The following is a 144,179-nucleotide window of genomic DNA, read 5'->3' as shown; positions in this document are numbered from 1 at the left end:
CTAGTTAAAAAGAATTACAAGAAACCTGCCTAAGAAGTTTTGAAGAATAGAGGTAGTCATGCTAAATATTTACTTTAAAGGTTGTTAGAATTCCACAAATTCTGTTTTTATCCCATATACTGGATTTTCATGCATGTTTCCTAGCAAAGAAATAAAGAAAAGAGGGGAAATATGTCTTTACTGTACATTGCCCCACATTCAGGTGCATAAGCTGCCAGATTTGTCGGTGTAAATGCACTCAAAATAGCAAGTGCAAGTATGGAAGTATGCAGCACGGAAGAGATGAAGGTTTCTTTTTTTTGTTAAAAGAGTGAAATCTGCCTTTGTAGACTGATTGACTTTCTGTCTCTTTGGAGTTTGTTTTTCAGAGTCTCTTCTGTTCTGCTCTGCAAAGTACAATCTGTGAGAAGCAGACCTCTGAGCTCTCTCCGTTCCTGAGCAGAAGTTAGAACAGTTGGTGCCCCTCAATAAGTTATAGCGCCATCATCCCAACTCAGGAACACGCAACAGTCTGGAAGAATTTCAGGTAAAGGCCTGTCTAATTAGTTCCCATCAAAAATGTAATTCTTTTCTGGAATTACGCCGCAAGGGCAGAGTAGCCAAAAGCGAAGATACCTGGTGGTAAAAAAAAAAGAGGAAAAAAAAGAAAAATAATGAATGAAAAGAGATATTCTAACCTCGAGCCATAAGTACATTTATATGCTTGACATGACTCTGCCATCAATGTTGGGTCGAATTCTAATTTAATTTCTGAGATGTATGTGTAATTTTGCCATTAATATGAATGTTACCACCCTAAATATTTTACGCTTCTCATGGATATTGTGAGCGTCTCATATATCCTTCAAGACTGTATTAATTAATAAACTCTTTTCTGATACTTTTTTTTTTTGCTGGAAACTTCTAATAGGAGCACGCAGGTGGGATGATATAGTGAGCGGAGCCAGCACATAGATGTCTGGTGCCTCATTAACATCTCCGGTTCATTAGGAGGAGGCTTTTTTCCTGTCATCTTTTTACTATGTGCCAATGTTGTGTGGCCTTTAAGGTAATTAATAATGAATTAATTAACCAAATTAATTCGTAGGTTGGAGACGTTGTTCTGTAGTGAGGCCAGTCAGCTTGGATTTGGGCCCTGATGGGTGAGGCCCTTTACAAGCTGATGTTGTTCATGTTTCTGACAGTGCCAGCCCCCTGTCTAAAAGCCCTAGCAAGTGCCATTTGTCTCCAGGTTAACAGAAAGACGAGATATAGGGCGGGCTGAATTATTTAAGCTCCCACAACACATGCACTTTTGCTTTTCAAGCATGAGTTATAATTTAATTAGAAACTTCTGGTGCGTTGCTGGCTATTTAAATATTAAAATCTTCCGCTGATCACATTGGATTAGCCATCCCTGTGAAATTCCCTGAGATGTCAGTTGTTGTCTTTCTGTGTCCCCCCCCCCCCCCCCCCCACACACACACACACACCTTCCACTCTATCCCTTTTCTCACTCTTGCCGCTTCTCTTGCATCTCCATCAGCGTTTCCTGATCTCCCGCGCTCACAGGTTGTTTGTCGACTCCTCCATTAGAGACAAAGGACTTGTCATGGACCTTTGGGAACCTTAATGGGTGTCAGCTCAGAGTATGTGAGCATAAAACTGATCTGATGTGAATGAAAAGAGAGGGTTATGCCTTACAATCGGGCTGCGTCAGAGGCTGATTACATTAGAGCTTCTCCCCCGACAGCAGTAAATAATCGTCTTCCTGCGGTCATGTCGAGCCCCGTTTTCCGCCACCTTTTATGCTCTGAATTTAACAGATGCAACTTGTTGACTTGTAGCTCCACACGCGTGTTTGTGCCACTGTGTTGATGATTGTGGCATCTAGAAAACTGAAGTAGAAGCAGTTTGTTTTCCAAAAGCAAGAAAATCTTGATATAGCATAAATTCCAATAAGGTGGAATATGCCAGTCAGAATCAGCTGCAGTGGCTGTATTCTCTAGAACAAAGGAACGTGCCATCAACAGTGTGGATAATTTATATGTAGGTCTTGAAGTACAATGGAAGTCTTTGTCACAGATTCATAATCAAGTTCTGACTATGCATACAAAGCTTGGTTATGTATCTGTGCCATAAATACTGAGGCACATTTATGCAGACTGCAGCTGATGATAAGTTTATGCATTGCTGATTTTTTTTTTAATTACCACGATATGCACTAATTTCAAACTAGTTTCTTTTTTCTAGGAAATTTTAAGAATATGAAATCCAATTACAGAAGGTGAGGAAGCGGCTAAAAGCTGTTTTTGTCTGCCCCAAATATGTAGGTGAAAGAGAGAAAAGACAAAATTGTATCACTGCAGCGAGCCGATGCACGGCTTTACTCTGCACTGTATGTATGAATTATGGCTGACAGGTTGCACGATCCCTTTGCACGGTCAACCCAGTGACACACACACTCAATCAGCAGTGGCAAAGATGTACTAGTGATCCTAAGCAGTAGGCCTGCCGCCTAATTATAAACCAGCCTCTACCTAAATAGTCTCCCCCTGAAGGTTATTTATTCCTTTATGCGCCTTTTGAAGCTGCTTCCCTTTTAGCTTTAGCCCCTCTTTCCTGCTGCAGATCAATGGATGCATATCTCACCTGCCTTTGATTCAGAAATAGCTCTCACATGACAGACAAAGAATACCTTACTTTTCTTCCTCACCATATGCCTGTGTGCTTCTGTCTTTCTGTGTATTCCTACCTGTCATTTTGGCTGTATGAACAGGTGTATTTGCCTGCTCGCAGTGGGTGCGCCTTGTGCTGTTTCTCCAAACTCTGGGAGGTGCCCCGGCAGCAGCGCTGCAATTGTGTGTCAATCAGGCAACGCTGCAGACGGCCTCTCAGGCCCCCCATCGTGTGGGGTCCTCTTCTTCTCCTGTCTCATCCTGTCATCCCAAATTCTTTTCATCTCCTCCTCTGTTCCTCCCTCAACCCTTCAATCATCATCACCAGTTACTCTCTGAGAAGCGTTTCCCTCTTCATTTCTCCTCTATAGCATTTATTTGCTGCACAATTCACCGATATAACACTAAAAATCAGTTAAAATCAAATAATGCGGAGGGACATCTGTGGCTTTTTTTATAGACTGAATCGATTATATATGTCATATATATATATATCTATATATCTATATAGATATATAGATATATATTTAGATTCACAGTGTACTGTGTGCTGTACATTTTCTCCATTTCTCCATCATTGCATTGAATCACTTTCTATTTAAATAGCTTTAAGGTCAAGTTAAAGGTAAAGGTTCAGGAAATATCTTAACATTTGTTTTTTCTAGATAGAGAGAGCATTTAAAAAATATACCTTTTCACCATGAGGAGCACAGTGGCTCATAGTAAAAGGGTTATGGTTTCAATGTGGAGCTTTGCATGTTCTCCATGTGCTTGTGCAAGTTTTTCCAGAAACGTCTTCTGGAAAACAGGTTAATGTTGTCTATGTCAGCTCAGGACACTGGGGCAAAAGTGAGTCTTAATCTTAAGAATTTCACATTGTGGTTAAATGAAGGTTAAAATGAAAAACTAAGTGTGGCGTAGGTGTGGTCTCTGGCCCGCTGCAGAGGAGGAGTGGCACGTGAGCTCAGGTGTTTGGGACGAGATTGAGATTCTTGTTATGTTTCAATGACAGTCGAGGAAGAAGGAGAGCGACTACTGAGCGGGAGTGTCTGTGTCCCATGTGTCAAGCCAAAACCACAGTATATAATAAAAGAAGTGTGTGTCACCATAACCACGGCGTGTGTGAGCGTGTGCTGGGGTCCGACGTCACACTAAGTAAATAACCAAAAGCGGAAAACTCTCATGTTTCATCTTTAAAAATTACATTTTATATGGAAGTTAGATCAATTCGGGAGAATCAGAGCTATTTCTAATTTTGTCTCATTCATGTACAATTGTGCTATCAGTGTGCATAAGTATGTGGACATTCTTACAGGCGCCATCAGTGTAATTACTGACTGCAGGTATGAAAAGTTCCCTAAAACACTTTAGTAGACAAGTCCCATATTTAGAACAACGGTTAAAGAGAATATCATCACAGGTGCTTTGTTAGCCGATCAGGACATTACAGTCAACAACTTTGCTCACTCTCTCTCCTTCCCTCTCTTTGCCAGACCTCCCCAGATGTTATTTGACTCTTATTGGCTTTAATATTTCAGCAGTTTGCACAGTTAGAGGAGCTCGATTCGCTGCAAGCCCTAATAATGTTACGTCCCTGTAAACACAGTTGTATTTACTGACTACTCGTAATCACACTGGGGCAAGTGCTGGATAATCAAAGAATGAAGGAGAGGATCCGATGTGTGTGCCGCCTGATGAAACGGTTAAAGAGGCAGAGGTGCACCGACGGAAACATCTAAATATGCTGCCTGCGTGAACGTCTGGATGGGCTTCAAAAAAAATCACCAACAGGTCTTTTGGGACGTATTTGACTCAAATGAGGTCGACAGGATTCAGTCGCTTGCAGCATATATTAGTAAGTGAATAAACTGACCTTCGGCCACCCCCGAAGAATTCTTTCGACCTTCTAACCCCGTATTCTTTCAGATGTATTGATTATTTTAAGCCTCCGTCGGGCCTATGAAAACAGTCTCAGTACAGACCTTTTCAGTCTGCTCTGTTTTGTATTGTATTTCCATTCATAATGAGCTCATCTGCAGCCAGATGTTCAGCTCAAATATGCTAAAGCAACCTCTGAGTCCAAGGCTTTCTTTTCTTTCTTTTTTTTGGCAAGAAGATTATCAGATGGCCCTGACAATTAATACTATGGCGAATAGGGCACTTTAATTATTAACCCTGCGTTACACTTGAAGAATGCTCACCAGGCGTGAGATTTAAAAGAAGCTAATGTTTCACTATCAAACCATTTCATCCAATCTTCATAACAGATGTGTGCGCTGGGGAGAGCATTACTTTCCTCAGTGGGTGCTGAAAATATGCCTGCTTTCCTCTCATCAGGAAAGAAGTCATGGTTTGTCTTGAGGGGCCAAGTGTCTTCTTGTGACTAGCCATTGGTTTTAAGTGGCTTGTGCATTTTTCATGGGACAGTGTTCAGTGGGAATGTCTTGTCACTCTATTAAGGCCTATTCAAATGGTAGTGGCCATAAAAACGAAGCAGCCCTGAAATATTAATTTGATATTGCAACACACCACAGTGTGTGTTAATTAAGGAGAGAGCTATATGCTTCAGACGGGACAGGGCTTTCATGCCGTAATGGTGGAAGATGAGTTAAATGAAAGCGGCGTTTGGGCTTCCCAGCTGATTTCAGTATGTAGATTTTATTTTATAAGTAGAAATGAAATGCCCGCCTTACATGGAGGGCACTCAAGTGCTGATAGAGGGCTGCTGTTAACAGTTCTGCTATTCATTAATATTTTTTTCATAAATTAAATTAAGTAGTACAGTTGTTTGCTGTTTGGTGGCTTTGTTTAATTAAACAGAAACAGCGCCGCTCGATTGAGAGCCTATAACTGAGTCAGGGACAGCCTAAAGGTTACATTTTAACCGCTGTACCTGTTAACGTGTGTCCTGTATAAGTGTCTCCTTAATGTAAGGCTGAAATGATTAGCCAGTAAATCGACTGGCGGGCTGTTATCTTTCTCAGTTTGATATTTAAGCGATAATCCACAGCAAACATCGTCAGAATCCTTTAATACGTTTGTGTATGTGATCACAAAAACATGCTATTTTCTAATAGTTTTAACATTTGTTGCAGTCCCGCACCACACAAGCACACATTTATAAAAGACTCGGTTATATCATCGTCACAATTCTATATTGTTTCTTTATATGTTTTTCCTTCATAGAGCAGTTAAAGTGTCATTTTGTATCCTTCTCCCCTCCTTCTTTTGGCCTTTTTATTACTTCTCCACCAGTCCTCCTTCCTCTGTAGGACAGACTAGCGATTATATACCCTATCTTCCATCTTAGAGCTTATTAACCTTTTTGTTGGAATATCTGGAGCATAAAGACCTCATTAAATATTTACATATGCACTAACCACTATGAAAAATTAAGAAACCCAAAGTTTTATTAACCTGTGGTGATATAATGTCTACTCTTGGCCAAAAAAAGCGGGTCTTTTTTGCACATTAAAGCATTCTGTAGCGCATAATAATGTATGGTAAGAAGGCTCCCCGTGCATAGATTAACTCTGCTTTAATATAACATTAGGTTTCCCCTAAACTAGCTTTATTATAGAATTATGCTTTTCATACAAGGTGTGGAGCTAAGGGCAGGGGAGGGATGTTTTGCTTGCAGAAATAAAGCATTTGCGACAGTCTTTAATTATCCATGGCTCTGTGTGTTGCGACTTACATACGTGAGGGTTTCAGAAAAATTCTCATGCCCTGCATTTCATGAATATATTAGAAGCCGTAGTGTAAATACCTGTCCCTGCTAGCCACACTGACCCGCCATAGGTGCAGTTGATCCACAACACGCTCAAACTTTCAAATGGGACTAAGTGGCGTTCAATTATTCAAGCATATATTCAAGAAAGGCAGCATAATACTTACAATCATATGCTCCCGCTACTCCACTCCTCTGTTTTGGATTGCGAGTAATACCTCACAGGAATGAGGCACTAATATCTCTTCACTGTCCCCTAAAATCACTCCCCTTTACTCTGATAGGTACTCAAGCACCCTGCTTCCCAGAGAGCTGTTACTTTGATTCTTTCGGTGGCGCATGCGGAGCCGGCTATGCTTCAAACCTGCATACCTGCAGGCACCTGCATGTCACCGGTGCAGTTCATCTGAAGGGAATTATGATTATAATTTCAAAGCAGGAACCGAATCTTATCATCAGTGTCAAGGCCAGATAGAAAGACAGATAGACTGTAATGTAATGTGGTGGCATATATTAAACTATCCAGCAGAATAAAAATTGCCTGCACATCAGGCAGTTATAACATTGTGCTGGCAATGATAATACAGTTAAATAAGGTATCAAATAAAAGTGACAGGAAACAAAAACTCACATTTTTATTCGACTACATGCTGTTGACCATAATTGTTCTTGTGCTTGGAAAAGAGAGCTTGACTTTAGATGTTTAGATATTTAAGTATTGTAATCGTATATTAGTCCTTCTCTGCATAATATATGATATAATCTTATAAATTTAAATCTTCAACCATATCTCCAGTAGATGCTGCTTAAATTCTCCAAAGTTGGACTTTACTTTATTGCTGTAAAAGATTTAAAATTTGTCTTGCCGTAAGAAAAATGGAAGAAAAAAGTCAATGGTCAGAGAAGGACATCGGTGCGGTAAAGAGTTAAAAAGACAGAAAAAAAGAATTGCAATTACAACGCATGATGAAAAGCTTGGAGAAACAATCCGGGACAGGAACATGGAAAGTGAGAGTTGAGATGCGACCGAGAGCTGTAAGTTGTAGGTGTTAAACTTTGATGTCTCTGGCGAGTGAAGCAGTAAAGTACAGTACAGTGTGGTCTGTGAGTAGCTGTAGTGGGGGGGGGGCGTAAAAGAGCGGTAAAAGTAAAAAAAGAGTAAAAGACAGGAGAGGCGAGCCATACATAGTTTGAGTGAGACACAGCAAGTTAGGGGGTGCAGATAGTTAGATTGCGAGAGAAACAAGAAGGTTATCCATGATTTAATGCCTGTGGGGCCCTGAGATGAGCTTTTCCAGTTCAGGCTGCTGTGATTGCTGGCTGGTGCTGACTGAGGCTGGGGCCTTTCAGATCATTTCATCATGGAGCGCCTAATGAGGCCTGGGCTCACTCCCTGAGCACGGGGGGCTCCAGACACACCTCTGATGGAGAGGCTCCAGCATCTACCAGCAAACACCATCAGGTCCTGCGTAAGGAGGCTAGGAAAGGGGCAAGTGGTGGTGGTGGTGGTGGATGTTGCTCCAGGGTGAGCTGAGAGACCCACTTTGTCCCGAGGCTGTGTGAAAAGGTCACTGCCCGTGAGGAGCGCCCACAGGCCCCCGCTGCAGGGCGTCTGCAGGGAGAGTTGTTTTTGTTCAAACAGGAAGTGGCAGGTTAAGAGGAACATGTCCACCGAATCTATGTCTGCTGTTTGCTCGTGAAAGCAGAAGTGGGAGCTTTTGTTTTTTATGTTTTGGAGTTTGTCTGGGCCACTCTGAAAACACGCTGTGCCAGTTATTTTAGGTTACACCTTAGATGGCTCTCAAATTTATCAGGCAAATAGTCAAGGACTGTGGGACATATGTGGCAGTGTGGGTGCTTCTCTAATGAGAGGCAGCTCTTGGGGATATGAAAGGCAGAGCGGTAGGAGCGGGTGGCAGGGGGTGGGGCAGCAGACTGGTGGAGCGACCTGTCTGTTCACCCCGGCTATGGCCTTTGTGCAGAGTTAATGATGCCACTAATATGTTCTTTAAAGACCACACTGTGATTCATGGCTTTCATTAGCCCTGTGTGCCAGGGTGTCTTTCTCTCTCACTCTCGTTCTCTTTTCTGTCGCCCTTTTAATGATGGCCTGGAGACGAGGTGGCACGCTTGACCCTTAATCATACGAGTAAGAGGAGGCTGGGGCGAGTGAGAGGCGGTGATGAGATGGGAGGTTTTGGAGGAAAAGTAAGGGGTCTGAGGAGGAAGAAGAAATCAGATGGTTGTTCTTCATAATCTAGCTCCCTGGGGCTGGTTAAGCACAGCTCTTCTGCTTGGGCAGGGCAGTGTAGTGTCCAGTATATGTGTGGGCTTACAGGGAAAAGGCATAACTATCATTTATCTAAAATATCACTGAGCCTGTAAAATTCCTAAAACTCAAGACTTTTCACCTCTGAATATAACAATAGGCTAAACCTGACGTGAGCAGATTAGTAAGAAAAAACCCATCTCCTATTTAAAGATAATGATTTTTCATTCGTTGAGGTTTTGACATAAGCTCCAAAATAATATTATTATATTATATTTTATAGAGGTTTTAAGGAAATTCCTTGATTTAGGATCCAGCATGTCTCCTTATAAAATACTAGTCCAGCTAGGCTAGCTGGAGTGGTTCTCAGAGTTTATTTCTATTTCCACTGTAGCTAACTGGCTGGCTGGTTTACACTGGCATGTTTTATTCATCAGTATTGTACGTAATTTTTTGTTGTTGAGGTGCTGAACATGGGAAAAGTTTGCATAGAGTAGCTAGCTAGATTACTATCAAGTGGTGACCTCTGGGATAGAAAACAAAGGAAAATAAAGGACTAAAAACTGCAAATAAATTAGAGGTGACTTAAGGCTGGCCCTTTGTATTGACGCTTAAATATTTCAATTTTTATTGAGCTGCTTTAAGTGACAAATGGGCTGCTAGCTGCCTTGAAGAAGTCCCTCGCTAATATTTTGGTGAACTGAGCATCTTGATCATGTTTGGAGCTTTGGTGCCTTTTTTAAATACAGTTATTTAACAAATATTTTGGCATGCTGTATCCAGGTTTCCTAATAAGTAAGTATTATTTTATTTGGAGTTTAGCAATAATTCACTGTATGTGATACAACTATGCAGTCAAGGTATGCTAACCAAGCTAGCATTAGCTGCTAACTTAACACTATACCCTTTCTTCCAAATATGGAAACACAGACTGTATGACTTGTCAGTCACAAGTCATTTGCCACTGAGCACACCAGAGATAAGTGTCCACTTTAATACCCTGTATCACTAATTTGCAGTATGACCCAAAATGAGCAACTATCACCAAAGGAAAGTGTTTACAGTGACCAAGGCTGAAAGCCATTTTCCTTTTTCTTCGATCTGTCTTTTTTCAGCCGCAACTCTCGCCATCTGGTGGCCTTCAGATGGAGTGCAGGTCAGAAGTCAAATTGGCTTCATTTCCTTTCTTTCTTTCTTTTTTTATGTCCATCTTTTATACTGTCACTTGATGTGCGTACAGAAACCAACGGGTGAAAGCCCCCATATTTAATGCATAGTCTATGCAAATTTTGCAAGATTGTTAGCTTGGTCGTTAACAGGGTAAACAAATAGGAGAGTTAAATGAAAATATTACTTTTTTTAAATCCTTTTTTTTTTCCCCATCTAATTACAGGAAGTGGACGGACTGGATGGTGCAACAGAGTCAATAAATCCATTTCTGTCTGAGATGCACCAGTTCTCTTGTTTCCTCAAAGGTAAACAACTCACTATTCATCACTACGGTTGAAATTGATTCAATGAATTTACACCATGGATACATTTTTTGTGACAAAAAATGATGTTTATTGGCAAATTTATTGGCTTTTATCTCATTTCAAAGGGGACACTAAGCAAACGATAAAATCTGGCTCAAGTGGCCCACTGTAATGGTCACTATTTACAGATGTAGACCTTTGACCCAGTGCACTCAGAGCTGTCGGACATGCACGCAATTGTTGTCTTGTGGCAAGGACGGATTTGATGTGCTGAATTTCCTTGAACATGGTTCTTTTGTTTACATCTGTATATCCTGTTTTTGACCCGGTCTCTCTGTTTTTGGGAGGTCTGAAAAGGTCGTGCTCGGTGGGGGGGCGTTACTGGAGCACACTGGTCACATCCTGCAGCTGACCTCAGGACTTCCATTCTTGTGTCTTCTATTTGCGTCTGTGGAGCCCTCAAGTCAAGCCAGGCTTTTACTTAATTTGGGAGCACATACAGGACTTACCTGTGTTTCCTCATGTGGAAGGAAGAGTAAATGTTGAAAGGGGTTTAAAAAAACTTCTCTCCTGTCCGCTGGAAAAGATTGTTACAGACTCTTTGACCGTGTTAGGACTCAGGGAATCGCAGGATGTAGTGTTACTTGACCTTAATAATGGCTTTGTTGAATGTGATGTTTATTAAATCATAGAAATAAGGGCTAAATTTAAGATTTAAGAAACACCACTGAGATTTTCTCTCCTCTTTGTGATAGGCGATGACATGAGCAAAACTTAAAGTCATCTGAAGCAACGCTGCAGTCATAGCTGATGCTTGGTTTGTCTGTGAGTCTTCGCGTGTGGCCTGGGTGAGTATGTTCACAGTGGGGTAAACAGAGTATCTATCACCTCCAGCTGCCTGTTGGTAGGCAGATAAATAAATGATAAATAAATTACACGCGGACATTCTGTACTTGAGCTTGCTTTGCACAGAATTACAGTTGTTTACAAGTGTGTTGGGGGACCTGGCAGGCAGAGCCACGTACGTCTCTGCATCATGTTGTGCTGTTTTAGACCACTGACACCGGGGATAATTTCAATAATTTACACTCTACGTGATTCTAGGAGACGCCTCGTGTGTTGCTTTTTAAAAATGTAAAGCGGGCCATGTTAGTCCCTGCCAGTGGCGGCTCCTGAAAAAAATCTCAGGGGGGGCAATTTTTATGATATCGACTAAAATGACCCATTTAATGAGTACATCAAACAACACAATTTTAATTTAAATTTAAAATGAACAACCATATTCTGGCCATTTGTATAGATTTGTAAAAATGAACAACCATATTCTGGCCATTTGTATAGATTTGTAAAAATGAACATGAACAGATTTTTTTTTTTTTTTTGAATGAATGAAAAATAACTATTGAAAACAACAACTGTAAACTGATTGGGGGGGTGGGCTAAAGAGAGAAAGAGAGAGGGATGGAGAAAGAGAGTAAATATGGTTAAGGGTTCTTATTTGTACAAGAACTTTGCTCGTCTGTCTTTCTGAGTGGCAAATTTCTCGATGACCCTGGTGTTGAAATCAGGAAGTTCTTGTGTGAGTTTTTTCTCTATGGACAGCATAGCCAGAGCGTTGAGCCGATCCTGAGCCATATTGTTTCTCAGGAAAGTTTTTATCCTCTTTAAAGTAGAGAAACACCTCTCCGATTCTGATGTTGTCATTGGTGTGGTGATGAGGATGTTAAGAAGACTTACAGTTTCGGTGAATGTGTCTTGAAGGTTGTTTTCCATCAGAACCTGATAGAGCGCCAGCGCACCACTACAACTCTGAAACTCCTCGTTGTCGTAGATCAGGGACAGTTCTGTTTTAAGTCTGGCTTTGTCCAATGAGGGATAGGCTTCCACTGTGGTTTGTAGTGCTGCATCTGGAAAATTTTTGCTGTGTTGTTGGAACAAGTCTCCTTGCAACAGAGTGGCGCTGACAAGGTGCTTGGTGAAAGAAAACCTCTCCTTGGCATGGCTCATAATGGTGTCGCACACCTATCCAATAATATATAATTGGTAAGAGTTAGATTCAGTGGTAAGACTTTGGCACATGTCTCATGTTAATCATTATTCTGAAAAAAAAAATCTGTCCATAACAAAACAAAACAGTCATGACCACTATATCAAATGACATCTGACAGCATCGTCATTAGATTTTATCTGATGATCCGATTTAAATCAGACCAAGCAGCTAGTGCTTACCTCCAGTGCCAAATGGTGTTGCCTGTCTTCCCCCAATGTTCTCCGTCTCTTTGTGGGTGGGTCTTGAACAGGTCCCCTGTACTCCTCATCCACAACCAGATTAGGAAGTGCCTCCCTGATCCAATACATAAGTTTCATTAATGGCTTCTGAAAACTGAATAGGGATATATTAACCAAACACAAACCAAACAAAGGTTGTGTTCTAATTACCGGGAATTACCGGATTTAATTAATAACCGGACCTGGTTTAATGGCTGGGGGAAAACCAGTGCAAGTAAATAAAGGCCCTGGCCATAATTTCAGGAAATAGCCTATGGTATAGGCTACATCAAATCATTACTGGGAATATACTTCATCAAATATACTTAATCAAATATTTTTCATAAAATTACTTCAAAGGCTGATATAAATCAAAATTATCTGAATTCCATTAAACATTTAAGTCACAGAACACAGAATATATGCAGAGAATTTGATAGAATCTATGCATAGATAATTAACATTTATTCTAGGTTACATATTTATGCTTTTATGCCTACCTGATAGCCTGCATGCGGCTGATGAATGTCTGGGTGATCCCTGCGATGGTGACAGAATCGATGTTTCTCTTCTGTAGGTGGTTATACAGCATGTCTACATGTGGCATTATCTTGTGAAACAAGGCCAGGAAAAAACAGAAAGCTTCGTCTTCCAGCATTCTCACGAAACCACCGGCATCTCTCTTTGTAGGGGCATCAAATCCTTCACTGTTACGGATGGTCTGAAAACACCTCACCAGATCGTCTTTATGTTCATACACTGTATTCACAGCACGACTGTTGAAGTTCCAACGGGTTGCCGATGCACTTGGAAGTCGGTGCGCCACCACCTCGTCAAGCACTGCAGTCCTCTTGCTCGATTTAGTAAAAAAAGAAGCGAATCCTGCTATGTCGGAAAAAAAGTGACTGATTTGAGGGATGTGGGAGGTTGCTTGTTGCATTACCAGGTTTAACTGATGGGCATAACAATGTACGTAGTGAGCGTTAGCATAAATGTCCTGTATCTTACGCTGCACTCCTCCAGTGGTACCCCTCATTACAGCGGCCCCATCGTAGGCCTGGGCGATCAACTTTCTCTCTTGTCCCTGGGGGAGGATGAAGCGCAGCCTCTCCGATAAGGCACTGGCTATTGCATCTGCACAAGCATTGGGTAGCTTGATGAATTCAAAAAAACGCTCTTGAATACGGTTTCGTTGGTCAATGTATCTTAGCACCATGACTAACTGACAGTGTGTAGAAATGTCAGTGGTTTCATCAGCTTGAATGGCTAAAAACTTCGCTGCCTTTACTTCTTCCACGATCCTTTCTCTCAGAACTGCCAACATGCAATCCAGGATCTCGTTCTGGACTGTTTTCGAGGTGCCTTTAAATACAGTAGCATTTTCAAGGTGTTGCCTCAAGTCGTGATCAATTGATGCCATCAAGTCGACTAAACCTCTAAAAATCCCTGGATTGTCTGAGGAATCACTTTCATCATGTCCCCGCATTGCTAGCTCAAAAGCACCACAAAACTTAATACAATCGATGATTTTAGATAAAATATGACGGTTTTTATCTACCTCTTCGTTGTGCCTTCTTAAAGCAATCCGATGTCCATCATCTAGCTGCGCCGCTATGCTAGTTTTCCCTAGCACAGCTAGCTTTACACTGTTGTCCATATGAACTCGTGAGCTTTCATGTTTCTTGATTCGTTCGGAGAGGTGCTTTAAGTCGGTTTGTCCAGATTGTGTCCACGTCAAATCACACTTGTCACTTTTGAACAGTATGCACGGGAAACAAAAAAGTGCATTAGCTGTTCCACAGCCTGTCAGCCACGACTTGCGCTGGAACCAACTCCGACAAAAAGTCCTGTTGTATGCTTTTGACTTCTCCTTCGTTGCCTGGGTTAGTTGAATTTCGGGCTTGTCAGGTCCCAACTCTTTAACTTGCAGTTTTTCTGCCATTGTCCTTCTGGCAAAAGGGTAGGTTAGAAGCGATCTAACCGAATTTGGGGGAGGCTGTGCCTCAACCGTTAACAATACCGCTGCCATCGTCTCTCTCTGACCTTATAGCTCACTTAGGCTACTGACTGAGGTAAAATTCTAGAACAGCAAATCTTCGCGCGTTTTCTGCAGGGGCGCAATTTTAAGCGCCCCCAAACCATTTAATTCAGCGACGCTGATAGGTCAAATATTTATTATTTTCCCCTGGCAACCATTTAATGATAGGCTATTTCGCTGCATATCAAGGGCGCTTTGACGAGCGCCCCAGAAGAAGAAAAACACCGTTTGTTGGTTGAACTTTAATGAGTCAGCTGGTGAAAATGTTAAAATACGCCTGGCTGTATATGGGCACACACATAGTAAAACTATCATTGATGAATTTTTTAAAAATATATATTTTTACTCCTCCACATTTGGGGGGGCGGAGCCCGAGCGCCCCCTATGGGCCAGCCGCCACTGGTCCCTGCCTACCGACCACAGCCTCCAAGTTCAGCACACTCACAAACATAACATGGCTTTGGACCAGCACCCTGATGATGAAGAGCAGATGTTTTCCCCAACTGGGGGCATGCTCTTAATGCTTCTATACCCTCCATCCTATAAAAACTATCACCACCCCCTCCTTCTTTTTTCTCTTGCTTTTCTGGTCTCTATCCAAGCCATCCATTTTTCGACAGAGTAAAGACAGATTAGGGCCTAAATCCTCCGCAATTTGAGTCACGGCCTTTTGTGTGCTCCACACGGTGTGAGGAGTGGCGCACAACTGGCCCCCCATTTGCCAGAGATCAGGGGGTTAGGCCGGCCACTGATTGAGGGGGAGCCACAAACTGCGACCATGTTTGGAGAAATAATGAGATGGAATTAAGAGAGAGTCTTAGTGCAGACCTGGGTGTCACAGAGAGGAGGAGTGCTGGAGAAATTAAAGAAAGGGCTAGAGGTTTCATTGTGAGGAGACCGGTCAGCAGAGGTGTGTGTCAGCAGGAAAAGGTACATTTGTGACCCTCTGGATCCTCTCATTATACCTCAATTCTGCACAGAAATGTCTGGCTCATGCATTTTTGTGGCATTAGGCTACATAGCACTATAGCAGGTGGTGGCTACCAATCACAAGGTCTGTGGATCAATTCTCTAGTCTTCATGTCGAAGCATCCTTCGACAAGATGCTGCACTTTGAGTTGCCTATGTGGGGGTGTGTGCGCAAATGTTTGCACACTTTTCTTTTCTACCAGGAGACCAATCCAAGCTATCACAGCAGCACAGCAGTTGTCATATTCTAACATGTTGCTAACTTAGCTCACAATATTAAGCAAATTAAACAATTAACTCTCATGTATGTCAGTTAAACGCTATTTGTGTATGTTTCTATTCATTGTGGACCCTAAAGACTGAAGTCAGAATAGTTGAGTAGTTTTTGGCCCAGGCAGTTTGACGCTTACAATTCTGATATTAAGACCAGGTTTCTGCAAATAGAACAGGAAATACCCTCAAAGAAATCAGCACATGGTTGCAACAATGCCTCTACTCCTAACTTCAGTTTCATCCATATTACCATCTCATCCTCAGTTCAAAGCAGCGCAATGTTAATGAAGGTTCCCATGTACAAAGAGAAGCTTATGTAAATGTTACCTCTCCAGATGTTCCATATCTCTCAGAGCCAGAACTGCACTTAGCCGCCAGCCACATACTACCAGTTAGCATTTAGACAAACCTTTGTACCTTCACTTGCCTATAGGGCCTATCAGATCGTCGTACCCCCGAAAATCAATATCTGCTGCTAATGAAGTTTAGCCACACATTTTAATGAAGGACCCAATTTGCATTTGAAAGTAACAAGAGGGGAAATGGGTTCATTTTCCCCCATATCTTATTTAGTATGTACGTTTGAGCAGAAAGCAATGCGCCAGTTTGTTGTGTGTGGTAACATTTGTCCGATTGTGAGGGGGGTGTTGAGGGTTATTTTGATTGGTTACTGTATACACGCTGTTATTGCGTGTCTGAAAAACTCAGTTGATGCACATGTTTGTGTGATAAGCTTAAATAAAATCAAGCACGTTGAATCTGTTGAAAGTTTAAGTTGTTGAAGGCAATGGACATTACATGTCTGATCAAGCAACTGTTCTGCAGCAAACAAAGCTAAGCTAGCACTGGCCAGATTTTGAACCTTTCTACTGTATCCTGCTTGTTTATGAGTATTTATGAAAACGTTTCTCTGCTTTATGTGTGCGTTTAAAGCCTGATTCTGACATGGAAATGCCTGTCTATCAGCTGTTGTCCGTGTTAACCATGATTTAGCTTTCTATTGCGTTTTCTGAATTTATTTATCTGCAACTCATTATATCTGCAAACGTGAAAGTGGAGAATAAATATCAACTGGCTAAACTGGAATTGCAGAAACACTGACCATTAGCCCCAGAGGTTAAATCAGCAGATTAGCTGATGGGTGTTTTATGACCCGCTTCTATTGTGGGACAAATGAGAATCTAAAGATCATAAGTAACCTGTGTAAAGACAGTAGTGCTGTATTTAGACTGTAATTAGCTCAAAGGAGGCGAGCAGCTTCTCATGAGTCCCTCTCCGCTCGCTTTTTTCTCCTCCACAACAACGTCCGTCTGTTTAATCTCTCCTCCACGACCGCGAGCGTCTACTGCGTGCGTCTCTAAACTAAACTGGCTTTAATCCTTATTTATCTTGCTGCTCTACATGGATCATCACACTCCCAACCTGTGTGTATTTTTGTTAGAAGTTAAATTGCTACAGTAGAAAGGCTGAAGGCTGTTTTCTTTCTTTCTTCCTTCTTCTTCTTCTTTTTTTTAAAGTGAAGCCCAAATCCCACATTTAAGAGGGGGAATAAATGGTGGTTAAGGCCTCCAGACTGAGGACTTGATGATATTCAGATAAACAACCTGCATCCTGTACAAACGCTTGCGTGTTTTCGGTGTAATCCTCTTTTAAAAAAACAGGCGCTTTGATATGTGTTCTTGTGGGAGATTTTCTCCTGGACCAGGTGAAACATTAAAGTCTTATCATTTCACTAAACAGCTGCAGCTCACCTCAGGCTACGTTGCTTTATTTTTTCTTTGTTTTTGTTTTTTTCTGCCCCGTTTTATCTGCATCTAAATGCAATAAAGCCACTAAGGACCGCTGTTCTTCACAGATGGGCATCCTCGTCTCCGTCAGTTAAAGTTCTCCGCGAGCAAGCGCATATTTGTATCGTGTCACACTGCGTTCATGACCCTTTTCTACTTGAGCGGCTCCTCGTTCATGAAAGCCAACCTGCTCGTCTTATGTAAATAACAAGGCTGAGTCTCCGGCGTGCCACACTTGGTTAGAATACTGTGAGATCTCCGCAACAATTTTCGCGCTCTCCCCTGTCGGCAAAGTGTGCCACAATACCAGCTGCAGCAGGAAGGCAAGTTAGCCTCCAGCAAGACTAAAGTGTGCATCAGAGTAAAACAGTTGTTTACTTTGTTTGAACTGCAGTATCTCACCCACGGGAGAGCGCACGCTTGAAGTTTCGCGTCTTTCACTCCAAACTTGTGACGAAGGCCTGGATGAATAACAGTGTCATTTCTCTACCTCACCCCCCCACCTCACACCCCTCCATCCTCCCTTGTTCTCTTGTTGTCTTCTCCTCCACATTCACTCTATTTCTTTTACCACCCCAGCCCGCGAGTGCCACCGCCACCCTTCTTCCCCTTTGCGCTCCCCTCGAATTATTCATAAGCTCTTTTAAATTTTCAGCATGCGGCAAATTTATGGTGACACGCAAACTACATTATGTTTTTTCACCCCCTTTTTTTTATGAACTAACAGCACTGCTCATTTCTCTTTAATTGCACAGCAGTTGGGGACACAGATGCACACAGATGCGAGTGCAGGAGGAGGGTGATGTGAGAGGAGGGAAAGTGGAGATTAAAAGACAGCAGAGGCGAGGATTGTGTAACTTAGTTAAAGTCATGAGGCAGTGGTCCTAAGTGACCTGGCTCAGATGGAAGCGCGCCTGTGTGTGTGTGTGCTTATGTGGATACAAGAGAAGGAGGAGTGAGAAAGGGCCGATGCTGTTTCTCTGGTTTGCTTCTGCTTCAAATCCAGTTCAAACTAACACTACATCTGAACATCTGTTTTAAAGTTCCTCACAGAAAAATAACAGTGACTGTACTGGAAAAACAGTTCGTACAGCTCCAGATATAAATGATGAACTCAACATGCCGTGAAGTTTTTCCTTCGTTGTGTTCCTATGCTGAAAAGAGTTTTGAGTGTGTGTGTGTGTGTTTATACTTTACTGACCTTTTCCTGACAGCGTGCCTTCAGTGTATCTAGAGCAGTCTGAGTACATGTGAAAGCAACACTTTATTTTAACTGCTTGTGTTATTTCTTCAGATTTTTTATTGAGGTATTTGGGAAAACTTCATTAAGTCGTAATGTGAAAAGTACTGTGCTGAAGTCTTGAGTCCCTCTTCATTTCTTTATATTTTGTTGGGGAAATGGGAAATAAGTCCAGCAACTTGTGACACCGAGAAATAAAGTTGTTATCAGTCAGACACTTTCCAGATCGTATTGCATCCTGGATCAAAAATTGAACTTTTCTGCGTTCATAATTCCATTTTGGCAACATTCCCGACACCACAGGCTCAAATGTTGTCCCAGAACATGTAGATAGACACTTGCTGTTGTACCTCTCTCTGGACCTCCTTCATACACACTGATGATGATTTCAATCAAAACTTTTTCATTTGGATTCATGACTCCATCAGACCTGTTGCGGCTGATTTTCAGTCAGGTTCTTGTTACTTTGGCATGCATCAGACTTTTCTTTCTGTTTCCCTTCCTTATGAATTGCTTCTTGACAGCCGCCCTTCCACTGAGACCATTTCTGCTGAGGCTTCAGGGAACAGTAGATGGATCAACTAAAGGTCCAGGTGCATCTCTCAGGTCTGTCAGGTTTTTTTCTAGATTTTTTTTTTCATGTTTATGCCTACCACTTCCCTTTGGTGGTCCACTTGTTCAATTTCCTCAGTTCTTTTAAGGACACACTGCACACCATGTGATATGCCAAGGTTTCAGCTATTAAATCTTTGGGAATCACCTTCTTGGTGCAAAAATAAAATTATATGCCTGTCAAACTGTCTTAACTTTGGGATTTTTCATAGATTCAACTAAAGAAATGGGAACAAATGATATGTTTTTGCTAATGGCTGCTGGTTAAATGGTGGCTAAAGTTTAAAAGTGGTTCTTTGCCAAGTTGTCTGTTATGTGTAGACACAACACTGGTTCATGCCTTGAGTTAGTTGCCATTTTATGCTTGACTGATTTATAGATCAGTGTTAAGTGGCTTAACAAAGAAAAAATAGTCCTCAAAAAATGGTCAGGCACAAGGACTGAACAAAAAATGAGTGAAAAAGCAGCAGATTTGCATGTTTTCATATCCATTAGATTCATACCAGGAGCCTTCTGGTCACAGCTCATATATTACAAAAAAAGAAAAGAAATTGAATCTAAAATGCGATCGGCACATGCACAAAGAAAAAAAGTATTGCATATAAATATAAACAGCAAGTTTTCATTACCCATTAGTTATAGATAAGTGGAAAACCTTGGCTTCTCAAAAGGGAATGGCCTCAAAACAACTAGATATACAATTAAATCTTGTGTCTTCCCTGGATGATTTTATCTTTATTATAATGGCTATTTTTCTATATTTGTGGTGCTTTTGCTGATCCTTGAAGCATCTTTTTTAAACAGTTGTGTCCATTTTGACTTGTTTTTTTTTGGGGGGGGGGGTTGCTTCGTTGTTTTGTAGTGTCCAAAAACAACCTATCCAGTTCTCTTTGAGCTTAATAGAGTTGTAGCACTGACTGAACAGCGTCAGTCTGGGGATGCGCAGAGCAGCACAGAGGAAAGATCCAAGCAACAAAAGATTATTGATTGGAGAAAGAAACAGAGAAATCTTTTTGTTGCAGATCAGGCTGAGGTGTCCATATCGCCCTACTCGATCCAGTCTGTTCTTATCTTGATGAACACATCTGTAAGGAAGTTTGCACGTGTGCCAGCATGAAACCATAACACGTTAATTTGTCCTCAAGAGAAATGTGAATTCAAGACAGCGCGCAAATTCTCTAGCATCATTCCTGAAACACACACGCACTCCCGGATTACCACGAGGGGTTAAAAAGACCAGATCAGACCGTAAAGTGTCACGTTTGTAACAGTCAGACAGCGCAAGAGATCAAAGCTGTACAAAATGTGTCAGATTTCGTGTGCGTGTGGATGTTTGTCTGCGTGTTTGTGGCAGGCCGGAGCTCTTCTTGTCACTTTTTTTTTCCTTTTCCAACCCCCCCGAACAGAAAATACATAAATTATACCCGAAATCATCGCCTATGATTGAAGAGGCTCCGAAATGGAGGAGTGAAGAGCATCGCCAGATGAAGTGAAGTGTTGAAAGGAGTGATTATTTTTGCTTCACTGAGGTCTTATTTTTCAAAGTGCCACTAAAAGCATGAGAGACTTGTGTCACTTTGCACTGGGAGGATGGAGGAGCTGAAGGGTGATTTGATAAGAGATGAAAGAAAGGTAGTGACACCCCGGCCACCATATTTTTTTCTTCCTTTCTTTCTTTTTTTTTCCAGACCTTTGCTCAAAAGCCCGATACTTCAAGTGGCTCCAATCATATTCTCCATGAGGCAGTGCGATATTTATGGCCAAGTGCCCACAGCTAAAGCTAATATTATGAGCTTCCACAGTGCCATCCATATTGTTTTACCTCCCGGTTGCCTGCGGTGAGGAACAAATAAAGTGCCTGACGCTGTAGAGTGGCACTGGCAGTCTTGGCTTTCACTCCTTTAGCAGGTTGGAGAGTAGGCTGGGCTGCAGAGAGGGGAGAGACGGGAAGAAAGGGGGCTGTCACTTTAGGTTGGGTAATTTTTGATGTGCACGTCAAGGCCTTGACAAGGGGAATGTGGCCGGCTTGTACATTAGAGTGAGGCTCACAGGCAGCGCAGCACTGGGGACAGGTAGTAATGCAGTCCCAAAGAGTGCTGCTCATCTGCTCGCACTACTTGTCTGGTGCCACACAAGGATGCCCCCTGTCGCCCTGGCTCCACTCCCCCCATCCCTCTGCAGAAATGACTTTAGTCAGTGAGGGAAGAATCCATTTACAATGTGTGCTTTATAACATCTCCTTGACAATGCAGTAGTGGATTAGAGACATTTGTGATGAATCTTTTATAAAGACTCTTCCCCCCCCCAATCTTTCTTTTCCATGTGCACAGGCTTTCTGGGTCCTGGCGCCACATGCACATGTGTCTGTTCGGATGTTATCGCAGATAGGGAGAGGAGATAGCGATGGGTTCTTACAAAAAAAGAAAGGAAAAAGGGGGAGAGTGACACAGAATCGTCAGAGTGGGGCATTAAAATTTATCTGCAAGTCACACTGGCTGCCATGATAGCTGGCGTGAAACTTTCCTTTGAAAATGAACGTCACTTGTCCTCTCCGTCATCCGTGCGCCTCACAACCAAGACAAGCGCTCTCTGTCCTCATCAATTCTTCACTGCAAATTCTGACATTCATTTCGTTCATTTGCATAGCGGCGTAACGCGATCGGAGCGCAGCGTTCCCTTTTCCTCAACTTAAAAAAAAAAATGCTCCTTTAAAATTAATGCCGCGCCCAGAGAAATATATAAATATATCCTAAAGTTGACACGATGTTGTTCTACATTATTCTCCTTGAAAAGTGATTTTGTTCATACTTACAGCTACTCAGGCACCGCTGACGTGGAGGTGCGGGGCAGACACGCTCGGCCTAACAAACATGCATGCGGCTGTCTGGCCCTGCCAGCCCTCCCGTCTGTCTGCTCTGTGTTGTTAACATGGAAAGTTGCATACGCAATCCTGCGGTCTTGACCAACTTCATGCTGTTTTTTTAATGCGCAAGCCTCCGGTGAGTTCTCAGCAAAGAAGTTCACTTGTTATCAGCATTTGACTTTGCCAGTGATGCTATTGGTTTTTAAAGAGGTGGGGGGGTTGTAGACGCTTCTGCAGAAGTCGTCTGTGGCTTTCCACAAAAGGAAAGAAAACATAAAAATGGAGGATTAAGATTAAAATGAGTTCTATAAGGGTGATCTTCTTTAAGTCATCCTTTCATTTGTTTTCCAGAATAAACGTGCTCTCCTCTCCGAGCCGGCGTTTTCTCTTTTTCTCTGGGCTGCTGCTCGGATGAATTTTCTGCCTACGTTTTCCGCTTCAAGCTCACCTGTCCGCCACCGTTGTCCGTTTGAAAGGGACAACAGCAGCCAGAGAATATGAGAGCGAGTCAATGCAAACGCCGCACCGAAAAAAGAAAAGAAAAATTAAAAATTGATCACCTTTCCATTTGAATTCAAGGTAGGCATCACTCTCCATAAGCAGGCCTGTCTCTTTAAATCAAAGGAACTGTCACTTGTGCGACTGCCTGTTTACAAAATATGAGGCTGAAAATGAGACCTGGTCCCTGCGGACAAGCTCCTTGTATAAATATAAATAATGAATATTAGATAAATTATTTCTGCCCTTTAATAATGTAAAACTTGACGAAATTCACTTACACTGTGAAACCGGAGGATCAAACTAAAAGTAGATAATGCAGTGGGTACAATAGGGGTTAGAGTGCTCTGTGTGTGTGTGTGTGTGTGTGTGTGTGTGTGTGTGTGTGTGTGTGTGTGTGTGTGTGTGTGTGTGTGTGTGTGTGTGTGTGTGTAAAGAAGAACAGGGACAGGTTGGAGTCCCTGCTGACCTTGTGGTCACCTCGGTGCATTGATGCTTTGAAGGTGGTCAAATCGGAATTCATTTTTCTTTTATTTATAAAAAACCTTAAAACGACTGCCTGTGAGCAACCACTCAATCATCGTGTATATTCTTTTGCCCATCTGCTGTGTCTGTATAATAATTATTAAGTCATAATTTGAAGAAAGGTTAAATATAAATGTATTTACAGCCTTCACAAGGTAATCAGGGGAATAAGTGGGAGCAAACTTACAGCTCCAGTCCCTCTGGGGGAGGTGGAAGAATGGGAGCGAATGCCTGCGCTGCTCTGCTGCCTGGGTGTCTTCTGGTAAGAAAGAGGGCGGAGATTTGATAAATGGTTAATTATGAAAAGCCTTGTGCCAAAGCTAAAACTGTAATTAGCCTTAATTGGCTAATTGGATAGAATTGGTGGATGGCATAAGCGTAATTACCCCGCTCTTTTATTTTTTTCCTTTAGCATTCAGGGTGAGATTATATGTGTCGCTGAGACAGTGACAGTTGTTGTGTTTTCTTTCTCTAATAAGTTTTGTAGCTTGTTGGGTGATTCTCGACTTGTGTTACTTTTTTTTTTAAACTGGTTACTCGGTCGGGTTTGTTTCCACCCTCACTTTCCAGCACCGCATTGACTTGTTGTTGTGCTCCTGCTCAAAAGCTAATAAAACCCTGAGTGAAGGAAGTCCAGCTTTTTCTCCAACCTGCTGATTCACACCGCTGGAGATAAATTGTGCAAAGGCCTTCACTCCTGGTCTGAGACAGTCGAGCGAAACTAAGAATTTTCTTTCTTCCTCTTGCTCTCTTTCTGTCTCTCTCTCTCTCTCTCTCTCTGACACACAAACTCACAGTGAGCATTAGAGCCGCTCAGCTCAAGGTGCTCAGACTCTCTGCTAATAACACCATCTAGAATTCACGCCCTCCAAATAGGTTAATGTGTTTTTGCCCAGAGGGCCCTATCTACCTCAACAGCAGAACTCTCTCTCTCTGCACTTCCATTAAGCTAGAACACTGCCGCCTATTAGCTGCTGCGGTGTGTATGGGGCCAGAAGTGAGAATGCGAGTACAAGCACAGCTTTTTCTCTCTTTATGTGTGTGTGTGTGTTTGGACCACAAAGGTGCTCCTGTAGTGCACTGAGGGTGTCACTACCTGGAGCTGCCTGGTGTGCCGTGTTAACTGTTGCAGGAGAACAATGTTATGGCCCCTGACAGCTTGTTAAAGACTTCACCGAGTTGTCTTCTGTGTGTGTGTGTGCGTGTGTCTGTGTCAGGATCCTCGCAGCAGATATTCAAGCACACATACACAGTCAAAACTCACAGAAACACATATTTGTGTTTGTTAACATCTGAGAGTGAAGTTTTTTTTTTTGACTAAACAAACAAAAAAACAAGAAAAAGAAACAAGCTGCCACTCAGAGAAGACAAAAACACTCATTGCGTGGACTTTTAATGAATCCCCGCTTTGTTTGCTTTTGTGAATGTCCACAAGCGCTTCGTCCTTGTTCTGTCTTATTTTGTAGATTTACTGATGGGTTACTTAGGAAACTTTTTTAGTGATTACAAAAAAAATCCTTGTGAGCATAACTGATGTATTAATTACAGAAAAGGCTCAGAATTGTGACAGGACTTTTACAAACACCAACCTGGCTCCTCTCAAAAAGTGATGAATGAACGTGAACGATGGGCAGGATAAATACTGAGCGCTGCAGACGGTAATTGAACCTGAGAGCAGCAGCAAAAGCACCGTCCTGAATTGTTATCTCAGCAGTGTTACATTTAATACTGAAGGTGATCACTAATTAAAGATTTGAAGAATAGAACAGATGTATGAATCTATGAGGTGACTTAACTGGAGAAAACTAGCCTGACAGTGTGATTTTGTTTTTAGTTGATTTGAGATTTATGGTAAGAAAGAAAGAAGCCAAGCGCTCGCTTGCTTGCTCTTTACTTTCCAACGTAAATCGCCCTGAGATTATTCTTTTTGCTATGAATTGTTGCAGTATAGTGACGAAAGCTGAATTCGACACTTTAAGAATAAAATCAGCAGATTTGAAACCTTTCGTATGGACATAATGGCACCTTTTTTCTTTTTTTTCTACCTTCAGCTCCTAAATTTCACCTTTCAAGCAAATCAATGTATTTTCATCAGCAGGACTGACTGGCGTATTTTTGGAATATATTTGCACTAATGAGTCATTTTTGCTACATTAATTATTATGTGATTCTAGCCGTGAGGGGTGTTATAAGGAGAGCATAAAGCAATCATTTCTGATAAAATTGCTTATGGCACAGCACTTGAGGTGAATGCACTGACTCTGTTGCAGACATGATTTGCTTAAAGGTGAAGGTGATTACGGGGTGTAAAAAAAAAAAAATGAAAGAAGGAAAGAAAAAAGCAATTTTTGTGGTTTGAAATAGCAGCAGCAGTGGGCTCTGACCACCAGGCAGTCAGGGATTTTATTGGACTTTTTTATGAAATGCAAACGACTCTGTTAAAATCAAACACGTCCTTTGTCTCTGGGTTTCTTATTGTGCTTCTCTGCGTGTGACATGTGTTCATTTCACCTCATTCACTTTAGAATTCTGAATTTCCTTTTTTTTAACATTTTAATTTTAAAAGATTTTGAATCTTATTTCCATCATTAGGACCTGGCCTCACATCACCTCACAACGCTCCAGCATCTGAGCGCGTGCAGCGTTGTTTCAGAAGCTGCTCAATGCTTTGTGTCAGCCTGACCCCTAGTGGACATCCAGCCCACCCACCGATGCGCCCGTTTACAGAAGTATTACAGGGAAAACAGCAAAGAGGAAAACATCTATGAAACTTGAATAAGTTTTGTTAAAATTAATAAATCATCTATTGAGACGTTTTGATTGGATTTCACAGGCAGCACATGTCCTGAATTGTTTTGCGGAGAGGATTCGAGTTAGAAGTGCCTTAGGCCCTCAGCAGTGGTCTTTGTCTGCAAACATTTATTTGTATTTAAGCAGACGACGCCATTATTCATCGTGTTTGATGCCAAAGTCAATAACGGGCTGTACGGAAATGCGAGTTAAATTGCTCTCAATTCTCTGAACTGCAGTTCAGCGTGTCTGTCTATGACAACAATAACTCAGGCATTGAATATGTATTAACGACTGAAGGGTCCTCAGAGATGCAATGCATATATTTGATGAATTCCATGACTGACTCGACCAGCCCGTTTCATCGAGTGGAAAATAGATCTGACCAACTTAGAGACAGCAGAACTAATTAAATGGATAAAAGATATATATTGCCTCCTTAGAGTATGTAAAATTAATAGCAGACCAAAGGACTTGCCTCTAAGCCGCTCCATCCACTCTACAGCACTGAGCTACTACAGTGTGCAGAGCTTTGGAGGGCAGATGAGGCTTTGTGTGAGTGCGTCTGTTCTTCTTCTTCTGATGCAAGAATGATATTTCTCTTTTGTATATTTTATTCCCGTATTAAATTATCTGCACGCTCTTTGCTGTAAGTTGCTGTATTTCACTGCCTGTGCGATCAGTGTGTGTAAAGCCTGTAAATATGAAAAGTCTGCTTTTGTCCTGACAGAACAATATGCACACCTGAGCACTAAGAAGTACTGGCATCAAATGAAAATTACTTTTTTCCAAAACCATCAGACTCTTTGGTTTTTTGCCGTTGTTTAATTTTTTACTTTTATTTCATCAGGACATAAAGCTCAATAGACCCTGAGACAATATTAAAGCAGCAAGTAAACCAAGCATCCAGCCAAGGTTCAAACCCAGGACCGTCAGGCTGTGAGGCAAAAGTGCTGTCTAGTATGATGATTAAGAATTTGGGGTGTTGATTTATTTCATTTAAATAGGAATTAAAATATGTGTTCAAATGTTTCATATGACCAGCTGGGGGAAACTGAAAGCAGTGTCAGCTCCAGATCTATGAACCCTCCATCCTCCATCAGGTGGTCTGTCTATCAAGTCTGAAAAAACTGACAAAAAAAAAATCTATATATATGGGTGTGTGTGTGTGTGTGTGTGTGTGTGTGTGTGTGTGTGTGTGTGTGTGTGTGTGTGTGTGTGTGTGTGTGTGTTCCTGTCTAGCTATCTTTGTGAGGACCGAAATCTCCATTCTACTATACTTATGAGAACCGACAGTCACTTGTGAGGACACGCACACCGGTCCACACAAATTTGAAGGTATTTTTGAGTGTGTGTATGTGTGTGTATAAAAGAAGAAGAGAAAAAAAGTAACAAAAAGCTCACATTTGAGAAACTTTAATTAGCAAATGGAGCTCTAATGGAGGTTAAAAGTTACAAAATTAGCTCCCAATTAAGTTTCTGTCAGTTGAAAGTGTAATTCATTCAAAAATCCTTTCAGCTCCAGTCTTAAGTTATGCATATTATAGATATGTCTGGTTATACAAATGACTTAAATAGTCTTTTTGTCTGACTCTGACACACGCACTCACCAGTCCTTCACTGACCTGGAACAGCAGGTGACACCCGTGCTGGGAATACTCTACACTGACCCACTTTGACTCCTTAGTGCCCTTCATTCTGAGCTTTGCTGGGTGTGAAGACAGGTTTATTTTAACCTTACAACTCAACTCTATTAACTTTTGCTTTTATAATGCTACATATTAGTGCTTTTTACCTGTTCAAGGTTCAGTTTGTTGAGCCCCAGTGTTCCAAGTTGCAAAGTTTAAAAAACACCTGTATAAAGAAATTCAACACACCTGTGATGATTTTAACATAGATGTTTTGAAGTTTACTTTCATACAGCAATGATTCAAATATAGATATCTGATATCCAGCCATCAGAAGATGGGTACACTGTGGTCATAAAGGGATGGACATGGTTAGGAGCAACACTCAGGTATTCTGTGGTGTTGAAATCAAGCTCAGTTAGTACTAAGGTGCTCAAATTGTGCAAGGAAAATATCCCCCATGCCATTACACACTACCACCAGCATGAACTATTTATACAGGGCAGGGTGGATCCATGCTTTCATGTTATTTATACCAAATTCTGACCCTAACATCTAAATGTCGCAGCAGAAATTGAGACTCAATAGCACATTTTAAAACAACAGAGATTGACCCAAGGTGCTCTCCAGGCACACAAAACTCATAAACAAACAACACAATAAGAATGAATACAAAGTAGGAAGGATTTTAAAAATGTGATAAATAAAATAATAATACAATCCATGAATAAGACTGAAAAATGAAGTATAAATAAAAAATGAAAGTAAATATATAAGTAAATAAAAGTCAAATAAAAGAGCAGTAGAAAACATTTACAGTGAATTCCACCAACGTTACATCTTTAGAGGTCGCCTTTAGTTTTAAGACAAGAAGAGGGCACCGAGAGGAGTCGTTAGGACGATGATCTCAGTGACCTGGAGGCAAAATACAAAGTTAAAAGATGGCGTCAAACCATGTACTGTTTTTCCAATCTTACACCGTCTCATGTTGGTGAGCCCATGTGAACTGTAGCCTCACTTTACTGTGTTTTATACTGACAGGAGTGGCCCCTCGTGTGGTTAAATGTTGGCATGGTGTGGCTGGTGTGGCACCAGGTGTGCAATCTTGGACACAGGTCAGAGGTATGCTCTTCTGCATTTCATCCAGAAAACTGGATGGATATCACTGGATATTTTCCCTTTTTCAGGCCATTTTCTATAAACCCTAAATACGAATGAATGAATGAATGAATGTGTGGGGAAAATTTCTGAAATACTCAGACCAGAACACGTTCACAGCCACTTAAATGACCTTTCCTCACTGATTCTGATGCTCAGTCTGAACTTCAGCAGGTCGTCTTGATCATGTAAGTCCACTGAGTTGACATGTGATCCCCTGATTAGATACCTGTGTAAGCAATCAGTTTAAAAGTAGAAATACTGTATATGTTTGTTTTTGTGACTTTTGTATATATACATGCTATAATTCTCATAATATAAGGCCCTTACTTGGCACCTGTGACTATGTATATATGTATGTCTGTCTGTCTGTCTGTCTGTCTGTCTGTCTGTCTGTCTGTCTGTCTAATACATTACAATAGTCTAAGAGAAGGCCATGAAGTGAGTAAATGCAGGTTATGCTGCTGTTTTGGACCTTATACTATGCAGTATTTCTGCTCCCTTTATCTCTGGATGTGCATTCCTGAAGTGTAACTGCAGTGAGCACAATCCACCACTGGAGGGCACCCCAGTGAGTTATTGCTACAGCTCTCAAAGGATGCCTAGTCCTGCCAACTTGCCTGGCCTTGACCATGCACTTGGGAAGCCATCATTTATTTTTGGAGCCCTAGGCTGCCTGGCTGCTGTGAGACTGGCAGAGGGTGAGGAGGTGGGAGGGTAAGGAGGGAGAGGAGATGCAAGGAGTGGGAGGGGAAGCAGGGCAACTTACGCCAGCACCAGTGACACAAAAAGCATTGTCCTGATTTAATGGCTGTGAAGTCTTGCCTCCCCCTGGTCCAAGGAGCTGCCGATGCTTAATTAGGACGAGCATTCATTCAAGCACACACTCACACAAACACACAACAAAACGCCGCGCATGCACACACATACAGCACACCTCGGCCCCAGCATTCAGCCAGGCTTTCTGCTACAGCACCAGCCGGAAGCGAAGATGACTCAATCCAGCTCTGCCATCACAGAGATGAGTTATGAAGACAGACGGGAGTTTCTGTTGTATCGTGGCACAGCACGCTCGCTCTCCTTCCAGTATGGAGACCATAAAATTGTCACCGGGCTTTAATATGAAGACTTAAACCTGTGATGAGTCATCAAGTGTAAAATCAAACAGCCCTGTGGTTTATGAATCATAGGTGTATTGGGAGTTGTAACATGACATGGGTGAGTAGGGAGGGGGAGTGGGGAAAGAGCAGCAGGGGAGAATTTAACCTGAAATATGGCTTTTACGTGACCTGCCGTGACACCGTCAGACGGAGGTGGTGGCAGGTATGACTGACTAAATTGCTTGTGCATTTATCGCCTCTACGTTTTTCAGCATGTTCAGAATGACATTTTTAAAAAAGTACGGCACCATTATCCATCTTTGTTAATCACACAAATGCGTATTTTTATATATTCACCCAAGGACTTTGTATCTGCTAAATACATTCATTTCTCAGTTTGATCTCTCTTTCATTTCTCATGCAGCGTGTTTTGATTGAATGGCCTTGTTCATCGTGTAGAATATTGATCGCCTTGTATTGATAACACGAACCTCTGAGCAGCGCACTGAGCAAACCGCATTAATATGCATGCGTGTCATACTGGACCCATTTGTACAGGTTTCTGTATTTTAAGAAAGCGATCAGGCTCGTTCTCTGTGTTTAACAGGAAACTCTGGATAAATATTTCACTGCATCTTTACACAGAGAAATAAGAATACAATACAAACTCGAGTGCCAGCTCCACACAAACATATGCAGTGGGGTTTTTTTTTCTTTTTCCAATGGATTTACATCCAGATGTATTAAAAATTCTCTTCTCCATTATCTGAAAATGCATATTTCTTAATTATTCATCGCAAGGCATTGAAGCACCCAGGTCTTTTAAATTTTTTATTTCTGCTCAGCTTCAAACAGGAGATCTTGTAAAGGGGACCCAGTTTTGGGGTGTGGGAATTGCTGCAGGGCGAAGCTGACAGGATTTTTCAGTCTCGAGGCACCTCTTGCTTTTTCATTACAGCAAAGCAAAGGAACAAATCCAGGTCAATTAAAATAAGGAAGAGGAGGAAGAGTTGAGTAGCTGGCTAAGGGGCAAAGCCATCACCGGGATCTACCACAAGAGGGCACAAGGAGCTCGGATAGTGCTTTCAAAACTTGGGGGAAGGAAGCTGCAAAAGGAGCTTGGTCGCAGCCCAGATTACATGTCGATATCCATAAAGCTTTTGAAGTTTATAGAATCTTTTCCAGAGAGGAATATACCATCAGTTGTCACAATAAACAAAATTTAAAAAATGATGTAAGAATATGTTCAAGTTTCAATTTGTATGCTCAGTTAAAAGTGCTGCCCCATCACTTTAGGCTCTACATAAAAGTCTATCAGACGCCTCCTCCTCCAGGCCGTACCATCACATGTGCGGTCCCTATAAAACCTGCTCCTTCAATTCTATTGGCGCCTTCTGCCGGAGTGAGTCGGAGAGCGTCCCCTCTTCGCTCGCAGTGACGCTCGTTAAAAACTCTGGAAGTGACACGCCCCCATAAAAAGCATCAGTGGCTCACCCGGCGGGTGTCACATTGAATTTAATGGCCTCTTGTCCGCGTGCTGCGCTGTACGGGAAGTCATATCGTGATGTGAAAGGTGCTTTCCCCCGTCTGTCTCTTAATATGTTGTGACGCAAATGTTCACATGCTCTCTCTCTCCTGTGCACACACACATACACACAAACTAACTGAGGTATAAAAAAGCCATTAATTGTGTTTCTCTGACTCTCATGGTGGCTGCAGTCCAGTGTGCAAGCGTGCGTGCGTGCGTTTGTGCATTCTTGTGATAGATTAAGTAGTTTTTTAATATGTGTTCTCGTGTGTGTGATTGTAGCCTCCTTATGACCTCCCTGACGGCCAAAGTCAAAGATGGGCTGAAGTCATAACTCTTCTGTCTGGCTTTGCCCTTGAGCAATATCAAAGGCAGTCTGAGTGCAGCAAGTCAAACCACAGAGCTTCCGTCTTTAGCAGTGGACACACAAACTGAGATGACCAAACATGCACACAAAGGCCTTTCTAGTGTGGCACACACACACGATCAAACATCGCAACAGTCGGTGCTGCTGATTGTGAAAGACAGGTTGAATTCTGTAAAACAAATCGGTCAAAAGAACATTTTTGGAGCATATTTCCAGTTCGTAACATGTTGAGTTGTTGCTACTGATGGTTATTATTGGATGTTTTAACCAGAGCATGCTGTACTATCACTATCAAAGGAAGAAACATGAGCGGTCAAACCATGAGACCCCGAACAGTTTATCCCGACATCAAGAGCACCCCGAAATGCTGACAACGCCATGAGCATTCATTACAGCAAATCAAAGCTGCACCACTGTGGACTGTCAACCATACCGGATGTTTGCAGCAGACCCTACAGATTATATTTTTACCTTTAACCTTTGTTTTCTCTCCCAAAAAAAGCTTATTTTAGCAGTCAGCTTGATCATAGGAAGAAATATGATTTTATAGAAGTCAAAGATTCACACTCTTATTTTTTCTTTTAACCGTCTCCCAATACGCAGCATCTTCACTGGAAACAGCTTCCACCGTTGCTAGAATGAAATCTGATGGCGTGATAGTGGCGAGAGTAGAGAGTTGAAGCTGAAACATACTGAAGCCCTGAGCTGCACAGCTGGGATAGTTACGGCTGGATTTGCTGCCAGCAGTTCTTTTCACATACACATGGTCCAGTATTGATTCTTTGGGCCCTCATAAAAAGCCTTTGAAAAGACATATACGTAACTCTCAGGCAACTCTTCCAGGCTTAATAGCAAAACTTAAAACTAACCCCGAATAACCCGGTGAGAGAGAATCCGACCGAATCAGCAGCCCAAAAGCCTTTGGCCTGCACTATTTGAGAACAAAGGTTCATGTCTCAACTTCTGACTGTCGTGCAAACATTTCCACTTCCTCAACATTTCATCCAGTGACACACCAGCCGCCTGTGGCTGTTAGTCTGAGAGGAAACAACAACAAAAGACTCTTGCATTACCATTATTACCGTTTTGGGTGCTTGCCAGCAACGCTCCAGATTACCTTGCATGGCAGACAAATTGGCAATCGCAACACCAGTGTAATGGAGGCTAATTGCCTGAGTGCAGGGTTAGTTTGTATTTCATGCAAATCTCATGTGCATAATAGTGAGACTTGGCTGACAAACAGGACAGGCAAGGGCCATTCTGAAGCAAACGTAATTGAAAATGGCTCTTTGACACGGGCCGTTTACCTCATATTCACTGATTATTGCTCACAAGCGCTGATGAGCTCATCCTTACATTTACTATTTTGTGAGACAAGGTCCCAAGACAGCCATTGATGCAATAACTTCTGTGCAACCTAAAATTACCTCCTACCAAGTATTAGTAACGGTGAGCTTTTTTTCTTCTTCCTACAGTATGATGTGGTCGGGAATTGCACTGGAATAAAATTACAAATACCTTTCGTGTCAGGAAAGTTCAGCAATATGGCAGCAGAGCTGTTTAGTTAAACACTTATTATAGAAGAATAAAAGTTTTATTTTACTTACCTAATTATTTATTTTTATGGATTAAAGGAGTTTGCTTGAGGATCACACATTTTTAGCCCGAAGCTTCGCCTGTTTTTACTGACAAAGGCACAGAAAAAGTTCACTAAGAGGGACAACAGAACGCAAAACTAACAAACCTGTTTTTGGCCTGTCGATTAGACTAGTGATGATGCGCTTTGTATTCATATCCATACAGCTTATTGAGCTGTAAGTGGGTCAGGTCACGGTCAGTGCTACAGTACGATTAACATGTAAATGAGTGCGTTTCCAAAATAGACCCTACTGTTGCAGGACAGCTGCAGAATCTTTTAGGGGCCAAGGTTCAAGGACTCACATGGACCGTGCTACTGGATCATTCAAGACTTTTCCTGCCTTCCTTAATAAAGCTTTTACTCTTCATAGCGTACACATGCAGCACACCGAGAGCCAAAGAGCTGTTCTCTAGCGTCCTGAAGAGCACCTAGTCACACTCCGCTAACTTTGCCATCTGCATCGGGCTGTTTTGGGGGAAGATAAATCACAGAAGACCCTGTCCATGCTGGAAATAGAATTCTTCCAGTTAAGAAGGTCAGGGGTCGCATTTCTGGCCATGGCTGACTGTCCTCGAGGCTAAATAAAGAGCCTAGGGGTTGCAGAACAACACAGGCTTGCACAGACCTTCACACTCAATTAGGATCAAAACAGCCGTCAAACTTGGACGTGGATGAAGGTTCCTGAAAGACAAGGAAGCGATTCTGAGAAGCTCGCAGATCAACACATAAGTAATGCACACCTTTTTTCTGCTGATACATTGTCTGAATGGATGTGTTTTCAAGACTCAGCATGTATATTGTTTTTGCTTCAACCACATTCACAGTGGATTTGAAATGAAGCATAAAAACATGATTCGCTTAACAAAAAAAACAAAACTGTGTTAATCGTTTAGCCCTTTTTGCACTGTCTGCATTTGTACAGGCTCAAACCAACATAGTGTATAAATATGAGGAATATTATTGAGTCTTGGACACAAACCTTTGCAGCCAGTGACCAGCCTGTTAACAAACTTCCACTTCTTTGCTTTAAGTCTTTTCAACATTTGGTTGAACCTGAGCAGAAGCTGTAGCTGTACAGGCTCACATAATCAGCAAACACCACAGACCCAGTTTCATTGGCACTATACATGCACGTGTCATTACAGTGTGTTACCATGGTTGACAGATGATGATAGCTCCTTCTTTCTCTTCTTTTTCACTTACTCGGATACAAGACAATCTTAACTTTAGCTGACAAATAACCTTTTTCAAGAACTAGACAGGCCTTTTTATAATCTAGCAAAAAATCTAATCCAGCCTTTCTGCTCTTTTTACATACCAGTTATTTGCACTTTGTTGGAAACCTTCTGTTTACATTAATGAAGGTGTCTCTTTCAACGTCCACAGGCTTGACCAGCTGTTGTGAAGAGGTTTGTATTTACAGAGGAAATGTTGATATCGTCACTTTACTTATTCTCCATCAGCTTGCAAGAGTTTCTGCCATCTTTCTTCAAGCCTTTTTAGATTTTTCACTTTAATGGTAATGCCTAGGGTTAGGGTTAGGGAACGTATCGAAGTCCCACTTCTTAATTTGCGGTGAAACCTGTCATAAAGCTTTGTATCACTTGATCTCTGATGGTTTACTTTCAGGCCTGAAAATTGAGGAAGAAATGAGTGCAATGCTTAAACAGTTAATGCAATAGTTTATGAATTCCCTTGAATCAAAGCCTCAAGTATACACTTCAATCATATCTTAGCTGCTTCACTGTGGGGGATGTGGAGGGGCAGAATTATAAAAATCATGTTTCCCATTACTGATTCATGGAATAATCAGTTAACGTGCAGCTTACATTCAGCGTATTAATCAGAGGAACGTATTTAAATTTGTCAGCCACCGCCATGCTGTTTCTAAGGTGTTTGTTTATTCTGCACTTTCCAAATGGCACCTCTGACCCAGCCTGCGAAACGTGAGAGCGGAGCCGCTGAGTGTGAGGTCAGCGCCATCATTTACATCCTAAACACACGACAGGCTGTCAGGCAGAGGTCAAAGCAGGTCAAGTTCACATCCTAATACAATGTGAGGAGGGCGATCTCTTTACACACACAAAAACAAATAGCTGGTCGCATCTACACGTGCAGGCGGTAGATGCAGCGGAAATGTGGTAAATGTGCAGGAAGAGCCACCTTAGTTAAAGTTATTGAATATTTTTGTGTATATATTTTTTACAAACAAAAGAAAAACACTCTTTATCAACCATTCATATAAAAAGTTCCACATTGCACAGCCAAATGTTATAAAACAGAATCTCAGGTTGTCCTTGTCTTCCTTTGATCCCTTGTGAAAAGGCTAGACAGTCATGCTGCAGTGATCAGTCAGGGTCAAAGTCATACTCCACTTTCCCCTCCCTCCCTCATCCCATGTCGTCTCCACTGTAGTTTTGTAGCTCTGGCAGCTGGTGGTGCTGTAAGACTTGAGTCTGCCCCCCCTTGGCTTTCTCTCCTACATAACAAGGCTGTCACCTATTCTACCCTCCTTTGTCCTCTCCCCTCCATCACTCACCTCCACACGTCAACAGCGAGCCACTGCAGCATCCTCCGTCAGCCCGCTGCGATCGGGCAAGTGGGGACCAGCGCTCTACGCAAAGTAAGCCTGGACGACGGAATGAAGTGTCTTCAAATGAAATGTAAAATAAAAAAGGAGGTGGATTTTGGGTGTTCAGTGATCTAAAAGAAAAACAGTTTTGTTCTGCAGAGGGTTTTAAAGGACAAATGCATGCACATGCAAGATGAAGAAGATCCTGCATTGATTCAAGAGTTTTTAAAACAAACAACAACAAAAAAAGCTCACAGTCCGAGAGCACGATGTCTCCCACCAGGTCATTTGTGTGAATGGTATTAATTGGGTTCCCTGTGAGGCCACACGGCCAGCGGCTCAGTTATGATTCCAGTGGGTAAATATTTGCCTGCACTAACCCTCACCAAGTGCCATAATGATTCTTTGTGTGTTGCGCTGTGTGCCGTGCCTTTCTTTGTGTGTGTATATATATGTCACTCAGCGCCTATGTCCGCCTGTGTTTCGTGTCTGTGTTGCAGCTCAATCTCCCTCCAACATTCCCTCTCTTACAGCTGCAGCTCGCCAGAGTTTGATCAATAACGCGTCCTTCATTCTCAAGTCAGGCCTGACCTTGGCAGCCTTTTGTCTCCTTCCAGGGGCCAGAGTGCGCATGTACAGGTTGGAAAACAAGGCTCTCAAAAAAAAAAAAGGAAAATCCATCCTTGGACGAAAAAGAATCCCCCACCCACCCCCAACCCCACCCTTCTTCCAATGCCTCCACGCTACAGCATTCTCATTAAGAAACTAATGAATCATATATTTATAGCATTCTTATCTTAGCGTAATGAGGTGATGCCACTTTTGAACTCATTTGCTAAATGACCACAGGCCAGACGCAGAAATGGAATAAACTTCCAATTCCCTGCATGTGCCACCGCATTGATTTTCACAGGGCAAAACACAGCAGAGCCAATCCAAACCTGACTGAACAAAGAACACCTATGCAGTCACGGATGATTTAAAAAATAAATAAATAAATAAATAAAGCAGGCCTGTTCGCTCCGAGACATTTTTAAAAGCATTACAACATGGAAGACTGCAGCAGTAGGCAGTCAGAGTTGATCTGACAGATCTGTTTACATGCTAATGCAGCCTGACATAGCCTGCAGGTGGCACCATTTATAGATTGGTCCTGCAGTCTTTGTACTCTTTGTTGGTCGGTGATACATATTTGCATGGCACATTTTTTTCTTTCACAGGTAGATATTCAATCTGTGACGGCGCATTAAGTGATCAACAAGTGTATTTTGCAACACAGTCACCAGCAAAGTTCAGATGTAGGGGTTTAAAAAAAATATATATCTATAACTATCCATATATATTTATATATCTATCTATGCGCACAAAGCAATCAAAGCATGATGTCATATTGAGCTAAATCTTTGTGATCAATTTGCAAACCAAAGAGCCAGAGACTGAAGCTAAATGAGCCTCACAACAGGAGCTTTTGTTTATAAATTCTTGTTTTGAAGCGTTTTATTTGAAATTATAAAGTGGCCGATTGTCAGATTATGTGTAATGATGAGTGCATTTGTACACGAGCCATTCAGTAATGGGTTTCTGCAGGCCAGTCGCATCAAGATCAATTACAAAATTAGCACATTAGGACTGACAAATTACAAAATTATGTTCTAATCCTTTTGAAGCCTTCTGGGAAAACAGTGGTAGATTTGATGTCTCCGCTTGCTCCGGGGATAAACTGTGAGCGAGCGATTTCACTAAAAGGACAAAAAGAATAGATCATTCGTCTTCCACAGTCAGACTTCCCCACGAGCAAGGGGGAAGTCTAAGAAGCCATTTAAGATTTAAATGACAATTATTAAAATCATTAAGCATGTATGGATATATCAGTCAGAAAGCACTTTCATCATTGACTGCTACTGGTAAATACAGGACATTTGCTTGTATAGCAGTGAGCTATGTTCATCTGTTGAGTCACATCAATTTTGTGCTGGCTAAGTGTTCAAAAACAGTTCAGTTTGTTTTTACATTGAACATTTCTTTGTTTCCATGGCACCAAATGGGAAATAAAAGCCACACCAGATGATGCATCTCTACAAATAGTTTAAAATTTGCAGGTTTGGACAGAGCCAAAAGAAATTCACCAGCTTTCTTAACCACCTTTTATTTACTTAAACATTAAAGCCCTTCTGAGTGAGGAAAACGCAGGTTTGTGTTAAATTCTTAGTTTTCCTGCTAGGAAAAAGTTAGATTGGACCATATCCGGTAAATGTGCGAAGCTATAGTTGTTTTCCTTGTGATAATAACACCAATATGTGTAAATGACGTTCAACGAGTCAGACATAAATCGAAACTCAGAGTTTATTCATATATTCCACTTTCACAAAACAAACGCTTCTCAAGCTTTACAGAACCAAAAACGTATGACAGTCGTCTTCTGAAACATTATTAAAAACTGAAAAAATTAAATGAACTCAAAATGGTCTTCACTAGACTTTCCTCTTCTGGGTGCTGATGTACAGAACTGTAAGAAGGAGACAGGAGAAAAGAAGGGGGGGGGATCTTATTCATACACGATGATCCATAAAAATAAATCAAAATTCCGAAAATCTCATTTGACAGACAAAATACTCAATGAGGCGGCGTAAAGCAAAACAGAGGCAGGCTAATGTAGGATTTTTAAGATCGACACAGACATCTGGTGACTTAAAAATCCTGTATGTCGGATGATATTTTTTATTTCCTTTCAGACACACAAAATAAACATATTCCCCTAACATTTTTTTGTGTGTAGTTATTCATTTACACTCCACCCGACTGCTCGAATCAGCTGGTTGTTGGAAACACCCTGTACTGCCAGGAGAGATGCTGAAGAGCGCCATCTGCTGGTTAAATTGTGTAACATCAATGCTCACAACATTGTTGAAGGGTGTTTCTCTCGTCTTTAATTTATTTTATTTAGAAGCCGTTATAAATTATGGTCTGGCTCCACTGCAAAATGTTTTTTTTCTTAAATGTCTTTAACAGAGGAGCCATTGTGTGTTTTGTTTTTATTTTTTTATGTGAATAGCTACTGCACCTCACAACAGTCTGAATGCGCAGCCCCAAACACAGAAGTTATTCCACAGAAACAAATCCCAAAGAAAAAACAATAATTCCAGTAACAAGAAAATGTGCTGCTGATGATGATTTAGCAAATTCTATGTTAAATCTTGACCCCCTGCAGCATCCACGTTCCACATTTTTTCCCCTCAAAGATAATCTGTATAGTTTGTTGTACTGGTTATTTTGACTAAAAATAACACTATCTGCGGCCTGAAACACCGGCCTGCATGACTCACATTCGAGATCAAATCACACACTGGATACAGTGCATGCCTGGTGTCTGGAAAATGCAGACAGAGAGATGAAGATGTAAACAATACAGTTAAAAAAAAATGTTCCGACTACTGTGGTGAATACAGAATATATTAAAACCATCTCTGCAAACAAGAGCCTTACAATGAGCCAATTCTCATAAAAAAAAAAAATTTTAAAAAAAGGGGCATACCAGTGATTAAACATGAAATCTCTGTGTCAGGACAGTTTCAGTGGTGTGAAAAAGTGTTTGTCCCCTTCTTGATTTCCATTTTTTTTTTTTAATGTTTGCTGTTTTAGATCATCAAACAAATGTAAATATTAAGCAACAATAACACAAGTAAACACAAATTTCCAAATGAAGGCGTTTAGTCTGACTAGTATCACGCCTGTTCTCAATCAAGAAATCATGTAAAGTGGAGTAGACCAAAAATATCCTCAAAAGCCAGGCACATGTCGGAATCCAAATTCAGGAAGACATGAGAAACAAAGACCTCTTGGTCTTGAAAAGGGTTTAAAGCCATTTCTTGAGATGTATGACTCCAGTGAACCACAATGAGAGCTATTATCCACAAATGGCGAAAACATGGAACGGCCTCAGAAAACATTTTGATGATCCCCAAAACTTTAGGGATAATACTCTCTGGACTGACGAGACAAAAGTTGAACCTTATGGAAGGTGTGTGTCCCATTAGATCATGCATGAAGCGAACACAGCATTTTAGAAAAGGAAAATCATACCAACAGTGAAAAGGTGTTAGTGTGATGGTCTGAGGCTACCTCAGGACCCAGAGGCTTGCTGTGGTAAATGGAACCATGAATTCTGCCGTCCGGCCACCTGTTCATTACCTCAAGCTGAAGCAGAGTTGGGAGAATGATTCAAAATACACCAGCAAGTTCACCTCTGAATGGCTTAAGAAAAACAAAATGAAGTCTCTGGAGTGGCCTAGTCAAAGTCCTGACCTGAATCCGATTGAGATGCTGTGGCATGACCTTAAAAAAGGCAGTTCATGCTTGAAAAGCCTCCAAGGTGGCTGAACTTAAACAAAGATCCACTGCAAAGATGAGTGGGCCAAAATTCCTCCACAGTGCGGGAAAAGACTCACTGCCAGTTATCGCAAGCACTTGACTGCAGTTGTTGCTGCTAGGGGTGGCCCAACAGGTTTAGGGGGGGCAATCACTTTTTCACACAGGACCATGTAGGTTTGGATTTTTCTCTCTCCTAATAATAAACACCTTCATTTAGAAACTGCACTTTGTGTTTACTTGTGTTATCTTTGTCTAGTATTTAAATTAGTTTAATCTGAAACATTTAAGTGTGACAAACACAAAAAAAATAGGAAATCAAAAAGAGGCAAACACTGTACAAAGCCATTGTACAGTTTAAGTTCAAGTCTGTCTATGCTGATCAACATGGAGAATATTAATACAAAGTTTCATAAAAATATAGCAAGACACACAAGAAAATGCAATATTGAACTGACAACGAGTGAAAAAGGGCAGTTCCCAAGAGCTGTGTTAACAATGTGTTGTTTTAACAATAATTAGTGAGTTAAAAATATCTTAATAAATCAGCTCGGGCATCAGCTTACAGCTACTGTCATTAACAGTTTATCTACTGATTATTATCATATAATGATGTACTTCGAAAAATCAATGCAGGCAAAAAGTTTAATTTGAAGACCAATTTAATTTGAGTGGGATTTTTTTTTATCATTAACTAATTATCACCATTTGGCTAACCCTCACAATACTTTCAAGAAGGCGAGAGACCTTTTCCACAGTTTAAAGAGGGAAAAAAAAGTACTGGTATAAATAAAAAAAAAAATAATAAAACACATTTCTGAGTTCAGTTTTACAGTTTCAGGGTTCTGGTTACTCTTCACAACTGACTTGTACTGTACAGCTTACTGGAGCTGTGTACACTTTTATTTTACAAGTAAAAAAGGAGTTGTGTTAGAACAGAACATAGCTAAAAGGTTATGGCACCATTAAGTTGTGCCATTCATAATGTATGCCCTCATTTAAACGGAATTAATAAGCAAGCACTGAATGTGAGTCATTATCAGACAGACCACAGCTTCCTGTTTTGAGAGGAACATCCTACAGAGCAGGTTACTTTTCTGGGCAAGTTGGCTATTTGACAACCTTTTTAGATCACACTTTAATCTGCGCTCCTCACCTGTGTTTGTCATATTTTCGTCTCCTTTCAACTGTCATGAAAGAGTTCCAGTTTCAGACATTCAGAGAAAAACCTGATGGCCTCAAAAACATAAACCTGCATTTATTTATTTATTTTTAATCTATTTTATCATCTCTGTCACAGCTGCACAGCATTTCCTTAGGTTTAGCATATTTATTCTGCACTTCAGTCTTCTTACAGAAGACCTATACTGCCTTAAATACCAAAGTCTACATAAAAGGGACATGCTTACCATTGTTTCCTCTTAGGAAGGCATCGCCATATTTGTTCTTGAGTTGCCCGTTGACATACTCCTCTGTCTGCTCTATGGCGATGTTCATGTAACCATCTAAACAGGCCAGAACACCTGCAGGTACACAAACACACCGTGTTTTCCTTTAAAGTCATTACTTACCGATCAGTATGGGGGGGGCAAGTGGCTAAGCTGTTACGTACCTCTATAATCGACACCAGAGTTCAGTTTGACCACAACAGGTCTGCCAATGATCTGCTTCAGAAAGTCACTCGGGGTCTGCTTCCTCAGGCTCATTTTGACTGTGATCTGAAAGGATGGAAGATGAGCATTAGATACTATAGTAGCGATTTATTTCATGGAGCTACATTAGCGTAACAAAAGCTAACTCGTGTTCATGTCTGTAATAGTAACGATTTCCTAACGCAAACAGGCTAGTATCGTTAGCGGCTAGCTAGCTAACGAGTATAACTAACCTGCTAACCGACTATTTTCCCGTGAATCTGCGCAGCGAGGGTCGCTGTCTTTGTGAAAAGCATGCTTACATTTTATTGCACCCAACAACACAAGAAGAAACCCTTTAATTTTATATGCAGCAGCAATATGTTTGTTAGCATTTCACTCACCAGACCGACGTTTTCCAGACAATTGTATTTAGCATGGACGTCAGTTTGACCAATCACAAGCGTGTTCTGTACGGAAAGCGGCTGAGGACAAAAAACTTAAATGCTTGATCGCTAATCACATAATCAGCTATCAAACTGGCAACAAAGTAGCTATAGTTTTGTGATTAAATGTTTGCCTGAGCCTTCTGTATTTTTGCCTCTTTTTTTTTTTGCATATTTGTCACATTTACATTTTTCAGGTAAACAAAGATAACTTGAGTAAATACAAAATACAGTTTTTAAATTATGATTTCATTTGTTATAGGAAAAAAGCTTCTAAAGCTACCTGGTCCTTTAATCCCCCCTAAAAAATAATCCCCCCTTGTTAAGTCATGAGTTAACTGCTAACTTTTCCCTAGTCACAGCCAGGGCTGGTTACTGCCAGACCTGCTGAATCAAGAAATCACTTAAGTAGAAGCTGTCTGACAAAGTGTAAAAGGTAAAAGATTTCAAAAAGCAACACACCATTCCTCATTCCTTGATCTAAAAAAAATAAATAAATTTCAAGAATTGATAAGAAACAAAGTCAGTGACGTCTTTCAGTCTGGAAAGCGTTACAAAGCTATTTCTAAGGCTTTGGGACTCCAGCGAACCCCAGTGAGAGCCAAGGTGCCACAGGCAGTTATTAGGTTTTGGGAAAATAAATGTTTCAAGCAGGGCCAGCTTTCGATAGTCTTTTCCCTTAATCAATAAAATCAAACCACATTTCATATTTACTCAGGTTACCTTTGTGCAAAATTACAATTTGTTTGTTTATCTGAAACATGAAAGTGTGCCAAAGTGGCAAAAAAAAGAGGGGAAAAAAGGAATCTGTAAGGGATCAAATACCTTCCTCAGAGCATGCGGTGTTTTATGTGTTTAAGACTCTTACAACACTGTAGCCTTGTGTTCAGCATCACCGTTACTTTTGGTCCCAGCCATCACAGTTGATGTGCAAAGAGAGGATTGTGAAAAAAAGGAAATATGAATTTTAGTCCAGCAAAATTATATATATATATATATATATGTATATATATATATATATATATATATATATATATATATATATATATATATATATATATATACATATATATATATATATATGTATATATATATATATATATATATATATATATATATATATATATAGAAGAAGGCGGCCGTAGTGATCGATGTAGCGGTTCTGAATGACAGCAATATCAAGAAGAAGGAACACGAGAAGCTGGAGAAATACCAAGGGCTCAGAGAAGAGCTCGAGAGGATGTGGAGGGTGAAGGTAACGGTGGTCCCCGTGGTAATCGGAGCACTAGGTGCGGTGACTCCTAGGCGAGTGGCTCCAGCAGATCCCGGGAACAACATCGGAAATCTCTGTCCAGAAGAGCGCAGTCCTGGGAACAGCTAAGATACTGCGCAGGACCCTCAAGCTCCCAGGCCTCTGGTAGAGGACCCGAGCTTGAAGGATAAACCGCCCGCAGGGGCGTGCTGGGTGTTTTTTATATATATATATATATATATATATATCAGCTATTTATTTTCCTGCTGTTAGTCAATAATTTAGATCTGTGCGTTTTCTATATGTCATATTTCACATAATTACCATCCTAGACTGAAGGAGCATGATGAAGACAAAACATTTGAATCTGGATTCTGGTTACAGCACAGAAAATCACTACCCAAATAAGAAGAAATCAGAGCAATTTCTGGTTGAATATTACTAATAACAACAGAGATAATGATGTTGGTACGTCATACCTCTTTGTGTTGTTAAATTAAAATATAAAAAAATCCTTTAGGTGCTTGCCTTGTTTTAAAATGCATATGATCCTGAGGCAGAATTGAGTTAAACTTAATGGGTGACATCAATATATATTATAACCTATGGTTTCACAAAAGTTTGGATGCTGCAAAATGTAAACAAGAACAAAATGCAGTAATTTGCAAATCGTTCAAAGCCTATAATTGAGAAAAATACAAAGGCAACATATCAGAGTCTAAACTGAAAATATTATAAAACTATCAGGTACATGGGCAAAAAATAAGCATACTGGAAATGTTGAGTCTGCAAAAAATCTGTGGTCATTTGTGGTACATAACAGCAATTAATCAATCGGAGAATCGATAAAGATTTCACCAAAACTTTTGCTGAAGGGCCATGATCTATGGGCTCTCAGCTAGCACGACATTAAAAATAGACATGATGCTTTAGTAGAAATCACTGCATGGGCTCAGGATCCATTTTCAGTAAAATATTATTTGTCAACCATTCGCTCTCACATTCACACCTATGGGCAATTTTGAATGACCAGTTAACTGCACTAACTGCATGCCTGGTTGTCTGTGACAGGCTACCGACCTGTCCAGAGTGTACCCTGCCACTCACCCTGTGGTAGCTGAGATAGGCTTCATCCCCTCTACGACTATTCATCATAAAGAGTAACAGTCCTTCCTGTTTGTTTTTGTTACACACTAAAAAAAAATGGATCATTGCAAAAAACAAAATAAAAAAAACCTCAAACAATTCCAGAGAACCCAAACAACGGAAATTATGTATCAAGCAAGAAGAAGGAAGGACTCTGTGGTCTAAATTACTGCAATTTAATTTCAAGAAGGTTGTGTTGTAAAATGTACAGGTGATGCAACACAGTGGTAAATATGCTTCTCCCTAAATGTTCATGAAACTACTCTGAATCTCACATGTTTGACTTTGATACTATTTTACTGCACTATGCATAATTTTTTACATTAATCATATGGACAAAGTCTCATTTAATTTAATCCAAAAGCTTAACCTAATGTAATAAATTTCAATGTCAGTGGAAATCTTTAAAAGCTACAGAAGTTGACTTATATGTTAAAGTGAGTTTATGAGTGTTTCTCACTTTGGGTTTACACATTTTTAAATCACTGTGGAATTTCTCTGTTTTAAAAGAGAAATAAATAAAGTGCATTATAGCTTTAAAAACGTATAATGCAATATTAGTAATAGTATTGTTATTTTTTTATTATTATCATTATTATTATTATGCTATTGGTAAGCTGTGCTGTGAAGGATAAGAGAAAGTCTACCATCTGATAAAAACTCTGGTTGTTAGGGTGCGTGACCCAAACACTGCACAGCTTGGGAGGTACATGAAAAATGGTGTAGGGGGGGAAATAGGGATGAAATGGTGAGGTGAAAGATAGAAGAGGATAGAGGGCACGAGGATGTGCCAGTACGTGTTAGCAGAGACAGAGAGGTTGAGAGAAAAAGAGAGAGAGAGGGAGAGAGAGAGGGGGATTGTGAGAGGTGGAATCATAAAGTACTTCTTGTGTGTCTAGACAGGTTGCTTGTTAGCAGGGCATGGCTAGCCCTGTGGAGGCTAGAGGTTAATTTGGTATCTGCTGCTGTGTTAAACTAAGGTCAGTACTACAAGTCCTTAAGTCATAAACAAGAGTGGTTAAGAGCCATGTATACACCTAGGCACCGGTTAATGAATATTCAATGAAGATTTTTTTCCCCCTTGTCCCTTGTTTCCTTTGTCGTTGCTTGCTTTGTAGAAAATTTTTGGAAAGGAAAAAAACCCACCGTTTTTCTCCATGGCCTTCAGAAATGACCTCTGCGTGCTTACATTTAGTTGTCCTTTGTTATCCTATAGTTGTAACGAATAGTGGCTTTTTGCTTTTTGATTATTCGCTTCCATTCTTGAACGCACCGAATGCAAATGCTTGTGATTTTTATTTCGTAGTACAATAAAAACCAATGATCTAATAAAAACAAACGAAAAAAATGTCCGAGTCATGAAGTTTGTGGATAAAGCAGAACTTATACTCATGACTGGCATTTAATGCAGATGTTTTCTTGGATCTTAGTGGAAACATAATGAGAAAATGTTTGAAGTGAGCTCGCACGAGCAAATCGGGTATAATTCACATGCTGAGAAAAGTGCTTCTGGCCTGTAACCAGCACAAAATCCACCAATGATGGTTAATAAGTCAGCTGAAATAGGGCTTAATTAAAACATTGACACTGTGGGCTGTATCTGTTAACCCGTCAGTGATCACCAGACTGTTCTGCTGCCTATGCATTACATTTGTAATGTATGTCTAAGATGCCAAGTCTTTCTTTGTTTTGTTTTACATATGCTGTAACAGCAGATTCAAAAATAAATAAATACATAAACACATGCAAATACAAAAGCATCAACAGGCTTTGTTTTTGTTTCTAATTTCATTGTTTTTGCTTTTAGTCAGCACATGTTCTCAGGTAAGTAGTAGATTTCCCTCTCTGGTGTCAAATTGCTTCAGGCAGTCTTAAATGTTTGATTTTTTTCCTCACTGTATTCTAATTTTGTATTCATTTGCATTTCATGTGTGTGTGTGTTTTATACATATATATATATATATAATTTTGCATTTTAAGGTAATGGATACTGGCTCTTTGACACTTCCCATTGTCAGTGGCTGATATTTATCTGTTACAATAATTTGCTTGGGCTCAAATCAAGTGAAAAATGTATTGATATAAACACTGACTAATGACCAGATTGTTATTTTAAACACCTGTATTGACAGATTTTCACAATCACCACATCATTAGTTTGCTAACAAGTTAAGGCAAAAGAGGCAAGTATTGTATTTTTAATGCTTCTTTATTCATATTTTCTTCTATTTATTTTGGTTTCCCAAAATAGCAAGCATTTAAGCATTTCACAGTAGTAGCAGCAGTATAAAAGCAGGAAACATCAACCGTGTAGTTATTTTCAACCTGTTTTTTTGGAGCCTCACGCCCACACAGAGGCTCAATAAGGCCAGATTTAAACAATAATAATGATAATAACTGGGGGGGGGCAGCTTACATTAATGTTTGGACAAACAGCTAGTCATTTTTCTTCAAAACCTCTCTGACCATGCAGTGTAAACCTGGTCAGCCAGAAAGCATAACAGCAGTGCTGTCAATTGACAGACAAATCCCGTCTCCATCTCCAGACCTCTTAACCCCGAGGGATGGGCTTGTGAAATAGAAAGATTACGGTGACGGGAGATGCTATTGTAGGTGGGAAATGGGGGACTGGACCAAAGCAGGCAGGGGCTTGAGGTGAGTGGGAATAAGGAGGAGGGGGCACATCCCTCTTGTATCCTAAAGCAATATGCAGGATGGGGGTTGAGGTGGGTTGGCAGTGCAAGATGTGGAGAAAGTCTAGACTGCATTGACCCTTTTGAAGCCAGGTTTTCTCTTCAGGTCAAGCTTGATATGGAGAAGATAATGGAAAAGCTTGGGGGACTTTTCAAATAAAAAAACAGATTGGTAGACCAAGTATCCCTTCTCTAGCTTCTGTGTAATCCCAAACTGTATGGAGGTAATAGCCTGGAAGTGATGGGAAACCTTTTTCTTCCTTTAAAAGGCGACCAGGACAACTCAGTTGCATGTCTTGAAGCTTGTATCTATTACTTTTGTAGCACCTAGGGTTCCTTTAAATGGTTGACTTGCTTAAACATCTTGCCTGCCCTCTGTTCTTTTAACTGTACAACAGCGCGGCCGCTTACCGAAACAATTGATCAAATCGTCACATTTACTGCACATCCACAAAACAGAGCTCTGAATCCCTTCACTGTAGCAGGGAAGTGCTGAAGAATTTACATTTCTATGCATCGGTAAATTGCCCACAGAAGCAATAGGAGTGTCCCTGTGCTTTGAGTTTTGCTCCTTATTATTTTCTTGCCCATGACACGTCGCTCAACTTCCACTTAATGACTCAGCTATGAGCGCTGACAGTTGACAGAGGTTGGCTGGCCTGGGGGCCCCGTGCTTAGAGAAGGGGGTGGCACAAGGCAGGCTAGGTGGGATGTAATCACTCCCTGTAATTTGGAGGAAAACCACTGAGCTGCTCACAGTCAAGATGAAAGCCCCGTTCTTGTTCCCATCATTCCACAGCCATCGAGCTCCACTGCTTGCAAAAATCTGAAAAGAGAGCTTCAGAGAACCAATTCTGCCTGGTTGATGTCCCCCAGGGTTTAGTCCTGAGACCATCTCAAATCAGCTACAGCCCCGGAGCCATGTTCTTTCCCCAAGGAGTGTCACTGTAGCCAGACAGTCAGACTGCCCATCCTGTGCTGTATGGCCCGAGCGCAGCCAGCCAACACAACTCTCCTGAGATCCTCCTTAGTGGAAAGAGAGCTCAGTGGAGCTTATGCTGTGGGCTTGTATCTGGCTGTCTGTCTGTCATTCTGTCTGACATTCTCCCATGTTGCCGTTTCCCTTTTATATCTCAATCTGGGGAAAGGAGGGAATGCATTTCAAAGCTGTTCCACATCAGGGAAGGAAAAGAATATATTTTATTTTTCACAATATAGCAAGTTGGATAAGTTTGCCAAAAAGCATCCTGTCGTGAAAATAATTGTCTGAACTGGCCAATAATTGCACTTCGTTAAGCTCAGTGTACTTCATTTCCCCGAATGACCATTTTCACAGCAAGATGGGCCAGTTTGATCACTTTGCACGCAGCGCTATGCTACCAAGTTGCCAAAGGGACACTGTAGTGGTTTTGCTTGATAGATGGTGAATGGTGCTTATACAAGGAGCCACTCCAGTGCACCCATAAATATGCATTGTGACATTTGGAACAAAGCCGCTCGTCCTCTCTTTCCTGATGAGCCCTGCCTGCATACTATAACATATTGCCATACTGTCACACCTTGTGTTTCATAGCCAATCTCTCTGTTCATCAACTTGGCAGATAACCTCTAGATGCTGACAAATGATATGGGCGATGGCATTAGAGCTCTATTGTATGCAAAAGCGGGAAGCAGTTTTCCAACAGTGATGCTTGTGCAAGTAATTAATGATTAATCCTTGTTATTTGATGATGAATATGGTGCAGGGTTGCATGAATATTAAAAAAAAAAAAATAAGGCCACACTTTCTATGTTCATTTTTCCCAATCTGCAAATAGTCAGCATCACGTAGATAGTTAATTAAATGTAGTTGCTGTTATTTTAAATTAGCAGAAAATGAAAGATAATTAATAATATTTACTGACCCCCCCCCCCCCCGAGCAGGTTTCTTCCTGTTAAAAGGGAGTTTTTACTTCCCACCATCGCTAAGGTGCTTGCTCATAAGAGGTCATCTGACTGTTGGGATTTTTCTCTGTCTTCTCTGTATTATTGTAGGGTCCATACCTCACAATATAAAGCACCTTGAGATAACTGTTGTTGTGATTGGGTTCGATATAAATGAAATTAAACTGAATTTAAAGCTAATTGATTGGGTTTAGGATAAGATCATAGTGTGGGATAAACTGCACCTTTTCGCAACTCTGCGCATTGCTGATGAAGTGCAAGGATTACCTATTAACTTGCAGTTTATTAACGATCGTATTATAAATCAGGTCCCAAAACAGGTTTCCCTCTATCAACAAAAGGTTTGGTCTGAGGATGTGTTCTCGCATCCACACACCAGACTCGGGCAAGTGCAGAAGAATGCTCCCAGTCCTCGCTGTAGCATTAAGAACATAGCTGGCCTGGATCTCCAAACACCCCATTGCGTTAGAAAGGAATAAATATCCAAGACAGCCAGAAGCAGTTCCTTTCAAATCCCACACACACGCATATCTCTATCTCTCCTCCATCCCTCTCTCTCTGACTCTGTCTCTCCCTCTCTCTGTCATTTGACCAGCAGTGCTTCCTGCCACTGAGGACCTGTGACTCAACAGCCAGAATACAGCAATGTTCTTTTGCCCACCCTCTTGAATATTCATAGAAATAAGAGGACCCATCCATCTTGCATCCATCCACTTTTATATCTAAAAAAAAGGAATTGTGTGTGTGTGTGTGTTAGAGGTTTACAAGCTAGCACTGGATATCTAAACGGGTGCTGTTGGAGAGGGTAGGGGCGGGGGTAGGGTGGTGGGGGGCTGTTTTACACTAATTTCTTTATCCCTTTCACAGGAGTGCCATGTTACAAGAGAATTCCTGAGGCGAGCCAATGGCCCGATAAATCTGCCGGAGCCTCTCTCTCAATTTGTCTTCGTGGAATGTCAGCTGGCAAGCGCCCAGACACTGAGAACCTCTTTTCACAATGCGCCAATCTAACAGACGAGATCCCATGTTGGAGCTACAGTACGAGGACTGGCATGGATAAATTGCCACGTGCCTTATCTATGTGTCTTTATGTGTAACTGTCTGAGGTCCTCACTCGGCCTCTGGAAGGCCACTTCCTCTTAGACTCGACAGTTAACCTGAACAGCCGGGTGGCTGACATTGACAAAATGCAGGTGTCGCCAAAGAGGAACCTGTTATGTGACACAGACGCTGTGTCAACCCGTCTTACGCCATATGACCCGCAGTGTGAACAGAAATTGTTCTGTTTGGTGTCGTTCATCACTGTGTGGCGCAGTCTCCCACATAGCTCGGTCCAGGTGGCAGAATGGCAGAGTGGGAGAACAGACCATGTTTGTGTGAAGATGCAACAACTATCTCTCTCTTTTTCTCTCTTTCTTTCTCTCATTTGCCTCCCTCTTTCTGCTCTCGCGTTCCCTGTTCAGACAGATCGCTGTGTATCTGTCTTTGGACACTATTTAAAGGTTGTAGGTTAGCAAACAGGAAGATGCCTTCCCACCTGTACCCCTATATGAGCCATGAGTCATGATCCAGTCATAATCCATTTATATGTACAATATTTGGAGGAAAATGCACACGTATGTACACACACTGGTGGGAACATAAAGTTTATTATTAACCAAGAGAAAGTTTTATTTAATGAAGTTCATAAATTAAAAAGTGCTATCATTTTTATGCATTATTTAGACCTAATTTAAAATAGATTATCCCCTAGATACATAGCAGTATGTCTGCATAATGAATGCGTTTATTTGTTAAATTAAGTTGGGTAAAAGTCTGTAAAGCAGATACTTTCAAATAAAAAAAAAAAACAAGTAAATACCACTCGATCCTCTACATCTCTAACATTTCAACACAGCCCACCACACAAGCGTATTTCGGGGGTTCATGTTACTGCATGACAGTTGGCATGACTGTAAAAAAACGCCATGTGCCAAGTGGAGCTGCCAATGCTCAGCATGGCTGGTTTTAATATTTTAATGTGTTTCATTACAACATTATGGGCCAGATAGCCTTTCTGACGTCCAGACAATTGTCTGCAAATGAACAAGATTACATGACAAGCCCTGAATGACAGCGCTGCCCACTGTTGCCTACCCTAGCCACTTATCTGATGGTAGCCTAGCAACAGATCCCTGACCTGGCTTTGACCTGCACCCGATAAGGTCAACACCTGAAGGCTCTCCCATTGGAGGGCTGGCTGAGAGAGAGGTGGAGCCTGGGGATGCAGGAAGACAAAGGACTCACAGACCAAGGGCAGCCTCCTCTGCATATAGCTCCCTGCTTGTACAAAAGCATGCCAGACCTCCTTACTGGCTTGCATTATACCTGCGTGTGTCTGTGTATTTATGATTGTGTATCAGAGGCAAGGCAGTCAAAAAAAACTGGCAACAAAAAAAAAGCCCAACTGCTGGTACAGCAACCCCTCATAGCTAATTTAGACGGTGCATTATTTTTGGTAAAGGGTGAAAAATATCTCCACATTTCTCCCAGAATTACTTACAGCAAATGAGAAGTATTGTGGTGACAAGACCGGATAGATACATTATGAAGGAGGTGCTGAATGCGAAACTAATCGACCACAGAAGCCCACCCTGACAGACACCCCTCCCACCACCCCTTCTCTATTATTTGTGTGCATGCACACACGGAAACCTCACTTGGTTTAACAGCAGTGATATGGAAGTTAATCCAAATTGTGATAGTGGCAATATCCTATTAGACCATGGCAATAAAATCAAGCTGAGACTGGTAACGCATTACAGATATCCGAACATGTTCAGCACGCTCCATTACAATGCGAAGTGACATTAATCAGCAGGGGTCCTCTTACACATACATGGAGGCAAAAAACAAACATGCAAATAGTGCACACACAAGCCCGAAGTAAAAGCTCAAAGGAAATATTTGAGCCTTGAAATGATCACTCGATATTATTATTTTTTAAATAATTACTGAAATAACACTGGCTTTTTACAAGATAAGTACAGACATATTGTAAAACAAAACAAAAAAAAAGATAGCCAGGCAAGCCAAGCGCAGAGAGGTGGACAAATGAAAAGCAGTTCATAATACTCTTTGTAATTATTTTTGCTCACCCAGCCTCAGGAGTAAAAGTGATTTAGAGGCAGGTGGCAGAGAGTTTTACAGTCCTAATGCTGTGTGAGTTTCTCTTTTTTTAAAAAGTGCCGTTATTCAGTATGCAAAGCGTTTGAAATGATAAAAAGAGCACTACAGTTTTTGTAGACCAGTGTTTGCAAAGGGTGTGTCACGAATAAGCTCGTATATGATTTCTTTCATTTTTTATAACCATAAGTTTTCGCATCTTTCCGTCTCTCTGATGTGCATATTCACTGAGGTTTTGTCACCGTGGTGATGATCATTCAGCCCTGTCAGGTTTGGCGCTAAAATAACTCTCGGCCCTGAGTCGAAGGACCTTTCGCTTCCCTCCAGGGCTTTTTGCAAGACCTCTGCCCCAGTTCACCCAGGGCAACCTAGGCTCCTCCTCTGTATATGTGTGTCTGTGGAAATGTGTGTGCATGCGTGTGTTTGCACTGTCTCCTTACTGTGGGGAAACTGTTGAAGGTCAAAGGGGAGGAAGTTGGCCACCTGCCTCTGTCACACTAACAGTAGCTGAGGGGAAAGAGAGAGGAAGCAGTAGCGGGAGACGTGCCATACACACACACACGTGCACTTAAAAGCACACACACACACAAACGAGCACACACAGAGAGAGAAAGTATAAGTAAAAGTTGTATGTGTGCATTCTTTTGTCTGGCAGCTCAGTTTTCAAGGTCAGCTGGGTTGGAGCTTGGAAATCCTTAAATAAGTTGAAATTATTGTCATTTGAGTCACATACTCTTAAATTTCCAGCACTTTGTGATGCTTCCCTTTTTTTTCACTGAACATTTTATTGACCTTTGTAAAAGTTTGTTTATCTGATCCTCACACTTTTATTCCTGAGTCAGAGAAGCAACTCCTATAGGCTCCAGGAGACCCGCTGCTAAAAAAACCTGGTGCAGGGAGTTCTCCATTGGTATTTGCTAGAGGCGACAACCCTGCTCGCACCCTGCATAAATGTGCCAACCGAGGACGAGAGCATAGAAGGCCAGAGGGCAAAAAGGGAGTGAACCACCTGCTTCTGTCACACTGTCAGGATGAAGGCGGATAAGTGTAAATAGGGTGAAGTGTGTGTGTGTGTGTGTGTGTATATGTGTGTGTAAGGGCTGGGTTGTGGATATTGTGTAGGAGGAAGGGGGGACAGGTGGCACGCCGGACAGCGCTGGCACGAGCCACCCAAGGATTTATCACTCAGCGACAGTCATGGCTGGGCAGGGGACAGATGTTGCTGTTTACCCCAGGGCAACATCTGACTGACTGAGCCTAGCATTGGCCCAACCAGCCCAGCCCAGCCAGCACAGGATGGGGCCTGAGAGGATTGAGGAGAGGGAGGTAGGGGAAGCGACAGAGGAGGAGAAGAAGAAAGTGGATAGATGCTCAGTTTACCCCCAAGGTACACAAGCAAGCGAGCCCATTTCTTTCCAATCTGCTCCATGCTCCACTGAAGCACCTGAAACTCATTTAGCCCCCACTAACTGTTGTGCCACTATAGGGAAGCATTTTAATAAGTAGTAATAATGCCACATGACAATATGAGCTTTCATCAGAGGCCTGAAACCTAAACCAGCTACTGGGAAGTGAAACAAAGAAATTGTAATTGACCTCGGATGTACTGCGCATTAGTTAACAAAGCAGACACAAACACACGGCCCTTAAGATGTAATTAGTGCATGCACGAATACACACGCGCTGCACATGTGTTCCACCAGGGTCATGTGAGAAGTTTTAAGAGGCTGTCACCAGCAAAATAGTTGAAGCATTCCTCCCTTGAGCAATGAGGAACGACCTTTAGGTTCAACCGTGAGTGAGGTCATGTCATTGTTGCCATGGCTACTATCAGCAGGCTGCCCTGTTGCTCGCATTACCTCAGCTGCCTGGCATTGTCAGGGTCAGAGAACAGGCTGTGACCTCCCCATGGTGACCAAACTCAATGGGGAACAGAAAAAAGCTCCACTAAGACAAACACTAGTGTCCTATTTGGCTGATCTGCTGTTAATGTAAATGCTTAGTGGAAATTATGGCATTTCCGAGACAATGCAAAAGATATTCTTTGATGATTTGTGCCTTGAAGAAGTCAGCCTTGTAAAATGAGTGTGATATAACATACAGTTTGCTATCATTAATGATCACTAATGTGGTGTAATAAGCTAAGGGTGGACAAGCAGACCAAGATTTTGCACAGGAGCACGACACACAATGGCTTAAAGGAGAGATCTGCAGTGCCACTGTTAGGCTACAAATGTGCAAACAAGAAAACTGTCTCCAGCAAGAAGAAACGCACATTTATCTGAGATTTCATCGAAAAACTGCAAACCACATCACTGATGGTGTGATCAAAAGTAGCTCGCTCTGCAGGAGTGTATGCATGGAAGCTGATCGGAAAGTAAATACAGTAAAGTCATCTGTGATAAGGCCTGTTAGCTCGATGACTCTGTCCACAGTGAACGCTCTACACGTTTATCTTTTAGTGTTTAAACTAAGAGTTTCTTTCTGATGTAGTGCAAGAAACCGTCTAGAGGTCTTGTCTTTTGCATATTTTATGTTGTAGAGAAAAAAACAAGCTGCAAGCAGAAAGAAACCTAAACGATTTGAACCTCTTTTGTTTCCCAGCTCATAAGCTTTCTGCCTGGAGAACCTGTCTTTGTCCATCTGCATGTGCACGTGAGAAACAGCTGTTTACACGCCACAAACACACTGGGACAACTCTATTAAAATTTTAATATAAATCATTGTAATATTCAGCATCACAACCCAACATTATCCTCTCCACAAATGAAAAAAAACCTAATGGAGTGTCTTAATCATTTCATGCAGGAGATGCAATATAAAATCGCTCTTTTGCTATTTGTGGAACATGTTTGTCCACTCTCCTCCTGATAGGCCCCATTTAATCATGTTGTTCTGTTTCCTAATTAGCAGAAATGCAAAGTGTCTTTGTCACCTGTGGACAGCCAAGAGGGCTAATTTGGGCTTTTCACTAATTGCCACGGTAACGAGCCTCCTGCGCCTCCGCTGGGGGTGGGTGGAAGGCATGGCAGGAGGACTGGAGAATGGAAGGATGGAGGGATGAAGACACAGCTCTGCTCACACACGGCCGAGGTGTGAAAGAACGCGGCAGGCCAACAGAACACAGCCTGGAGGAGTCCAACAGCAGGGAGTGGGGGACAGCCTGCGCTGTGAAAAAGCCCCAACACCCAGCTGAGAGGGAGGAGGATTCAGCTCTGGCCAGTTTTGCTCTCTCTCAACTTTGATGGGGAGATGACTACATTGGGTTGGATAACTGTTGGACATTTTTCTGACACCGACACTTGTTTTTTCCCCCACCTGATTTAATACAGGTTTCCACACAAATGCACTCTTTTAAAAAACTGTTCTTATTATAGACAAACTCCAGGAATAACTCTGCAGGCCGTTTTTTTACATGAAGTTTGACATGTGTGAAGCCTGAGTGTATTCTTCTTGTTGCACTTTTCATACACATTGCAAATTATGTTGAAATTAAATTTAAAAAAGAAGAAGAATGCATTGCATCTAGTCGTACTCACCACAAGCCCCCTGTTATTTATTTCCATTTATTATTAACTTTTACCGTGACGCAAATTGAGGGCTAATATTAATTGTGATAAGGATTATATATACATATATATATATACATTAGGGTTTTAGTGAAAATGTATCCACAGAGCGCTGAATTTAATGTTAAATTTCGCCCCGGATTTAGCGAGTTCCACCAGCAGGTCAAAGCGAAGATGTGCATTCATGTTTGCATGCACCGCATAAATTATTGTCGCGCTGTTTTTTTTTTTTAATTTTTTATCTCTATACATATAAAAATATATTTATTTATTTATAATGGTTTTTATGTTTGTTTTGTTTTTGTGGGAAGGAAATTGCCCTGACTCCCTTTAATGCAACCCGACTCCATCAATATGCTCTCTCCGCCGAATTATGTCCCTGCTTTCTCAAATATATTTTTTGTTCAGTAATACACTCTGAAAGCTTGGGGGCACCTTGTCCGTACGCTGCTCTCGGGGGCGAGCTCCTCCAATGTGTACGTGCGCGCAAGTGTGCGTTTGAGTGAGTGAGTGAGTGTGTATGCGAGAGAGAGAGAGAGCGCGCGTGTGAGCGCCTGTGTGAGCGAGAGAGAGAGCGCGCGTCTGTGTATGTGTGTGTGTGCGTGCGCGCGCGTGTCTGCCTGCTCTGCTGTTGCTGCCCTTTGATCCCTGCATTAGTGTTAGTTAGGGGCTCGGAGACACACTTGCACCGAGAGCAGCCATAGTCAAGACACGGCAACAACAACAGCGGCACCTCCTCCGCCTGTGTGTTCCCATTCCCCCAACAATACACTTTAAACCGAGCAAAGCCAGGTGCACGACCAAGTCCCTGCCATCACTGGCGCCTCCAGTCTCAATGGGAAAAACCTTTTTTCTCCTTATCCCTAAACAAGGACGAGAATGTGATTAAAAACGGGGGAAAATGCCAAGGAGGAAGCAGGAGCAACCCAAGCGCCTGCCTTCACGTAAGTCGTTCGCTCGTTTTGTGCAATTTTAACGGCTCTCCGTGTGTTTTGCGCAGTAGTTTAGGGTTAAAGAGGTGAAACAGACAAAAGACTCGGCGTAGGTTATTTCTCCCCTTTTTAGGTCCGAGCGAGGCAGCCATGTTGTTGGCGATGGGTAACGTTAGCCTAGGCAGTGAGTGGATAAATGATACGTGGCTTTAATAAGGGTATAATCGATAAAGGTCCGGTTCCGCTAAAGGTTGCGGTCAGTTGGCATATGTGTCGGTTGTGTGTGCGTGTGGGGCGATAACGGCCGAGCGTTTTCGGTAATGCGTTCGCCTCCGCTAGGTCGCTTTTCGGGTAGAAAGGGGAGGATCTGGGAGTCTGGCCGCAATAAAATGAAGGGTCAGTCGGATCAGACGAGCCAGACTCTGGCTACCCGTACTCCAGTGTTCCTAGTTAGCAATAGCGCTATCTAGCAACGCTCGGTAAACTTCATTTCGTCGGCAATAAACGTCCAACTTTCGCCTCATAGTTTTTTGCGGCTCCCCAGTCGTAGAGACGAAAATTCTTCTCGCTTGTTTGTCATCGACTTTTTTTTTATTTTTTAAAGTATGGTTAATTTCTCTTTTCTTTTTTTTTTCTTTCCGAGGCAATGCAATTTTTCCTCTCCCCCCTACCCCTCCCAGTCTGCATGCAGGCTGTGTCAGAGCCATGGTCGGTCACCTGAAGTTCAGGGTTTTTCCCCCCTTCCCTTTTGCAGCCATTCATTGCAGACAGACTACGATCAATAACGCGGTTAGAAAAAGGAAACGACACTTGTGCTTCTTTACTACGTTTCTCACGGTAACGCCGTGCAAACGCCGCAGAAAGCCCATTAGAGAATCTCGTGCTGAAGCTGAATTGGGAAGAAGCGCGTTTTTTTTTCCTTTTTACTTTTGTGTGTTTGACCCTACCGTGTCTTGGATGTTCGTATTGTGCCTTTTATCAGTCCAGATAATGAAAAGCTGCAGTGACATTCTCTGACCACTAGAGGATTGCTGGAGACGTTAGCGTGGCCGATGACAACTATTATTAAAGGGTTTATCCAAGAGTGGCATTTAGTCTGCTCTTAATCATTCTTGCCCAACACGTGCGTAAGCAAAAGAGCACAATTAGTCATATTAGTATGTAAATGTAATGAATAATGAGTGATTCATGTTTACATCAACAGTGGCTTGATGCATTTGTCTATATGGCACTGTCTTCTTCTTCTTCTTCATCATCATCATTTCTTAAATGTCAGATCCGGGGAGCTGCTCGGCCTAACCAGCACAGATCCCATTTTCCTTTTCTCCACTGTTAATATTAACTGATCTACTGTTCAGGTGTTTGACCTAGGCTTGAACTTGGGGAAATTGCAGCGGTTGGCTGGGAGGCATAGAGGTGGAGACGAGGTGACAGTGGGTGCAGGGACTGTGTGTGTGTGTGTGTGTGTGTGTGTGTGTGTGTGTGTGTGTGTGTGTGTGCGCGCTCCGGACTTGACTGACAGCGAGTCCTCGCTGATGTGCTGCATGAGGAGTGTGTAAGTCACATGGATGAACCGCGCAGAAGCAGGGTCACGACGTTTAAATGATAAGAATCCACTTCAGCCTGCGTACTATCACTACACATCCTAGAGGGAGGGTGTCTTTAACGGTAGTTGTGCAAAGGCATGTGTTTTGCCAAAGTCTTGTGTGTCATGACGTGTGTCGAGCGCTCGCCGTAGCCCTGAAATGCAAGCAGTGACACATTAATTTCACACGTGAGGTGAGAGTGACCCTTTTCTGTGAGGTGTATTCATCAGTTTGCTCTGCCATTCTCTCTTTAAGAAAGGTTTCAGATTGGGGGTGGGGGGTTTCTACTGTACAGCCCACTGTACTCCTACGAGCTTATACTCCGCTTTTCCTGGAAATAAGAACACGTCTGTAGTCCTGCTCAGGTGGAGTGACTCACTTTGTGATATATATTCAAATAAATTGTATTTTGTGTGTGTGTGTGTGGGGGGCGGAGGGCTGCAGCACTTGAATATCTATTAAACCATCTCAATTTTTGCATTCTAGACTTTGAAAGAAGCAGCAAGGTAAAGGCACTGACTTTTAAGGATGGAGTTTGTTAGTTTAAAATGTAAATATTTGGTATAGTGTGTGAATCGAAATGAACCGTTCTATCAGACGAGCGGTGAGCTGATTAAAATATAAGATCCAAGCAGAGGGGAATGAGAGGGGTTGCTTAAGATTTGTGATTTACGACAACCAGTGTTTTCAGAAGGTGCACACGGTTTCGTGATAAAAGCTGTTTGGCACAGTGTGATTATGTATAGTCTGGATCAGCAACACAAGATGTCCCAGTATTTTCTCTCTTTTTGAGCACATCAACCTTTCAATTAAGCCGCTTCGTAATTGGCCTGCAACAAAAATACTCTTCACCCACGTATCTGAAACCATGCACTCCCGTGTAGGCACTGTACTGGAGCACTGCTGTGCCTGTTCCTGGCTCTAAATGAAAGCTGCTTTTTTTTTTTTCTGATTTAGGAGTTGTTTCCCTCCTCAGTCAACAAACTGTCACAGAAAAGTATGAATTTGTCAGAAGCTTTTTGCGCTTTGTTTTGGATCTTCCCACTCTAGAATGGAAGTGTCACCCCATGCCATTCGCTGTCAGTCTGTGTGTTTTTCATTATTCAGCCAACAACACCCTAGTGGTGTGCCAGCCAACGAGCACAATATCGAGCTTCAAATCTCTTCATCTGTGGTGAAAAAGGGCAAGCTAATACACTGGCTTTAATGCTGGAGGTGCTTTATCTTAGCACAGACCCAGATATATGGGCTGTGCTGCCCAGTGTGCAGTGTCCTATTGTCTGTGGCACAGCTTGTGAGTGGAGACTATTCTTTAAGTGCGTGTGCATGGCACACACATGTGAAAGTGTTATGAAAGTGAACACACAACCTCTTGTGTGTGTGTGTGTGTTGTGTCTGTGGGTACATAAGCTGGCTATGGAGGTCACAGTACAGTATGGCGCCTTCACTCTGACAAGTAAACATGACCTTTGGTGCCACAATGAAAACAGCCATTCTTTATGACCTTGTGGTGTGTTATATTGTGTGTGTGTGTAATGTTGCTGCCTTATTACTTGCGATTCAAAGTTAGGTTAAAATGCGTAAAAGTTTGGATATTTTGCATGTGACTTTGTGCATTCGAAAATGTGAGAAGCAGCATTTTTGCCGCCTTCTGTCCCCAAAATGTCCATATCCCAGCTTCCGCTTTACTCGGATCACCCGCTCCGCACCACCTCGTGCTTCTCAAACAATCAAGAAGAGCCACATCACAAAAAGCACCGTCCTCAGCGACTGGGGAGGAGCCTTCTCCGTCCGCCCCTGGTTATCTTCAGCTGAAATGGAGTTGCATTGGACATTTCTAGATCTAACTCTGCTCGTCTTTGTCAGCCAATAACTGACAGACTGGGTGGCTCTGGAGCTTACTGTAATGGCGGGTCACTGGCTACCTTCCACTTGCTATGATTATAATGACCTTGGTGGGGCTGGGGCTTGAAAACATTGGATTAAGGGGAAAGGAAAATGAGAGGTGGTTTCCATTTCGCTCTTGGCATAAAATTTGTGGGGGAATTTCTGCCAAGAACACCCCCTCCCCAACACACACACACACCCTAACATCACCACCGCTGCCCCTCAAGTTGATGAGGCTTGGGTGCACTGGCGGCGTCGGGCGAGTAGAGCTCAAGCGAGTAATGATACACAGCCTTTAACTTAGAAATGAATTATAGGGCAGGGGAAAGGTGGCGGACGCCTCTCTCGCTGTATAGTCTTTGAGAGAAGAGAAACCTGCTTCTTCTTCTTCTTCTTCTTCTTCTTTGTAAGCAAAAAAGAAGAAGAAGAGTCCAGCTGCCTTTTGTGTTTCACTTAATAGTAACAGAAAAACACTGAGAGTGATGCGAGTTTGGGCAAGGTTTAATGGGCCTGGTTTCAAAGAAGTAACTAAGCCTCAGGGTGAGGATCAATATTTATACCAAATGTTAACCTTATTTGCTGCTTCAGACAATTGGCTCAAAGCACACAGACTACAAAAAAAGAAAAGGAAAAAAAACATTTCTTAAGAAGCAAAACTCTGTGTGGATCTGTTACTTGAAAATAATGTGAAATGAACGCGCTGTAAAAAATTCTGTTTCACATCCTGTTGAAGGCATCATTTGAAATGCTAACCGCTCTTTACACAACCAGGCTAATACCTTACTGAGTGGGTTTGTTTTTTTTTTTGTTTGTTTTTTTTGGTATTATGTCTCCCTTAGATTTTGGTTATGTTTGTTACTCGAGAACATCTGAATGCAGGCATGTCAATTGAAAACTCCTAACACTCGGGTTCAAGTGTGTTGGTCAGTGTCACGTTGGTAAAGCACAATGGAGATTTTTTTTTTCTTCTTTTTTTGTCGTTAATTCAGTTTCTTTTCACTTTAATTGGATTTTATCACCAATACAGAAATCAGAAATACAATACTTTGAGACACAAAACCACGAGCCTGGATTTCCTATGACTTCTTTTTGCAGTAAATACAAGTCTGGGCTAAAGCAACATAAAGACACACAGCATCACAGAAATTCATTTTTTTGTATGTGTTGGGACAGAAGATGAACAATTGTGCTGAGATTTCTGGTGATAATTTGACATGTTTACGAAAGAAATCTGTTTTCTTGGAAGACTGCGTGCACTTACGGTTACCTAGACTACAGCGTGCTAGTCAAACCAAAACTACAAGGCCTGCTTGGATCTTTGTGGATTCATAGCTAGTTGAAGCACCACACAATGACAAGTGGTGGGCCAGACATAATCCTTTTGTGTCTAGACACACTCACACAAGTTATGCAGATTGTTATATTACCTCGCCAAGTCTTTTGAGGTTTCACGACCCAAGCGTCTGTGTGCATTTTTTTCTTTTTTCTTTTTAATTAATGGAGGAGAATCATGCAAGTCGGTCTCTTGCATACTGAGAAGGGCTATAACAGTACCAAATGCTAAAGGTTGTAAATACAGGATGATTTGCACTTGAACTTCAAGCTCTTGCTGGGCTACAATGATAAAGCATCATGTACACATAGTAGTGTGACTGGAACATCGTCAGTAATGACGTTTTTATGTTAGATGGTGAGACTGAGTATCACCGTATTTGTGCAGAAAAAATATTAGATTTTTTTTTTTTTTTTTTATTTAGAAAAAGAAAAAGCTCCCCAAACTTGGACAGTTTTTTTTCCTTGTGGTAATGCATTAATGTGCAGTCTTGGCCTGAGTTATAGGAGATTAGAAGATATTAGAGTTTTTGAAGATTGAATAAATATTATCCTTTTTCCCCTTTATTAAATATGTTTGAGAAAGGAAAAAGTCCAGTGCCTTTTTTCTGCATTTGAGTGACGGAGAGAGACGGGAAGCCCGGGGGGAAAGAGCGGGGTAACGACTTGTAGTAAAGATCCATCTGGCTGGGAATCGAACTTGGGACTTGGCTGACGGACGGTTTTTGTGCTCATGTGATACTCACCCAGTCACACTTTGGATCTCCCCCAGCTGGTTTAATACAATTCAGCGACATTTTTAGCAGAAGAACTGACAGAGAGGCGTGCCGCTCATAGAAATATAAAGACTGTTTAATAAAGAGTAAAGGAATGCATTTGACCAGTCACAGTAAACAAGCATTAAAAAGCTTACTGTTCGAGCCTGTGGTAAGTTAGGTGTCTTAAAAATAAATTCTGGTACAGTGTAACAAAGTTTAGTTCAAATTGTAACACAGGAAAAAAAAACCTTGATCTGAAATGGTCAACTTGGAAAGGTTTTTTTTTTTTTCAGATGTGTGTTATCTAATCATTTCAAAGTGCTTTCTCTGAGCAGAGAGTCCTCTGCAGCACAAAATCAGTAGTCAGCCTAATACTTCAGTACAGTACCTGCCTGTCTGCCTGGTCGCAATCAGAACCCCCTCTGTGAGGAATGGAAGTGCCTCAGCCTTGGTAACGATTTTTCCCGTGTTGACAAGTCACAACATGGAGATCTACAGCTCGGAGAGCAGCCCTTTGGCTACGCAGAGCCCTGCTTGCACTGAGTAATAGCAATCTCACAGGAGTAGCAGGCTTTCAGCTGGCAGCAGTTCATACGGAACAGCTCGCCGGTGCAGCTGGGAAAGACAGAGCAGAGTGGAGAGGGAGAGAGGAGCTGGTGGTGGTAGCAGCAGTGGAGATGGAGGGAGGGAGGAAGTGGAGAGGAAGAGCTGTTAAGAGCTTTGGGCGGTTTCTCTGTTGTTGTACCACACAAGTGCATCCAGGCCCTGCAGGACAAGCCTTTAACAGGCATGAGGGATGGAGAGCATGAGAGGAGAGGAGGAGGAGGCGGCGGTGGTGGTGGAGGAGGAGGAGGAGGGAGGTGGTGGTGGTGGTCTGGGGAGCCGAAGCTGGCTAGTCGTGCCAGACGCTCGCTCTAAACAGGGATGTGATTTATTGTTTGCCTCTGTCTCACGTTTCACTCCTAGAAAGACACTTAAATTGCGTTGTTGAGAGATAAAGTACTTCCTCAATTGTCTTAAAAGAACGACCACCCCCTGCGGGCTGTGAAGAATTTTTTGAGCATGTGGTACATCATTAACAAGTGCACCAAACTGGGAATATTTTTGGCACAAGGTGGCATCTTGATTTTGTTTTTCGTCTGTGGATTCCGCTTGGTTTATTGCTTCCTTTTTTTCTTTTTTTTTTAACTGTCTATATACAGATCCTACTGCTTATGTATATTACGCATTAATTACTTACAAAGCTGCCTTTTAAAACTCTGTAATTCAATGTACGTATATTTCCTAGTGGGCTGGCCAACACGTTGATCTTTGTCACCCTTGCTGAGTGCACTCGGCACGGCACAGTGCTATGGGATGACCTCACTTCCTGTGTGGGTAGAAGAGGGCAGGAGGCCTCGTACGTACACACACACACACACACAGACATTCTGAAGCACAGCCTGGCTTCAGTTAGCCTTCAGCGCACCAGCCAGGCTAACCCCTCTCCCTCCATTTGGCGCAGACGCGTTTCGTCTTTGCGCATTTGGGCAGACACGAGCACGACGCGGGCTAATGTCTTTAACTAGCTGGTCTAACAGCTGTGTGTTTACAGCTTTTTGGGACATAGGATCAGTTTTATGGGAAGATTAAAAGTACAGAAGGGGGGGTCCGTCACAGACACAGGATAGTAAGACCATAAGGCAGTGACAGCTCTCTAGGGAAACAATATATCACCTCTAAAAGAGGGTGTGGAAGTGTTTGACAGTGGGATAAAAATCCAGAGAAGTTAAAATCACTGATGTGATGGCATCTCCTGAGAAAGACATTGTCAGGGCGGTGTTAGGTTATTTACGATGTAGTCGTTTCATCTTCTGGCGTATTAAAACAAATATCTTGCCTTTCATTGTTAACCAAGGGCACATGCTCACTTGATTCCGACCTTACAATTCTAAAGAGATTAGCAAATAAGTGGATGTTTTTTGAGTGCAGAGTCCAGTGGCTTATGGTTCTTTTAAAGAAGCCAAAACCATAAGTAGAAACAAATTAAGCTGGACAAATTAGTCGAGTCAAGTTACCAGCGGTCGGATGTGGGAAGCTAAAAGACAGAATCAGGTGGCTCAGCTCATAATTGCCCGTATGTTCCCACACCCCACCAGTGTTTTGACCGAGGTCCATGTTGGTTCAGATTGCCATGCCATTAATCCCTCGTACTCTACAGGGGAGTGGTCAGCGGCAGATGTATTTGCACTTCCTCCAGAAGGTTTTCTAGATTAGCCCAAATCCTCCCAGAAAAACCTTTTTAAAACCTCATTTGGCACGCACAGTCAGACTTTGTGCTCATAGCTGGCCAGAGAGCCGTGCCTCCCTCTACGTCTCATTCTCTCCGACTCCCCTGATATTATTATTTTTTGTTTTGGGGTTGTTTTTTTTGTTGTTGTGGTTTTTATTTTTATTTTTCGTATCCCTACCTTGTGGTTCTCGCAGCTTAGCCCCACGTCGATTTTTGGACTGGGCAGTGTAATTGTTTGGAAAGTCGGTTCTGTCATTTGCATGTAGCAAGCAGCCACTTTTCCAGTTTCAGTGGTTTGACCTTGTTGTACCTGCCAGCCAGAAATGAGATCATCAGAAGAGTAGACGAGAAGCTGACATCTCTCCTCCACCTACCCGTGGCTTTAAGTGATGGTTGTCATAGCAATCATTATGCCACAGAACAGACTCAGTGGGTGAAGGATGGCTTTGAATGCGGCAGCCTCGGGTCACAACCTGGTTATGACAGAACAGATAGACCTATGAGGGTTGGTTGCAGTACACACTCTGCACAAAGTAAACAGCCACATACAAACCTTGTGAGGTTCATATGGATTTCAGGTCGAGATTGAAATTATTAAAGCAGTGCCACCCCCTTTTTTTAATGCCACAAAGAAAGAGAGGCAGGTATTGGTGTAATGGAGAGGGGGAAGAGCAGCATGGGGCGAACAATGCCTCTCATTCCCATCAGCTGCCCTGGCCAGCATTTAACATGGAGATTGGAAACGGAATAAGCCCCCCCCCATTCTCCCTGGACCTGCATGTAAATGAGGCTAGCGGTTAGCATTTCCTGCTGTGCTACAGCAGTTCTTCTCTCTTTCTTGCTCCTCTCCTCTCCCCTCCTTTTTCTTTTTTTTTTCTTAAGTAATGGTCTGAAAGTACTCCCCCTTTTCCTGGGTAGGAACCGGGACCAATCCTGATTAGTGTCCCTGTCCTAAGTGACAGGCTAAAATCCAAGCAAGCACTGCCTTGGGCGCCTCTGCCAAACAGCCTTCAAACCAATACCACCATATAAAAAAAGACACCCCCCACCACCTACCCCCCATTCGCAAGATTCCCTCCCTCCCCCTCGTCCTCCTCGCTCCTCTGCTCATTCTCCCCTGCCGTCCTTTCTGAGTGTCTCTAATAGATGCTGTCTCCATCGCTCTAACACACTGTCCTCTCACATACATGCATACATGCACATATAGAATTACCTCTCACTCTTCCCTCCTCTCCACCTCACACCAGAGCTTGCTTTGTATCCCTGGGTGGACTGGCTGCTATAGAGCCAAGTGTCCCTTTTGCCAGTAGGGTGATTTACAAACAATACATGGACGCTGTACACACTCCCACCTTCCACCCTCCTACACTCTCTCACTTCTCTTCCACAGACACACAATCACCTCTGTGAGGAGCTTCAGTATGCCAGAAAACTACGCAGCAGGGTGATGGCCTGTTCTTTTCACACTTGTTCTAAAGAATGTACCCTGGCTTCTTCTGAAAGTTAGCGCAACACGCACGCCTCGGTTTGAACGAGGTTAGTTTGTTTTAAGCGGAAGAAAAATTGGTGGCGTCTGACTTGTGTGTCAAGTGGCTTATTATTGGTCGTTTTCAGCACCACATGAAATGATAATCTGCGCTCCATTTGTGACAATTCTGCCTCATGCAGACAAGCAAATGCGTGAGGAATTTGTGTATTTCATTTGAGGAGTTGGGATGCTGTTGCAAGTTTGGAAATTGGTATACTTCAAAACCTTAGTATTTGTCACTAATTCCTGTGTACGTTATAACTGTAAACCAACCACGATACTAGTGAAAAGTGCTTACATATGCTTGAATATTTTTGCATACGTACATGCATATATGTAAAAACATGCACGTGTGGGTTCCATGTGGTTTTATGTGGCCACCAACATGTCACAACCAACGAGAGGGTATGAGGGAAGTTTCTGAGTATGAGCAACTCTTCCTCACACAGCCAAGAAAGTGTGAACTCAATCATTCAGACCGGGTCTGTCAAACATGAATCAAAAGGTCCAATCAGGCCCACTGGATGACTTTGCAAAGTATGGAGGACTTTTTTTTTTTGTCTTCAAACTTCTCCGGCTCAAGGACCACCATCTACATATCCATTTGTCTTCCTTCAGTTCACAGGAATTACTGCTCCTAAGTGTTGGTCAGATTTTAGTGAAACTTGAGCACGTCATCACCTAATAGGTCTTTTCCCCAAATTTGCTCAGTGGCACAGTCATATTGATCGTGTTGCAGGGACCTTCCAGTTTTCAAAAGAAGCTCTTCTGCTCTTAGTGTTGCTTAACCTCTCAATGGATTTTAATGGATCCCATTATTTTGTGCAATACAACCAACCGAAGCTCATCACTCTGTTTCTGTACTTCACATGTTACAATAATATGTGAATTGTGATCGATCATGAAGCGGATGATCTAAAACGTGATTGCCAGTGTGACTGGGCCTTTTACTTCACTGCACTTTGTACTAGGAAGAATTGTATTACAGGTTGTACTTTGTTTTGTAGTATAATTATTTTTTGGGGGGGGGGGGATTTTAATTTTTTTAAATTTATTTTAATTTTTTAGTCATTTTCATATATAATTCATATACAATAATTTGTATTTCTTTCAGTGTTTTTTTTTTTTTTAAATTATTATATATTTGCTTTATTTTGCTATGCTTGTCTACAGTAATGTAAATGGTAAATGGCCTGTATTTGTATAGCGCTTTATTAGTCCCTAAGGACCCCAAAGCGCTTTACACAACCAGTCATCCACACATTCACACACTGGTGATGGTAAGCTACATTGTAGCCACAGCCACCCTGGGGCGCACTGACAGAGGCGAGGCTGCCGGACACTGGCGCCACCGGACCCTCTGACCACCACCAGTAGGCAACGGGTGAATTGTCTTGCCCAAGGACACAACGACCGAGACTGTCCAAGCCGGGGCTCGAACCGGCAACCTTCCGATTACAAGGCAAACTCCCAACTCCCAAGTAAGAGGCCCAAACTAGGACATTACCCATGATCTGTCATATGACACTATATTAAGGTGGTTAAACTAAGGAGCTGGGCCAGTGTGTGTCTCTGAATTATGATGTTTGTTTGTAGTTACATCAGACTGTGTTTCTTCCAGGTGCTTTGTCATCCGGTTTGTAAATGGATGGTTTATTAAATGTGAGCATTTTCAGAATGTACTTGCTCTTCTTTACTCTAAAAATAACACAAATGGATCATTATGCTATATTTCGAACCACTTGTGATCAAATTGGGCTGAGCGCATGTGGCCCATGAACTGAAATGAGTTTGATTAATGTTGTTCTTAAGTCAGTTATTCCTAATTAAATAATAGTGATGCTGTTAAAGCCCTGCTCTTGAATTGCTTATGACTTTTTTTTTCTCCCCCCAAAAATGAAAGGTTTGCGTTTTGGCTGACTTCACATAGACCTGCCATCTGGCTTTTCTCCACAAAAAAATGGAGTACTAAATTATGGTTCATAAATTTAGTTTTTGCATAGAGTCCGGCTGTATTGAGATTAAAGCCATATTGCAGTGCCTTACCCAAAGGAGGACTACAAGTAGACTATAGCAATGCAAATTAGAAAAAAATGGTCTATAAAACAATATATTGCAACATAAAACAAAATAAAGTTGGCTCCTTCCATACCTCTTTGACCAAATAGCAATTTCGGCTTGTCAGTAGTTTTATTATTGCTGGGATTAGATGATTACTTACTGACATCTAGTTTTTAAAGACCTCAACCTGTTCAAATTTGTGGAAATTGTTATTTTGCCGTGAAATTTACACACAGCCACGCAAAGAAACAAACCACTAAATTATATTTAGGGAAACCAAACCGCAAAGGTGCTGAATAGTAAATTTGAACCTTGACATTTGGCACTTCTCTTTAAAAACTGTGGCGTTATCACATTTGGAGCAGTGAACAATAGTTATAGCTTTTGATGGTTTTTCTTATTCATTTTGTATAGAACACCCCATACAATTACTTTAACTGATAAGAGGGGTTTTGTACAGCCTTGTCAGACTTGAGATGTTCTTTTCAAATGGCTGCTTAGATTATTTACCAGCGCGCATAAAGCAGATTCAGTAGAAAAGCATGACTCATCCCTACTAAAAACACTACAAGCAAAGAAGATGCCATTCATATTAAAATAAAAAATTGGCACAAAGCGTGACAGTTAAAATCATCAACTGACCCACGGCCGCTAAGAAGTTGACACAGCCCTCTTAACTGTTTAAACCAGAGCCCTGAAAATCCAAATATCCTGGCTTAATTTCTCTCTTTTTTTTTTTCTTTTTTTTAAAAAATTAGGCAGTTAAACCCTCTCCTAGCTCGAATGTCCTTCTTTATGTTGTTTTTATGTATCTAGCCAGAGTCAAGTCTATTCAAGTGGCTAGTGTTTCAGTAGCAACATGTTAAGTCAAGGACATTCAACATGTATAAGATAAGATAAGATAGAACTTTATTAATCCCTCGGGTGGGTTCCTCTGGGAAATTCGACATGGCATATTTTGCATCCATATCATAGCTTTGTAAATTATCTCAGGTTTTAATTTAACATAACATACACAAAATATCCACCACTATAGGAAGCAAGTTCATCCACTGAACAGTAAGCGTGTTTTTGTATCCTTTACTCCTTTTTATTTGATGAGCGTAATCGCGGCAGCTACGTTTATCTGACATTAATGATATTAACAAAGTGACAGTCATGTCTTTGCAGTTTAGCTTCTGTTGACACTTTTGAAACTTTTGAAGCTCATTATGAAGGGAAGTCTTTGATCAAGGACTAATGATTATCTGATAGGCAGTCAGCATTTGCACCTTACGTTCGTGTGCAGTTAGAGAACTCGTTTCCACTGCGCCTGCACTGGTGGCAGCTAGCTAATTGTTATTTGTGCTAAAATTGTAGGGTAAAGGTAAACTACTTAAGACAGTTTTATATTTGTAAACTGGTCTACATTAGTGGAAATGTACATTTCAGATTTGGATTCATCCCTCCATAACACCTGCTGCCACTGATTTCTCAGTCCACTTATAACTCTTTTCCACAATCCAAGTCCCACTTAAGTGTGGGTGGGGCTGTCACAGCAAAGTGGCCTGAAAGTCTTTTGTATGCGACACAAACAAAACACAACAATGGAGGACATTGAGGCGATGGTATACTTGCTGCTCAAAAAAATCTGTATCTTGTCATTACTGCGGTGTTGGTTTGTGTGTAGCCATTTCCATCAGTTTCAAAAATGGCAAATTTGATTTTTGTAAAGTAGTCGATCTCATGACATGCACTCTGTTTATGTCGCAAACCTTAAAAACAAGTCCAGTTGAGTCAAGTCGAGTAGGTGCTAGTGGAAAAGAGGTATTTTTGTATAATTTGGCATACCTCAACCTTTTCTTCCTGTTTCCCTTCCTTCTTGACAACCACCCTTCCACTGACACCATCTCTGATGAGGCCTCAGTGAGCAGTAGATGGGTTAAATGAAGGTTCGACCCCATCTCTCAGGTCCGATGTGAGTTTTTCACTGGATTTTTTTCCCCCTTATTACTTAAGGACAGGACATTGAAGTACTGTTGCCTTTCAGTTAACTATTTGTAGATAATTGGCATCTTGTTACAATGTTTGAATAGCTGAGTACGCAAAAGTCACCACAATCATTCCTTCCTGGGCATCAGGCGGCATTGATGGTATAAATGGAACGATACCATCTATATGTTGTTTCAGAGCTCTCAGTTTACTAAATTAGGATCTAGAAAGATGAGCTGTGGAGCAGACAATAATGGTAAGAGCTTTTAATAAGGCGCAGCAACATAAAGCATTCGTCAGAGTAAGACGAGGTTGCGGTTGCAAAACATTTAAAATGCATGTGCCAGTATAATGGCCTGCTCTCACAGAATGGACAGGTTCTCAGCAGGGCTTGCATCTAGCCTTCTATACCATCTGAACAGCTGTAAACGATATACACAGATGTTTAGGAAACTCCAAAAAACAAACCATTTACTTGATTCGTTTTCCAGAATATTGATAAAATGATTGAATGGAATGATTTGCATTCTCGTTTCATCAATGCAGTTTCAACACCTCACATTACCTGCTCTGGATTCATAGTGCCAAATATCTAGCAGCACATGCTTTGGCCCAGACGCACATTGAAAAAAGCAACATATTTACGGACATATTTACGTGCGACCGTGGCTCAGGGGGTTGGGAAGCGTATCTGTAACCAGAAGGTCGCTGGTTCGATCCCCGGGCTCTCTGTCCTGGTCGTTGTGTCCTTGGGCAAGACCTACCGCCTACTGGTGTTGGCCAGAGGGGCCGGTGGCGCTTCTGTCAGTCTGCCCCAGGGCAGCTGTGGCTACAACCGTAGCTTGCCTCCACCAGTGAGTGAATGAATAGTGGCATTGTAAAGCGCTTTGGGTGCCTTGAAAAGCGCTATATAAATCCAATCCATTACTGATTTCAGATCATCGAAATCGGCGTGTCTAGTCTGCACGATAACACACGAATGCAACACACTAACTAGAGTTTTTCTCATTCTTCTTTTTTTCCCAGCACTTTTCTTTGTCAACCTTTTCAAGACAGGAAGGAAAAAAAAGTCTTAAAATGCAATAACCTTGAGAGTGTTTGATAGTATAGGCATGGTGATTAGAAAATGCCTGCCTTTTGCCCACTCAGTTGAGAAGCGATTTGACAGTTTCATGTGGAATAGATGTTTCACATATTCTAAGCTGGTTCTTTGAACAGTGACAGATAGCAGACCCTGGCCTGTTCTCACTGGGTACTTCAGTTAGTATACAAGCCTGAGCTGTTTATTGTTATAATGATCAGTTTTAACATTTAGTGGGGTATTTTCAGTTTTCAATTACAGATGGTGTTCTGAAGTGTGTGCGTGTGTGTGCATTTTTGGAGCATTATTAACTCATATGAAGTTAAACTAAATTGGTTTACATTTAGCAGAAAATAATTTATATTTCTAGTAGAAATATGGGCCAATATACTGGCAGATATTCACCTGGTTGACTGCTTCAGCCTATTGATGAATGCTGATGGTGACTGATGTTTGTCTGTTGTCACATCAGTTTTGTGTTGTACAGATGCAGTGCTTGATATTTGTGCAGCGGGCTACAAAGACCTCTGAAACTGTGTGTGTGTGTGTGGTGTGTGTGTGTGTGCGTGCTTTCATTTATCCATTTCTTAAACTGTTTCCTTTACAAGATTAAAGGTTGTCTCATGAGTTTGATGATTTTTAATTTGTGCTTAATCAAAGATTGTATAATAAAGGGCTAAAAGTGTTGATATATCCCTAGTTTAGAGCAAAGTTTGTTAAGCCAAACTTTCACACTTCTTTTAAGTACATTCATTTATGATACTTATGTTCAGCTGTCATAAGCAACTGCTTATATAAACTTTGCACATTGTCAGTAGAATCAAGTCAAGACCTATGTGTTTGTATGGGTTTTTTTTTTTTCCAAACGATATATAGGATTGGAGAGTATTTGTATTGAAATAACTTGATGTTGAGCTACATAAAGCTTTTCTCGAATAAAGCTGGCCATTGTTTGCGTAAGTCGTCTCTCGTCGATCCCAGAAGTTCTCCTGCAGCACAGAGTGAGACACATTGCCTGTGAAACAACAAAGGAACAACTTCACATGTTATAACGACATGCGTGGCAGCATTGGCAAAGTTCATTGATTTGTGGAAATAACACACTTGAAAAGAAATCAGTCTTTTCAAAACCACCCTGTCTCTGCTGGCAAAACCAGTCACTTTGACCTCATAGAAAGCACAAATTGTCTCCTCACTTTTGTGCTATAACACGTAACATCAGATCCAAACTAACCTGTTAAAATACAAAGGTCACGCATGAACACAAGCGAACCAATCAGCAGTGTGTTTCAAGCTAAAATGACTGTTTTTCTTGTCGGGATCCTATGTTTTGTGTATGTCTGCCTGCCTGCCTGGGGGGCCGTGCCAACTGCCATCAAAAGGTAATGTGCACTGTGACGATTAAGCAGGAATCTCATACTGCATTAAAAACAGTCACTGAAATGTTTGCTCTTTTAAACATCATAATTAAATATATAAGAAGGATTTGCTTCTGAGAAAACGACTGCTTTTAAATATGAATGTTGGACATTTGCGTTCTCACATGCACCTTTTGTTGGTTATTATTTAGAGTTCAGGGCTACAGCTTTATGCAGGACCCTGTACAGTTCACGTTAAACTCAGACACCATCTGACCGCCTCTAACCCCAAAAGGAGTGAAGTATTTGCCCCGGGTGTTGCTCCTTTTTATGTTTTTGCACCATTTTAGTGTCACATTGACTTTTTTTTTGCATTTTAAGTTGACTTTTAAAGTGACTATAATGAAGATTTCTTTCCTTTAGGGATGAACTTGTAATGTTTCAGCTTAAAGCTGCAGCATGTAATACATATGTCTCCCTCCAGCAGTTTAGGCACATAGCTTCGAGTACACATCTGAGGTTATGAGCAAGAACTTTTTTTTTTTCTTTTCTACGTGAGATGCTAAAAATGGAAGGGAAAAATAAACCAGGATGTAAAGTGCACTTCATCTGCATTGAGGAATTTCAGAGGTCTCGGGCTCTCAGTCGTCTCATTCTCTTCCAAGAACACTTCTCCTTCCTGTTTCACCTCTGGCATGCCGCCCAAAGTACCCACAAACCACGGAGGCCAAGGCCGAAAATACACAGATGGTAATTTGCGCTACATTTCAATACGACTCAACCACCATTATATATAGCACTGCTGTCTGAACCCTGATCCCTACTGAGAGTATCACCTCACCTCAGATTCCAGCTGAAAGATGGGCTCTTTATGTCTTTGTCACAGACACAAACACTTGGGTGGAATAGTGCAGGTAGCTGGAGAGGCGTCGATTCTGGATTTTTATCATTTTTGAACTGAATATCTGAATGTCTAATGTTAATCTTCATTAATACATGGGATGACATGTCATGTAAAGACATCGTGTTACTATAGGGTGAATATCTTGTTCCTAAAAAAAAAAAATAATTCTAACCCGTGACCCCTGAGGGAATGTTTTGGTTTGGGTCCCTCAGTTCGCTTGGAGGAGAGGATGGCTGTAATAAAAAGTTGATTTGTAGCTGTGCTTGTATCCTATGATAAAATGTTTGTGTCCAGATGAGAGTGGTTTCTTCCAGGATGATGATGCCTTCATCTGTGCAGAGCATCAGGGCTCACTGATGAAACTATGATCTCATCTTAGTTGAACATGGACACGGTGGTGTCCTCCATCACATTCTCCTCCACATTGTTGAATCACCACGAGAAAATGAGTTGATCAGTCTTTACAGTAGGTTTCTAGAAACTAGTCACTTTATGATGGTCTTTCTATTTGTTTAAAACTAGTTATTTAAAATGTAAAAACTAGACTAGTTAAATGGCAAGAGGTCCATAACATGATTTAAAAAAAAAAAAAAGGCATCTAAATGGGGCATGTGCAAACTAATAATGTAATGTAATGTAATAAAAGAAAAGTGCACAGCTGACATGACTCTGTAGAGGAACATACAAATAAACACAATGCATGCAAAAGCAGTGCAGAGGCCACCTTCGTCTCTGGTCCCAAGCTCATTAAGGATGGATTGAGGGCGAAGTGGAAAACTATCCTGTGGTCAGTGCACAGTTTAAAAGCCAGCACTAGTGATATAGTAGCAATAGTATGGGGGTGCATCAGTGTATTTAGCACGGGTAACTAGCGCATCTATGAAGGCACCAGAAGGATACATGCTTGTTTTAACAATGCAGCGCCAAACAACGCTGTAATCGGCCTGCTTACAGGGAAGCTCTGATCTATGACATGGTTCAGGGTTTGTTTGTTTTTTCTGTTGTGAGCCATAGTACTGTCAAAAGTACAAAAACATGTGTATACATAATCTAAGTAAGTTAGTTGTATTTGTGCACTTTGCTGAGACTATGTTAAAACAAATTAATTGCTGATGAATTTTTTTTTTTAATTAGTTCGATATAATCGTGATTAAAAATGGTGCACGGCAAGCAACATCTTTGGTTATTATACATTTGATCATCCATACATGAAATTAAAACCAGCGTGCGAGATTAACTAGTGACACTAGAAAGGACTAGGATAGGACAGCAGTGCTGTGATTAATTGTTCGAAAAATAGTTAGATGGATCATTACACTATCACTTTCTTTTCTAGCACAGGCTTGGGTTGGGTTTTTTTCTGTAGCTAAAATTTCCAGATGTTCCATAAATGCCTCAAATGTGAACCTAAGAAGATCTAATGCGAACTAAGGTCACGTTAAAAGTGAATTCTAGAAATAGGTGTGTTTTTATTTGTATTTTTTTTTTTTAGCACTACACAACAAATGCCTTCTTTTCTCACCTCCATTGCCTTTGCTTTGAATAATGCTGGCATTAAATTCAGTGATCATTTTTATTAAAATCATTTGGACATTATTTTATCAATTAAACAGATGTTTAAAATGATTTCCAAGTCAATGTTTTCTGTTTCAGTTGACATCATTTTTCACACTGTTGCCACTTTTTTCCCCCTTTTGTTTTGGAACCGAGCTGGAATTTTAAGAAGTCCCATTAAACAGCCCTGCCCCTGTTTGACACTACAGATTATTTTAAGATTGTTAAGCGGTGGTGTTGCTTAACATAAAGGACAGGCACAGTCTTACAAGTTCATTTAATGTAAATAGGAGGCATACTGTCCTGTATGACATTTCGCCTCAGTAATCACTGGTATTGCCTGTCGCCTTGTTGGTTGTCATGTTTCATCAACTTCCTAATGGAAACAACACGATGAATAAACTCGATGGAGTGATGGTCATGTTGCTCCTGCAAAGGAACATCAATATTCAACCGATTTACAGATGTGTCCTTACTCTAAACACATGACACCTTTCTTTTTCTTTAAACCTTTGGTTTTATATTCAAAAATGGGAAATGGCAAAAGAGCCAGGATCTGGATTTGTAAAAATTTAATTGATTTTTTTTTTTTTTTTTTTTAACATTTTTAATATAAGATTTGTCTGTTTAGAAAGGTACTGACTTACATGTGTTTTACACTTGTTGACGTTGAATCAAAAGTAAGTCTAATGTTTCTAATAAATGTCAATGAAGTATTGTGTTAACATTCAGTTAAATCATTACTCCTGCAGTCTTCTCTAGCTGTTATTCTTCTTCAAAGTGAAAACTTTTATAAAATTGGTTGGTGTTAGGGAAAAAGACACGCATGAAGTAAAGTATATGACAAAGTGGCTAACATCCTGGTTACACAACTGAGACTACTTTACTGATTACAGGTAATAATGAATAACGAAATAAGTAATTTCTACTTTTTTTTTTCTTTTTTTTTTTTCTTAATTCAGGGGGGAGGGGGGGGGGTGATTTTGACATAGATCAAGCAAGTGAGGGTTTGTGGAAAAAGGAAAGGGAGGTGATCCTGATCCACTGTGTTCCAATTAATGGAATTACCTTCCTCCTTGGGAGGACTGTTAGTCATTTGCAGAGACGTGAAGCAGTCAGTAGTGCATCTCTCCCACCATATTGTCCAGCGAGCACTAATAAGGTAGCCCTGACCGCCGGGCTTGCTCATTAGCATAGCCCGCGGCTGTGGCAACCCCCGCCAGGGTCCAGCCGGACACTTAATTACTGCCCCGGCTCCTTCTTCACCACATCCATACTCCCTGCCTTCCTTCCTATGGCCTCACCCTGTGCCCTACCTCCTTAACCCAAGCACACATACCACGATGAGCCTCCCAGTCTTAGAAGGAACGAGAGGCTAATCATTTTGGTGATGTAAATGTGATGGCTCTAGTCTCGGTATGTTGTGACAGTCTTTCATGTTATTTCACTTTGTAGGGCTTTGCGGTCAGCAGTCTGTGCGATTTTTAGTGATTCCCTGACCTGCACTATCCTCCTCTCTCTAGCTCTTGTTCCTTCTCTCTCTCATTCTTATATTAGCTCATGGGCACGACTCTCCTTTTGACATCAGCGCAGTATTGATGCACCCCCTTCCAACCTTAATCGGCTAATGGCCTCCTCTTCTTGCCTGCCCAGTCAGATCAGCCCCTCCCTTTTTGCCATCTCTCTATCTGTCCCTTCCTTCCTTCACTGTCCCGTCTCCTCTCCCCCCCTACCCCGTTCAGGCCTGGGGTCGGGGAGGCCAATATTCATGCCTGGCTAAGCAACAGAGTAGCTTTGTGTGTGTAAGAGAGAGAGGAAAAAGGAGAGGGAACATGTTAGTCAGCAGCCTCGCAGAAGTCATGTGGTCGGTGACCTCTTGACCTACCTTTTACTCTAGTGTCCTGCTCTTCTCTCCTTTCTCTAATTCACACGCCTTCCTTTTATATATTTACTTTTTTTTTTTTTAACTAGTGATCTTTCTGTGCGACAAGGTTAGCTGAAATATAGCTGGCACACGGTCTGTACGTCTACATCTGAGCACGAAAGCACACACATGCGTGCACAACCCTCTGACCTGGAAAAGCCTCAGCCAAAATAATCCTGCCAAGTTCACAACTGGAGATTGTTGACAGCTCTGTGCGGTGAAACAATGAACAACTCCACTACCTGGAAGGTCCAACTGTTTTTAGCTGTAGTTACGGGCTGTGAGCCTCCTGGTTTCTTCCTTTGACAGGTTAGCACAACAAATTTCTAAACGCTGTACATGAAAATATTTTTATCTGCTCTGTGTGCATCTCTGGTCAAGCTCAACACTGTTTATTCTGGGAAGTCTTGAAGCCTTTGGCCCTCCCTTTAATGGAGTCTCAGGCTGGACTTGGACCCCTTTATAGGTCTGTCTTTGTCTGTCTATAATAAGGTGGCGCTATACATCTCAGTGGCCCAGAGAGAAAACTCCCTCCCGTTTTTGCCAGTGAATCATCCGTGTGTGAGTGATAACAGATCCAGACTGCTGAGCACCCCGCAGCTGTTTGTCTCAACATGCAAGTCATCCCCGCCATTACACCGCTAAATGGTTCCCTTTCAGTGGCAGACACTTGCCGCCTCGGCCAGTATCTCCATGCCTCCATCATCAAACCAGCCACCGTTGAGGAGCCGAAGCAGTTAAATGTGTATGTCAGGGGAAAAAGAAAAAAAGGAAAAGATAATCATGGGCAGGACTTTAGCAATTAAACATGTGTTTGTTCTTCAAAGAATGTCTCAATGTGTACGATGGGCATGTAGCACTAGCTGTAAGTACAGAACTGGCATGAAGGCCCCTTAGAGCTGGTCTGGAGACCATGACCTTGGAAAATGTCATTCTGTCCACAGGGGTGGCTCGCCTGTGACACACAAAGCCATGGTAGTGAAGTGCGCACTGTAGCACTCAGGCAGAAGCCCAGTGGCTTAGTGTTGTGTGCAGCTGCACCTAACCCCGAGGTTTAAGATTGAACTTAGGCAGCAAGAAAGTTCAGCCTCAAAGCTGAGACCTCGGGTCAGTAATCTAGCGATTTCCCTCTAACCACATTACAGCCATTAGTGGCTCTTGCTGCGTTTCGCATGTCACATGGAAATGGGTCAAGCCCTGCCCTGCATGACTCACTGGCTCCTTCTCCCTCTGCCTCCCTTTATTCCTGTTAACCCTACTCCGGTGGTAAAATGGCTTCAAGCGGCATGGTAAATTGGGTTCACAATCGGTGCATTTTGGTGTTTTTCATTCACCTTAATAATAGTCTCAACAGACAAAGTGTCACACGAGCTCGTCAGTGCCATAAAGTGCGTCCTGTAATATCTTGTCAAGGTGAAGGCTACTAGGCATGTGGCTATAGGATGTTTGGAAAGCACTAAGGCTGATATTATAAGGTGATCCGTTGCTCTGCTTTTTGACATCTTCCTCTGTGTTACTGTAAAATGTAAGAAAGGAAGTGGGGATGTGTTTGAGATGAGAAGATATCTGGAAGTGTGCAGGCCCTGTTTGATATCTGTTGCAGAAGGAGAGTAGCGGTCACAGCGGGTTGTGATTGTGGTCACCTTTGCGGACCACAGCGAGCCATGCTGGCCAGATGTCAGCCATCTCTAATGATCCCTACAGGTTGCTGGGCTGGGTTGCCTGGCAACGATTTTGCCTTTGCCTGTAAACAAAGAGCGGACCCACCGGGCCTCAGCGAGGGTCGTGAAGGTGAACACAGCTTTGGTGTGCTTGGAAATGTATGTTGGTGTGTAAGACATCTTAAATGATATTTTCATTTTTGAGTGCCTGCTCTTCTAATGAATCTCAGCCAGTTTTTTGTTAAATGTTTCGTGAGCTTCGTGTGTTCAGTAACCCAAAGAGGAGGTGTCAGTTTTGACATTTTGTTTCACCCGGGCTTGGTGCATTTGACATATTCTTATGGAGGTTTGTTAATATGTATCAGGAATATTCACTTTTCTTTGTTCGCCCTTGTCTGGCAAGCTGTAATGTTTTGCTTATGAATATTGATACATGAAGTGTATATTAATGACCCTTGGTGACCTTAACCCTATCCTTATTGGCTCCCTGGTGGTATCCGCAGGCTCATGAATATTAATCTAGTTCTGTAACCTCCATTACCCTAATCTTTGCTGTCTAGCCTCCCAGAAGGACCCGTTGTCATGGTAACCCCTTTACTAGGCTCTTCCAGACCAAGGGTGGGAAAAATAAGGTTTAAAAAAAAAAAAAAAAAAAAAGACAGAAAAATCTAAATTACTCAAACATCTTGGATGTGCCTTGTGACTGTATTAAAAAAAAGAAAAAAAAGAAGTTGAATTTGGGCTTTAAGTCTTTTTAGTTGTCTGCCTGCTTTTTCAGCTTTTAAAGGCTTTTTGACTCCCATTTAGGATTTTGCATTGTGTAGTTTGCTAATCTCTGCAGTGTAGAAGCCGGACTGTGAAAGCTTAACTGTCTTAAGCATCATAATTGTAAACCTAAGTTAGAGCTGTACGGCAATTGTTTAGCTGTGAAATAATCATCAGTCTTAACTGTTCGCTAAAGCAACCTTTGCCACAGTACTCACACACTTTCATTAATTCTTCCTTTGGTTTCCTCTCCTCTTCCAGATGTGGACAGCAATGAGGAAGGAGGGCCTGATGGCACTGCTGTGGAGGAGGAAGGCTGGTTTGGGAACGCCTCTGACACGCGCTCAGAGTCGTCGTCTTTTGGAGACACCCAGGATGAGGTCCTCCTGCCCAGGGGCTCCTCTCCCGACGAACGACCTGGAGTCAGCGCTGGGTCTGGGGATCATGACACCTGCGGAGGTGACAGCTCGCTGGGTTGCCCCACGCCTGTCCATCGTGCCTCTTTGGAACTTCTTGGACTGGATGGAGGTGCATTCTCGGCCCAGGACACACTCTCGTCTGTGGTATCGTCACTGTACGGCGAGGCAGCATCTCGAGCCCTGGGAAAGCCCCTCAGCAGCAACCTACGGCGCCTCCTAGAAGCTGGGTCGCTAAAACTCGACACCGGGGAGCTCCTGGGTCGGTCATCACGGGGAGGGGCTGGGGGCGACTCTCCTCCAATAGGTCTAGCCCCACCTTTGACACTCTCTCCATCTTCCCACCACGCCCAGCAGTTAAGTGCTCTTGCCCGAAAACTGGCCAGTAACAACAACAACAACAGTGGCTCAGCCTCACCGGCCTCCACAGCTCCTTCAGCCACCAACATCAAGCAAGAGCCCCTAGACCCCTTTAACTCTGTCACCCCAAGCAACGGCAGTGGCTTTGTATGGGCAGGTGTGGCAGATAAGTGGCCCCCAGCCAGCTGCTCCACGCCCTGCGGCTCCAGCCTGTCCCCGGACTCTGCAATCCAGAAGTTAAAAGCAGCAGCCAACGCTGTGCTTCAAGACAAGAACGCTGTGGCCTCCTCTTCAACGACATCTTCCTCCTCATCCACCTCTGCCTCATCTGCAGTGCCCACCCTGGGTGGGGGTGGTCGAGGAGACGATGTGGTGCGCTTCGATGCCTTTAACTCTCCGTTTAGCCCGCAGTCAGCTAGCTCCACCCTCGCTGCGCTCTCCAAGAAAGTCAGTGAACGGAGCCAAGCCTCGTCAACGGGCAGTGCTGCTACGGACCACCAAGCAGCGAGTTCCTTCCTCTCACTTGTGTCTATGACCTCCTCCGCTGCCTTGCTCAAAGAGGTGGCAGCCAGGGCAGCAGGAAACCTGCTGGCAGAGAAGAAAGACGGTTCCCCCTTGGCAACTACTGGGGTCCTCCAAGAGGACGTGAAGCCCCTGTTGGACAAGAACCAGAAAGCACCCACGCCCTCTACACCCAATCAGAGCCTAGAGTTGCTGTTGCCCTCTCCTCCTAAGGGCAGAGGGAAGCCCAGCAACCAAGCAGGTAATCTAAAAGCACAATAAAGGACTATAATAAGCATGGGAATCACTATAAGCATAATGAGATTAGTGAATTAATTAAAATAATGGTTGCACCAGTACGGTACAGTACAGTAGGTGCATAACTCCATATTTCTCTACTTAAAATATGTAGTTTTTTCTTCTTTAGCAAGAGAGACTTGCAAAATTATTAAAGTACACTCAAGTGTTAGATTGTGTTAAACACACAATCTGTCTGCTTAAAGTTAAACAAGACTGCTATGGTTGAATGTGCAAGCTTGTCTTACTGCAGCAGAAAATAATTCACGTCTTTTAACTGTCAGTTCAGTTTCTATATTTCCCCAGCCATCGTGTGGCCAAACATACAACACTATGAAATTCAAAGTCACACCGTTAGCAGTGCTAAATTATTACTTCGTTCTAAGGATGACTCCAAAAACCTTTTCGTGTAGCAGCGGCAGGTTCGCATGTCACCAAAAAAAAAAAAGAAAAAGAAATGCCGGCGGAGAAACAGAATTGTGAACTTCGGTGACATGTTTTCTCTAGTTTTGTAATGGTTTTGTTCTCACCTCACTGGCGCTGAAGCAGTGTGTAGTGTAGCCTCAGCTTAACTGTCAGCCGAGCAGAGAGCATAGCCGAGAGAAAACAGCTCTGGCTGGCCTTCTAGTCTGGGAAATGGTCTGTGGGCTCGACGGGGGGTTCCCGACTGAGACCTCACTGCCTTCCCAGACCAGCTCGTTTGTGCTCGGATGTGCGTGCTGCCAAAAGGGGGCCGTCAGTGTGTGCTCGGCACAGTGGGGAGCCCTGGAGTCCATATCCATCTCAGCAGCCTCCTCCTGGCTTCATACCCCACTAACCAGAGCCCTCTGCACTGATCAGCACAGCAGACTTAAGGCCAAACACATCATACTTTCCACTGACTGGATACAGATGCGTGCACTCTTTTTTTTTTCTTTTTTTTTTTCTCCCTCACTCTTTCTTCTCTCCTCTCGTACACGCTGTCTCTCAGTTACTTACAAATGGGCACGCAGTATAATCTGTAAGAGCGTGCTCAGATGTAGACGTGCAACCCAAACAAGGGTGCACACACAGATCTCACTCTTGGACAGGCGGAGAGATGACTTCAAAGTGCAAGCTCCAGCTAAGTAGTCTTAAGGGAGAACAGAACGTTTTCAGGGAGATGGATGGGCACTTTTGAGGGATTGTGTCGCAACCCCGCCAAAACTAAAATGGCTGGATCAAATTGACTTCAGACAGATGAGGCAGTCGATGTAATATTCTGTGATCTGCATGCTAAAAAGGGGTCTGCTCTAACCCGGCATGCCGTCAAGGTCGAGCAGCACTGTTAAAAAAAAAAAAAAATGCAGGTAGTTGTTTGGTCGCCAGACTGAAAAATGTGACCTTGATTATTGACTGTCATGTCTTGTTTTATTGTAGACCCTCGCTAGTTCTGCTATAAAACTGTATCACGCTGGCATGCTGTGCTTTCGTGTTTTAGGAAGAATCGACTCCCGTTTTTCTAACACGTGATTAGGCTTACACATGTTAAGCACTAAACACACACACGCTGCCTCCTGGTTTTATTTCTGCTTTGTTCGCCTCAACTTAGACTAAGCACAAGTCATTTCTGCATTGTGATCTCTGCTGTGCTTGGAGAGGTTGGGCCGCAGATGGTGGTTTATTGTTGCAAATAGGCAGTCTCGAGGTTTTACACCTCAGGTCAATGAATGGCTGAGCACAGTAATTTCACCAAACACTGATTACCAGATGTTTTTCAAGGAACGGCACTGGAATACTTATGAAGCCATCCTGACAGGCCCTTGTAGAATTTGTAATGCAATCATGCCTCTTTCTAATAAGACCAATTAAACAGTAATGGATGCCGGATATGAAGCCAACAACAATAATCGAGATACTAAAACATGCTAGAGTTTTTTGCTTTCATTGTTCCATCGCTTCCAGCTGGTGTTTCTCTCGTGATAGTTTTCATCATTAGGTGCGCAGACGTTGTCTCTCGCAGATCTGATCAGTGTCTGAGTAACTCCCTTATTAAAGAGGGGATTTGCATTTCTTTACAGTGGGATTGTCAAACATGGATCCTGCGGCTGAGAACAAGCCCACCGAACTGTCCATCCCTGATCCGCTAGGTGGCTTTGCAACGTATGAAGATCGTCGTTAACAAATCCAATTTGTTTTCAGCCAAATGCACTTAGTGCAGTTTTAGTGCAGTGGTGCCGGCATTATTACATATGGATCTTTTGAGATCAAATAGGATCAATACTTTTGGCAACCGTTGCAAGAGCTTGGTTCGCATTGCCGGCAATAAGTCGGACTCGTTCCCGGTGGGTGATGGGCTCCGCCAGGGCTGCCCTTTGTCTCCGGTTCTGTTCATAATTTTTATGGACAGGATTTCTAGGCGCAGCCAAGTGGCGGAGGGCTTTCGCTTTGGTGGCCTCAGAATCTCATCTCTGATTTTTGCGGATGATGTGGTTCTGTTGGCTTCATCGGGTGAGGGCCTCCAGCTCGCACTGGAACGGTTCGCAGCAGAGTGTGAAGCAGCGGGAATGAGGATCAGCACCTCCAAATCTGAGGCCATGGTTCTCAGCTGGAAAAGGGTGGAGTGCCCACTCCGGGTCGGGGATGAGTTCCTGCCCCAAGTGGAGGAGTTCAAGTATCTCGGGGTCTTGTTCGCGAGTGATGGGAGAAGGGAGCCGGAGATCGACAGACGGATTGGGGCTGCAGCTGCAGTAATGCAGACGCTGCACCGGTCCCTCGTGGTGAAGAGGGAGCTGAGTGTAAAAGCGAAGCTCTCAATTTACCGGTCGATCTACGTCCCTACCCTCACCTATGGCCACGAGCTGTGGGTAGTGACCGAAAGAACGAGATCGCGGATACAAGCGGCAGAAATGAGCTTCCTCCGAAGGGTGGCTGGCCTCTCCCTTAGAGATAAGGTGAGAAGTTCGGCCATCTGGGAGGGGCTCAGAGTAGAGCAGCTGCTGCTCCACATTGAAAGGAGCCAGCTGAGGTGGTTCGGGCATCTGACAAGGATGCCCCCTGGGCGCCTCCTGGGTGAGGTGTTCCAGGCATGTCCCACCGGGAGGAGGCCCCGGGGCAGACCCAGGACACGCTGGAGAGATTATATCTCTCGGCTGGCCTGGGAACGCCTTGGTATTCCCCCGGATAAGCTGGAGGAGGTGGCTGGGGAGAGGGAGGTCTGGGCCTCTTTGCTTAGGCTGCTGCCCCTGCGACCCGGCCTCGGATAAAGCGGATGAAGATGGATGGATGGATGGATGGATGGATGGACTTTTGGCACGCTTGCTTTACAGTAACTATCCATCCATTCGCTTCCGCTTATCCTTTTCAGGGTCACGGGGGTGCTGGAGCCTATCCCAGCTGTCATAGGGCAGGAGGCGGGCTACACCCTGGACAGGTCGCCAGTTTGTCGCAGGGCTAACACACAGAGACAGACAACCATTCGCACTCACAATACTCACTTACAGTAACTAAATGCTTCGTTTAGCTAGTGCATATTCATTCATCAAAGTCCATCAACATCTTGGGACTGGATCTTGCCTCTAAATAAAAAAATAAATAACAGAAAAATAAGAATAATAATTCTTTGGTTCCCATCAAGGCTCTCCTGAGGATGGTGGCAAACCATTCCAGTGTCCTGTGTGTGGCCTGGTCATCAAACGCAAGAGCTACTGGAAGAGACACATGGTCATCCACACAGGCTTGAAAAGCCATCAGTGTCCGCTGTGTCCCTTCCGCTGTGCTCGCAAAGACAATCTCAAGTCCCACATGAAGGTTGGATTTTATTTTTCTCCTCTCTGATCTGATCCCCTTACATGTCGTGTTTGATCACTATTTAAATGTTTCCATTTCTCTTTTGCATGATTTAATACTGTTGTGGCTCACAAAGAAATGTAGAAATAAAGCAAAAGATGTCCTAAAGCTGTCTTCCTGGCACCATGCAGTGCTGGAGATAAGGAGGGGTTTGACGCTTAAACCTGTCCCCATTTTTTTCCCAGGTACATCAGCACCAGGACCGGGGTGAGACGTTTCAGTGCGAACTCTGTCCCTTTACCTCCTCCCGTCACTTCAGCCTGAAGCTTCACATGCGCTGCCACCAGCACTTCCCACGCACAGACGTCAAGGTGAAAGAGGAGATCACCACCGACACGGAGGGCGAGGGCTCCCTGATGGGTGACGGCAGTTCCGCAGACATGAGAGCAACGGAGGTGTCCCCGCTGCACTCGGACGCTCAGCAGCAGACGTCCCCTCCAGTCGAGGCGTCCTCCAATCACATCCACATCAAGGAGGAGCCACAAGAGCGAGACCTGTCCGTGCTCTCCCCCTTCAGCATCTGCAGGGACCGTGCCAGCAGCAGCGCCAACTCCCTGGACCTACCCGGAGTAGGGGTCGGAGTCGGCGTCAGATCCAGCCCCAGCGCTCCGACCACAGCCTCCTTATTCAGCCCTGACATCACTACCAAAACGGCCACTGACCTGCTTATGAAGCTTTCAGGTTAGCATAGATTTATTTTTTCCTACGTTAAACGAAAGCTTTTTTTTTATAGTGCAGTCTTTACAGTGCTGCATTTAGTTAACGCTGTGCAGAAACGCATAGAAAAGCAGCTCACACAGACGCAGCGGTGGTGTAACTCCTGTAATCCATAATTGCTTTGTTTATTGTGCCGCTTTCTCAGCTTGACTTTTTAAACTCGACTCACTGCAGTTGCACTTTCATCAAGAGTTTTTCAGTTCTTCCAAACTCTCATATGAAGACATCGGCACTGATCTCCAGCTAGATGTTGTCTCCCCTTTGCCTTAAGTTTTGTTTTGATTCTTCATTGTCACCAGAAATAACATTCGTAAGAAGTGTAAACACTTTTTTATGCTTATTGTCTCAGGTCAAGGCTGCAGAATGTCTCTGAGCTGTTTTATTTTTATTTATTTTTTATTTTAAATGGCTTATAAAAACAACGAGAACGTAAAATGTCTATTAGTTCAAACATGCGGGGAATAGAGAGTTTTAGCTTTTGACAGCAGCACGTACACCAACGCATCTCAGGCTTCTTTTTTAAATTTTATTTTATGGGCATTAACATTAGAAAACATTTAAAATTCCCATTGGTGTCATTCTTTAAACGGTGAAAAGAAACGTAACAGTTCAGACTATGTGCATCTAGTCGCACTGCACAGATGGGTTTTGGCATATGTGACTGAGCTCTTTAACTTATTGAGCACAGAAAAGGTGGTGTCATAATGCCACATGTATTCAAAGTAATTTCAACTATACTAAAGGAATTCAAACCTTTTAATCATAGTATACTGTAGTGTCTTATACATCATACATACATCATCCATTCATGATTTGTTTGTGTACCATACATTGTGGTACCCACACGACAATAGTGGTTTCTGATCCAGGTTTTGGCCTAACGTGTTCTTGCTTGTGCATAGGTATTTGTTATATATACTCTGTATTGCTATTGAAAACATAATGTAGTGAACTGATACAGCATCTTAAAATATTCCAGTAACATCAGTTTAAAAAAAAAAAACAAACCCTAGCACAGATGACGCTGAGATAAACACGGGAAGGTGAGATCTGGGCTTTAAATCCATATTCAAAAGCTGACACATTTCAATGATTGATACACAGAGTTTATGCATAAGTGAGAAACTGTTGGGCTCAACACATCTAGCTCATTTACTCACATCCTCCTTCTGCCCAATTCACTGCATGGGGCTAAGACTGCTCAGAAAGCCTTTTCTGAGCTTTTCCTGTCTCTTCTGTTTTTTGTTGTTGTTGCTTATGAATTGAGGACCCTGTCGGTAATGACTCAAAACATCTAACATAAATTGCTGGTAATCGGGCAAAGCGCATCCCACTGTACGCACAACCAGGGTTGGTAGCAGCAGAATGGAATATATACAGGAAATTGACTTATGTGCCACTGTGACGCTCTTAATGCTTTATCTACTAGGAGTAACCCTTGATGCTCTTTCCTGAACTGAGTGGTTTCTGTCATATTTCGGTCATGTGACTGGGTTTGTATCACCTACCCTTGGGAAAACCTGGAAATTGTCTTTATAGATGTACACAGAGGTGTCAAAACCCATCATTGCTGGTACGAGGGAGGTCGTCCAGTGTGGTATTTATGGGGGAAAGGGCAGAACCTTAAATCCAATAGCATAAAACATGCAGTTCATGCAAACATGCATGTTCTTAGTTAGTCTAATTTTTGGAAATTGCAGTTATTTTTACATATCAATACCCAAGTAAAGGTTCAGTTTTAAAATCATTTATCCAGTCAAACATAAATGCAGTATGATGGGGTGTTTTTTTTTTTTTTTTTGTTGGTAAAATTGACACTTGGTAATGCCCGGTGGCACGTCTTTAGCTCTGTGCAGCTGGGCACTGATTAATTCCGCAAAAGCAGTCAGGGACTAAATGATTTGCTCAAGGGTACCTCGTCAATAGTGGTCAAGGAATTTATTTTCTCGCCGGCATCTTGTCAGTTGTCACGGTTGGTGACTAATTGTAGATTCCTGGCGTCTTCCTCCTGCTTTTCCTTGCACGTGTTGTTATTATTACTGACAAATTCAATTCCAAATTAGCCAAAGGGATAAACTGAATATTTACCCAAGCGGACTTAAAGATTGTCGTCTAAAATAGAAGACTTCATATTGGCTGCTCTTGATAGGAAGTTTGTCCTTTCCTTCTTTATTTTCCTAAGCCAGCTATGATACTGCACTTTCTTGAACAAACTTAACAAACACGCTGTTCCCAGCCGTACGTGGCCCGACCCATGTTTAGATGCATTTCACTGTGTTGCAGAAAATATCAAAAGATGAGCTTGGAGAAGATGGCAAGATTGATGGAAAAAGGTTGACCGGGGTTCAGCGCCAGGGTCGAGGCGACGACTGCCACTCTTCCTCTTAATACTGTGTAATTAGATTGAGATCTTGAGAGTAAGGATGGGAGGGGAAAAAAACCCTGGGAACATTAGATTAATTAAAAATTTATGCATAATTCATAATTAAAAAGGAATTCATAATTTGAAATGATTAGCGCCCTCAGCGCCATCCTGTGACCCCGCCAGGATGCACGGGGACTCGGCTCGGCTTAGTTAACTCCCGCTCGATCTTGCACGCCCCGGCTCCACATGGATGCCCCCTGGGTGCCAGTTGCGCTTCACTCCCAGACTGCACAATCAAGCCCAGGCAACTCCCAGAGGAGCCAAGATGGCTCCCTGCAATGTCAGCCCAGTGTCAAGTGGCGGACATCTTAGTCGGGGCATCATTCAAGGAGAGTGAGGCAGGATATAAAAAGACAGGACGAGAGGATGTTGAACTTGAATGCGTGATGATGGGCTTTAATGAATACCACTTCTTTGATCACAAAGTTCTCTCCCTTTGTTGGGGGGCGGAGTTAAAGAAAGGAGGGTTATGAAAGTGGAAAGAAGTGGGCTCAGATCTTTATGAGACTTACCCATGCCAAGGAGCAGCCAGGAAAGGAGAGGTGAGGAAGTTCCTCCTGGGACCTCTAGACTCCATTTCTTTTGACCTCCCTGCCAACCCAGATTGAGTGCGTACACGAGCAGCTCATCCCTCCTGCTTTTACACCGCTGTCTCAGTGCCTCGATCCCACAAGGCCCTATGGAGGCGGGGGCGGGGTATTAAAAAGCTGCAGAGGGAAAAATTTAAAAAAAAGAAAAACGGGGAGAAAAATGAGACAGATAAAGTGACAGCAAGCAAAGGCGGAGGGAGTAAAAAGCAAAGAGGGAGTTGCATTGAGTTCCCCAGGCATAAAAAGCCAGTGAACTCTCAGTGACCTCTGACATAATAAGCATATCTCTTTTTTTTTGGGGGGGGGGGTGGCTGCCCTGCTTTCCGTTGAGTGTTATACTGATACCCTTTGATTTTTATCCTTGCACACTGACACAACCGTTAGCTATCCGGTGTGATCCACATTTTGATTCAGAGATGAAAGCCACAGAGGCACTTTGAAATGCACAGCCCCTACCCTGTGCCCAGTGGACCCCGAGTTAATAATGACAGCGGGCACTGCACACCCTCCGAACACCCCCTCCACTCCCACCCCGCTGTGGTGACACAGGCACAACGTGCTTGACCCTGGCTGGGTGTGAATAATTGGTGTGCGGGGGGGTTTATAGGAGGTGTTGCATCTGTCATGATGCTTCTGCAGTTGTCTTATTTATGCGTTTCCTGGGAGAGCGACTCCCATGTGGTGCTTGGGTACAGTAATGTGACGCAAAAGCAGAATTTAGACTTGTAAAACATGCCATTTGTGTGTCATCCTAGCAGGAGATCGAGGTTTTTTGTGTGTATTTATGCATATTGAAGGAAAAAAGTATGCAGGAAAGATTCTGTAAGCCATTTTTTTGGGAACGTCTCATGACAGAGTCTTTTTGATTCCCTTCTTTTAAGAATGTCTAGATTTAATCGTATGTGTCCCCTGCTTTCCAGCTCTGCATGAGCAGATACAGGCAGGTCTTTTGTGTGTGACCTCTGGTCCATACATCCCCACTGCAGCCATCAGTATCACTGTCCGGTGTCTAGCACACTGTCAGCTTTTGTTGGGTTCTCAACCTGCCCCATGTAGCCCTGTGCTTTTTTTTTTCTTCCTCCTCTTCTCTGAAGAAAAAAAAAAAAAAAAACAGCAGCCAATTGTCAGAGGGGGAGCAGGCCGGCGTGACAGAGGTGGAAAGCTAATGAAGTTATTTGACGGCAGCCCTGGCCACGGAGCTAGAGGTGAGGTGGAGTGGACAAGCGCCTGGCAGTGAGACAGATGAGGCGCAAGAGAGAAGCGTAGCGAGGGGGAGAGAAACGGGCAGGAGAACGGCGATGGAAGTAGCGTTGGTGGCAGGTGTCAGAAGGGTGTGATAACACGGAGACAAACTGATAGCATCGTCAAACCTGAGCTAGAACCAGCGCAGGGAGCTGACACTGGACATTGGTGCGCACATGCACAGACACACACACAGTCACGAAACTCACATAAGCGAAGCCCAGTCACCCAGAGATGCCCATCTCCTCCGCGAATCTGTGCTCACTTCACAGAATGATCTGCCAGGGACTGGATGCTCATGATGCTATTGTGATTGTGAATTTTGACAGACAAAAGGCCAAAAGTGTAAGCTTGGTGGTGTTGTTGGCTGAATAGTTCCTGTTGGTGCTCTGCGCTGCCTTTTTTTTTTTTTTTTTTTTTTTTTTTTGTTCTTGAGCCATCAGCTCAGAGGAGTAAAAAACAAAAAACTTGCCTACTGGATTAGGCTACTAAATTATTCATTGGGATCTGTAACATAGATTCTGAGTGGAAATGCGCTCTATTTATAGCAATCCAAAAGGTCACAGGAGTGGTGTGACTTTGTGTGTGAGTGCACGTCCTGGAGTTGTTTTTGTTCTCATGAGGCCGCCGAGGAGAAGGATTCGAGAATCCGAGCTTGCGTTTAGTATTTATTTGTCAGTGGTTTAAGCGCAGCGACTGCCCGGGGTTTGAACGCAGCATGACGAAGCAAACGGCAACACAAAGTATGGTTAAATGTGAGTTTTTGTTTAATCTGTGTTTGTAAGGCGCTGACCAAGTGTGCTGTCCCTGTCTGATCCGACATGGCCCAACACGCTTCTAATTAGAGGACGTCCTTCCAGGTGCTGACCAGGTTATACTTAGCCTGCCCGCTGACATCTGACAGCATGACATTTCCAGCTGGTGCCATGTGCGACCCTGCGCCACTGCCCCCCTGAACTTGAAGGTCATCGCCCCACCCCCATGTCCCCCCACCCTCCCCTCCCTGCTGCTGCTCACCCTGTTCCTTCTCAGCCTCTTGAACTGCAAGCCCAGCCCTGCCATTGTGTGGCACTGTGGCATCACAACATCACATGGGTGGTCAGAACGCCAGCACCTGTCCCCTTTCCCTGCCCTGTATCCCCTGTCCCTGAGCCCTCTATCCCTCCGGCATAGATCATCATTAATCAGAGGGGCCGGGGCCAGCGCAGATTGATGATGTGGGCAGGGGGCGGCAGGCCTGTGGCGGTTAGAGATGTTAGGTGAGACGATCGGGTGAGGAGCGGAGCAGATCTCTGCTGGGGCCAGAGGAGACTGGACAGCAGTCTGCCCAAGAGTGATAGCCTCTCTTATAGCCATGCTCTGTGTGTGTTTGTGTGTGTGTTGCAGATTGAGTGTCCATGCTAGGATGTACAAGCTGTTTCAAACTGTACAAGTGTCAGGGGTTGTGCCAGTAGATGTGAAGATGTGTTTGTCGCTGCACCACTTGACATTAGCACAGTCAAACAGTATTAGCATTCAAATGGAAAAATGGAAAGCCAAATTTGGTGTGGCTAATTATGAAGTTGAACTAGTGATACCTGCATAGCTCCTTAGCAGGTACTCAACCGTGGTGTCTGCTGGAGCGCTCGCAAATTGATTTATTGCAGATTGCAGTGATGTCCTTCTACAAATGAGTCATGTTGCTATGGGGTAAAAATGACATTATATACCAACTTTATTTTTGTAACTTCTGTCATGTTTGGTTATCATAGCAACGAAGCTGCTTCTTGACTCGCATATGAATTTGCCCCACATCACAATGCCACTATTGCAGATAGTGTTCACAAGTCACATGGGCTGATCTCTTTAGATTTTGAATAAACAAGATCAAAGAGCATGTAAACTCGGCTTTTTCACTTCATGCAACAGCGGGGGATTTTGATCCTTTAATACGTCCAATTAAGTCCAGAAGGCTTTGTAAGTTTTCAAGTTATTGTGTCCTCATAAATCAAACGAATATTGTGCAGTGCATTTTTGAATCATTTGACATAGTTAAAAAAAAGAAGAAGAACAAAACTATATTTGGAAATGAAAATGGCTCTAGTGACATAAAAAGGTTCAGTGAGGGATCTAGAGGAAGTGGTTTTTAATTTTGTGGCCAAACAGTGTGACTTAAATTTAAGTAACTGAAGTTTTGTGACATTGCACAATAATCTATTTGTTAAAAAAGTCCTCAGTACTCGCGTTCTTTCTGAAAAATGGTATAGTGCACCTGCACTTAATTGGTAGACAGTGGTATCCTTTAACCTTCTGTTCCCACAGCCCTGTATTAAACAGACGTGACGTGTCTTTCCACTAACAGTATGGTATATTTTTGGCAATATTTTTAGCTCTTCTTTTTTGTGTGTGTTAAAGCAGTTTTTATTTCAACCATTTTTCTGAGCCATAACCTGTAAAAACCTTCGCTTTAGCACAGGGAGTAGTGGAATGTGCTCAGAGACACAAAGAGAGGCGCTTGCCCTGCTGTTCTTTTCTTGGCGGCTATCGGAAGTTGCTCCATGTCTAATTATTAATTATTCATCTAAGGCGGATTAGATTTGGCCCAGTTTCTCTTGAAGATGACTTTAGAGCAGAGGGATCCATGTGACAGTTCAATCCCTAACCTAGGCTACACACAGCAAAGATGGCAGATAAGACTTCGGCTGATTGCTATCAGAACTGCTGGAATTATTTCATGTCCAATTATTTCATGTCCCCTCATGAAGGGGATTCAGATGATGTCAAATGCAAAAGGAAACGAGGAATCCAGACTTAAGGTTGAGAATAATATGCACAGAAATGAATGGGTTGGGGAGAGGGAAAGGCTCTGTGTGGTAGAAAAGAAAGAGAGGAGGAATTCTGAATTTGTTGTGGATACCCTTAAGACGAAATGAGATCATAAGATTGCGCCCTGGGTTTTTCCCCCCATATCGCGCCAACTGTTGGCCAGTATGACCTGTGATATCCCATTGTGGAAAATGTTGTCATTCATTTGTTTTTTTTACATTTTCACAGTGCTGCGTAAGTGACTTCAGCTTATGAAATGCATGTCAGGTGTCTTTGGATAATCACTTTTCCCTCTGATCTCTTTTGTCTTCTTGACTCCAGCGGCCAATCAGAGGGAGACACTCAAATCTCCGTTCCAACTGAAGGAAGAGCCCAAAGTGGAGGAAGCACTGAGCCCGAGACCATCCTCCCAGTCCCAGAGCCAGATCCAGCCAAGCTTCCCTACGACTTTCAGCCCAGACGGGCCAACGGTGGCTGCAGCAGCCACAGATCGCCCAGGGTCGCTGAAACCAAGAGAAGGAAGCCCCATGGCTAAGAACAGCTTGCTGAGCCAGGATATCAACGTTAAGGTCGCCTCTGAGCTGCTGATTAAGCTTTCAGGTAGACTATCTGCTTATCTATAGAACTGTAGAAATGCAAAATGAGCTTTATAGCTCTCAGATCGGTCTTTGCAACAATTGGCACAGTTCTGTGCCCTTAAATCTATGCAAAACACTAACTCTGTGGTCTTCAATATATATTTTGAATTCTTGCACTGTATTTCGTGAGTTTCAACAAAGCAGTTTCTGCAAACATACATATCTAAAAGAACGGTCACCACTGCAAGTAGTTCTAGGAAAGAACAGGTCACGCACTGTTATCTTGTTATTTATTGTACCAGTTGGCTGTTTATGTTCCAGATCAGCTTGGAGGTTAGATGTAGGCCAAAGGTTAAGACGCTGACTGACATAAAACCCAAGCTAAAACTGAGGAGAGTATTACGGACCTGCAGGGGGATAATTGTCTTTGTTTTTTTGAAGCTTCTGTTTCACTTTTATTTTGTTTAGTGTCTTCTGCTCTGATGTCCCCCAAAACAAGGCCAGCAAATGGCAAATTATATAATATTATATAACCTTGCTTGCATTGTTGAACTTAAACTCAACCCTGACTTGCTCCTTGTTCCATGTCAGGCAGTTTAAGAGCAAGAGTTTTGACATGAACCACGTCTCAACCTGTGCGGACCGCTCTGACATCATGCATTGCAGCGTGATTTAGCCTTTGCCTCTTCTGGTTCCCTGCCCAAGGAAGCAGAAGATGCAAACCTGATTCCTTCTTTCGGAGTGTGTGCGCTGCTGCTTCTGCGCTTAGCATTACATAAATGCAATCATTGTTTTCAACGTACTATACGGTTTGTATCACGGGCTAAATAAAGTGTTAGAGCAGGTGCTTTTTTTAAACCTGCATCAGAATCTCTACTGAATGCCAGGTCCGGTTCAAGTGTGTTATGGACAGGTGTTTGTCCACTGTGGGCTGCTGGAGTGCGTCTCTCAGGCAGTCAGGAATGAAACAGGCTGAAGTATGCACCGACACAGCTAGCTTTTCCAACTACATATGAGCAGAGTGATTCTTTCCTTATTGATTGCTTAATTGCAGTGCTCACATTATGTGTACAGCGCAATTGTTTTTCCTTTACAAGTATAAGAGGAAGACAGGCGGTGCAATCATAAAACGTACAGTGTGGCACACTCGTGCAAGTATGCATCCACACAAAGAAAACAAATGGCTGTCTGACGGTGGCGCAGTGGGGTGTTGCTCCATCCGTGGCTCTTCATCCTGTGCCAGTACGTGCACGCTTGACAGACACCCTCACACACACCGGTTGCCATTGTTCTCTCTGGGTCGACTGGTGTTCACAGTGACTCATGCTGGCTGGGAGCTCTGTGATAGTACACGTGTGCTGCTCCAGTGCCTGCCCCCAGGTCACGTTTCCGTGTGTGTGCATGTCTTTGCAGAAGACAGGGATTACATGATTGGCCCGTGAGTGTAAACAGAGAAATTGAGACAATGCTTATGGGCTTTATATAATTCCTTCACTGTACTCCCTCTACCTGTGCTCTTTGTTTCATCACTGCTCTTTCCCGTCCCTGTGCTGACGTTATCCTGACAGTTTATTTGGGCTTCAAGCGGCATGACCAGCATTTATCCCCTCCCGTTACTTACACTAGCTCTGCAAGGTTGACCTAGGTTAGGGAAAGATGCTGCAGCGTTCATCCGTCCGCTGGCTCCCTCTGCCCCCTCACACAGTCCTCGGAGCGCAGTGCCGTCCATTGCCATGGCAACAGTGGGGGCGGTAGATGGAGAGGGCTGTCTAGAGTGACAGCCTTGACAAGAGTCTGGACCCTCAAATGACCCTGGGGGGTGTGGAGGAAGGGAGGAAAAAGATGGTGAGGAGGAGGAGGGGAGGGAAGCGGGTAAAGGTCATTGCCGTTACAGTCACGTGTGATTACGATCATGAGGTTCAAGGGCATCTGCACTGTAACCTTTCTCTGTCCCTCGTTAAAGGTCAGGCCAAGTACACAATAAGCCAGTGAGGGTACTCGGAATAAGGAAAATGCATCGGTATTTTAGGTTAAAACATCCTTGTCTGTCTGTTAAAGTGTTTATTTCCACATACTTGTATGTCAGTACAGCAAATGGACACAGCCTAATTAAATTTCATCTGCTCGGCTTTCCTCGACCATGGCATTGGACAGTCAGAGCAAGTAGGGTTGTCATCATTACTGCCCATTGTGCTGTAACATAAGTTGCATCATCCCTTTAACTAGGTCACATCTTCTCTTCGCGCTCTCTCTCCCTCTTCCTCTCTCATCCTTATCAAACATTTGTTGGTCGTATATAGTCGCCTTGCTAGTGCTACCTCCCCCACATCTGTTTAAAAACCAGGCTGCTGGTGTCTGGGGGCTAATTACGCCAGGCTAAATAGTCCCTGGCGCCAGCGGCTAACGTGTCCTAGCAGATGGGCACTGGTGTTGCAGGGCAAGGGGAACATGGCGTCACAGGACGGGAGGGGGAGAAAAGGGGGGGCGATGTAGGGCCCTAGGTGGTGCCCTGGCAGACTGGCATCGTGTGGGTAACAGCCGTGCCTCCCACTCACCATCCAGCCACCCTCACCATAGGTGTGAAATCACACTGTACTCACTTAACTCTTTTTTTTTTTTTTTCTTAGGAACAGGCCTTGCATCTCCGAGGACATTTTACGGGCCCTCTCCCCTCTCTAGTGCTCGTTACTTTGCTAATAAAAGTTGCATTAAGCAATTTTGACCACTAAGGAGCAGAAAGATTTAGAGCGAGCAGTTGACAGCAACACCCTTTTAACATATGAGGTTAGTTTTATTGTTGTTGTTATAGAAAGCCAGACTGTATGCACTCACTCTGCAGGAAAAGGGACAAATGCATCACACTGGAGCCTGTTCCGATGTCCATTCAATTTTAGCTATTAATATTTGCTAGCAATTCCCCTGGTTTGGTGGTCCACCTCTTTGATAGAGGGGTCGCTGTGATTTTAAAAGCTGTAAGGTTGGGCTTTTTCATCTGTGTAGCAGTATCAATTAACTGAATGTTAAATAATAAAAAAAGAAGCCTTTTCAGCTTTTTTCCAGTAGTAGCGGCAGATCTTGTAGCACTGGCCAAATCTAATTCATTGATAATTAACAGTCAGCTTCACCTGGCTTCCTAATTAATGGACTTGACACGATTATCTCAAATGCAGCAGCTACAATAACATGATAATGTTTAACCACAAATGTGGAACTTAAAGAAGGTTGTGGATTTGTTTACCTGGAAGAAATCATTTTTCAGTGATAAAATATTTCAACTATGGTTTTGTGGAAACGAACAAACAGTTCATTAATTTTTTTTTTTTTAATCCAATGAAAATCTCATTTTGACAAGCAAGCTTTTTATCCTCTTTGATTACATACATGGATACAGCTCACAAAGGACTTTTTCCGTTTTTCCTCTTTAACTAAAATGTCAACAGATGTTTTTTTCTGCAGAATTTCTTCACTGGTGATGTGTTTCAGGATTTTTGTCCATGTACTACACATCTGGGCTTTCATTCAGTTCTTTCACAACCCTCCTTTTGTTGGTAGTTTTTCTGTTGTGGAGATTAGGATTATTATTCTGTTAAAAGAAACAGATGCCTCACAGGTCATCGACTGGCAGTTTCATTAAACAGTCCAGCATGCTGACCTTTGAGTCAGAGTTTGGAAAGTTTGAGTGTATGCTCTTCTTTTTAACGGCCAGCCTCAGATATGGAGACTCTGGTTTACTTATCTTCCTCTAGATCATCCCGCTTCTCTTCTGGTTAGAATCAGTTTGGTTGGTTATGTGAAAAATGTAATACACACCATGGACAATCTTTCTTTTTTGGCAGTTTCCTACATGGGCTGATCTGCTGTGGGGGTTTTTCTTACAAGACTTTTTGGACCTTTCTAAACTATAATTGTACCCACAGAGATATTGAAATAGCTGAATGTATGGATTCTTTTTTTCTCCTTTTTTTAGCACATCAATTTTTAGGGAAACAAATTGTTCATTCATACATTTTCTTAGACCAGGGGCGGGCAATTCATTTTCGTAAGAGACCACTTGAGAAACTGTTGTGGAAGACTACATAAAGCTGAACTCAGTTGTGCTCAATATTAATTTATATTAAGTTATCTTCTTATAAGCTGCTACTGTTACTGTAAAAGTAGATGTCACACTTTGTAATGAGAATGTGAAATGGGCGTACTAAAAATGCCAACATTGTTTCACTATTTATTCAACATTCCCAAAAACAGTTTTGAATAAAATGCGTATTTTCTTTCAATGACTCTATGCTATTGCTATTTTGCTTGTAGTTTTAAGTGGGAAATCTAGTCTGTTTTAGGCTTAAACTATTTAAAATTTGGTTCATTGTATGAGTAGAAAAGCAAGGGGCAGTCACAACAACAAGTGCAACGTCTGCCTTCCTTTCAGAGAGCTCTATTACTTTTCTTCTCATAAAACTCTCAAATTTCTGCTCTCAGGTCCCATATTCTTTCTCTCTTTAATGGCACCTCGATGAGCTACCTGACAGCTGTGTGGTAGCCTGTGTCACCATGTTCAGTCTCATCCTAGTTCAAAAGTAAAGCAAACTGTCTGTGATTTGGTGTTCTTGCTCTGATTAAGTAAACTAATTTAGTAATCAATTTCCATGTGGTTAATTCTTAGCAGTTGCTTACACCTTTCAGGTGATATTTCAGTCACTTTATCTTGTATCAGTTTCTAAAGTCCAACATTTTTCCCTGTCAGATTTGGACCTCCATCCGTTGTAACACCATCCTGTTTGTCCTATTTCAGCATGAGCCTATCCAAGCATGTACTTGTCATGTTTAGCCTCATGAGATGATTCAGACACGGCAATCTGCTCTCCACAAACAAAGTACACGCTTTCACCTCATACTTCAGTCAATAAATAATTACAAGTCCAAGTCTTGTTAAAAAATATAGGTTATGCATTAATCTTTTTATTTTGTTTTAGGGTTTGTTTGTTTGTTTTTTCTCCATTTTTCCAGCGCATTTAGAGAGAATCTGCATTTTCATGCAGACATGCTAATTTAAGTTAGAAATAGCAGTCCTTCAAAATAAGAGCAACAATGTTGTATTATGATTTCCCAGAAAATCATAAAAAGAAACTCAATAAATACAGTAAGCCATTTTATTGGTGACTGAAATGTGACAAAGGCTACGATACAAGTATTTACATTTGTGTCATAATTTGCCATTGACTTGGGTCCAATATGGCCCACATACAGTGCCACTGTCTGCCACCCCCAAAAGCCTGAGTGTTTACAGGGCGAGAGCCTGGGTACAGCCTGGGAATTCTTTTAACTATCAATGTTATCCTGTTAAAGGGATCATTAGAAAATAAAGCATCCTCTACACCTACATACATTAAAAAAAACAAACCACACACAACAAAAAAAATCCGTCATTTGTTTATTTACTTACATGTCTGATCAGTATAATATTCATTTTGTTATAATGCATATTAGATACAAACATAAATACCTTTTATTTAAAAAGATGAGGTAATTTGAATGAATCCCAGCTTTGGTTTGGATGTAAAGAATGTTAAATATTTAAAACCTTTCCTCTTTCTAGCAAATAAGTAAATGCGATTGTAATTTTTCTCGTCACTTGCACGTAAAAGGATTCACTGTTTACTCAATATAACCTATCACAGCGTAATGCCTAAGCACCTCATTCTAATTCAAAACACTGGCATTACTGTACGGTATTACTTTATATTAAGCTCTACACTGTTCTGGCAGTGTCCTCACTGTGCCTCCTCAGTGTGGCCGCTCGCTGACCTCTCCTACTCCCGCCTTCCTACTTCCATATTCTGTCTCACTGGCTCCTCATCACTGCCTATAAATTCTATTTACAGAAATGCAGAGTTGATTCCTTTTGCCCCTTGCTGGATGTGTTTGCTTCCTGAGTGCCTGGTAATATATGCAGCAGTGATTGACAAAATTACAGAGGAAATCACTTGGCACCTTTTGTCCTGACCTTTGTATGATAAGGCTTTAGTATCCTTACCTCAGCTCTGGCTTGTGTCCAATGTTTTTGTTTAGGAGTACTTCGCAAAGGCCCTATCTGGCTACTTATGGGCTGTATATCAAGCACGCTGCTCCAGAGTCAGATGTAGCTGCAGTATGCAACCGTTGGAAGCCTGAACTACTGCACACTGGCTGGTCGAGGATCAATTGTAGCAGCAGCTGTCTGTGAAGTCTGCAGGCAAGGCTGCTGTGGCTCCCACATGACATGCAGTCTCTACACTGCAGCCTTTGAAGCGCCTGAACTCTTCACCCCTGTCTGAGCAGGTCGGCTGGAGAGCAGCAGAATAGAGAGATTGAGAGAGCGAGGGATGGGGGCAGGGATGGAGAGAGATGTGGAATAACAGAGCAGGGAGAAGTGTAGACTTGGGTAACGGGAGGGGGAGAGGTGGAGAGGTTGTCATTTAGGCTCTAGCTATTCCTCATCCTTCTGTCCTTTTCCAGCTCTTCTTTCTCACTTTGCTTTTTTTTTTTTTTTTACCCTGTTACCCTCGGGTGCTTCTTCTTTTTTCTTCTTCTATTCTAGCACTGTTTGACATTTTTCCCTATCGTTACCCATCCTCTTTACCTCTCTATCTCCCTCACTGCCTGTCACTCAAAGTTTTTATTCCTATGCTTTCATTGCACCAAAGTAGTGCAGTAAATTGACTGTGCATGTATTAAATCACTGGACTGTGTGAGTGTTTTAATCCAAGTGTAATTGTGCAACCTGTGCACTGTGTATCCTCAGCAAAACAGGCTCCCAGGTCCACACAGATTCAAGTTGACACCTGAGGCCAAAGGTGATCACTAAAAACAGAACATCACACAAATCCCAATCACTTCCAGTCTGACTCAAACACTGAGTGGAGATGTGGAAGAGAGAATGAGAATATAACATGTTTGTAGTAATGGGGCATACATTCAGAGTTGCACAGAATGGCTGCTCTTACACTTCTTATATGATCTAATCAAAGCACATTTTTATCGCTCAACTTCATTGCAGCTTCATTTCTCTGGTAAAACAGAGACACAAAGACGTGAAGTACTGAAACTAAACCCAAATTAAACTAAAAGGCCACTTCTTATTTTAAAAAGATTCGGAACGACAATGATATGTGCAAGTCTGTGAAATTGTTTCATCTGCTCTTAAGAACTGAAAAAAGATCTTGAGCCTTCAGAAAATGGCAAATAGACACAACCTTTGTGTCTGTTATTTTGACATGTATCAAGAGGAAGTGGACACTTAAAGTACTGTGCAAACATCTCAAATCAGTCATTGAATTTCTTTTGAGTTGCAAATTCCTTGCAAAAATGTGAATAAACATGTACGAATTAGGTGCAGTAAATTATTGAAACATGTGCAAACAAAAAATGAAAATACAGCGTAGTATTAGCAAAGACAAAAAAAGAATCTGTACAATTCTCACGAGCTTGAAGTGAATCTTTTGGACGTTGGCTGCCTTTTATTCTGTTCTGTCTCGATGATCCTACACTGCTTCAATAAGGTTGAGGTTCAGGCTCTGGAGAAGCCGATCCATGAGTGATGGTGTTCCACTGTGTGGTTTTGTTGTTGTTTTTTTTCTCTATCCAGGTATGCTTTTACTGCACTTGCAGTGTGTTTGGGATCGTTGCCATGCTAAAAATTAAGCCGTTGACAATTAGATCCATGTTTCAGGTCCTGTGTCAGTCTTCTGATTCCTAAAAGACATGGCGTTTAACTGCTGTTCCATCTGCGGTACATAGTTTTTTTTAATTTTTTAGGTGTGCACTTGTCCTCCACTTGTCCATTTTCATTTTTAATGACACACTCGCACTATGCAGAGAAATATCAAGTTTTTGCCAGTAGGTTTTTGTGAGTCACATTGTTGGTGCAAAACTTCTATTTAATGTCTGTCAAACTGTGTCATCTTTACCATTTTTCAGAGATTCATCTAAACAAACTGGAACAGATTATTTATTTTTCAAACAAGCTGCTAGTAGCAACGATCCAACTTGAAATTAATTCTTTCCTAAGCTTCCTATGATCTGTAGACACAACATTGGTTCATCCCTTGTGTTTGACGATTTTATTTTATTTTTTATGCTTGAATGATTCATAGGTCAAAACAAACTTAAAAAGATTTCTCTGAAAATGGTCATTACAAGGACTGGATTAAAAAATGAGTGAAGAAGCAGCGAGAGTCCAAAGAAATCCCAGATAACTAATGCTGAAGACCACTTAAAAAAATGCAAGAAAGTTTGGCTCCTTGAGCAAAATATAAAGAAATGAGGTGTGGCTCGAGACTTTTGTACAGTACTGTATTAATTAATGAAATGCTGCCATGGAAACCATCAGGAAAGTGGAGGAAGCTCTAAGAAATTAGCCACAGAAAGTTTTAAAAATAGAATATTAATGGAAATGGAAATATCCCAGATGTGACAAACTCCTTTTACTATTTTTGTGTAGTCTGGTTCCCATCTTGAAATAGTGGTGCTGGAGCAACAGTGACACTAAAGAAAAGCTATGATATTTATTGAGAAAGGGCACAGTCTCTTTTGTGCGTACCATGCACACTGAGACATTTTTCCAGACCTGATTCTGTGGCCTAATGGCAGCTGGAGGCTTCTGCACTAGAGGGGAACACACACACACACACACACACACACACACACACACGCGCTCTTGCACGGGCTGGATTCAGACAGTGTAAGGGCCGCTTTTTATGGCTTCAGAACATTAGGTCATGACCCCAACCAAAAAGCCATAGCTATTATCAATGTGGGAGTAAGGCCACATTTTCATTTTTTTATTTGGTGACAGGTAGACTTTTCATCCAGCCTGCTGTGATGTGATCCTTTCAGTGTCGGCGTGTTTAAGATCAAATGTTTAGGGATGAATTCGACCAATCAAAATTGTTGGACTGAAACTGTGACTACTCTTCAACCAGTTGATTGATTGAAAAGAAAATCTGTCCATGTTTTTTCTAAATTAACTAAATTTGCTGCAGTGCACGGCACGCTCTCAACTTAAAAAAAAAAAAACAGTGCTGCAGCATTTTAAATAATTTAAGGTAGTTATTTAATGCTCAAATGATAAGTGTGCACTTGTCCATATTTATATGACGGCTGAAAATAGGTCTTTCTTAACCACTGATACCAGAACATGTTTGGTTGCATGAGAGCACATCGCCCATCCAGACATCCTGGAGAAGTAAGCCCTTTAAAATGTGCTACGTCTGTTATCATGTGATCGTTGTGTCATGGCTTTTTGAGTTATAAGCATATTTATCCTAACACGTGAATGATCCTCTGGTACATTGGTGCATTTCATCTGTTTTGCAGCAGATCAGTTCACGCAGCCTCTGTCACTAGGGTGGAGATCTGATGGTAAAGGCTCGAGTGTCCCTTGGTTGACCCTGACAGTGCAGTGCCCCCTACCCCCTCCACCCTCCGTTCTATCTCCTCCTCCTCTCCTGTGCTTCTCCATCAGCCTCTCTGAGGTTACTCTTGGCCAACTCTGGCCACCTGATTAAGGGATTAGTGGGGCTGATGGTTGTCAGTGTCCCCCACATGCTGGCTACTACCAATAAAGCAGACACCTGGACCTCAGGGAGGAGGCAAGGGGCTGGTAGCACGTATTTCATGCACATAAACACAGGAGTGTATGCATACACATGGATTTAGTAAATTCAGTTTTAATGCAGGACCAGTGTTTGTCTCACGTTGGCCTTTTTGACCAGACGGATAAAGAATGTAAGAGGAGAGGTGGCAGGGTTAGCCCAGGTCTTTTATTGCCCTCCTGTCTTTCTCTCCTGCTCCTGTAGCCTCCCCCACGCCTCCCACTGCTCCTGATGTCCTGCCAAATTTGTATATCCCTTTAATCGTGTGAGTCGCCATGTCAGCAGCACTGTATAAACCCCACTGCTTTGTCTTGCTTCTGTTTGTCATCACACCGAGACTCTGCCTCCTGCCATCACTCTGGTCAAAGATCAGCTATCTTGGAATTGCAGATGCTTAAGGATGTCCCAATGTTGTTCTTTTTTGGGGGTTTTGTTGTTGTTTTTGTGTCTTGGATCTAAGTTACTTATTTATTTTTCCTCATTATGCAGCTGCACAGTAAAAACCTGCTGTAAAATGAACTCAGAAGTACATTTAATCTGGTAAATATAGCAATCAAGACCACTGGAGAGCTTGTGACACTGAAATAGCTCGGTGTAACCCCAGTTTCTTCATATTTTTCTTTAAACATCCATGGATGGAATTTGAGTCTAGATCAGTTCAGGACATTCCTAACAGCTGCCATCTCCCTCATGACTATTTTTAGCTGCTCCCTTCTTTAAACTTGCACGAGAAACAAGTCATTGGTTGCTTTAGCATTTTGCATCATTGATTGCGAGATGGTGGGGAGGGGAGCACATTACACGTGTCATCATAAACAGAGAGGCATTGCTTCCTAGGTAACATTTAAAGGGTTTTACTGTCTCTGTTGCTTGCCTCAGTAAACCTACATGGACTGCTGTCCTCAAGCGACAGCATGACCTCCCGCTGCCCTCTTGCCCTCATAATCACACAGCTAGATGCTAACCGGCTCAGCTCAGCTTTAGAGCCAGTGCTCTCATGCTTTGGCTGTTATTCGGATTTCTGCTGGTTTAGATTTAATTCCATTCATGCAACATCTGTAAACACGCATGCAGGATGCTTAATTTACTTGGACCTGAAGGGAAAGTTTGAGTGTTTTGTTCTGGTGAGATGGTGAAATTTGAATTAACTAAATGTTTTTTCCCCTTTTTAAAGAAGTTTAAACTGAAGTCTTACTTGATTCTTTTAAAACGGCATGCCCCCCTGCTGGGGTTTAGGGTCTCTGTGGGGGTAGGATGGGCAGAAGGGATGGGTGGGGTATGGAGTGAATCTCGGTTAAGTGAATGTGATTCAGGCAGGGAAAATAAACTAGAATTTCATAATGTAATCATGCTGATCATTACAAATCTATTTGGATTTCTTTATTTATTTATTTTTAATCGTTAGTGATTGACAACAATTGAAGTGAGTGGTGTAAACCTTTTTTGTTTTTGCCTTCTGAAGTCAGGAAATGCCAGGATCACTGATTTAACTTAGTATGTTCAAAGATAGAAGAGGGAGGGTTTTACTTTTCTTAAAATAGACTTTGCTTAAACAGAGTAATCACGTCTGTTAGGTAATTTTAGAGGAAAAATGTGCCAAATGAAGCACTTTCATCAGCAATTACACCGTTCTGTTGTCAGGTTTACTTGAAAAAGTGCAGTGTAATATTATACTGCGCTAAGTCTAGACAAATTAACAATAGAGAGTTTTATAAAATGTTCAATAAGGATGGATTAATTGGAATACAAGAACAAGGGCCATCAATTATAATTAGTTTAAGGACCCCGGTCTGATTGGCTGGAGGAATGCACGCAAACAGGACAGGTGTAGTGATGTTAAAATCTGAAATAAGGCGAGGTGTGGAAAAATGGAAATGATCATGAAATTTGAGGATGAATAATGTTATTCAAGAGGAATGAGAGACTGTTCTTTTGTTTTTGTTTTTAAGGAAAGTTTTACTTTCCTGGGCTTCCTGAAATGATCAGAGGTAATTGGATGATTGGATGAACCTGCTACAGTAACTATACATGTATATATGAATCATTATGAGGGGTCGTAACTCCAAAACTGACTGGAACCAATGGTTTAATGTAAATGGCGTACTGTATGTTTCTGTTTAATCTTAAAAATTCATTAAGTATGCACTAATGTAGTTAAAAATATACAATAATAATTGTAATAATACTGCTAATTTTTCTTATTAAGTTATTGCTCAGGGTTTTCTGTGGTTTCGGTATCACAGTAAGCTAGAGTGAAATCTTTACCTACAAATATTTGGGTGTGCTGGTTGAATCTCTTTGAAGAAACCCTAATAATTGCTCCTTGTTTGCTTATTTTCCACAGAGAACAACAAAGATGCCCAATACCAGAAGGTGAAGGTAAAGGCAGAACCCATGGAGGTGGACCCGCCACCTGCAGACCTCACCCCACCTGCCTCCCACATGCTAGCCTTCAGCACTTTAGGGGCGAGTGAGAAGAGCGAGCCAATGAGTAACCTCCACGAGACGTTGGCATGCCCCCAGAAAGATCTCTTCTCGCAAGACATATCGGTCAAAATGGCCTCTGAACTATTGTTTAAATTGTCAGGTATGTTACCTCAGGCTGGTCACTCACTGTTTACTGAGCCATAGAAGATCTACAACACACACACACACACACACACACACACACACACACACACACACACACACACACACACACACAGGAGCATCATGTTCTTTTTTTTCTCCCCTCAGCACTCTGGTGTAAACCTTGGACAGTTTGTGATATTTGACCATAAAACCTACATGTTTCCATTTCCATCCTCTGGTGGCTCTGTAGTAAAGTCAGGATGTAATGACTTCCTGCTTTTTACCTGTATGGCCATGAAAGTGACATTGAAGCAGCAGACAGCTGTTTGTATTGCTAGATGAAGACAGAGCACTGACGTGTATTCATGGTCCCCCAGAGAAAAACCAGGTGTGTGCATGTGTGTATGTGAGAGATGAGGTTTGTAGCCCTGGGCTGGGACCCAGGGCTCTATCCAGGTTCTGATTGCATCTCTTAAATGCTGTACAGAGACACAAGCTTGTGTAAATCTTTCTTTTTCCTTTTTTTTTTTTTAAATTCTTTTTTGCTCGTCTTGCTCTCACACATATTCACAAATTCACACATTGCCAATCGTTCTTTCCCACACACTCCTGCACACCTTTACACACTCACACAAGGCCCCATGGGGAGTGGTGTCTGCACAAATGCCCCCTCTTCTCTCTCTCTCTCTCTCTCCCTCCCTCCCTCCCTCCCTCCCTCCCTCCCTCTCTCTCGACTCGTTTTCAGACATGCCGGCTCAAGCACACTTGGCTGCACACGCTCCCCCTGCACTTCCTCTCCCTCCCTCCTTCCTTCTCTCCCTTTACATTTCTCCCGTGCGGCATCTCCATGGCAACGCGGAAAGAGACCTCTGTCCTTGGCGAGCAGTGTGACGGAATAGGGTGTTTTGGGTAGGGGGTGGGTTTTGGTAGTGGTGGTGGGTTGTAGCAAAGGCGGGGGGTGGCTGAGGATAAGGAGGGTAGGGAGGGCAGCGGGGGTACGGAGTATGCCCACCCAGGGAGGCCAGGCCATCACTAGCCTGGCAACAGCGACGACCGCCCGCCTTAGAACTGGGCTTGAATGTGAGGGGGACTGGAACAGAGTGGGCTGCTGTCACACAATGAGCAATCAATATGAATTACCCAGAGCAGTAGGACCTCAGAGACACATCAGTAGCAAGGTCGCTCTGAACACCGAGATGATTGCAGCTTTGAAATTCACTTCAATGCGTTGCCTTGAAACTCACACATATGGCTCCGTTCTCAGGCATTTTGTATAGTGCTCTTTACTGCCAAATACTGAAACAGCCATGATCCGTGCGCACATTTGCTGGGCACCTAGTGTCCAACTTGATAATTCTTGCTTTACTTTTAAGAGATTTCCTGTACTGTAGTGCTGTAGGATTCTCAAGGTTTTGATTATTTTTTTTTTTTCTTTTAAGGAGGGAAAAAAAGAATCTTTGCTCTTTTAGTACATTTATATTGATATTTCTTATTACTAAACAGTTTCTCGGTGGGAAAAAAATTAATAGCACCTTGCTGTGTTTGTGGGCGAGGGGCTTTTTACAATTTGGGGCAAATAAATATTTGCCAGTTTAAAGAGTTTACTTTGTCACTCAGTGTATTAAACTGCCTATTTACAGATGGGTAAAACATTAGAGGATAAAGCTGAACCATTAACCTCCAACAGTGAGCTGTTACACTGTGGGGGGCTTTCTGGGTTTACTTGTCCCCTCAGACTCATGTGTAAATGCACAACTTATTCTGTGGTCTCATTGTTGCACTGATGAGGCATTAGCAGGTTCGTACAGCGTGACGGTGCCTGCATCCATTGGGCAAGAGGTGGTCACTGAATGGTTGGTTACATATGGAAGTGTTGTGAGTCACATTCTGTGAACTTTCCATGCAGCAAATCTCAATTGAGTTGAACACCGGAGGAAGACTTTGGTGTGGAATGTGTGCATACAGTGTAATACAGTCGAATATTAAACATTCCCATCTTTTTCAACCTTCATGTTATTGAAGGTGATTCAGCTCTTGTGCTGTGGTTTGAGTCCATAGGTGCAAGAGTAGTGGTGTTGATTTAGATACTAAAATGTTGACAGTTTTTGTTTCCCCCCCCCCCACATTATCATACAAGAGCATGACCGTACACCAACACATGTGTTATCTGGGTAGGCTAATGCATATCTGGGCAGCCGTGCACATTGTTATTTTTAATTTTTTTAAATGCTTGCAAATTGGTGTTGTTGGGCGAGCTCGTGGCGCAAAGGTCAGCAGACCCGCTGGAGAAACTCCCACTAATCCAGATGGCCAGTGGCCTCCCTACTGGCTGTGGCAAACCTGCACTTTACGTGAGCATAGCTTAACTTGGCAGTCTGGCCATAAGTTCACTTGCCGTTGTCCTGATTGTGTCACAACCGATCAAGAAGGAAAGTTAGGACAGCGCTGTTTAATTATTCATCCGATGGCTTGATCTGTGTGATTCCTCTGAATAGCAGCTCATGTGTCAAACTAAGATTGTCTGGGATGTTGGATAAATCTCTGCACATGTTTCATCTCTGTGTCACTGTCAGACAGCGACTTACGACCCACGGGGCGTTTTAGGAAACTTGCCGACTAACACTGAGCCTAAATGGACAGCTTGTCACCGGTCCCTCAAATTTGAGCACAGTGGTTTGACAGAAAAGATATCTAAACGTATGGTTTATTGTTTTTCTCTCCAGAAAAAGTCAGCAAAGCCAACAACCACAAAGACAGTAACATGGTGGGGATAAACAGGTAAGTCTGTAAATAGACTGTAAATACACGTGTTTTTGTTCAATGTCTGATCAGTAATTACATGGCTTGAATATTGGGTTGGTTTGATGGCCGTGTAAGTAGGCTGTGTGATTTATTTCATGTCTCTCCATTTCAGTCCATTTCTGGACGAGTGCTTCAGACAATCACCCTTTAACTCGCGCTCCAAGAGCACTTCGCCCGCAGAGGCCAGCTCCTCTACCAGGGTACCATTCAACGGTGAGACACGTTACCGACACACACTGTGGGCCAACATCATCACGGGGAAACACGGACATGTAGATAAAAGTTAAAGATGCGGGATTCGAGTTCTAGTGTTTTCAATTAGACCTAAAGACAAATTTAAAAATGATAATTTATATGGAATTTAAATAATTGATCACATAAAGAAAAGTAATTTGCTTATTGATCGAGAATGAAAATCATTGTGGCCTCAGCTAAAAAAAAAAAAAATCAGCGAATTGATCGGGTGTCTTTGTGTTTTGTTACGAGAGAAACTGGACTAAAAAAAGTCCTCCGCAGCTCGACAAAATATGAGACTTAATTAACTGCCAGGACTCGGTATCGCTGCATCATTCATGGTCTTTAAAGGTTCCAAGTCTTCATGTTGTTCCCGCTACAGCTTCGGGAAATAATTGATAATGTGGAGTTGCTCATTACCTGCTTTCTTACAATATACAGTATGTCCACAGATTAATACTCTTTGTGTGAATACAGCACACACACACTCTCACACACACACACACACACACACACACACACTGTGGTTAAACCACTCCTCTCACCTTTTCATATATAGAGCTGCTTCAGGCCCTTCTGAACTCTCGCACATTTCCCCAACCTGAAGGCTCTGCTCAGGGCATCCCCTCTCTTCCCCTCTTTCCTGGCATCTCAGAACTTCCCTCCTTGTTCCTTTGGCAGTAAGAGATCCAGAGGTTAATTAGCTTGTGCCAGCTTTGCCTGTCCCTCTGCCAGTTAATGAAAATCTGATTGGCTTCTGGGTGTCAAGAGTGTCCTGAAAGTTAATTCGCCCAGCCCACCTCCCCCTTTCCCTTGTGTGTTTAAGCTTCACATTCAGCCTCTGCTGCCTTTTCTCTCTCTCTCTCTGTTTTTTTTCTTTCTTTTACAGTTGTACCATTTCTCTTTCCTCCCTCATTCATTGTGTCCGCGTTTTATTGCATCTCCATTGCCTTCGATCGGTAAGTTTGCCCACCGCAGCTGTAGGGAGGCAGACCTTTAAACATATTTTCAGTTCATTGGTCGGTGAACTGCCATCTTTTCCCTGCCACTTTGTGCCACCTTTCCTTTATAGCGCAGATGTCACTGTGCGGTTTTGATCCTGCGTCAGCTGTCAAAGGCATACCTCGAGTCTTTGTTTAGCACTCCTGTGTAATATAATGATTATACATTCCACTGGACTCCACTTTGTTAAATACAAATAACTTTTATAATATAAGTTATAAATAGAAGTGTATAGGGGAAGACAGTATTTTCCTGAAAAATGCTGCCATTCAGCTGCTGTGGCCATGAGAAGACAAAAAGAAAAGATGTGCCGCAACTTATAAAAGGTGATCAGTGTGTTTTTGTTTTGTTTTTTAAGTCTTTCGTTTGCCCACAGTCAGAGAGTTTCACTAAATACCAGAGATGTAAAGTTTTCTGTTTTAATTTAGTCTTTTCATAAAATTCCTCAAATTTTGGTTCTTTTGGGGTTTTTCCCTATAAAAATATGTAAAAACCAATGAGCAGAAAATGACACCTTACCAGTATGAACAAATGTCTTTAATTCTTTTGTTTGTTATTCACATGACTTGGTCTTAAATTTTAATAATTTTTTTAATTTATTTTTTAATTTGAGTGTTTAATCTGATCCAATCAACAGCTAAAATTCCAAAATTAGGTTGGTTTTGTTTGTTTGTTTGTTTGTTTGTTTGTTTGTTTTTTGAAGATGGACTTATTCTGTTTGTAGATCCCAACTTCAAAGTTTCCTTTAACATTCGATTTAGACATACTATGGTCCGGTCACACTATTGGGAAACAGTGGTTAGAGACCGCGTGGTTGCTTCAAAGATGGGGGCCGAGTCTGTGACGGCTCGCTGTCAGTTGTCATCTTCAGAGCAACTTTGTTGCATCAAAACTGCAAATAAAACCGAGGCAGCTCTCAGGTTAAAATTGAATGAGGTCAAACCAGCTCTTATATCCAATTGCAAACTGTAATACAGCCTTTAACTGTAATAGACACACAAAAAATAAAAATCACAAAACTGTTGCATGTACATACACAAACTCAGGTTAACCGCTTACACATCATAGGTTTGAAACAGAAATTCCTCCATAGACAGTGATGTACTTGCTACAAGACGGCGACTTAACTGCAAAATGATACCTGCACTCTGCAACCTTACTTATATAGGAATATAACCAGCTGAGTCGATTCCCTCTGTTGGAAGAAGATGAGTTGCGCCTGAGCGTGCAGTCTGATTGAGATTAATTGCAACATGTTCGCAATCTGTCTGCGTTTAGAAATTAAAAGGAAGTTACTTGCAAACCTCCAATCTGAGTTATTGCATCCAGTTCAAGTTGACCACAGCTGTTTGATACAGGTTGCCTCTCACCAGGCGACCCATGCAGTCGCCTTGCAATCCAAAGTCATTATCCAGACTTGTAAGTAGGTGACTGAGCCTTTAAACAGCTAGTTGATATCTTATTTGATGTCAGTGTAAGATAACGATTTTTCTATGAAAACCTGCATTTTCAGTTTCACGTGTGCGTGCGTGCAGTTTATCCAAACCAGTTTAAATTTCACTTGATCATTTTTAATCAGTATAGATCCTCCGGCTTAATATATAGTGTTCAAAAATTAAGGACTACGCTAAAGCACACTTGAAATAATCAAGTTGAAAATCATGACGGACAAAAGACCGGATTCAAAATTACACCAAAAATCAAAATGAAATTGTTCCAGTATTTTTTTTATTTTTTATTTTTTAATGGCTGCACTATTGTTGTCATCTACAAACTACACTTTAATTTGTCCGTCCACCCCCTGGAAAAAACAAACAAAAAAAATCCATAAAAGAACTTAAAACCAGACTGTGAACTGCATAACAGGCGACATAACGGCTTCAGCAGAGCGTCTGTAGCACAAAAATGCTCTCCATTATGAAGCAGCTAATGGAGCAGCTATCATGCAGAGATGAAGCTGAAAAGTGTGAGCATTTCCCTTTAAGCAAGAAAGAGAGAATAAATGAGTAGGAGTTAGTGTGATACCAGTGTGACTTGAGGAGTTCGCTGTCTCCTCCCTCCAGTCTGGGGTTTAACACAATCCTTCATTTCTTGTTTGCGTCCCTCTCTTCTGCTCTAATAGCACTAATTAAACCATTAACCACTTGAAGGCCCCTACACCCTAATTGGCTTAATCATCAGTGTGTATGCCGGGTCATGGCCTTGAGCCTCTGCTGTCTGGATTCTCATCACTCTGTGTGACCAAAACCATCCCCGAGTCTCACTTGTGTGAGTCAGGACAAGTTAATGCTTTCATGGGGTATACTTTAGCTTTAAGACATAATAAAGATTAGGATTTGTACAATAGGTCACAAACTGCGAATGAGTTTAAAAACCGATAGATGCAGGTAGATTCCAGCTAATGCAGGATGTCACCTTGAGGACTTTTACTGTGTTTATGCGTGTGAAGAAACACAAAGTCACTCGTTATTAACGTCACTAATGGTAGGTGTTGCTTGACACCGGCCTGCATGCATTTACCATCGTATTCCAGCCTCGTTCATCCTTCTCTGTAGCAGAGCGGTGAACGGGAAACAAGTATGATTACACATGTTCTCCCCTTTTTTTTTTCTTTTTTTAAAATTGATTAAAGGTAATTAAATTCACAATGGGTTTCATGTTGTTTCAACATGTGACACCTTGCCTTTAATTCTGTTTCAAATTAGTTTTTTTTTTTTTTTTTTTTAAAGGTCCAAACGAGTTCCAGACTGTTCTTTTAATCTATTTTTTACTTGCAGTCCCAAACCCAAAGCGACATTTTCGGATGTTTTCACATTGTCTGATCAGCAATCCAGAACTTTCCTACCAGAGGATATTTGACATTTCTGCATGTTAATCAATTTAAATGTTCATTCAGACAGTTTGACCTCCAGTTTAAAAACGATCTGGATGAATCAAGAAACTCAATCTGTAGTCAACTCCTTGAATCTTGAACACTTCCTTAGAAATACTGTCAAATCGTTATTTCACGAGTGGTTCAAGGTAGGAGAATTTTTTTTTTTTTTGGCTTGAATCAAGTTTTATAAGAAAAGTAATTGTTTTGATAGAATTCTGTATCTGTTGTCTGGATGCATCTATTGTCTTGATTCTCTGCAGAAAAGTCGAGCTGACTGTGCGTGATCTTGCTTTGACAGTTCCGAAACTCTGCGAGGAGATGGTGTGACGCAGATGACAGAACATGAACAAAGATATGCTAGATAAATTCAGTAGTTTGCATATGGAGGCTAGAGAGGCGATTTTTAAATGCGTGAAGCTGTGTGAGTCACTGCAGCAGCAGTGAAATGTCCTTTCACACCAACATCTGTTCTTTACCAGTTGCCACTAAACATGCCCCCAAAATGCCACAAAACAATCTTTGCTTTTTTCCCCTCATTGTGGTATTCAAACCCACACGAGTAGCTCATCGGCTGGCTAGACGGTATGTTTTAGGACAGCCTTTAAAAAAATAAAAAAAAAATAAAAAAAGTGATAGCGAGCAGTTGTTAAATATCAACAGTGGACTGAAGTGCACTGATTTCCATCTGCAAAGAATCTAACTCCGAGCTAGTGGGAGGAATGAGCAGCATTTTTTCCTTTTCTTTATCGTCATTTTAAAAAAGAGAGACTAAAGAATTTTTAAAGATGCCTTTTTCACCTTTTAATGTCTTGCACATAGAAAGGTTTTGGCCAAGGCTACCTGTGTAGCCTGTTCCCTGAACAGCATAGACATTTGTAAATAAAATTTCTGCCTTCATTCATGGTAGTTGTACACCACAATGGGGTACATGCTTTTGCGCTCGTGAATTACTCCTTGCTCTATTCATATGGTGGGGGTTAGTTCAAAGCTGTAACTTCTATTCTTCAGCATCTGTCAAAGCAAGTGAAAATTCTCAGTGTTATTCTTTTTATGTCTTTCCTTCCATCCTCTCCCAAATGAAAGAGGTGAAATACAGCGAGGAGAGTTACAGTGGTGTGCTTGTGCTGCAGGCTTCAGAGCAAAGGACTTGTGCTTGCTGTTGACATTAAGAATGCATTTAGACTGCATCCCACCTGCAGGCTAAACAATGAGCATCTGTCAAATGGTGGCAGACAGGTTTCACTCTCGTGGGTTAGCAAATTAGCCCGCGGTGTATCAGTCGTCTGCTGTTCAGACGAAGGGAATTAAGACTTTTTCATATTTATATGCCTGAAAATGTTTTGATTATGGGGCATATTTTCTCAAACAAGCCTTTTTTACCTTTCAAGCTTTTGGCTGTCGAACAGATTTTACCTTACAATCATCAAAAACGTGAACGCAGATTATAATTAAAATGCATTCGTAAAGAAGGAACTAACAAAACATGTCACCATTCTGTTTCATTTGCCCCGTTTCTTGTCCTGGTGGGTGATGGGTAGGCACACACAGGCACCTTTATGAATGTGAAACTATGTGAAATTATTACATTAGATTAGAAAATGTTTATGTACCCTTTTAAGAGCCAAATACTGTGACCACCCCTGCTTAACACACCTTTTGCATGCTGTAAGTGTCGTGTAGTATCTGGTCCCAAGATGGTTGCAGCAAATCCTTTTAATTCAATTCAAGTTTATTTATATTGTGCCAATTCTTAACATTTGCCTCAAGTGCTTTACACTGTAAGGTAAAGACCCTACAGTATTATGGAGAAAAAAACCCCATGAGCGAACATTTGGCAACAGTGGGAAGAAAAAACGTATTTTTAACAGGAAGGAACCTTCAGCAGAACCAGGCTCTGTGACGGCTATCCTGCACATCTGGTTAGAGCATAAGCTTATTGCAGCATAACTATCCAGACCTATAAGCTTTATCAAAAAGGAAACTTTTAAGCCTAATCCTACAAGTAGAGAGGGTGTCTGTCTCCCAAATCCACCCTGGGAGTTGGTTCTACAGGCAAGTGGCCTGATAGCTGAAGGCTCTGCCTCCCATTTTACTTTCAAAAACTCTTTGAATTACAACCAAGCTGAAGGTCTGAGAGCAAAGAGCTCTGTTAGGATAAGTCTTTAAGATATGACAGCGCCTGATTTTTCAAGACTTTATATGTGAGGAGAAGGATTTTAAATTAAATTCTGGATTTAACAGGGAGCCAGTGTAAGACGTTTGAGTTGGAGCGCGCATTGTTGGACTCGGCTGAGTCTTGTTCAAGCGTGTCCCCTTTAAAGCACCTTGAGGCAACTGTTTTTGTTATTTGGAGCTATATAAATCAAATTGCATTGAATTAAATTTTATTAAAAGCCTGTCAACATTATACTTTAAGCTGTCAAGAGATTTTTTTATTTTTTTTTTAAACCCAGTTGTCGTGCCATGGTCACTTGGTCACTGTTAAAGCTGAGAAACTTTGACTCTTATCTGATGACCCTTAGGGACATGGGCCATGTTTTGGAGCTGCTGCTGTACCCAGAGAATATATGGGCCAAGAATTTTGCTCAGATGTAGTTGTTACTACAAACTGCATTCAAAAAGCTTCCTGTACCGCAGTCTGGATATTCACTTTCAAATATGCAATTATAAGGATAATTCAGTGCACCAGATCATGTTTCCTGCATTCAGTAAATTGACCTGCAGAACCAGCCTTTCCCTAAAGGTTTAATATATCTCTGACCATGACACATGCTGCTGTTATGAAATATCCAACATTGTTTGTTTCACTGTGGAGTGAGAATAATGTTTTGGCTCATCAGGGTAAATTTCAGGACGGCTTAGATTATGTCAGCTGGATGCAGGAGGGCAAAAAATGGCTGGCATTGTTCTGTCCACAGTTCAAAAATAAACCTTACATATTTAAATTCACTAATAAGTATGAAAATTACAGTGTACACGCAAGATGTCCTTTTACTGCTGCTGTTTATCCTGCTGGGCTGCTGTTATTACTTTCTGCCTGTCCTGTGAAAAAAAAAACGGCCTGGCTGCTAGGTCAATAATTATTAGATCCTGTCCTCAAAGAAAGCAAAGAAGCAGATTTCTTCAAATGTGAAAATATTTCTCAACGAACATATGAACGGACGAGTGCGCCTCGATAAAGCTGCGTTACTGGTCTGAGGAGGGAAGTAACTGGGGCATCGTAGCGGGCTAATGTTGAAGCCTCATATCCCACCTGACAATAGATTATTGAATAAAAAGAAAATGCTTAAAACAGACGAGGAAAGCAAAGGTTACCCAATAATCCAGAGAACACTGTGGTTAGTAGAAGCTCACTTAGCACAGCAGTGCATGTAGAGCGTAAGTAACTTTGGCTGAGTTACAGCAGTCTGCAGTCGTTTCTGTAGCTGGCAGCAAATGATGGGAACGGTTTTCTCCGTGTGTGTGCACGTGTGTGTTCTAGACTCGGAAAAGGATGACGGAGAGCTGGGAAATGGGATCGCCCAGTGGAGATTAAACGAACAGCTCTTCCCCTGTCCCATTTGTGGCAAGGTGTTTGGTCGACAGCAGACCCTTTCTAGACACCTCTCCCTGCACACAGGTAAGTCACCGCCAGCATGCTGTGACGTCTTCTCCGTTCAAGTGCAGGCATTAGGTATTCACCTGTGTTGTTGATGCTGCCCACAGTAAATAAATAAGGTTGACTAGACTAGATTACCCTTCCTTTAAAGAGATTACTACCATGATTAGTCTCACTGGGAAAACTGCCCGTCTAATTACCCAGCTAGAAGGATGCCACGGAGTATACACACACACACCCACACCCCAGTAATTCTGATACTGCTACGATTGGTTAGCTCTTTCACTTTCTCTCTGGGAGTCTGCCTCACTCCCTTGTGTCCTGATTACCCTGTGTTTTTCAGACTCGGCCCGCCTTTGCACCCCATCGATTCATTCTACCCCATCGCCGTCTTCCACAACTCTCCACTCTCCTCATTCCTTATTGGTTAAAAATGAATTAATAAATAAATAAAATGATTCTCCTGTTTGTAAAGTTTTTGTCTGTTCAGGATTAGTAACAAATAACTATACACACACAAAGTGCACAAATGGAGACTAGTGTACAAAATGCCCCCACACAATTGGACATGCTCTCACATTTAGCGTGCACACACTGCACGACATGCACGCTCACCATCTGAGAGTGTTGGCTGTGAACAGCTTGGCCACACCACGGAGAGCAGAAGCAGGGGCATATGTCAGTGTGATGGTCTTTTTGGTTTCCCCGGCGACATAAAGGTTGCCTGGCTTCGTGTCCTTGGGGCAAATGGCGTATGTGTGTGCGCGCGCGTGTCTTTGTGTAAGCATGTGTGTGTTTGAGCTGGATGTGCTGTTATGTTAATTTGTTTTCAGATAAAGAGAAGTGTGTTTTTGCGTGGATTTCATAGCGCTCGCAAATTATTGGGAGATGATGTTCATGTGTGCCTGTTGTTTTTTTTTTGTTTGTTTGTTTGTTTTGTTTTGTTTTGTTAAAACATCTTGTGGTATCTACATGTTTTTCCCAGAAATCTGGGGATCAGGTTTACAGTTGGGGTCGGGCGAAGGTGAGGCAGGGTTAAGCGTTAAGTAATTAGGTTTAGGCTTGCTTTAAAAGCTCGGAGGCTGAGCGCAACTTAATGAAATATCATCTGAGGTGATGTTTACAGTAACCCAGGGTCGTGTGTGTCTGTGTGTGTGTCTTTCCTTGCAGAAGAGAGGAAGTACAAGTGTCACCTGTGTCCTTATGCAGCCAAGTGCAGGGCTAACCTCAATCAGCACCTGACCATCCACTCTGTCAAGCTGGTCAACACAGATGCTGAGCAGATTGTCAGCGCTGTTACAGCTGACTCCACCGAGCGCAAGAACTGCCCGTACTACTACAGGTAGGACCACGTGTTACCACCACACCTGCTGAGGACATCTCAAGCCAGTACCCCATAGTGGATTTAGGCTTTTCAAAAAAAAAAAAATATATATATTTATTTCTCTGATGCACAATTACACCCTCTCTCTGCCACTGCTACATGTTAAAGGTTTGTTTTCATTTTATCTGAAACATGCTCGTTCGCCTTCTTGCTAAAGGTTCAGATGAGGAGATGAAGTAGATCTGCTCTTGTGTCTGTGCTTTTCACATGAACCAAGACCCAGTGAACAGTTGTGCAAAAGTCCCACATTTCCTTATGTTTTGCTGGGAAGCTGAGAAATGAGTGTTGCAGAAATATGTTAGCGATACATGGAAATACAGTATAAAAAAACAAAACAGAGTTTGAAATTCTAACAAGCTTGAGAAAGTCAACATTTGGTGTGACCACCTTTATTCTTCAAAACAGCCTGAACTCTCTTAGCAGGTTTTCCTCTGACTTCTTTAAGTAGTCTTCAGGATTAGTTCTCCAGGTTTCTTGAAGGATAATCAAAGCTCTTCTCTGGATGTTGGCTGCCTTTTGTTCTTTTCTCTGTCAAGATGATCCCACCCTGCTTCAATAATGTCGCGTTCTGGGCTCTGGGGAGGCCAATCTATGACTGATGGTGTTCCACTGCATGTGTGTTTGTGTTTTGTTTTTAAATCCAGGATGCTGGACACTTTCCTGTGCTCATAATTCCGTCATTTTTCACAAGACCCCCAACAACCCTGGCTGAAATCCAGCCCCAAACCATGACACAGTGTCCACGGTGTTTTACAGATGACTGTAGGCACTCACTTGTTGTATTTTTCAGTCCAATTCGTGTTTAATGTGGAACACTTCAGCTTTTTCTCTTCCTTAAGAATGACTTCTTGACAGCCAACCTTCCACTGAGACCATTTGTGATGGAGCTTCAGTGAACAGTAGATGGATATCAGCTAAAGAGCCAGATGCATCTGTCTGGTCCTGTGTCGGGTCTTTGCTGTTTTTGTTTGTTTTTCTATTTTTTCTGGATCTTTTAAGGATGTCTAAAATTGCTGTCCATAAATCAATTTATGATTGATAGTTTTTATTTGATTTGTTTTGTTTGTTAGCCCTGCTATCTTCTTTTCTCCTCCTTGTCCAGTTTTGTAAAAAAAAAAAATTAAGGACATACTGGACACCAAATCAAGAATCAAGCTTTTGGGGAATCATCTTGTTGGTATAAAAATGGTCTTTTTTGCATTTTTGTAGAATCAGCTATTTGTGTGACACGCTGCTAGTTAGGACCTGAATCAAGTATTTAAAATTGGTTCATCCCTTCAGTTAGGTGCCCTTTTTCTAATTAATTAATTTGTTTTTTTGCTATTGCACAACAACACTTTAAAATAAATTAAAATAGGTCTTGTTCCTTGGAAGCAAAACATAAAGTACTGTAGCTTAGCATAAAGAGTGGTGTGGCTTTTTTGGAGGACAACAAACAAATAAACTCAATTGTGGGGTTTTTATTATATATATTTAAAAATAAACAGCTACTCTGTTCTGGTAAAACAGCTTGGATTTTGATTTGTGAGCAGCTTGGTTGAACAAACAGAACTTAGCTAATCATCTCTTCTTTCTGTAAATGTCTGCAAAAAAATCTAACTGGATGAATTTCCAAGGTGTAACTGGACACTTTAATGTGTCCAATGTCTTTTAAAATAGGTCAGTTGCACTATTTCTGAATTGTATGTTATCTTCAGCAGTCTTTATCACGTTGAGAGGAATGTAGCTACAACATACCATTTGGCAGTTCTTGCAGGGAAAATCTAACACTGAAGCGGCCCGTCGGCCTCCTCTCATTCTCACCCTCTTCCTCCTTCTTCCTCTCTGTTCTCTGTCCAGCTGCCATGTGTGTGGTTTCCAGACGGAGCTGAATGCCCAGTTTGTCAGCCACATGTCGCTCCATGTGGACAAGGAGCAGTGGATGTTCTCGCTCTGCTGCAGCGTCTGTGACTATGTGTGCATGGAGGAGACCGACATGAGGAACCACATCAGCACTGGGCACACAGGTACAGATAGCTGGCCTGACTTTTGGTGGTGACAGCACTGATGAGAGAGTCTTTGATTTTTATTTTTGTTTGATTGTTTGTATGTGTATTGTTGGAGTGAGCTGATGATCAGTTTATGGAAGAAAATGTTAGGAAAGTTCTGCAAAAAGAAAAAATACGCTCCAACTCATCAGCAAAGCATGAAATATTCACACAATTTGCTTTTTTTTTTTTTTTTTCTGTTTTTCCTAAACAGAAAAAGCTCACCCTCTGGCGAGGCTGAAATATTAGACTTTACTGTTTCAGCCTCCTGCTCTGTCTCATTAGCTGCTGGAAGGCTAATGTTAGCTGCGTGTTAGCATACTGCTGCCACGCTACTCGCAGCTTTTTGAATGATTCACATTTCACCGTTTCCCTCCTCGTCTGCTCTCCTCGCGTCTAGTCCCACCCACAAGAGGATGCAAGGAGTCCAGGCAAAAAGCGTCCTTGAATCTGAACCTCATTTTTAAAGCGACTGGTTCTGTGTGACATGTGGCAGAGATGCATGGCCTGCCCGCTGTTACACTGTCACAGCCTACTGTTGGATAGCAGATGTCAGATGAGACTACCGGCGTTCAGGAAGAGCTTTTATATTTCAACTTAATAACTCAACATTTCATGTTATTTTCTTATTATTTTGTATCTTAGGATGTTAATTGTATTTAATTTAAAAAAAAAAAACACTTTTGGCTTCTGAATGGCAAAAAATGACTTGAATTGATGAATTTCTTTTCAGCAGCCGAAACAAGCTTCTCATAGATGCACTTAATGGATAAGGAGGAAGACTTAGTTGTAGAGTCCTCCTCATACCATGGGCCAGATTTACTAAAGGGGGGGAAGGCGCTATACTCCTGTGGTTAGTTTTACGGGTGATTTACAGATGTTGCGCTCTAAATCACTTGCGTCTTTTTTTGAATATCGAGCGCAAAACATGTCTTTTTTCCATCTGAAATGTTGGTGTAATTGGCAGTAAATCAAAGTTTTTGTGCATGATTTAAATATTCCCCTCCAGATATTAAAGAAAGGAACTAAAAGAAATACAATATTTTCTTTTTCACACCTAAACCTAATTTGGTGTAAAACGTATAGGTGTTATCTGTGTCTCACGCCTCTGTAATATGTCATGGGTGCAAACGGTGCCACAGAGGATACATCTGCGCACCCTCAATCAGGCCTCCTCTCTTCGTTCCTGCCTCCTCTCAGTGCGTTCTAGGAAACGATAGATGTTTCAGAACGGCACACTAACATGATTTCCCGGTCACAGGTAGGAGGAGATGAGGAATCACGTAAACTCGATGGAGAACTCTTTCCCATATGGGCGGGACTTAACCGCACTCTGCGTCTTTTAATCTCCTTTCCGCTCGCTGTTGTTTCTGCGGGTCCTCAGACCTGTTCTGCAAAAGCACCCGATTCAGCTCCCGCAGAAAAAGAGATTTATGGAGTTATTTTCAAAATTACTCTCGCATGGAAGAGTGGGTGGTAGCTTACACATTGTGGCTCTTGGTCGCAGCTCAGAATATAAATACAGTGCGGTATTTGGACAGTGACACATTTTCTATTATTTTGGCTCTGCACTCCAACACATGGAGTTTAAATTTAAACAACGGGTGAGGTTAAAGAGCTCTCCCCCCCCTTAGCAGCGCAGATAGGGCGAGCAGGGCAATCGTAGGGCTCCTCCTCTGCTCACCTTGTCTGTATGTGAACAACTTAAAGGTAAAGTGCTCGGTAATAAGCATTTGAGTTGGCTGGTGTATGTGCGTTTTGTGAACAGATATCAAATTTGAGAGAAATAAAAAGCATAATCACAGCAATATAAACTCTGCCACTGTTTAAATATTTATGGGCTGCTTTTGTGTAATTAAAGGAAATCACTATGGGCTGTTTTAAGCAAAAACATCTTAATGTAACCCTTGATAAAAACACATTTCCGAGGACAGAGGGAAAGACGAGCGGCAGAGCTGGGTTTCATAAACAAGTCTCCTCCAATCGACCTTCTTTGGACTTTTAAAGCTGCTGGTCTGAACCTCTGGTGGTCGATATGACTGTTTTTGTCTAAAACAGCTTTGTCCAGTTTATTGCTGACGTTGTGCTCCTCTGCTAGTGCTCCTTGTTTGTGTGTGTGTTTGCTCCTTATGTGTGGGTGGGAGGGTGGGATTGTCCGGCCCAGACAGCTGAGGGGTCTTTCAGAGGCCACGGCGGCCTTGTTTATCTGAGAAGGTTGGCCCTTATCGTGCCTGAGGGGGGGGAAATCAATAGGCCTCGGGTCCTTTTGGAGACGAGCTGGGTTTACGATGCCACTTTGGCCATCTTTTAAGTCTCTCAGCGTCTCCTGGCATTTATCTCAGCTTCGCACAAGATGGACACCAGTGGCAAACGCACAAACGGTGGCGGGAGGGGGTACGAGCGACTTCAACTGTAGAAACGTGCATCCCGCCTTTTTTCGTGAGGGATGTTTTAATGATTTGTCAAAGGTCCTGCCCATTTTTGGTGAAGTGTCAAAACTTCAGGTGGTCGGAGAGGGTGGGCTCAGCAGCCTGTCAGATGTGTGGACACACCCAGGCGCGAGATGGCAGAGAGCTCACCGGGTGTTTGAGCCGACCCCCTCCGGTGAAGTTTGCAGTGAGTGGGGGGTGGCGGGGGCTTGTGTGGGTGGGATTTCATAAGAAGGGAGGAGTGAAAATTTGCCTCTTTATTTCTCTTTATCATAAATGTTGCTGGACAGTCACAGAAAAGTTATTCTGTGAAAGAAAATTAAATATTTCTCAGTTAAGTGTGTTTTAAGGTCGAGTCTCGGTGGCTCAGGGCATTCCCTCCCCGCTTGCATCTTTTGCCATTAGCCTTTGGGATATTATAAGAGAAGGCCAGCAGATGATAAATACTGCAGCAAAGGAGACAGAGGCACGCTGTATTTAAAAGCTGCTGAGACCGTGCTGTGAATGACCCTGGTATATTTAGATTTGATTGAAGGCGCTTCGTCATCTTGTGATACCAGGCGGGGGGAGACACATGTGCGCTGCATGTGCACATTCCTGTACATTTTATGCTTGTGTGTGTGTGTGTGTGTGTGTGTGTGTACTAGGCTGTTATTAAAAAGGTAGGTCAACCATTTCAGGATCGGTGCAGGCTTTTCCTCCCTCCTTTTTTTTCTTTTCCTCTCCCTCCTGAGTGAATGCCCTTTGTTGAGCTGTGCCCTGAGATGCTCCCGCCATCTTAGCTCCTTTGGCCATGACCCGAGCTCCTCGCCCCTCCCTCCCTGCCGCCCCCTCCGCTCTTTATTCCCTCTCTTTTCCTACTGAATTGCAGACTTACAGACGGGGATCAATAAAAGCACACTGCATCTTGATTGGACTGGCAGCAGGGCCTCAGTCAGAGCTCAGGACCATCGAGCCTGCCTGTTTTCATTCTGTTTGTGTATGTGTCCGCGTGCGTAACAATGGGGATCTAGAAACCGATGATGTGTCGCTCACAGATTGTGTAGATTTTTATTTTCTCTTCACTGCCCCTGCAGTTTCTCTCCCCTGCTTATTAGATCCTACCAACAAACGTTTCTTTCTCTCTGTGCTCCGCCCTCCGGCGTCCAGGTCTGAACTCGAGAAGTCCCCTCAGCGAGACCAAGAGCACCTCATCCTCCCTCTCGGCCCTCAGCGACTCGCTCAACAGCTCGGAGGGCGGAGACCTCACCCACGGTAACGAAGAACTCAAGAGCCTGTTAGCCCCGCCCTCCTCCGCCGGCAGCCAGTCCAGCTCCGGAAGCCACTCGGGATCAGGAACCGAGGACAAGTCTGACAAAGGCAAGGGACTGTGGGAACTGTTGCACCCAAATACACTTTCAAAGCCCCTGAAATCTCCACAAACTGAATTATTCATTTCTAAATGAGCAAGAATCAGAGTTTAGGTGTTCTGAAAAAGTTGTTTAAAGTGACCAAACAAGCAAAACTGACATGTTTTTGAAACCTCGCTGGGGTCAAACTGATCAACAAATCTCTTGGCCAAACAGTTTGAGGGTACTCCTCTGATTGAGAAAGTGAGTATTAAAGAGATCCCGTCTCCATAATTACCCTTGTCTTTTGAAGATCTATTAAGACTAAATGCTTTGGTCAGGAAGGTGCACGCTGGGCGACGGGCTCAAGAAGACGGGACAACGCCCCCAAACCGATTCCGTCCTTCAAAAACACACTCATTAATTCTCAACCAAGCACAGCCAATGAGTACATACTAACTTGATTCACTTAATTGTATTCGTATGTGGCCTCATCGAGGATGCTGTGAATTGTTTTTTTTTTTTTTTTTCCTTTTATTTGGATGCTCTGCAGATTTTATCCATGAAGGTTAGTTTACTCTAAATGAGAGTCTGTGTACAAAAACCATGTCCCGTGTTCTGAAGTCTGTCTGTACTGTAGAACAGAAAGAGGTTTTTGTTACAGAGCGGTAAGGGGTCATTTTGTTGCAAGAACTGCAGGGTCGTGTGTTTTTTAAAGAGCTCGAGCCCTTTTTTGGACTCAGTCAGGATATTACAGCCGCTGCTGCATCTCCTTGGACGTCCACTTTCACGATCTGTCTCTCGTGAGCCCCTTTGCTTGAACAGAAGTGCAGAGGAATTTTACTCCTGCAGCCTAAGAGGGCATTATTACACCTGACCTCTCCCTGTATCTGAACTCTCTCTCTCCCCTTAGCAGATGGGCAACCTCTGAGATTTCGTCCAAATGCAGATCAGCTTTCTACAAAAAAACAAACCCGGTCTTAATACTCACCGTTCTCCTCCTCCTCTTGCTCTCTCTCCAGGTTTCGAGTGCGTCTTCTGCAATTTTGTGTGCAAGACGCGCAGCATGTACGAGCGCCACCTCCAGATCCACCTCATCACACGAATGTTTGAGTGCGACGTTTGCCACAAGTTCCTCAAGACGCCCGAGCAGCTGCTGGAGCACAAGAAGTGCCACACCGTCCCCTCCGGAGGGCTCAAGTAAGGAAAGCAAGTACAGACAGAGGTTCCTAACTCCGCCCGTCCTTCCCCTCCCTTCCCCTCTCAATTCACTACACACAAAAATCACATACTGTATATACACACTCATTAGAGTACCTCGTGGGGTGTGCTTGTAACTTATTATAAATGCAACATTTTTAAAAAATGCACAAGCATATATAAGCATTATTCATTTAAATAAGAGCTGATTGTAACCAACACGTTTTTTAATTTGAAGATTATTTGGGCCGCATGCCTTTAATCGCCTAACCTCCCTTTTAATGGTTATTATCTGCGGCCAGCAAATGAAATGATACTTGATTCAGTTTTTCTCAACAGCCTGTCTTGGCAAGTCCAACTTATTAGACAGCGGTCTGTGGGTCTGCAGTGGCTGTTGTGAACAGAAGGGAGAGTGGAAAGGAGATGGAAACGGGCTTCCCCTCAGGGTCTGTTGTTCCTCTGCCCACAGCTAACAGGCATGCCAAGGAAAAAATATCTTAGGAAACCTGCATTCCACAAAACTACTTCCCTCCCTCCTCAAAATAACAGACACATGGTGCACTCTGCTGTTGATTATATAAAATTTGTTGGCACACCCCTAAAAGATAATCAAGCGCGTTACAGGCACCCCATAATCACAAATGTCTAAATCACTCGCAGTCTGTTCAGTCTAAATGCATGCAGTGGAAAGAATGAACAGCCTTTAAATACCAGTGTGAACAAACACACATGCACACTGCATATGGTTCCGTTATTTTTAATGTATTCTGATAAAGCAGCCTTGTTTTTATTATGCTACAGTCACACTAGAAGAAAACGGCAGTCGGAGACCGCAGTGCGACCAAAAGTATTGCGACTGTGCGCAATCAATTTGAAGTTGTTAAATTTTTAGAGACTAAGTCTGCAACCGCTTGTGGTCAGTTTTGCCTTCAAAGCAACTTTGGCACATCAAGATGGAGATAAAACGGCAATAGGCTGGAGTCGGTCGGCTATCCGTTTCAATCTAGCAATCAGTCAACTAAATTGCAAATCTGTTGTCGTCTACATGCACAGAATTTCATATTAACTACTTACGTTCAGAGTCCAGCGAGAACCTCAGAAATATCTCCACAAATAGTGACGTAGTTGCCGCAGGACAAATATTTGACTACAAAGTGACATAGGCGCTCTGCGACTTCTGTGGCTTTTATAGGAATATAATGGAATGCAGCCAGTCTGCAACCAGTTGTGCTCATGGTTGCAGACTGACTCTGACTGATTGTAAGATGTTGGCAGTCTGTTGATAAACTAATCAGCAGCTATTTATAAACCTTCACCAATCTGTCTGAGAGTCGCTGCACTCAGACCATGAGTGTTTTCAAACCGGTTGCCTCCCACTAGGAGACCTGTGCGATCAAAAGTGGTCACAGAGAGGCTGAGAGTTCTGCGCACTCAGCTGCCGAATGTGGAAAAAATTCAGCGCAAACACCGGACAACCACCAACTTTTCCTCTAGTGTGACTGAGCCATTAGCACCGACTGTGTGTACAGCTCTCGTCTCCTCACGCTTCCCTCTCCATCACCATACTCCAGTCCCACAGGAGCCTTTGTTGTACTGTGACACGTCCTTGTGACATTTCAGGCCTGTCAAGCTAACATAAAACTCATCTGCTGACCTCAGCACCCCCCCCCCACACACACACACACACACACACACACACACACACACTGATAATGTACCAATGTACTTAAACACACCTTTAGCTTCGGCCATGTTAACGCCACTCTGGATACAAGATTCAAGCTTCTGTATGTGTCTTAAAAAGTAAATGCAGATGTTTTGTGAAGATTCATTTCAAGCAACACGAGTCATGTTTTGTTTTTGTTCTCGAGTCTCTCACACAACTCCAGTCCCGTGCATGTGCAGAACCATCGAATATCATTATGAATACCGCCTCATCTTGTCACGAAAGACCTGTGTTGTACATTTTTTTGTTTTTTGTAGTTTTTTTTTTTTTTTTTTTTCTGTTCAGCCATCAGTGAAGTTCTCAACATTGCTATAAATGTGTGGAAATGGTAGCATTTCACTGAATGAAAACAGGAAGCTGCTTAACAGAGTTGCACTGACTTTTATCTCATCTGAAAATACGAATGCAAAAATGACACAAGAAGCCCCTTCATAGCTCGAAGACCTGCACGGCGTCTTTTAGTCGTTACCTCGACACGTTGCTGCTAGCTGTAGTGCGAGCGATTAAATGTAAAGGACTTCTTGTTTAATGATTTAACTGTTTGTCTGGTGTACGTTTCTGAAGCCAGATTAATTTTTTATGGTACAGTATACAAATAATATAGACCTGGATAGAGGACATTTTAAACGGGAAGAACAGAGCTCTTTTGATGTCTGCGTATTCAATTCGCTCCAGCTCGACTCGTATACCTTACTGTTAACATCTGCATATGTGACCTTCTGCCAGACTCTTACTTTCTTTAAGCCACTTTTATATTTACTAATAAAAGCAGGCAGAATTAAGCCAACTAGAAAAATGTTAAAGAACCTTCGGGGAAAATTGCTTTTCGATTGCCTGCATTTTCTTACCCCCCCTTTGAGCCCAGATCAATACTTTTTTTTTTCTTCACCCTTCCCTCCCCCCTCCCATCCTGTGTGCGCACACACACATGTATGCACTCGAGCAATGTAAAGTGTTTCTGTATATGTAGGAGTGTGTAGAGAGGGAGAGAGGGCCTTGACCATTTCGAGGTTTTTCTGAGGTAATTCTGTTCTGCAGGGTTTGTGAAGCGCTTTGGGGCCCAGAGCAGATGAAAGGTGCTATTTAAATGTAAGTGCCACTCCATTCCTTCATTTCCCTTCATGTCCTACTGCTCCAATCTTTTTCTCCTGCCTGTCATCTCCCCTACCCCACACTGCCTCACCTTCCTCCTTTCCCTCCCCTCCCCTCTCACACATGCATACCTGGTCACTTCAATTCTTTCACCATTAAACTTCCACACATACCACCACGTGCACACAGAACTGTACATTGTACTCAATTTTCCTTTATCTGTCCTCCTCCTCTTCATCATTCTCGTGTTATTAAGTTTCAAGGTGTCTTACATGGCTGTGGACATACATGTTCCTTTCAGCTGTCTTTTGCTTTTGTGTGTTGTGTCCTCCCTCCCTGCCCCCCTTCCCTTCCTCCCTCCGTCCTTCCTTCCATTAACCAGGTGCCCTTTTTGCATCTACTCCACCAATCGTCCAGCGGCCATGGAGTGCCACCTTAAGACGCACTGTAAGATGGAGTACCGCTGCCGCATCTGCCAGGGACTGTGGCCCGACCAGGCCTCGCTGGAGGCCCACATGCGCAGGCACCGCCTGGGCAACCACTACAAGTGTGAGCAGTGTGGCTACTTGTCCAAGACGGCCAATAAGCTCATCGAGCACGTGCGCGTGCACACGGGCGAGCGGCCCTTCCACTGCGACCGCTGCTCTTATAGCTGCAAGCGCAAGGACAACCTCAACCTGCACAAGAAGCTGAAGCACGCGCCGCGCCAGACTTTCGGCTGCCAAGAGTGCCCTTTCACTACCACACACCCCTTCGTCTTCAGCCGCCACCTCAAGAAACACCAGAGCGGGGGAACGGGGGGGGTGGACGGAGCCTTAGGGGGAGGAGGAGGCGGAGGAGAAGAAGAGGAGGAAGACGAGGAGGCGGTAGGGGAGGAGCTGCCGATGGAGACGTCACCGGGTGGCTCGTCGTTGCAGAAGAGCCAGGAGAACTTCCTGTTTGGTGGCGGCGGTGGTAGCAGCAGCGGAGGCAGCGGGAGCAACAGCCCTCTCATGAGCCTCACGGCATCTCAGGCGCTTCAGTCCGTCGCGCTGTCGCTCACGCTGGGCAAGTCCCAGCAGCTGGACCCCGCCGGCCCCCGGCACGGTTTGGTTAACGCCAACGGCGTTGGCGGCGCCACCCCAAGAGACCCCAGCGGAGCGAGCGTTGCCGGCGACGGCGGCAGCCCCTCCCTCTTCCTCCCTTCTTCCCGCCACATGTTGGAGCAGTACAGGAACTGCGACCGGGCCCACCTCATCCCCCTCACCACCCTGTTCACCCACGACAGCCGCTTCACATTCCACTCCCAGCTCCACTCCAGATGGCGGCCGGCCACGTCTCCTCTCCTCTTCTCCTCCAACTTGGCGTCCCCCTCCCGCTCTTTCCCCTCACCCTCCTCCCACAAACACTCCTTCCTGGCCTACCTGGGACTGATGGAGAGGGCCAAGACTGTCTGACCTCACCCGCCACTCCTCCTCCTCCCCCGCTTCCTCCTCCTTCCCCTTCCTGCTCTTTCCCCTCACTCCTCGGACGGTGGTGTGAATGACACTTGACCACTGCGGCGGGAGCAACCCTTTTTTCCAATCAGACCAGCAGAATAAGCTGGACCAGAGAAAAAAAAAGAAAAAAATAACATTTATAAGAGAAAAAGGCTGTACATGCTAAAATGCATTTATATATAAAAAAGCTGCTTTTCTTATCAGTTCTATCAATTGAATTATTACTACTTCAGCATCAATTACTACTCTCTTTACCTGTTTTTTTGTTTTTTGTTTTTTTTTAATATTTTGTTTTTGTTTGTTGTTTTTTTCCCCTGTTTTTAAGCATCTGAATGACCTGGACCCAGCTGCATTACCTGACGGAACTCTCACTTTTATAGCTAATTTTTCGTTAGTCGTTTCGAGGAGACAAAAAGACGAAAAACAAAACTCGCAAATGCTACAATTTTAGTGCATTTTTGTCTATCGCTATTATGCATCGGAATAGCATGCCTGTTTCTGTGTTTCAAACTAGCTTTGACGTCATTAGGAAGCGAAATTCGAGATATCCTTGAAGTGTTAGCGGTGCAATTGTGGACAGAACCAATGAAACGGAATGCTTTTCAAAAGCAACGCCTCAAACCACGCACTTACTTATTTATCAATCTTGTACATAGTTTTATAGCCCCCCCCCTCTTCCCATCTTTTTTTTAATTTTTTTTTACTTTTATTATTATTATTATTTTTTAAATTTCTGTTTTCTTTTTGTTGTATAATGGTGAAACGGTATTGTGCGTAGCTGCTGGCTGATATCGATTCCATCTCAGAGTTAGTAGTTATTTCTAAGCTCAGAAAAAAATATATGTAAGCTGTGACGATGTAAATATGGAAAATCCGACCTGTCATCAATCAATCTAAATATGAAATATTGCAAAAAAAAAAAAAGTTACATCCGTTCGTCTCTCCTGAGACGGGATCGATGTCAGAGCAGCGTCACATGCAGAACTATGTATCACGCACCTATACTTAGAAGAGATATGAGATAACTGTTTTGTGGAGGTGACCCGCTCTCGGGTTTAGCGAGCTAGCCCGCAGCAGGCGTCACCGCAGGCCGATTCAATGGTGCTTTTTGGAGCTTTTGTAATTTTTTTGTGTACAAAAAAAAAGGAAGAAAAAAAACTGTTCCAAAATGACTTGAATGAATGTATTTTTGTTTATGTACATGGAGAAAAAAAAGGCGATACAGAAGTGTGAACAGTCAAGAGACGTCTTCAGTGCTGGTAAAGGCGGGGAAAGTTAGTGTTTGGTGGCCTTTCTGTGTCCTCGTTTATTTTTATTCTCATTTTTTTGTCCTTAATTTTATTTTTAACTGAGCCTTTTACATCATAATAAATCGTTTCTACTAGCGTTCATAGAGAGCCCGTGACGAGGCAAAGCTCCTGTAGGTGCCACGATGAAGCCAAGCCGGGCCTCTGTTAGGCCGGCAGACACGGTACTGCTTTTAGTCCCCCCGCCTCCTTCCCTCGTGTCAACCTTTTGAGTTTTAATTGCACTTACTTTAGTTACACTTCAAGCCAAAAGCACTTAAACCTTTTATTTTACACCCCCCCCCCCCTTTTTTTTTAAGTGCAAACTTAGATCCACCAAGTTAGCATAATGTGAAGTAGGCAGTAGTTGCTGGAAATGACTCAATCAACACCCCTTAGTTTCACATTTAGACGTTTCTGGCGGTGCAAAAGGGTCTGCCTCTGTGAAATCAGAGAAAGCAAATGAATACAAATTGCATGAATTAGACAGTAGAGGTCAAGCTCCCCCTGGGAACTAAAGGTCCCAGGCTAAATTGTGATAGCCAATTTTGCACAGTGCTGCACTTTTTGATTATGAGACTATGTATTTATCCGCGAGAATGCTCGAAAACAAGTCTTTTTTTTGTTTGTTTGGTTTTTTTTGCAAAATGGAGCGGCACAAAAAAAGAGCTTTACCCGTCATCGATCGCGTTTGTGTTTCCTAAGTGGTCTTTAAGCCAAAATCCCTTATTTGTAAAGGGGTTGTTTTCCCTTATTATTTCCATGTGTCTGTTTTTACTTGTGCATTTTCTTTTTTTAAAAATGAAATATTGTTGCATGTTTATTTTGGTTTTTTTTACTTCACTTATGTAAGGTAAAAACAAAACAAAAAAGAAGAACGCATCGATTGGACAGAGAACGTAAATCGTCAAGACCAAACTGTAACTCGTGGCAGGACGTGATGTTAGGATGGAATCCGTCACGTCCTGCTCTGGAGTGATGCCTCGATTGTCTCCCCCCCTCTTCCTCTTCTTTTTTAAATTCCCGTTTGGTCCTTTTTGTTCTGTCGACGTCTGGCATGCTGTCTCTGGAGTAAAGGGAGCATCTCTCCAGCACACACACAGACACACATACACACACTTTCCTTGTACTATCTATGTTATCTTTTATACTCTAGTGCCACTTGGTGGAAGGAAACCACCTGAGACTTCTGAGAAAGAGTCAAACTAATTGTCAGGGTCCAATAGAGGAAAAAAAACAGAGATAAATAATAAAAGAAAAAGAATGTCTCCTCTTGACACCTTTTTAAAATGTCTGCCTTTTTAATACAGCGTAATCATGAATGGCTGCACTTCTTTACATCCTCCCCCCTCCCTGTCTCCCCCCTTTAGTTTGAGTGTAATGTTTAAAAAGGCAACAGGGCTCTCTCCTTTTGAAACCCAGTACTCTTAAGCACTTATTCTCTTTATTTTGCCCAACTGTAAGCAGCACAGTGACCTTTTTTTCTTTTTTTTAATGCTTGACTACCTTTTTGAGCACTTCAGAGTATGCATGACATTGTCCTCTAGTTCTTTAGCACTTAATTGTGTTTCAAACTAACTCCCCCTCGGTTGCATTTAGTTAGCATCACACTGCACTGTCTGCAATCAGTTAGCTTTAAGTTTGGCTGTATTTTATGATTAGAAAAGGCTCAACTATCTTAACTTTTGGCACTCGGTAAAGATTGGTATGTGCTGTACAAAGCTTTTTTTTTTTATTACTCCATTGTCAAGGCTGTACAGGGTTGTGATGATAACTGGTAAATAGATCATTTGTACTTTTTTTTTTTTTTTTTTTTTTTTTTTTTTGGTTTTGTATTTGTTTTTCTTTGTTTGGCATTATTTTATGTTCAACTTGCCAGATCTAAATGTAACAGGATTTGAAAGTAAAGCTTACATCAGATATTATGTCGGCTGTCTTGTCTTTTTCTTTGCGATATTGTTGGATTTCGACGCTCACTTAACCGCACAAAACATCTTCACAGATGTAGGTTTTGGGGGCTTTTTTCCCAATCAGAGACGATGACCAAGACTTTTGGCTGATTTCCCCAAGGCTGTCACCGCAGCAGACCAATGTTGCGTGTTTGATTTGGTGACACTAGATGTCCTCCCATTTGTGTGGGCTTGATACCCAAGACCAGAGTTGGATTAGCTTGTGATCCAACGTTTTTCATACGCCACTTTGCATTCAATCATTAGTTATTATTCATCTCTGGCTCTCTTCCACAGTGTCTCTTTCCGTTTTCTCTCCCCGATGGCTCTTCTTCCTGTTAAAAGGGAGTTTTTCCTTCCCACTGTCGCCAAGTGCTTGTAGCAGGGTCATCTCATTGTTGTTTTCTCTGTTATTACAAGCTCTTAGCTTACAATATAAAACACCTTGAGGTGACGTGTTGTGATTTGGCACTACATAAATAAAATTGACTTGAATGTGTGTCTTCAAAAAAAAATCAAACAAGGGGAACCTTTTGCTTGTGAGGCAGATGTGTTAAACACTACAGTTCAGAGCCATGCCAACAAAGTAGTTTAATTATAAACTGGTTTCAAATTTGTTTAGAAACTGTGAATAAAAATTAAATTAAAAAGACATTAATACAGGCAGATATAATCCATCTATTTTTTTTCCAGTTACCCTATTTAAATTTGCAGGTGGGCTGGAGCCTGTCCAAGCTGTCATGGGCCGAGCATACACCCTGGACAGGTTGCCAATTTATCACAGTGGTAACCGAAAGAAATGAGAGAGCCCATTCACTCACACATGCATACCTACGGAGCACCCAGAAAGCATTCAGAGCGCTTCACTTGTTCCACAATTTGTCACGTTACAGCCTTATTCCAGAATGGATCAAATTCATTTGACACCTTATCGTTTTCCACACAATAACCCATCATGACAAAATAAAAAGCCTTTGCTTGCAATTCTTTCAAATGTATTAATACAAAACAAAAATAGAACACGTGCATAAATATTCACAGCCTTTGCTCAACGCTTTGTTGAAGTGCCTTTGGCAGCAATTACAACCTCAGGTCTTTTTGAGTGTGATGCTACAAGCTTGGCAGAACCTCCATCAGGTTGGATGGGGACCACTAGTGCACAGCTATTTTCAGATCTCTCCAGAGATGTTCAAGTCCGAGCTCTGGCAGGCCACTCAAGGACGTTCACATAGTGGTCCCAAAGCCACTGCTTTGTTATCTTGGCGATGCGCTCAGCATCGTTATCCTCTTGGAAGAGGAACCTTCGCAGTTATCATCCCTGTACATTGCTGCACTCATTGTTCCCTCAACCCCTCAGTTTCTGCTGCTGAATAACATCTCAGCATGATGCTGCTACCGCCATACTTCACTGTAGGGATGGGATTGGTCAGGTGATGCCTGGTTTTCTACAGACATGACACTGGGCAAAGACTTCAATCTTTGTTTCATCACACCAGAGGATCTAGTTTCTCGTTGTTTCAAGTCCTTCAGGTGCCTTTTGGCAAACTCCAGGTGGGCTGTCATGTGCCTTTTAGGTGTTGTTCTTGATATCCTCCCTGAATAAGGTCCAAATAAGGTACCCCAATCGGGCAATCAGCTCTTTCTGTACCCTTCCCTAGATCTATGCCTCGATACAATCCTGTCTCTGAGGTCTACAGACAGTTCCTTGGACTTCATGGCTTGTTTTGTGCTCTGACATGCACTGTAGACTATGGGACCTTTTTATAGCCAGGTGTGCACCTTTCCAAATCATGTCGAATCAACTGAATTTATCACAGGTGGACTCCAATTTAAGCTGTAGGAACTTCAGTGGAAACAGGATCAATCTGAGTGTCATGGCAAAGGCTGTGAACACTTCTGTACATGTTGTATTTTTGTTTTTTATTTTTAATGACTTTGCAAGAATTTCAAGCACACCTTTCCTGCTTTGTCATCACGGAGTTTTTGTCTGGAAAAAAGATTGGGGTGTAAAATGAATTGAATCCTTGCTATAGTTCTGAAAATGAAATGTTTTTCCCCTTTTAGCTTAATTTTATTTATTTATTTTTTAATATAGAACAAAACCAAGTGATACAATTCAAACCAACAGCAAACTGCTCCTTAAAGTTCTTCAAAAAGTTTTCTTCAGGGAGAAAAAAACCCCCCATCAAAGATATATTTAATAAAACGAATCCTTTGTGTTCATTCAAAAGAAACTCTGTGGTTTCGAACTAAATTATTCTGAATGGCTTTCTCGTGTCCTCTGTGTAACATTTGGTTTTCCCATTCTTGTCCAACTTAGGATTTTAGCCTCCCAACAGTTTGGCGTCTCATTTGTGGTATTTTTGTGTTATGTGAGTGGGTAGCTGGGTTTTATACAGGTGACAGATGTGGAACGGACACCTGTCAGCCTACACTGTGGAGCAATCCTGCTGTAATATGTACTTAATGTGATTTGGCATCATCTTGCTGAAATAAGCAACGCCTTCCCCGAAAAAGACGTCATCCGGATGGCAGCGTATGTTCCCAGATGTTACCAGATGTTGCCCATGTCGTGGGCACTAATTCAGTAATTCTCTGAACCATCACTGATGCGAACTCTGTTCCCGACCAGCTGGTCTGTCTCCTGTTAGGGCCGGGGGACACACGGCCCACGGTTTCCAGAGAGACTTGAGGCTCAGAAGTGGAGGATCTGGATCTAGTCAGTTTTTTTATTTAGTCTTTGCATGTCAGTGTTTTAGATTGCATTTGTGGGATGCAGGGACACACTGTGTTCACTGATAATGGCTTTCTGAAGCTCACAGCGGATACATTTCTGTTTTCAATGCAGCGCCCCCCCGGGCCTGAAGATCTTGGCTATTCAGCACTGCTTTCTATTCTTGTCTCTTTTTTCTTCCAGTTTTCTGAATCATTAAATGACATTATGTACCACAGATGATGAGATCCACAAATTCTTTTCAAATTTTAGGCCGAAAAGTTTTGTTTTTTTTTCGTGTGGTGAACCCCTGCCTGTTTTTATTTGTGAATTACTCGGCCTCTCAGGGATGCTCTTTTGTTGTCCCAACTTTTTTTGAAAGATGTTATCGAATTCAAAGTGACAACACATTTTTCAGTGGATGAAATTTCTCCATTTCAACATTTGCTGTTATCTTTGACCATTTTCATTTAAATAGAGGTGTCACATGGCTTCCATTCTGCGTTTATTTTCATTTTATACAGCAGAAGGTAGTAAGTGAAGTGGACTTGAGATGAGTTTGCTGAATTACAACATGACAAAGGCAGAATAATTAATCACTGTGCCCACAGTAGAGGTCATTTCAATACATTCTCATGTTCAAGAAGCTAGTTTGAGATGATGTGAGCTGTGTGACATGGTGTGTTGTCCTGCTGGAAGCTGCCATCAGAAAATAAGCACACTGTGGTCATAAAAGGATGGAGATGGCCAGCAAAAAGATTCAGGAAGGCTGTGCTGTTTAAATGTTGCTCAGTTGGTACTAAGGAGCCAAGAAAATGGACTATATTGCCAAAAGTATTCACTCATCTGCATTGAAACATGTGAAATTGAGTGACATCCCATTCCTAATCAATAGGGTTTAATATGATGTCTCCTCACCCTTTGCAGCTATAACAACTTCGAGTCTTCTAGGAAGACGTTCCACAAGGTTTAGGAATGTGTTTATGGGAATGTTTGACCGTTCTTTCACAATTGCACTAATGTTGGACCTGAAGGCCTGCTTCACAGTCTCTGCTCTTATTCATCCCAAAGATAAGAGGGGTTGAGGTCAGGACTCTGTGCAGACCAGTCAAGTTCTTCCACACCAAACTTGCTCATCCATGACTTTATGGACCTTGCTTGGTGCACTGGTGCACTGTCATGTAGGAACAGGAAGCACTTGTCCCCAAACTGCTCCCACAAAGGTTGGAGCATGAAATTATCCAAAATATCTTGGTATGCTGAAGCATGAAGAGCTCCTTTCACTGGAGCCAAGGGGCCGAGCCCAGCTCCTGAAAAAAATCCCCACACAATAATCCCCCCGCCACCAAACTTTACACCCATCAGATGCAGTCAGACAAGTACCGTTCTCCTGGAAACCACCAAACCCAGACTGGCCACTGGATTGCCAGACAGAGAAGCGTGATTTATTACTCCACAGAGCATGTCTCCACTGCTCTAGAGTCCAGTGGTGGCGTGCTTTACACCTCTGCATTCGACACTTGCATTGAGCTTGGCGATGCAAAGCTTGGATGCAGTTGTTTGCCCATGGAAGCCCATTCCATGCACTGTTCCGACCCTACCATCTGAAAATTGCTGGAGAAACTGAGACTCGTCGGATTAAGCAACATATTCCAAGCTTCTGTTGTCCAGTTTTAGGGAGCTTGCGTGAACTGTCGCCTCAGTTTCCTGTTCTTACCTGACAGGAGTGACGACCCGGAGTGGTCTTCTGCTGCTGTCGCCCATCTGCTTCATGTTGTACATTCAGTGATGCTCTTCTGTAAACCTTTGCTGTAATAAATGTTTATTTGAGTTACTTTTCCCTCCCATTAACTCAAAGTAGGCTGATTATTCTTCTGTGACCTCCAGAGAGAACTCCAGCTCACTGGTTATTTTCTCTTTCCAACCATAGAGATGATTGTGTGGGAAAATCCCAGCTGTTTCTGAAATGCAAGCAACCACGCCAAGTAATTTAAATCACCTTTCTTCCCCATTCTGATGCTCAGTTCAAACTTCAGCAGGTCATATTGACCATGTCTACATGACGAGCTGCTGCCATGTGTTTGGCCGATTAGAAATGTGCAGTAATAAGCATACGTACCTAATGAAGTGTGTGCGTCAGCTTACAAAGAGTGTGATTCTAAATGTGCCGAGGCTGTCATCTTAACAGTTCAGGGTGAAAAAGATGAAAATGAGTGACTGAAAAATGAAATACTTAAATTGAAACATTTACATTTGTAACCGAGCAAACACAATCTGCTAATGAAAGCTGTGTTCTGTGCATGATGGGAAAGAACAGAACAGCCACTAAATGAAGCATGCAGTGAGATTGTTTTTCTCAGCAACAACAAACCAAGCCCTAATTCCTCCACCGCCATCTTGATTATGAACGCAAGCGCTGTGGTGGCTATTCAGCAATGCTGCGACAAATGTGAATAATAATAAGATGAAATAAGAAGTGAGAAAGATTACAAGTTTGTCTCAGACCCACAGGAGCAGAAATCATGAGCAGCGAGTTAAGGAGAAGCACCGATCATCTTTGAGGGACGTGGCATTCTCGAAATTTATAACAGCGCCATGCCATCGTAATAATAAGGAATAGGATCTGTCATGGGGTCTAGCTGGTGTTTTTATTAGACCGATGGGAAGTCTCTGCGCCTCTCCTTTCTGTGTTGTAGTAATGAAAGTTACAGCACGTTCTCTCCCAGCCAAAGGTTGGCCCTGCCTAATGAAAACAGATGAAGCAGAGATAAAGTGTTTGCCGACATTAAGGGACTCATTTATCACCGTTAGCCCCCGAGCTATAGAACACCTTGGTCTGGAGCTCTCCTTTAACAGGCCCTGCCTCACAGCACCCTGGTGGCACACTGCAGCCTTCCAGGCGCATGCACACCTCCATCTTTACCTCTCTTTTCCCCTTCATTCTTTGTGCTTCACACAGATATATATATTTATAAAGGTGTTGTTGTTTTTTTACTTCTGTGCAAATACACAAGGTTTATATAGGTTTTATAAGCCAAAAAAGAGAGTTTTTATGGAACCTTTATCAAATCTAAAGGATTTGGGAGTCCTTGCGGGACCTTCATAGCCGTTCGCCTCCCAATGTTGACCCTTTGTGGGTTCAACAGCCATCCGGAGCCGAATCGCCTCTGCTGAGGGGAGGGAGGGGGTCATGTTCTCATCTTAGCTGCTCATCTTGCCTGTGTATTAATGAATCTTTTTCGGCTGTGTTTAAAGCTGCTTAATTAAGTTCAAAGCAGCGCTCGGGGCACTGTGCGCCTGCTCGGCTGACCTCCCTATGAGTGGAAGTGTTGATTAGGAAGTAAAGAGACATGGAGGCACTGCAGGGGATGGCTATTGATTGAAAGGATAGAGAGAGGGGGGGGAAACTCATTTGGATTGTGGTGATTGGAATATCAGACTGCAATTTTTTTTATATAAATATATATAACTGATCTTCTGAATAACAATAACTCAATCCCCTGCGCTGACAGTTTGGTGAAAATTGCCCAACTTAAGTGAGGAATTTTCTGCGATAAGACCAAACGCCAGAGTTTTCCCTCATCCCAATAATAGCCCTTCACCCCCAGCCCGAGCTGTCTGCACGGTGTCGACCTCTCGACACCAACCTCGTGAAAGTTGGCCGCTGTGGATCGATAGCGTGTTAGCTTTTTTGTTTGTAGGTTCAGGGCTGCCTTGGCTTTATTACAGCTGCCGAGAGTCACGGGGGAGTCGTGCGCGGCTTTGTGAGAAAGGAGCTCCCTCTTGTTTGCCAAAAGTGTAATCCCGCCATGACCCGCCGCGACCCTGCCCTGAGAGGAAAGCTGCTTAGACAGAAGTGCGTGTCTGTGGGAGCTCCCAGCTGCCTGGCCTCTCTCTCCATCTCTCTGTTTTTTCCTCAATACATCCACCTCACTCTCTGTTTTTTCCCCCCTCTCCTTACTTTATAGCACCATCTCTCCTTTTTACCCCTCACGCTCATCTCATATATCCTCACCGTTTATTTCATCTCGCAGCAAACTTCATGCATTCCTCACTCCACATCAATACTTCTGAGACTCCCTCCTCCTCCTCCTCCTCCTACTCCCCCATCCTTCCACTGTCGAGCTTGTGAAGAAGGCGAGGCTTTGCTAAGTGCAGACAGATCTGATTTTTTTTCCTTCCAAAGGAGAAAATAAACACACAAAGTCTTAGACAGACTTCAGTACAGTGGTGGTGGTGGGGTGGGGTCTGCAGAGCAGGACCAGTGGTGCAGGAGGGGAAAGAGAGAAAAAGGAAAGGGAAAATGACCTCTGGAATCGATTTGGCATGGGTTGAAGCCAAGGCTAAAACTGTGCGCGGCGAGGCTCCGCTGAGGCTGCTTGTTGATTTGTAAATCTATTCATCTCTGACAAAAAATTAGGCACAGAAATGAAGTGGTAAAAATGTGAAGCTCCATGTTGATTCGAGCACTTAACGCCTGCAGAAGTTGTGCAAGTTTTGGTTGCCAGCTACTGGAAGAGCGGCTGATTTTATGCAGAAGAGCCAGCCGATGATGTCCCATGTTCCAAAAAAAAAAAAAAGGAAAGAAAGAACAAGAAAGAGGGGCAGTCAGCACCTGATGCACGCTTCAGATCATCTTTGTGGGATCGCCTGGAGGGTCACTTCACTGGGATGCTCTTGATTTGGACACGCATGGTGGGGACGTGGATTTATAATGCAGGTTTTGGTGCCCGGCCCAGGGGGCATAGCATCACTGCCTGCCTGCTCCCCCTGCTGCGCCCGCTCCCCCGTCCTCCAGGGTGAGACATCACTCGGCGGGGGTCAGCAGCAATCTGATTCAGGAAGCACTGCAGGGGAGGAGGGGGGTGGCGGGTGGGTTGGAGGAAAACTGGGGAGCGGAGGTAGGTGTGGGCGAGTGGGGGGATTACCCACAAGTCTTTGGGTTTGGCATATCCAGAGTTAGGGCAGCCTGAATCAGCAGGAGGGGGACAGATCATAACCCCCTGCTGGCTGCTGCCTCAAATATAAAGCTAATGCTTGGCCACTCCAACTGGATGACAAACACATTATAGAAGGGAGAACGAGGGAGGAGGTGGTGGAGGAGGAGGAGGGTGGTGGTAATGGGCAGAGGGAGAGCAGCTCTACTTAAGTATGATCGTGTGTTTGAAATAGATAGGAAACAAGCCAGTCTCTGCTGTTACCATGGCATTCTATGACAGTCACCAGCCATAGGTTACTTAGTTTCTATGGGTAACAGTCCGTGCTGCACTTCACATCCACCGTGACACTGAACCTACAGATATCGCCCACCGAATCTCAGCAGCTCACAAGAAAGAAAGAAAGCCTCCCCTGCATCATTCAAAACATCCACACGCACCCCGGTTGTTTCCCCCCCCTCTCTTTACCATGATGATTTCAATGATTTTGGGGGTGGGGGTGGTCTGCTGAGATCTAAAGTGAGGAGAGAGCTTAACAGAATAGTCCAAGGTCGAGCCCAAACTAATCAGGCTCCTCATTTCCCTGGATGAAGTAATGAAGTAGAACGCTGACCCCTGGCTGACCCTGGGAATCTGTAGCAGCAAACTGGCCTGGAGACCAATTAGGCAAAAGTAAACGGAAATATTAAAGCACGGCATTCATTTTTTAATAAATATAATCCCAGACTCACACACTCACACACACACACAGACACAAAAGCAGCTTCAAAGCTCAAAGAAGGGCTTGATGTCTTACAGACTGTCAGGGAAACTTAAATCTTGCAGGGTAAGAAGCTTCTTTTTCTCCCCCCCTCTGAAGACCAGGGTTGATTACAACCTGGTTAGCTCTCCTAATTATCTCCTGCACTTGAGCTTTTTTAATGATTTCCATGATTCAATTACCCCTAACTGAATTCCTGTCTTCAATCAATTAAAGCCAAAGCTGCGCACTCATCCATCTTCCAATCAGGACACCGGGAATCCCTCCATCCATTCTCATTTGAGGCGAGAGAGCGGGTCAGACAATTAACAGAGTTTGCATCCATCCATGTCTCTTTCCCCCCACCTCTCTCCTACTTCTAACCACCGCTTTCAGTCAGTTTAAGTGTGGTTTAACTTAAACTATAAATAACTAACTATTAATAGGCACTGGCAGGAGGCTCCTGCCAACAAACAAACGCTGCTCTTGTAAACGTGTTCTGCTGCGAAACCCTGAAGAAATACACCATCGCCTTTCATCCGAGAACCTCTTTGTCCCGCTCCACTCTGCTGGCTGTTGTGTTGCCTAATGTGAAGGTGAGTGGAGTGACAGCGGCCTTCTTCGCCTCTCAGGAACGTTCCTGACCGCACAAAGACGCCCACACTTTTTGGCACCATCTGCTGGAACCCTGAGAAACATGGAGAAGAAATCATGCTTATTTGTAACAATAACAATAAAAAGCAGGTGTGGAGGTGGGGGGAGAATTTCTTCCTGTTCCTTTTTTTGTTTTTTGACATCTTAATTGCATACCTGCTACTTTTTGCCAGAAAACTTTGATTGATGAATGCTTGCAGCTAAATTAGAAGTAGAAGAAGAAGAAGCATAGAAATGGTTGCCAAGGTGCCCAGATAGTCATTTAACCCTCATTGGTTGAGAGGGAAGCCAAGGGCAGCGGCAGCCTTTTCACATGCTGCTCTTTCCATCCCCATTATCTCCTCTGTCTCATCCCCGCGACCTTTGGTTTCCTTGAAAGGCTTTTGCATTCTTTTAAAATGAAAATACCAAACGGTGCTCTTTCTGCGCAGACGCGCGGGATGGTGCTGCAGATTAGGTTTGATGTTTTATCGTCATGGCGGCTCGCTCTTCAGGAAAAAAGAAAAATCATTTAACAGCAGTGCCAACTGCAGAGAGCAGAGCATTGGGGAGTGTTTTGGTCACGTTTAACATCGGGGAAGATCAAACACAAACGGAGGCCTGCTAGACTGCAGCGGCCTTGCGTGGGAATCCCACCATGATGAAGTCTGTGGCAGAACCACGGCCCCAAACGTCCCCATCAGCATCATGTTACTGGGAGGCTTCAGATGTCTTCATTCAGAGGGAAGCCTCGAGTACGTCTTTCCTCAGAGTCTTAGCTTTTTTTTTTCTTTTTTTTTTTGTCCTTTTGGATGGCAGCGCACATTCCCTGGCACGATTTTCAATAGTGCTCCCCCTGGGGTAGCAGGGGAATGGCTATCTCTACAATTACACTGACAGCTCTTTTCTAAAGTGCACTTGATTTATTTGATTTAGCTAAGATTAATGGTCCTCCCACCAAGCAGGCCTGGCTGAGATGCGCAGCACAACACAGACTTCACCGCTGCAGATGCACAGGTGTATGCCAGCACTGGTGTACTGGAGATCTGTATATATTTATACACATATGCACGAAAAGTCACAAATCCATGACCACTCTGATCCAATCTGGGTTTTTTTGACCTACGTCGCATTTGAAAATGATAACAGTAGACATCCACTAAAGAGTCCAGAACTGCCAAAATAAATCTAATTATTTAAAGAATTGTTATTTTAACTCATATATAATCATATTTACCTTTCTAGTTTTAAAAATATTGCAAAAACAATAACAAAGCAATTAATGTTGGATGCTTTTATGTATTCAAAAGCATATCACTGCAACATATAAATATGTAATGTATTAAAATATACTTATTTTTTAAAAATATTTTGCAATCAATGCAAAGCTGAATCTTGAAAACCAGAGAAGCAGTCTGACAAAGTGAGCTTAAAGAAATTAAAAAAGCAAAACATGGGGCCAAGATTGAAAGAAAGAGATGTGAAGTAAAATCAGTGACATTTATCAGTCTGGAAAGGGTTACAAAGCTATTTCTAAGGCTTCAGGACTGCAGTGAAGCACAGTGAGAGCCATCATCGTCAAATGGAGCGGTGGTGAACGGGAGTGACCGGCCTACCAAAATTACTCCAAGAACGCACTGATGATTCATCCAGGAGGTCAGAGAGGAATCCAGAACAACATCTTTAAGAACTGCAGGGCTCACATGTCTCAGTTAAGGTCAGAGTTCATGATTTAACAATAAGAAAGAGTCTGGACAAAAACGGCCTCCGTGAGAGTTCAAGGAGAAAACCACTGCTGACCAAAAAGAACACAAAGGCTCGTCTCACATTTACCAAAAGACTTTTGGGAAAATATTCTGTGGACTGATGAGACAAAGGTTTAACTTTTAGGAAGCTTTAAGTCCTGTTACAGTATGCCTTAAAACTAACACAGTATTTCATTAAAAGAACATTATAGCAACAGTCAAACACGGTGGTGTTAGTGTGATGGTCTGGGGCTGTTCTGCTGCCTCAGATTCACTGGCGTAACTGATTGAACCGTGAATTCTGCTCTACCAGAAAATCCTGAAGGATGATGTCCGGCCATCGGTTCATGCCCTGAAGCTGGAGTCAGTTATTGCACCTCCTTCAGTCAAGGATGGCACCACCAGTTCTTGGATTTTGGGGGCAATTACTTTTCTACTTAGGCCACGGTAGGTTTGGATAGCTTTCTTTCCCTTAATAATTGTAATCATTATTTAAACTGCATTTTACATTTTCTTAGCTGATCTTTATCTGAACATTAAAAATGTTCTTGATAAACATGTGTGACAATCGAGGGGACAAATACCTTTTTCTCCAGCAATACTGTGCATTTTAAAACTGTAAGCTCTCCTATTGTAGCTGCTGTTGGCTGTATCCATACATTTTTAAGAAACTACTGCTCATCTGCAGACCTGCCGGAGACTCCGTGGGCTGAAACACTGTGAATGAATGTGTCAGCAGTATGAGCCGTGCTGGCCTCTGAAGCACCTGTCACACATGCAGGTGAGATGTTTTTCAGTAAGCTGTTTCTTTGTGTTTTTAACTAGATTTCATTGCTGTACTGGCACGCCAGCGCTGTGACAGGAGTGATTTCATTTTTGTGTGTTTTTGTTTTTTAATTTATGGTTTGATCTTATTTTCTGACTCCGAATTTCAAAAACAGACACGTGTTCCAGAGACACCTCCCCCACCACCGTGTGCCAGGAAAAGCTTTGTGTGGCTAGCTGGCTGACAGTTGCCAGGCCAGTGGTCCGGTACAGTCCAGTGCTCCTGGCACTGACGCCTGCCCATCTGCCTGAGTTGACACGTTCGCTCCCACACCACTTGTCCAGGAGGACAAAATGTGCTACGTTGTCCTGGCAAAGCTCCCTGAAATGTCAACCTGGCGTAACAAACCCATGCTGTCCCCTTGGCCCTTGTAGGCCTGGTAGTGTTGGTGGGGCGCTGCCCTGGATCAAGCAGGGAGCCAGAAACATGCCAAGGTAACAACAACTGCTGATCGACTGCCGGGGCGCTAC

General features: G+C 42.7%; 3 protein-coding genes and 1 long non-coding RNA gene across 6 annotated transcripts in view; 2 read left to right on the top strand and 2 right to left on the bottom strand.

Annotated features, from left to right (window-relative positions):
• Nucleotides 1-11,486: 11,486 nt before the first annotated feature.
• LOC113018341 (zinc finger MYM-type protein 1-like) lies at nucleotides 11,487-14,796 on the bottom strand. Its single transcript, XM_026161403.2, has 3 exons — nucleotides 12,900-14,796; nucleotides 12,361-12,475; nucleotides 11,487-12,153 (listed from the first exon to the last, which is right to left on the bottom strand). Exons 1-3 carry the CDS (start codon nucleotides 14,426-14,428, stop codon nucleotides 11,626-11,628), a joined length of 2,172 nt encoding a protein of 723 aa, XP_026017188.2. The 5' UTR covers nucleotides 14,429-14,796; the 3' UTR covers nucleotides 11,487-11,625.
• Nucleotides 14,797-38,311: 23,515 nt separating this feature from the next.
• lsm6 (LSM6 homolog, U6 small nuclear RNA and mRNA degradation associated) lies at nucleotides 38,312-42,524 on the bottom strand. 3 transcript variants are annotated; one of them, XM_026171345.2, is made up of 4 exons: nucleotides 42,387-42,524; nucleotides 41,964-42,069; nucleotides 41,761-41,874; nucleotides 38,312-38,492 (listed from the first exon to the last, which is right to left on the bottom strand). In XM_026171345.2, exons 2-4 carry the CDS (start codon nucleotides 42,055-42,057, stop codon nucleotides 38,458-38,460), a joined length of 243 nt encoding a protein of 80 aa, XP_026027130.1. In that variant the 5' UTR covers nucleotides 42,058-42,069; nucleotides 42,387-42,524; the 3' UTR covers nucleotides 38,312-38,457. The 3 variants fall into 3 exon arrangements, with proteins under 3 accessions (XP_026027130.1, XP_026027132.1, XP_026027131.1); XM_026171347.2 differs by having other exon boundaries at nucleotides 42,237-42,433; XM_026171346.2 differs by having other exon boundaries at nucleotides 42,306-42,402.
• A 28,546-nt stretch (nucleotides 42,525-71,070) lies between these two features.
• znf827 (zinc finger protein 827) lies at nucleotides 71,071-132,092 on the top strand. The gene is made up of 14 exons (XM_026171342.2): nucleotides 71,071-79,136; nucleotides 80,033-81,310; nucleotides 84,941-85,113; nucleotides 85,338-85,833; nucleotides 93,253-93,531; nucleotides 105,480-105,722; nucleotides 108,430-108,484; nucleotides 108,621-108,721; nucleotides 116,101-116,238; nucleotides 117,388-117,559; nucleotides 119,441-119,607; nucleotides 123,207-123,416; nucleotides 124,408-124,585; nucleotides 127,786-132,092. The coding sequence occupies exons 1-14, from the start codon at nucleotides 79,010-79,012 to the stop codon at nucleotides 128,837-128,839; spliced, it is 4,671 nt and encodes a 1,556-aa protein (XP_026027127.2). The 5' UTR covers nucleotides 71,071-79,009; the 3' UTR covers nucleotides 128,840-132,092.
• An 8,655-nt stretch (nucleotides 132,093-140,747) lies between these two features.
• Nucleotides 140,748-144,179, top strand: part of LOC113023408 (uncharacterized) — a 4,263-nt gene continuing 831 nt past the window's right edge. Inside the window, exons 1-3 of the long non-coding RNA XR_003272573.2 lie at nucleotides 140,748-143,330; nucleotides 143,572-143,664; nucleotides 143,825-144,179. The exon at nucleotides 143,825-144,179 is cut by the window's right edge and continues 831 nt beyond it. This is a non-coding gene — a long non-coding RNA (uncharacterized LOC113023408). The remainder of the gene's footprint in view (nucleotides 143,331-143,571; nucleotides 143,665-143,824) is intronic.

The sequence above is a fragment of the Astatotilapia calliptera genome, chromosome 6, assembly GCF_964374335.1.
Source record: "Astatotilapia calliptera chromosome 6, fAstCal68.1, whole genome shotgun sequence".
NCBI lineage: Eukaryota > Metazoa > Chordata > Actinopteri > Cichliformes > Cichlidae > Astatotilapia > Astatotilapia calliptera.
The sequence above is the reverse complement of the archived record's forward strand: the minus strand, read 5'-3'. Positions and strand labels throughout refer to the sequence as shown.

What these genes read in the sequence shown, in the direction of transcription:
- LOC113018341 (XM_026161403.2), bottom strand. Translation starts at nt 14,428, where the DNA reads ATGGCAGCGGTATTGTTAACGGTTGAGGCACAGCCTCCCCCAAATTCG. An exon ending in AGCCGCATGCAGGCTATCAG is followed by an intron (nt 12,476 to 12,899) that starts GTAGGCATAAAA and finishes GTATTGGATCAG; the next exon opens with GGAGGCACTTCCTAATCTGG. An exon ending in AACACCATTTGGCACTGGAG is followed by an intron (nt 12,154 to 12,360) that starts GTAAGCACTAGC and finishes ATTATTGGATAG; the next exon opens with GTGTGCGACACCATTATGAG.
- lsm6 (XM_026171345.2), bottom strand. Translation starts at nt 42,057, where the DNA reads ATGAGCCTGAGGAAGCAGACCCCGAGTGACTTTCTGAAGCAGATCATT. An exon ending in CTCTGGTGTCGATTATAGAG is followed by an intron (nt 41,875 to 41,963) that starts GTACGTAACAGC and finishes GTGTACCTGCAG; the next exon opens with GTGTTCTGGCCTGTTTAGAT. An exon ending in CTTCCTAAGAGGAAACAATG is followed by an intron (nt 38,493 to 41,760) that starts GTAAGCATGTCC and finishes TCCTTCTTACAG; the next exon opens with TTCTGTACATCAGCACCCAG.
- znf827 (XM_026171342.2), top strand. Translation starts at nt 79,010, where the DNA reads ATGCTGGCCAGATGTCAGCCATCTCTAATGATCCCTACAGGTTGCTGG. An exon ending in ATCTCAAGTCCCACATGAAG is followed by an intron (nt 85,114 to 85,337) that starts GTTGGATTTTAT and finishes TTTTTTTCCCAG; the next exon opens with GTACATCAGCACCAGGACCG. An exon ending in AACTGCCCGTACTACTACAG is followed by an intron (nt 117,560 to 119,440) that starts GTAGGACCACGT and finishes TTCTCTGTCCAG; the next exon opens with CTGCCATGTGTGTGGTTTCC.